Source organism: Pteronotus mesoamericanus, unplaced genomic scaffold (assembly GCF_021234165.1).
Source record: "Pteronotus mesoamericanus isolate MK-2021 breed Mesoamerican mustached bat unplaced genomic scaffold, CSHL_Meso_final contig_22, whole genome shotgun sequence".
Taxonomy (NCBI): Eukaryota; Metazoa; Chordata; class Mammalia; order Chiroptera; family Mormoopidae; genus Pteronotus; species Pteronotus mesoamericanus.
The window spans coordinates 2,572,428-2,680,109 of NW_026555090.1; the positions used below are offsets into that span (position 1 = coordinate 2,572,428).

At 42.4% G+C, this 107,682-nt stretch overlaps 1 protein-coding gene across 4 annotated transcripts; it reads right to left on the minus strand.

The window, feature by feature from the left end:
• Positions 1-9,664: 9,664 nt before the first annotated feature.
• ULK2 (unc-51 like autophagy activating kinase 2) lies at positions 9,665-106,462 on the minus strand. 4 transcript variants are annotated; one of them, XM_054571155.1, is made up of 27 exons: positions 105,848-106,462; positions 104,458-104,550; positions 103,302-103,343; positions 88,287-88,319; positions 87,960-87,996; positions 75,381-75,554; positions 74,459-74,532; positions 71,884-71,985; positions 70,709-70,767; positions 69,241-69,323; positions 65,635-65,682; positions 65,205-65,293; positions 59,571-59,742; positions 49,600-49,660; positions 37,881-38,018; positions 35,422-35,567; positions 31,654-31,734; positions 29,571-29,857; positions 28,563-28,750; positions 28,086-28,189; positions 20,129-20,278; positions 18,551-18,759; positions 16,723-16,901; positions 16,162-16,280; positions 14,256-14,413; positions 11,936-12,071; positions 9,665-11,148 (listed from the first exon to the last, which is right to left on the minus strand). In XM_054571155.1, exons 1-27 carry the CDS (start codon positions 105,935-105,937, stop codon positions 11,090-11,092), a joined length of 3,111 nt encoding a protein of 1,036 aa, XP_054427130.1. In that variant the 5' UTR covers positions 105,938-106,462; the 3' UTR covers positions 9,665-11,089. The 4 variants fall into 4 exon arrangements, with proteins under 4 accessions (XP_054427130.1, XP_054427131.1, XP_054427132.1 ...); XM_054571156.1 differs by lacking the exon at positions 20,129-20,278; XM_054571157.1 differs by lacking the exons at positions 104,458-104,550; positions 105,848-106,462 and adding an exon at positions 79,696-79,799 and having other exon boundaries at positions 103,302-103,320.
• Positions 106,463-107,682: the final 1,220 nt, after the last annotated feature.

Below are 107,682 nucleotides of genomic sequence, written 5' to 3' on the forward strand. Positions count from 1 at the left end.
CTTGGGGTGCCCAGTAGGGGGCGCAGGCTCCCGGCCGCGTCTCTCTTTGGCAAGACTTGCTAATAAGGACACATCCCAGCGGGGCGATGAAATGCCACCCCCTGCGCTCTCAGTGACTCTCTAGGAGCCCCTCAGTTGGGGAACCCATCTGCTGGGGGGCGGTTAGAGGAAGAAGCGGAAGTCTTAGGCTCACAATCCCTTCAGCTCCCAGGCTCTCCGTGTCTAGTTTTCTGTTTAGATGCCACGAGACGGCCGATGGACGGACCGTTGGCTCCTGCGCCTTGGACAGAGGTCTCCGCGGCTCACGGGGCACCGAGCGCAGGGCAGACCCTGGGAGCTGTGTGAGTATGTGTGTGTGTGTGGGGGGGGCGGTGCTGGCGGCGTCCCTCAGGGGACCCCCCACTGAAGGCCATGCCATTTCCACCTGTGTCCAACCCTGGTGACCCTGGACAGGGGCTGGCAGCTGCTCCCGGGACGACTGAGACACCGACAGCGTGCGCGGCCCCATTTTAAACCGTCTGTACGATATCCACACAATGGGAAATTATTCGGTCTTGAAAAGGAAGGAAATTCTGACGCATGTTCCAACGTGGGTGAACCTGAGGACATTCTGCCAAGTGAAGTACCCCAGGCATGAAAGAAGTACTGAATGGCTCCCCTGGGTGGCGGCTGCCAGGGCGGGGAGGGGGCTGGGCAGTTAGTGTGGAACGGGTGCAGACCTTCAGGCTGGGAAGGCAGGCTGACTCGGGATGGATGGAGGCGGCAGTAGCCTAACAGTGCCGACGACGTGCTTCAAGCCACTGAACAGAACACGTTCAAGTAGTTAATCTTTATGTTCTGTGTATTTTACCACGATGCACATTCCCCCCCCCGCCCCCGTAAATCCCATCCACATGGGCCAGTAATGCAGCAAATCTGTCAGTGCCCTTTGCTAAACCCCCCTGGGGGCCAGGGCAGGCCCTGCCCTCCCTATCCTCACCCACAGGAAGGGCAGAGGCTCGGGGAGCTGGACAGAGGAGCAGCTGTGGCAGCCGGGAGGGGCCCCAGGGGCAGAGGAAGCAGCCCCGCCCCCCTCCCCGGGAACACACAGGCAGTGGGGGTCGCAGCAACCGGGCTCCCGCTCTTAGTGGCCCAGCTTGGACTTGCTGAAAGACAAGCAGGTGAGGGACAGAGGGTGCGGGATACACACGGGACACAGGTGACCGTTAAATATTTTTTATACATTTCTACATGTCTGAAACATTTCATTTTTTTAAAATAAAACTATTTTTAGAACACTCAGGCACAGCAAAATTGAAGGGAAGGTCTTAAGCTTTGCTGGGCACCCCCTGGTCCCACACACACAGCCTCCCATTAGCAGCAAGGCACCCAGCGGCGCGGCGCACTGGCTGCAGCCGAGGCATTGACACAGCCTTGCCACCCAGGGCGCGCACGTTCATTAGGGTCCCCTCTGGGTGTTGACTGTGTATCCTGTGGGTTTGGACAAATGCGTACTGGCATGTACCTAATATTAGAATATGGCACAGATTATTTTAACTGTCTTAAAGAAGAGAAATGCAGACTCTGAGGTGTCTGTGGGACATCCAAGTCCAAGCGTCCAGAGGAGGTTGGTCAGCAAATGTTTGCTGGGGCGAAAGGTTGCACGTTCAACCCCCCCAGTTGGGGCAAGAACGGGAGGCAACAGATTGATGTTACTCACATCGATGTTTCTCTTTCTCTCTCTCTCCTCCCCCCTTTCGCTCTCTCTCTCTAAAAAATATATAATAAATCAATAAAAACACATCCTCGGGTAAGAACTTTTTAAAAAGTGCTTGCTGGGCCATTGTCCTAGAATGAGAGTGCAGACACGGCCCACACCGCAGCCCGGGGCTGGGGACCGGCAGCCGGTGAGCCAGAAGGGAGAACAGACGCTGGGAGAGACAGGCAGGTGTCTGCGGCAGAGGTGTCTGCGAAGCGCAGGGCCGGGGAGCCAGGGCCGCGAGGGCAGCAGCCCCCGCGCTGGCGGCGACGGGCTGGCTGAAGAACGCAAGCGTCGGATCTCGAAAACTAACAGTTGTTCAGAAGGTACTGATACCTTAGGAAAGCAGTTTTTAATCACAGCACGTGCTCTTTGATCCCATTTTGCGAAAGACTGAAGCACGTGGGGAGATCCCCTGGGCAAGATGCTACTGCGATCACGGGCGTTGGGAGATTTGTTCTCTTTTTGCTTATTTGTATTTTTAAAAAGGGTTTCTGTGAGGAACATAAAGTACTTGTATATATAAAAGGGGAGGCAGGGGAGGGAGGAAGAGTGGGAGAAGCAGCCCTGGGGGCCCCTCCCAGGTGCCGAGAAGCGAAGAGAGCAAAGCGGGCCGGAGGGAGAGGCGCCCTGCGCGCCCGCATCCAGGCAGGGACTTGGTGCCGAGCCCCGGGGATGGACCCAGGGCCAGTTCCCCCAAATCTCCCCGTGCGGGGCGGGGGTGGGGGCACTGAGCGCCCCGTCTAGCCTCAGGGCCGCTGCGAGGAGCGGCCAGGGGCGGAGCGAGGGGCGCCCACGGAGCTGGGGCTGCAGGAGGGGCCGGTCAGGCAGCAGAGGACTAACGCAGCCCTGCCGGAAGCCAACGAGGCTGGGGGCAGGTGGGGCGGCACGAGGGGCAATGCGGCCATTTCAACGTCAAGGGAAGAAGTAGGGGGCAAGGCGTCCCCTCCCTCCCGTCTGCCCCTCCCCCTTTCCCTCCCTCCGCCGCCGCTCTCAGCCCGTCCGTCCGCCCGCACAGTTGGCTGCACAGTTCCCGCGATCCCCTGAACCACGCCAGCCAGTGCACCCTTGGCGTTGCCCTCCTGCAGCCGCGGCCCAGCTCAGCCACGGCCCTGCGCTCCCGGCCGTTGGCTCAGCCCCGCCCGCCCCTCCCCTGGGCCCTCTGGAAAGCACAGCCCCCCCCCCCCTTTGTCTGAACCAGGAACCCGACTTGTCCCAAAGGACAAGAGATGTGTCCCCTCCAGCCCTGCCAATGGGGGCTTCTCCCACTCCTGTTCCTCGAGTTCAGGAGCCGCTGGGCAGGGCTCCCCCGCCCCTGCTCCCGCTCCCACGCGGGTCCCAGACTTCCTGTCCATGCTTTCCGCCCTCCCAAGTCCCAGCTGCCACACGCCCTCCCCTCCTTCCAGGTGGCCCCCCCGCTGCCCAGGTCCTGGGTCACTGAAGGCCATTGTTCTCACTGCGGGGGTTCGGGCCCAGCCCCTCATCACTGTGGTTGCTCTAACGGGAAGATACTTATTGTCAACTTTAACACCAGTCCACTAGGAATTCCACGTCCAAAAAGGGTGGGTTGTCCCGGGCAGAGGCGGAGCGGGTGTTGTGCAGTGACCGAGGGCGTTAAGAGCCCTGTGTGGACCGGGCATTCTTCCTGCAGGGGGCTCTTGGGATGATCCCAGCCCTTGCCTCTGTCCAAGAGGTCTCCGTTGTAAAAACGGTATCAACAAGAAAGCTCTCCCGCGGCTCCTGCGGGAGAGTGTGAGCGGCCCTCGGCCCTCCCTCCGTGTTGGCCCAGACCCGGGAAAGTTGCCCAGGGACGGAGGCCCCGCGCGTAGACCTCGCCGGGAGTGGGACTCTGGCGCAGCTAGACGGCGAGGGAGGCAGCAGAAGGCATGCAACTGCTGAGCCGGCGACTGCTCCGTCCTGGTTGCTGGCTTCTGTGGGGCCACCGCAGGGCTGGCCTCGTGAAATGCACCCGAACAGAGAGGGTGGCCCCCTGGGGTCAGCGCTGGTCTGCTGCTGGCGTGTTGGGCTTTAGCAGGTCAGCCTGCTGCCCACGGACAGCCTCCAACTGCACCCCACGGCCGGCTTGTGGTGGCTCGGAGCGCCAGCACCAGGGAGGCCGAGGGCAGAGGCTGCTGGACCTCCGCTGGACACGTCGCCCCGTCTACCTGCTTTGCTCAGTGAGCCCTCTGGTAGCCACTGGCATGAAATGCAACACTTTTTGCCCACTTCCTAGGTCTGCGATTTTTTTCAACCTTTTTCATCTTGGGGACACACATAAACTGATTACTAAAATTCTGCGGCACACCAAAAAATACACTATTTTTCTGCCAATCTGACATACATAGGTATAACTTTGATTCATTCACACCAGACGACTATCATTGTGTTGGCTGTTGTCTTTTTTTTTTTTTTTTTTTTGACAATCTAAGGGAAAAGAGGTCCATGCCCTTACAGTGTCAGATATTGCACATTTTAAAAATTCTTGCAGCGCACCGGTTGAAAGTCTCTGCCCTGAGTCATCCACATGCCCCTTCCCCAGACTGCCCAGACTCCAATTTTCTGATCTTGCTTCCTAGGCTGCTGGCCATTCAGCAAGGTTACTCACCACTCTGTGCACGCCTGTGCACACTTACCTACCACCTCTTCTCCCTGTACTCAAAGGACAACCAGGCCTGCTGCTCGAGGCTCGCCCACCTTGTCAGACAGGATCTGCACATGGCCCAGCTCCACCGATCTGGCAGAACCACACTGGATCCTGGAGGAGGTGCCAAGAAGCGGGCACTTTGGGAGTCTTGCCCATGGCTGCAGTGGGGGCTGCCACAAGGTTGGACCCCAGAGCGGCAGTGGGGACAGGTTTTGGTAATCAGGGTGCCCTCCCGAAACCAGGACTGTGGCCTGATTTCTGACTTTGTTCCCAGTTCTCTGGGCCTCCCCCCAATTTCTTTTTGCAAGGAGTCATTTTTGACAAATTCCTTTCTGCTTAAACCAGCTGGAATTGTTTCTACTTGTGGTAGATTGCAAATATGGCCCCAGGAACTCCTCCTTGTCTCTGGGTGCCCATGGCCTTGTCAATGTCATTGCCATACTTCTTCAGGGGTGAAGCTGCTTCTCCACCCCTTGGATCTGGACTTGGCTAAGGAGATACCAGCAACGCTGACTCAGCAGGGGCTGGGTGAGGGCCGGAGCCCCGTCGCCTGCCCTCTCCTGCCAGCACCGAGAAAGCGAGGTAGGGCTAGTCTGAGGGATGATGACAGACAGGTGGCCAAGTCATCCAAGTGCAGTCCTTCTGCTCTATGGACACTGGGCCACTGGGTACCACCGTCTCTGTGGTTACCATGTGAACCTTGCACAGTTCCCTCTCCTGCTTTTAATCTAAAGCCAGCTCCAGTCCATGGCTCACACATTAAAAATGGTTTCCGTTCTTTTTTTTTTTTTAATGGATGGAAAACATTTTAAAAGGCTCTTTCATGACACATGAAAATTATGTGAAATGCAAATTTTAACGTCTGTCAATAGCTCTACTGTAACAGTAACGTTCGCGCGGGCGCAATCTGCTGCCGCTGTTAGAGGCGCAAAGGCGGGGCCAACTGGCTGCAGTGACCATGCTGCCCTCGAGGCCGACGGCACGGCTCGGCCCTGCGTGAGGAAACCTGCAGGCACCGGGGCCCTGGACCGCCAGTCCCGGTTTCCCGTTCCAGAGGCGCGCAGGTGCTTTTATGACTAACCGCGCAACAGGACGCAGTCATCTTCCAGAATAGCTGGTCCTGTACAATCATCAGTGTTCCGCTCCCCAAGCAGCGCCCCCTTTCGCTCCCTCTTCGGCTGACAGGCTTCCATTTGGCGGCCAGTTCCTTCGCGAGGGCACTCATAAATGCTGAGCTGGGCACAAGACCGAGCTGAGAAGTATTATTTGAGCACATTCTCAGTGGAAAAGAGGGTTCACACCTCAGGAACACATATGACAGAGACACAGCGCGTGACTGGCGCAGGGAAGAAATGGAAGGGGTCGGTGGAGGACGCAGGTCCGGCTGGCCCGCAGGCCCCGGCGCCATCGCTCGGGGATCAGTGGGCAGAGCTGTCGCCAGCCCTCTGGAAAAAATCCATGCTCCGAACACCCTGGGTTTCCACTAGGGACCGTGGGTCTGTTTTGCATGCTTACCCCTGCCCCCCAGTGCTACACCCCAGCTCAGCCGCCTGCGCGCTATTCCTCGTGCTGACTCCTCAGCCAACCAGCCAGCCCGTGGTGTCTTTCAGGAGGGGAAAGCCCACTGGCCTGTCCCCTTCACGGAACCCCTCCAGCTGGAGCAGAGCAGCAGCCTCGAGGGGGCCCCACCGGAAGCCCGGTGGCAGGCTTCCTATGGCCGGTCTCTGATGGGCACAGGTGTGTAGGACTAAGTAATTTTATTGCTCAACCACGGAAAGGCCTTCTGGAGTCGTTCCTGTGCAACTTGGCAGCTCCCTGCACAACCTCTCCTTCACTAGGTGGTGCCCAAATACTGATGGCTGACACACCCTGTGGGCATAAGACCCTCACACTAACTAGGCTGGAGGGGAAAGGGCAAGGTAGGCGGGGGAGGAGCAACCGGGTGGGGCCCCGGTGGTTGAGAAAAAGGCTGTGTACACCATCCTCCTCCTGGTGCAGAGAGAGCTGGCACTGAACTCACTGCTGGTCAAGTCCAAGAGGAGGGTGTGAGGCTGCACAGCAGCAGAGGGATCTCTACCTATGGCTTCAGTGAAAGAACTGGGCCCAGGGAGCAGCCAGGGCCTGTGGGAGGCCCCCGGGCAAACCTGGGGTTGAAGCTCCCTCCACCCCAACCACCATGCCCCTCCCGGGACTGTAGAGTCCCCTGCTATTCAGTTTCACCCTGGCAGGTGTCAACAACAAACAAGGAAACTGTAAAGTGGGTCCATCAAAGGTTCATTCATTCACGTCACAGAAGCCCTTTCACAGAGTTTCAAGGGTGGTTTCTGAAACCTACTGTGCTTGGACTGTAGTTCCAAGGGGGCTACACAAAGCTGCTGACTTCACCTGCTTCTCAGAATCGGCTGCCTTCTGCTAGGACAAGACGGCTCCAGCAGGAGACACCTGGATACCAAATGTCACAACGCTGCCTGCGTTCCCTGCTTCCTATAAAGACCCAGGCACGCGCAGGTGCCCCAGGGCCCCGTGCGAGGCGCGAGCTCCATACCAGGTCCCTGCCCTGCAGTCCGGCAAGTCTAGCCCAGTGTTCCCCCACATCGAGGCATGTGGGCTTTCTCTTAGGAAAATTACTCTCCAAGTCAGTGCTTCCCATCTGTAAAATGAGTCACGTTAAGGGCTGGTATGAGAATCAAATAAATGAGATTGATAAACACAGTCTAAAATTGCCAGGTTGACCTAAAAAGATAATTAAAGGGTATCTTGAAAGTGGTGTGCGTGGTGGGTGGGCTGCAGAAGGAGCAGTGTCCATTCAGTTGTCTGGCTAGAGCAAATGTGGTTCCAGTGAGCCCAGAATCTTGCCAACAAAAAACCAAAAACCCACGAAACAAATGCTCTCCACCCCTCCCCAAAACAAAACAGTAAGGAGCTACAGATGGACCACCACTCTTGAAAGCTGATGCTCCTGGGGACTTCATGTGCTCGCTCGGTCTTCAAACTACTTCATGCTTCCTCACTTGCTTCATCCTCACCCTGGCTCTGTGAGCAATGCCCTTCCCCATCCACCAGATACAGAGGTCAGGGCATGTGCCCACGGACACAGCAATGCATGGGAGAACTGAATCGGAGACCAACGGCACTGCTATGCCCAAGGACAGAGAGTAGTTTTCCGTAAACAAGGGCTCTGCTGGCCTTTCCTAGTGATGTGAGCACTCTCCCAGAGCAGGGCAGTCTGCAAGGGGAACGGACTCAGTGGGAGCAGCACTGAGACACTGGCCAGGCCAGGGAGACCGAGGTAGTCCTTCTGCACACACCTCCATATGCCTAGGGACTCGCGCGGAGCAGATTTCAGAAGAGCCTCTGAGCCAGCAGGACAGGAAACCCCAGGGGTGGGGGGTGCGCTTAGTCACCGCCATGCTCCCCCCACCTCGCCTCATCTCAGGTCCTTCCAGGAGGCACTTGGGACCTTCGGCACATTAACAACTGGGCTGAGGGACCACCTCTGAAAAGGGCAAAACCCACAGATTCGTTCCGCCTGCACCAAGTGCAGACATAGCCTCATGCGGGCCCGGGCGTCCTGGTCTCCACACAGTGGGGCTGTACTGTCAGCGGCCTCTCGGCTCCTGTGCCTTTCTCGGGGACGGCAGCCACTGCGTTCACACCAGCCCTTCCCCAGTTTGGCTTTGCCTCTTCCACAGAGGCAGGGCCATCCGGGCTCTCCCAGGCCGGCGCTCCCAGTTCTGGTTCGAACCCCTGCGGCGGCTCACGAGGAAGCACCCTCCTGACACTTCTCCCCAAGCCAGCATTTTCACAGGCCTTTTAACAGCCAAGGAATAGACTTGGGTGGTTCCAGAGCTTCCCTGGCTGGAGGCTCAAGGGTCTGTCACTCAGATGTGAACTGTCTCTGGGCCATGCAGCGATGGGCGCACCTATCAGGGCAGGGATGACTCCGAGTTGTCAGCAGTAGCTGCTCCTGTCAAATCCGTCAGCAGATCTTTGGAAAGCACGCACCACCTTGCTTTATTCCAGGAAGACTTTAAGGCTGCTCACAGAAACTATGAGGAGGAAGCATATGTTAAAAATGGGAAGGCATCCTCCAAGGACTATGTTCAAACCACTTCAGCACTCAAGAATTCTTTAGATACCTGAGTCAGTGGCCTCATGTCCACGACATCCAGCTCAACACCCCTCTGACCACCTGGTGGAGACCAAGGCAACCCACCTCCAACAGTAAGCTCCTCTCCTGGCTCCTGCCCCGCCCTGCAGCGGGGACAGAATCCCTGCTGCTCTGGGTGCTCCTCTTGGGGGGGCAGGGAGCACAGGACTGTGGGAACCACCAAGCCTAGCACTGGGGTAGTTAAAGCCAATCCTTGCAGCAGGAATAGCTGATCAGCAACTTCCTGGTTTACACATGGGTGCTCAGTAACCTTCCAGGTTATGGTTTGGCTACAGGTGTCAACCCATGAATGCATGAACTGGTCCATTTCTACGTGACAAAATAGATGATATGAAATTAAAAAATACTAACAGAAACAAAGCATTTGTTTACTATTGCTATAATCAAGGCAAAATCTCTTCAACAATTAGCCTTGATAATGGAAGCATAACCAGAACCATTATTCATGAAGTTGCAGTTTGAGCTTCTCTGCTGTTAAGACTTGTTTCACAAACACTATCTACCACAAAACCTTTATTATACAAGAGGAAGAAAGGACCTGGAAGTCACAAAGCCTCCCCCAGCTACCAAACTTCAGACCTATCACTTGCTCGCTGTGAACCTGTTTCATTCCATGTTTAGTAAAAGAAAGAAAAAAAATGGAAAAGGGAGGAAGGACCTACCCCCTGGAGGGTGAACCAAAGCAACCTGGGTGGTGAGGGCACACCCAAGTCACAGGAGACACAGGGCTCCCTGCCGGGCCGAGGGGCGGAGTCCCCACTGCACAGGCGCAGCCCCTGCAGCAGCTGCGAGGGCCGCGGGAGCCTGATGGCTGGGGTGGGGGTGGGGGTGCAGGTGCCGGCCCCCAGACACACTGAGGAAGGCCCTGGCTTGAAAAGCCATGTAGTATGGACCCAGCTTTACCCTAGAAACACTTTGTCAGGTTTATTTTACCTTAATTTACATCTGTACAAGCAGTAATAAAAAGGCTATTTACCATACAACAATTCCGTGAATTTTACCTTGTTTCAAGAATAATGCATGCAGTTAAAAAATGAGAGGTAGAAACACTGTATTAAAGACCTAAAAATGCACAAACATCATATAAATAATGCTCAAATTAACTGCTGGAATTTCATACAGATAAATGAAGTAAAATTATATTGCGTCATCAAAGTAAAGGAAAACCATGTTTTTCTTTTTATCAGCACACCTAGATTAATGCCAAAGAACTTCTATGCAATTTGTGAGAATTCAGATTTATTATCTAAAAGGATTAAAATAAAAGGATTAAAACTGAAGAATGGTTTATTCAAGTATTCAAGCAGGTAAATAAAAGAAACAAGTAATGCACAACCTAGGAAACATTCCGGGAGGGGTGCTGTCCGCCCCCATTCTCCACCACCAGCTACTTGGTGAACTGTCGGGATCAACACAAAGAACACACTGTAGGCCGGAGAGAGATGCCCATTTTCCTAAGAGAACACAAATCTCACCTTTCATTAATTTCATGTAGAAACTCCACATCATTAACAAGCCTTTAAATCACCAACTTTGATTTGGCCCTATTACAATTCTTGAGGGTATCCCTTGATTGACATTTTTTCTAATGCTGCCCAAGTAAACCAAACCTAGCCTTTAACAAACCCAGAAGTCACAGGCGTCGATGCACGTTCTGCATGCACGCACGCACACAAATGCAACCAAAAGCAAACAACCAGCAACTCAAAAGGATCACTGAGGAAACCTGTGGGTTCAGATGAATATGTTAAAAAAATGCAAAGATTCACATGAACACAAGTTTTTACCATTGAAAAGCCCACCAGAGATTACATGTGAATTCTGGAAACAGTGTATGTATATAATCAAGTAAAATATTTTTTAAAACAAGTCCATTGTGCCTCAGTTAGTTTTAAATTGCAAAGTCCAATACAGAGTTATTTTAATAAATTAGTGCAATATATGAAAGATTTGGAAGATTAACAAGTGTCCATATTAGGTCAAATGGAACATTTCACAAGTCCTTCTAAGAACCGCCTTTTGTGCCTCCTTAAGCTCCGTCTTCCTGAGCTGTTTAAGGATGTGTGCTCAGATTCAGACAAACTTACCCCAAGTATCAAATTGCCTTGATGAGATGGAATTTTTTTTTTTTTTTTACTTTTACACTTCAGTAAACACATGGAATTTCACACATTGCTCTGGTGAACTGAGTGAAGAGCTACTCACTTGTTTCATTCTTAATTATCCTTAAGAATAAATGTACTGATAATTCTAGTTCTAAGGTACATTTATTTACCAAGTTCAAACTGAGAGCCAAGTGAAATACTCTTGCTTCTGCGTCTATGATGGAAGAGGAAAGGGGGGGCTTCTCCAATAAGGCAGATTTCCTACAAATGTGTAGTTTTTGGATTGTTTTTGTTTTGAGATCACCACTTGTTCTTTGGTCGTCACCAGGTAAGAAACTGCAGTTTCCTGGGGGTGGGGCGCCAGAACCCCAGCCACACCCCTAGCGTGGCCCCCTGCCACACCACGCGCCGCGGGACTGGCCTGCCGCCGCTCACGCTGTCGAGGTGCCACAGCAGAGTGCCGACAGCCTTCTTTCGATGCTGGATTTATCTACAAGTAAAGTAAAATCACAATAAGGATCATCTATATTTTCAAAACCAAGGAAAGATAAAGTAATTAAAAAATCACTAACTCTGTACCTGCATCCTCATCTCTGTTCTATTTTGCCCCCCAAATTAACAGTTCTCAATACTTTTTCTTTTTTCTGCCTGGTAATTGCTGGGATATGACTTGTAGTTTAGTGCTGCACACTGGTAAAATTTAGCTTAGCATGTCAAATAAAGAACGACTGCAAATAATTTTAGACCTGCCAACCTTGTGGCCCTTCAGAACGTGGTGTGACCACATATACTCCAATAGGTCCCCCTTCTCCTCCAAAACTAGTCACTGCGCTCATATCTGACCAGCGATGAGATCGTGCTGGTATCCTATTGCCTCCACTCTGCTGTCTGGGCCACATACGCAGCACACAGGGCCTTCACAGGATTCGTCAGCCGCTAAGCCCACAGGCTGAAGATAACTACATGTATTTTTTAATAATAAAAACAAGGTTCTCTGTAGACACAAAACACACTCACCAACACAGTAGTGCAGTGTAGGAACTTAAAGAGTAAGGACAAAAGCCAGGAGTGTTTTACCAGCATTATCTCTCATCCTTGTAACAGCTCTGCAAGGCAGGCACTGTTCTCTTATCTTTTGGAAGAAGAAACTGAGACCCCAGAAAGGTTAAGTGATTTGCCCAAGATTGGAAAACCAACATTCAAACCCTGGCAGTACGATTCCCAGAGCCAAGCTCTTCCTCCTATACCTGTGGGACACACACTACTAGTCAACTTACACTTGTGTACATTTTCAATATCCGCAGGGTCCTGGAGAATCTTAGCCAGGCCTTCCAAAAGCAGGGCCGCCTTCTGATAGCGGCGAACAATGTCTTCCGTCTGCTGGAACATCTCATCCAGGGCTGCAGACTGAACCTGGAGCCAACAGAAAGGAGAACATGCTCAGCTTTTCCAAGATAACACAAATCCATTTGGGCAAGGTAGTTTTAAGTGGAATCTGTCTAAAATTAACACATTTTGACAAAATGATTACAATCTACCAAACTACATAAAACTTAAAAAGATTCATTGGATGAGCAATATAAAGAAGGAGCTTCCTGACCAAAGAGTTATTCTGCATTTGAACCTGGCCTTCTTGTTCTTAGATGCTCATGACTCACAGAACTTATTCTTCTAAATTGGCTCTTCTATGGCATATTTTAAATGTACACTTTCATACTAGAGTAAGCTGGCATTTCATTTGAGTAGATTTTGTTACAATAAAATAACTCAGTGATGTTAAACATCAGTTCTCAGCTGCTTCTTTGAGTTAAACAATTGCCTGGTATATTCTCTCACTCAGAGATCCTCATCGAGCACCTGTTAAGTGCCAGGCACCAAACACACAAAGAACTCACAGTCTGGGAAATACAGTTCTGCAAAACGTGCCACTCTCATCCCACAGGCTACGTGGTGTGCCAGGAGGAAGCTGCAGGGGGCACAGAGGACATGCCCAGTGCGCCTCACCCGCCCATGGAAGGAGGGGAGGGTTAGGGAAGGCCTTCAGGAAGTGACCTTTGGGCCGGTCATGAGGATGCAGCAGGTGTGAGCTAAGTGATGGAAAGGGTAGGTGGGAGCGTTCTAAAAATAGGGGACAGCAGTATTCTTCACAGGGTTATGAATATTTGAGTTTTCCCAACAGCATCCTGATTTTCTCTTTAATCATTAAAAGCCTGGACTGTAAGTAACCCAGCACTCTAATTTACTTATCAATATGCTCTCCTTCGAAAAATAATTTAGAGCCACTTACAGTAAAATAACATAAACATAGAAAATCAGAGCCAGGAAAAGGAAGAAAAAAAGAACTAACTAGCCCTGGCTGGTGTGGCTCAGTGGATTGAGCACTGGCCTGCAAACCAAAGGGTTACTGGTTTGATTCCTAGTGTAGGGCATATGCCTGGGTTGCAGGCCAGCTCCCCAGCGGAGGGTGCGTGAAATGCAACCACACATTGATGTTTCTCTCCTTCCCCTCTCTAAAAATAAATAAAGAAAATGTTAAATAAAAAAAAACAAAAACTAACTAAACGTAAGTGGTATCTCTAAACTTGCTAAGTTGCCAGCGTAAAAGGAGGGACTTACTGAAGTTACATGGCTCTTTATTATTAGAAAAGAAAGCAGCACCATCATTCCTTTTGAGAGGACATTCTTCCTGGCACAACTTCTATAAAAAGAAAGTATCGCCCTCGCCAGTGTGGTGCAGTTAGTTGGAGCATCATCCCATAAACCGAAAGGTCACGGTTTCAATTCCCAGTCAGGGCACATGTCTAGGTTGCAGGTTTGATCTCCAGTTGGAGTGTGTGCAAGAGGCAACCAATCAATGTTTCTCTCTCACATTGATGTTTCACTCTCTTTCTCCCTTCCTTCTCCCTCTTTAAAATCAATAAGCATGTCCTTGGGTGAGGATTAAAAAAAGTTATCGTATATAAAGTCTTTACTCAGTATAGAGTGATACAATGCCTATTATTTGTGCCAATAGTTTATATTCTAAAATTATTTTCATATGATTTTTATTGTAATGGCTTTCAAAATTAAGTCCAAGGGTATAATATAACAGTACAAAGTAAACGAACTTGGGGGGGAGGGGAAGAAGGGAGATCTATGTTAATGTGATAAAAATAAGACTGGTCAATAATTTTTCTCACTTCCCACTATTCTTTAACAGGCCCGAATTTCATCTACACTTGAGATCAATTTTTTTCCCTATGAGACAGAAAACAAGTTATTTCTAATAGTATAACTATGCAATTGTAAAAATAGATTTTACTTCAGGAATCTGAGCATATTAATTTTTGTGGATTTATGGAACAGTATTTTTTCTAACGTTTATCAAACCACAGTTTCCTATATTGCAGAAAACAAAGAAACAGAGCCAGCCAGGGCTTTCGGACGCAAACTATAAAATGTTAGCAATTTTTAAGAAGTATAATAGAATTTTATGGAATGTGGTAACCAATGTTACTTAATGTGCTACTTCAATGTGAAATCCAAGCTTAGTAAAGGCAGTTACAGTACTTGGGACTTGGGGGGAGGGGGGCACAAACATTCTTTAAAAAGGGTTACCATTTCTACAGCACAATTATAGATGAGTTTCTCTGCAGTCACGCTGTTGATTTCATCAATAAATCTCTGCTTGTCAGAGAAGAAGCGATTCAACTTTTCTGTAAGTTTCTTGCACATGGTGATGCAGAATTTATATCGCTCATTAAGATTTTTGACAACTGAAAAAAGTTGAGAGAATTAATTTTAATTTTCCTCCAGAAATAAAGTCACATTGACATATACCTTTTCTGCTGATTTAAGGAAAGTGACACTAAACAATCACAAAAATAAGCAAGTAGATCAATGGAGCAGAGCAGAGGCCAGAAATAAGCCCGCGCCTTTATGGTAAATTAATATTTGACAAAGGAGGCAACAGCACATGATGGGGTAAAAAGTCTCTTCAATAAATGGTGTTGAGAAAAGTGGACTGGTACATGCCAAAAAATAAAAATACACCACCAACTTACACCATACACAAGAATAAACTCAAAATACATAAAATATGTAAATGTAAGTTGCAAAATCATAAAGATCCTATAAAAAAAAGGCAATAAAATCTCAGACATCTCTTGTAGCAATATTTTTTGTGATATATATCCTAGGGCAAAGGAAACAAAAGAAAAAACAAACAAATAGGACTCCATCGAACTAAAAAGCTTCTGCACAGCAAAAAAACCACTAACAAAATAAAAAGGGAATCCACTGTATGGGAGGATATATTTGCCCAAAGATTACTCTGATAAGGGATTAATTTCCAAAATACATAAAGAACTCATACAACTCAACACTAGGAAGACAAACAACTCAATTAAAAAATGGGCAAAGGACCTGAATAGACACCTCTCCAAAGAAGAGAAACAGATGACCAAGAGACATAAAAAAAATGCTCAACATCACTAATCATCACAGAGATGCAAATTAAACTACAATGAGATATCACTTCACACCTGTCATAACGTCTATCATTAACAAATCAACAAACAAGTGTTGATAAGGATGTGGAGAAAAGGGAACCCTCATGCACTGTTGGTGGGAATGCAGACTGGTGCAGCCACTGAGGAGAGGAGTACAGTCTCCTCAAAAAACTAAAAATGGAACTGCTCTATGACCGAGCAACTCCACTTCTGGGAATATATTCAAAGAGACATGAAACACCAATCAGAAAGAAATATATGCACCCTTATGTTCATTGCAGTATAATTTCCAACAGCCAAGATACAGAAACAGCCCAAGTGCCCATCAGTAGATGAGTGGATAAAAAAAGCTGCAGTACATTTACACAAAGGATACTACGCGGCTGTAAAAAAGATGGAAGTCTTACCCTTTGCGACAGCATGGATGGACCTGGAGAACGTTATGCTAAGTGAAACAAGCCAGTCAGAGAAAGACAAGTACCATATGATCTCACCTATATTTGGAATCTAATGAACAAAATAAACAGACAAATAAAATAAAGCCAGAGGCATGGACATATGGAACAGACTGTCAGATCTCAGAGGGGAGGTGGGTGGGGGAGACCAGAAGAAATTAGCCATAAAACATGCACGTGTATATGCGTAGCCCATGGACACAGACAACAAGGTGATGAAGACAGGGGAGAAGGTGGGGGCTGGGTGGAGGGGGGAAAAAGGTGGGGGCAGGAGGGGATAGTGGTTATCTGTAATAGTGTCGACAATAAAAAACAAAGCAAAAAATAAAAATTTAAAATAACTGAAAATCAGATGCTTTCAAATGCTCTCTTTCTGTTTAGAAGACAGAATAAAGTACTCTGACTGGTCTCTGTACCAATTAAATGGCAAAAACAAAAACAAAAAAAATGGAACACTCAGCATCTTTTCCCATTTAAGAATATTTAATAACAGTGACTCCTCATCAAAAACTTCCTTAGCCTAAGGGGAAAGGGGCAGCACAGGCCTTCTACCCATACCTTCTTTCACCGCCGTGGATGGGCTCAGCTTCCCGGACTTGATCTGGGCTTTCGCGAGATGCAGCGAGGCCGCGAGCAGCTGCGCTGCCTTCATGTGTAGCACGAGCTGCTCCACCCGCCTGTGCCCAGAGAGAGTGAGCAGAGGGTTGGTTACTGGCGGCGGGAGAGCCGCGCCATCTCGGCTCTTCACACAGCACAGCACCGTTAAAGTCGCCTTTCTAAGGGACCATCACTCTCCTGGGTATTTTTAATGCACAAATAACTCCTGAAGGGGTCAGTTTCGGCATGAAAAAAGATGTGTACTTTGAATACAGTGATACACTCAGATAAAAATCAAAACGATCTCTATCCTGAAATCTCTCCAACAGCGCGCCTTACAGGGAAAGGGCAGCACCGGGGCTGCAGAACCGCCAGGCCTCGGCTCACACGGTGAAATCAAGCTGACGGCACACCTTAGGGACTCCCTGGGAGCTTTTAATAAAGAGATGTGATCCTCAGTGGGGACAAGCCCTCCATCTCAGATATGACTTTACAGAAATAAGCGAGAAAAGAGGCGCCTACCCCCAGTCTTTGCTCAGCTGGCTGATCTGGTCCACAACCACGCTCTCCTGAATCTGGTATAAGGAGACAGCGGATGTGCACAGCTCTGGGTCGCCACCCCTCACAGCTGTCAGGTCCAGCACACACTCGGTGAACAGCAGCATCACATTCAGGTGGCGTAAGGCGTCTGTGTGTTCTCGCTGCAGCAAAGCCAACTCATCTTAGAAACTTTTAAGTTAAGAAGAGGGGCATCGCCGTACATAAACATGGCACTGCTAGTATTTTTCTATACTTATATCAGAATGATCAAAGATCGAAATTTTTAAATTGCAGGAAACTAGTGAGAAAATAAATACAAATAAAACCAAACATGGATGTGAGCACTGTCTGTGTGCACATATGAGAGCATTCACAAAATGAGGCTTCAAAGATATGAGATCACTGTGCTTTTTACCAGAAAAAAAATGAAATACTTAACAAATCACTATACATGAGACAAAAACATGGTAACACAGACATGAAGATTGTAAGAATATTCTGTACAGTAAACCATACTTCTTGATATTTTGGTGAAGTCTACTGACTTAATTTCAGAAATGCTTTATTTTAATTTCTGGTGGTTTTTTCAGTTAATACCAACACACTAAATTCCTGTAACTTTTTCAGTTAGGGAAGTACAGACAGACACAACAGCATGCATTAAAAATGGGTATTCTAAAATTAATGTTGTTTTGAGATTTATTTTTAGCTATATTTTGAAATATCAAATAAGACTAAATTTCTCACTCTCCTTTCATGGTTAAAAAAGGATGAGGACCATTTTCTTAGAGAGAGGAGAATAAACCAATCAACTTTCCGAAGTCCCATTGCTCATTGTAGCATATTGGACTGTATGTTCCAATATGTATATCAATGACGTTCCACACATGTTGGAACGTAATTTATGTCAAATCTTAAGGAGATTGAAAAAACTCTGAAGATCGCTTTTCCAGTCTTAGACTGTATCACACATTTTCAAAATTACTACTAACCTTACCACAAAATCACTACTAAAGCTTTGTATGCAGTATGTTATAGCTTTTATGTAAAATATTTAGTTCTTATTCACTCAAAATAGAAGTGTTAGAGGTCCTGCATAGTAGAGGAAATTTATTCTTTAGTTGGTCTAGAGAGCTAATCATTTTAATTTGAAATGCAGACTAAGTTAGCATTGTATTCAGGGGCCAATAGACACAAAGCAAGCCCACAGACTGCCGTCCTAGAATCAAGACTGAGCAATGGAGCTGCCACATCTTTGGAACCACAGAACTTCCTTCTGTGGTTCTGGGTTCGTGCTCAGCGAGCTTCAGATTGTGGCGTGTTGTTCCCTGTAAACCTGGGTCCACGGAGGGAGGGTAACTGGTCTATATATGTGAGTGGGCACCCAGTCTGGCTGACAGGTTTATTTCTCAATGTTAGTGTCTACTGGCATTATGGTGATTTTTTTAAAAAAACATGAATTTAAGTGTATTATTTTTATCTTAAGAGAAACAAGCTTTGAGAATTAAAAAAAACTATGGTTTTAGCAGAAAGATTATGCTTCAAAAGTCCTGTAAGTAGTAAGTGAACTTCAGATTAAAAAATTAAGATCATAAAATCTGTGTGTCACTTCCTATCAACCAGAGTTTGCCAGGGACAAGTGTCATGGCCAACATTGTTTTGAAAATGTATCAGCATTTTTCAAATAGAAAAGGTACACTCAAAGAAGAAAAGGACTTCAGAACTTCTGATAGCATTCTGCTCCTTCATCATCACTAGAACATTCTCCTACAGCATCAAGATTACAATGTCATAACAGTTTCTTCTCTACCTCCATCAGTGTCTCCTCTGGCAGTTCAGGGGCTTCAAAGGTGACAAGCCCCTCTAGGCTGGGGGGTGAAGCACCATAAGGCATGTATCTCAGGCTCGGAGCTGCTTCTGCTCCTGGAGGTGAAGACCCCCAGCACAGCCCCGGCGGGGAGCCCACACACACTCGGCCACTTGCGGAGCACAGGGAGCCTCCTGAGCTGCTGGAGCCGGCTGCAAGGGAACAGGACGGGAAACAGGACGGGTCACACCGGGCCCAGGATGAGGGCCAGGCCAGCGGCTGCCCCGCCCAGTCCTACTATAAAGGGAACAAGGAGGTGTCGAAAGGAAGGCCGCTGATCTCCTGTTTGAACATACGAATAGGTTTTATTTTGCCATGTTCACCTTTATCCTTGTCTGTATGTCTGTTTTATAGACATCATCATAGCCAGTTTTTAAATACTCTGTTTTAAACAAATTCATAGCACAATCATTCCTGTTTCTATACAGTTCTCATAAAAACTCAGTGGATGCAATAGTGATTCACTAAATTTATATAGATAGTGCTTATCTGAAAGGATTTATACTTTGTCTTTTCCATATCATAAAGAACACTACAAAAAGATGCAAAGGCTTTCCCCTTTTTGAATGATTTATTTGTGGTTACTACTCTAAAGCAGTATTATGAACAGGAATGGGATTACCACAGAGCCAATACTATAAGCATTTTTAATAGCTCTCTTTAAGAATTGCCACTGCTTTCTAAAGCATCTGTGAGTAAGCACACAGATCCCACTAAACCTCAATAACATTGGGCATTACATTGCTTTAAATATTGGTTTAGTTAATAGGTATAAAATGTTACTTTCTTAAAATGTATTTTCTTATTATTTAATACTTTTAATATCATAAAAACAAGATTATTAGCTCTATTTCCTCTCTTGTTATCTATTCATATCCTTTGCTTACTAATCTATTAAATCTTGATTAGTAGCTTATTTAGCATAAAAGAAGTTAAAGGACATAGTAACAATATACAAAGTAATGTCAAATAATAACTCATTTCAAGTCCAATCTAAATATTCTCTTGAGTTTTGGTATTCATAACCTATTTACAGAGTATGAATGATAAAAACCAATCTATTAACCTGTCTAAATGTATATATAATTAAGTGCAAATATTGAGACTGAGAGTACAAAAAAGGTAAAACTTAGGTTTTGAAAAAAAACGAAAGACAACCACCACCTAGCAAAAACTTTACTGGATGTATTAAAATAAGCCTTCAATATAAGCTGGCAAGAAGTACTATTATGCATAGCTGCTTCATCATCAAAAAGTCACATTTATATAGTAATGTAATAATATATATTATAAATATATAATATAGTACTTTTACTTCATAAGGTTTTTTCCCCACAAATATTGCCTCATTGACTCCTATATCCCCCTTTAAGGTAAAGAAAATAGTTATTTCCATGTCATTTGGAGAAAGGAAATGAATTCCAGAGAGGTTAAGTGACTTATCTAAGCCACCCCATTAAGCCATTATCAGAACTCTGCGCTCCAAACACTAGCCAAAGACTGCAGCAGACAGCTGCTCACCTGAGGTGGTTCTCGCTCGGAGGACCACGTGGGCGCAGGGCGGGGCGGCGGCGCTGTGCGGGGGAGATCCCACCGTGAACAGGACAGCCCTGGAACTCGGCGCTGTTCCCACGGGGGGCGCCAGGACAACACCACAGGCTCCTGCAGGGGCTGCCGCGTGAAGTTACAGAATGTCACGTTACTTTGACGGTGTTTATATTCAGGGTGGGATTATAGGGAGACCTTTACTTTTATACTAGGTTCCCCCACCCCCGGGGGTGGGGGGGCGCAGGCCAATGCAGTCCCCCACTACCACAAATTACACGGTCGAGTCTCCCACATCTGGGGAAATCGCAGGGGTCTGCACACCTGGGGGTGCTGGGCATGGTGTGCCTGGAACACCGCCTTTGTGGTCATGGCATCTCCCCTGCTCGGGGACTATCCTAGGTTTCTTTTTTCTTTTCTTTTTTTTTTTTTACATCAAGCATTCAATACAGATATCAATAGAGAATATTTTAGAGTAATCTCTTCATGGCTGTGAATCATCACACCAAAGCCTAGTATTCAGTTACTTCTGCATACTTTTAAAATACATAAACTGCAGTCGCTCCTGTTGAGGGTAATTTGGAAAAGTGGAAACCAAGAACACGGAATAAAAATGTGAGGAAGCTGTGCCAGGAGGCTCAGCGGGTTGGAGCGCTGTCCAGTACACCAGAAGGCTGCAGGTTCGATTCCTGCCCGGGAGCATACAGAAGGCAGCCAATCAATGTTTCTCTCTTTCTCCATCTCCCTTCTTCTCTAGTCACAATAAACAGACATGTCCTCAGGTGAGGATTAAAAAATAAAATAAGATGTGAGGTAAAGCTGAAGGGAGATTAGGAATCTCCACAGCAACAGAGCTATTAGAAGGATGTAGAAAATTACATTTTTACTGTCAAAGTACCTGTATGCCTTAGAACTGCCTTAAAACAGTCAGGAAGAAGGGGAGGTGGTACAGGTGTCAAAGGGGCCTGATGGGCTAAATTTGGGCTAAATGAAGAGAAGGTGGAAAAATTTCCCAACCATCAAACTAAGCAGAATCAATATAAGTTGTCCAAAGTGTTTTCGCACTCAAGCATCTGCAGAACATTACGTTTCTGAGACCACAGAACGGAGGCAGGAGCTAACACTATAAATCACACATTTCAAGGAGAGACTCTGACCAGATACAGAAACAACAGACTCTCAGGCCCCTCTTCTCTCAGCCGAGCACAACCACCTCAGCAGCAGGAGAGCCAATGCATGAAGCCTTGCAGGGAGCTAGGGGTTAATCAGTGGAAATTAATTAAATGGCACCTATTGTCATACAAGATGTAAAAAATGACACATAATAATTCTCTTTACCTAATGTACTATCTCTACTATTTTATTTTAGTAGATATGAAAGTATTTAAAGATGGCCATGGGGGTGCATATATGTCTGTGTGTCTGCGTGTGTGTACTGTTTATTGGGTTGGCCAAAAAGTCTGTATGGTTTTCGCTGCAAAATAAAAGACATATTTTTCATTTTCACCAATAACTATTGATTTGGATATTCTGAGTGTGTTGGCTTTCTCCCACATGATATAACGTTGACTGTTCTCAATTAATGTCTTGATTCGATTACTATCAATTTCAACTGGTCTATCCAACTGTGGAGCATCATCCAGCAAGAAATCTCCAGCACAAAACTGTGCAAACCACTTTTGACACATTTGATCAGTCACAGAACCGTCTTCATACATGGCACAAATCTTTGTGTTTTAGTTGCATTTTTACCTTTCTTTAAAAAAAAAAGATTTATTTATTTTTAGAGAGAGGGGGAAAGGAGAGAGAATGAGAGGGACAGAAATGTCAATGTGAGAGAGGAACATTGATTGGTTGCCTCTATGCCCCTAAGCAGGGACCTGGACCACAACCCAGGAATGTGCCCTGACTGGGAATCGAACTGGTGACCTTTTGGTTCACAGAACAGTACTCAATCCACTGAGCCACACCAGCCAGTGCTTTACCTTTCTTGACATAATAAAACATACTATGCCAACAATGTTGTGTATTTTCTTCCATCTTCAATATTAAAATGGCTACACAAAAATTTACCAATTTTGAAAAGGTTTTTTAAATGCATGCTGATATGGCAGCTGTCACAATTTAGTTTAACAAAATGTTTTGAATGAAGTTAAAGACAACTAACTCCATATCCATAAACTTTCCATATCCATAAACTTGGACTTAAATTATATATTCACTTAGAACTTACAAGCTCTATGAATTTGTTTATAAAGGAGAATTAGAAATAGTCATTTGGGCAAGCTGTTTTCAAAAAGTGTCCCAACTTCTCGTGACTTGGGAGAAAAGCAGGTAGAAGGAGAGTGTCTTCTAGGAGAGCCGTGCGTAGTGTGAGGGGCACCACAGGCTTGCTCCCCTGGGAGACAGCCATGCCTGGTGACAACTATTTTTTAAAAAGCAACTATTTCCAGTCTCTGAAAACTGTCCTGAGGGCAGTGTATACAGGAATATCACTATTTCTCAGTAAGAAAGAGCTGTGTTCCTGCACCAGCCCCTTCTCAGGGAGTGGAAGCTCTAACCTGGGCCTGCGATCAAATCCTAGGGCCCTCAGTGCTCTGCCCCGGTTCACCTGCTGCTGAAAGCAGAGATCACACAGCCATGGAGACAAGACAGGAAGGCCAGAGGCTTCTACCTCTACCCAGCACCCAACTCACAAAGCAGGGGGAGCAATCACTCTAAGAGGAAGGGACTGCTGTCCTCATGGCCAGCTCTGGAGTACTGGGCACAGGATTTCCCCAGGGCTTGACGGAGGCAGAGAACAGAGAATTCAGAAACTCTCCCCAAATAGTCAGAAACTGTATTTGAAACAAATCATGGGGGAGAGTTTGCTGTCCAAAACAATGAAACTGTGAAGGCGGGCAAATAAGGGGAGGCTGGTGCCTCCCTGAGAGGAACAAACTAACAAAGAGACCACGTAAGTTTAACAGAGAGAACCAGAGAAAGAGACGCAAAGAAGACCCTCAGGACCAAAATTAAAGAACAGGAGGAATTTCCAGAAAAAGAGCTAAATGAAATGGAGGCAAGCAACCTACTAGATATAGAGTTCAAAGGAATGGTTATAAGGATGCTCAAGGAACTTAGTGAGAACTCTAACAGGATGAGAAAGGACATAGAAACCATGAAAAAGAACCAGTTAGAAATGAAGAATACAATATCTGACATCAAGAATACACTGGAAAGAATAAAAAGTAGGTTGGGTGAAGCAGAGGATTTAATGTGCAATTTGGAAAAAAAAAAAATACACCCAGCCACAGCAGCAAAAATTAAAAAGAATTAAAAAGAATGAGGATAATTTAAGGGAACTTTTGAGACAACATGAAGCGTAACAACATATGCATCATAGGGGTACCTGAAGGGGAAGTGAGAGCAAGGGATTGAGAACCTATTTGAAAACAATGATGACCGAAAACTTCCCAAAACTGGTAAAAGAAAAAGACACACAAATCCTGGAAGCACACAGAATTTCAAACTAGATGAACTTAAAGAGGCCCACACTAAGGCACAGCATAATTAAAATGCCTAAGGTTCGCCCGGGCTGGTGGGGTTCAGTGGATTGAGCGCTGGCCTGCTAACCGAAAGGTTGCAGGTTTGATTCCCGATCAGGGCACATGCCTGGGTTGCAGGCCAGGTCCCCAGTTGGGGGTGTATGAGAGGCAACCGATCTCTGTATCTCTCACACCTTGATGTTTCTTACCCTCTCTTTCTCCCTCTCTTCCACTCTCTCTAAAAATAAATTAAAAAAAATCTTTTTAATAATGCCTAAGGTTAAAGACAAAAAGAAAATCTTAAAAGGAGCAAGGGAAAAGCAGATAATTTCTTACAAAGGAGCTCCTATGAGAGACCATCTCTCAAGAGAAACATTTCAGGACAGAAGAGGTTGTCATGAAATATTCAAAGTGATGAAAAGCAAGGACCTACAGCCAGCACTAATTTACCTAGTAAATCTAACACTTAAAAAAGTGAAGTAAAAAGAAAGAGCTTCCCAGACAAAAAAAAAAAAAAGAAAAAAAGTTTAAGTAGTTTGTTTCCACCAAACTGGCATTACCAAAAATGTTAAAACATTTGTTTTAGGAGGCAGAAAAAGAAAGAGGAAAAACAAACAAACAAAAAAACTAATCTGAAAGACCAAAATGCCAATATATACATATCTAACAATAATCATTTAAAATGTAAATAGCTTCAATGTGCCAAAGACACAGCACAGCTGAATGGATAAGAAATCAAGACCCACAAGGTCTGTCCAGAAGGTATCCAGTCATGTATATGAAAAATAAAGAGATGTTTACTGAAGATACAAGAAACATTGTACATAGGACTATGACACCTCAGTCCCCTTCAAAGTAGGCACCTTGAGACCTCAAACAGTTCTGCTGTCGTATATTCCTGAATCTCACTGATAGTCTGAAATCTCTTCCCTTTCAAAGGTGATTTTAGTTTTGGGAAGAGCCAGAAGTCACAGGGCACCAAACCTGGCCTCTGGGGTGGAGGGTAGAGCCACTGAGGTGATTTGATGATTCGCCAAAAAACCATGCACAAAACGTGATGCGTGAGCAGGGCACTGTCACGAGGAAGCTGCCAATCACCAGCTGCCCACAGCTGCAGCCTTCTGAATCATCCATAGTTTCCATGGAGAACATTCAAGGTTAATGCAAACTTTGATGCAGATTTGTTGCTCTACTCATTCAGTCATTTTGAATGTGACAGCCACACAGTAAAGAAGCTCACTTAATGGTACCTACTGCCCCCACTGCCTAGTATAGTGAAGTCGTCATTGTTCACACATGTATATTCCAGTCCACTCTCCTTGGCTGCCAGGTTACATCGATGTCACACAAACCATTCTGGTTATATTAACAATGGTTGGGTATTTTCTGGATAGACCTTGTATGCTGTCTACAAGAGACCCATCACAGAACCAAAAATGCACACAGGCTAAAAGTAAAGGCATCAAAAAATTATTTCATGCAAGGGGAAATGAAAAAAAAAACAGCGGGGTAACAATATTTATACCTGACAAAATAGACAAAGGACCCTATATAATGACAACAGAAGCAATCCAACAAGAGGATATAACTCTGGACAAATTTATGCACCCAACATAGACACATCTAAATATCTAAAGCAGATTTTGATGGACATAAAGGAGATATCAACAGAAATACAACCATAGTAGGAAATTTTAACACCCCATTGATATTAATGAAGAGATCTTCCAAACAGAAAATCCATAAGAAAACAGTGGCTTTAATTGACACACTACAGCAGATGAATTTAATTGATTATCTTCAGAGCATTTCAACCCAAGGCAGTAAAATATGCCTTTCAAGAACACATGAAACATTGTCTAGGATAGATCATGTGTTAGACACAAAACAATTCCCAATAAATATAATAAGACTGAAATCAGATCTGGCCAAGATGGAGGCATAGATAGATACACTTTGCCTCCTCACACAACCAAAAGAAGGACAACAACAAATCTAAAAACAAAAATAATTAGAACTGCCAGAAAATCGAACTGTATGAAGTCCGACAATCAACGAGTTAAAGAAGAAACATTCATCCAGACCAGGAGGCGAGGTGGAGACAGGCAGCTGGGGCGGAGAGGATGCTTGGCAAGGCGGCAGCTGGAGGACCAGGCGGTCCCACATTTGTGTGCGGAGAAACCGGGAGGAACAGCTGGAGAGTGAGACAAACCACGCACACCAGAGTTCCAGTGAGGTAAAAGAAAGCCTCAAACCCTGTAGCTATAAAAACCTGTGGGGGATGTAGCAGCGGGAGAAACTCCCTGCCTCAGGAGTGTTCGCTGGAGAGACCCACAGGGTCTAGAATGTACACAAACCCAGACACCCAGGAATCAGCACCAGAAGGGCCCAATTTGCTTGTGGGTAGTGGGGGAAGTGACTGAAAGCCCACTGAGAGCCAAGCAAGCAGCACTGTTCCCTCTTGGACCCCTCCCCCACACACAGCATCACAATGCAGCCACCTGGATTGCCCCACCCTGGTGAACACCTAAGTCCCCACCCCTTCCAATGTAACAGGCACGCTGAGATATAGAAATATGGCCCTAATGAAAGAAGAGATCAAAGCTCCAAAAATAGAACTAAGCGATGAACAGATAGCCACCCTATCAGATGCACAGGTCAAAACACTGGTAATCAGACGCTCACAGAAATGGTTGAGTATGGTTGCAAAGTAGAGGAAAAAGTGAAGACTATGCAAAGTGAAATAAAGAAAAATATACAGGGAACGAACAGCGAAGGGAAGGAAACCGGGACTCAAATCAACAATCTGGAGCAGGAAAAAAAAAAAAAAAAAACCAACCAGAATAGAATGAAGAAACAAGAATTCAAAAAAACGAGGAGAGGCTTAGGAACCTCTTAGACAACTTTAAACGTTCCAACATCTGAATCATAGGGGTGCCGGTAGAAGAACAAGAAATTGAAAATTTGAAAAAATAATGACAGAGAACTTCCCTAATCTGGGGAAGAAAATAGATTTCCAGGAGATCCAGGAAGCTCAGAGAGTCTCAAAGAAGTTGGACCCAAGGAAGCACACACCAAGGCACAGCCTAATTACATTCCCCAAGATTAAAGATAAGGAGAGAATCTTAAAAGCAGCAAGAGAAAAGGAGACAGTTACCTACAAAGGACTATCAGCTGATTTCTTAAAAGAAACCTTGCAGGCAGGAAGGGGCTGGAAAGAAGTATTCAAGTCATGAAAGGCAAGGTCCTACATCCAAAATTACACTATCCAGCCAAGCTATCACTTGGAATGGAAGAGCAGATAAAGTGCTTCCCAGATAAGGTCAAGTTAAAGGAGTTCATCACCACCAAGCCCTTATTATATGAAATGTGAAAGGGACTTATCTAAGAAAAAGAAGATCAAACACTATGAACAGTAAAATGAAACAAACTCACAACTATCAACAACTGAACCTAAAAAGAAACAAAAACAAAAACAAACTAAGCAAACAACTAGAACAGGAACAGAGTCACAGAAATGGAGATCAGAGGGGAGAGGGAAGGGGAAGAATGGAGGAAAAGACACAGGGAATAAGCAACATAATTAATAGGTACAAAATAGACAAGGGTAGGTTAAGAATAGTATAGGAAATGGAGAAGCCAAAGAACTTTATGTACGACACATGGACATGAACTAAGGCAGGGGCGGGGAATTCCTATGGGAATGGGAGTAGAGGGTGGAGTGGAATAAAGGGGAGGGAAAAAAATGGGACAACTGTTAATAGCATAACCAATAAAATATATTTTTAAAAAAAGATGAAATGACAGGGTCAGGATGAAGAAATCAGGGTCACTAAGCTCATGCTCAATTGACAGAAGCAGGTAAGTTAAATAATTACCCCCAGCCCCAGCCAAAGATGCTCATGTGCTAATCCCTGGAACCTTAAAAGAGGCAATGTTACATGGCAAAAGAAAATTAAAGTTGCAGACAGAACGAGAATTGCCAATCAACTGACCTGAAGATAAAGAGACAGCCCCGGGTTACCCATGGGCCACTGCAATCACAAGGGCGCTTGAGATGCAGAATAGGAGGCAGGTCAGAGCCTAGCCTGGCCATTGCTGGCTTTCAGGAAGGAAGGGGGTGTGAGCCAAGGAGAGAGGGCAGGCAGTCTGGAAGCTGGGAAAGGCAAGGAAGCCCATTCTCCCCTAGAGTCTCCAGAAGGACCGCAGTCCCGCTGACGCCTTGATTTTAGCCCTGCGAGACCTATTTCAGGCTTCTGACCTCCACAACTGTAAGATAACACATTTATGTTGTTCTAAGCCACCAAGCTTGTGGTAATTTGTTATAGCAGCAATAGGAAATTAATGCATATGCTAACAAACTACCTGCCCCCATTCACTCCAAAAAACAACCAAATTTTTCTTACCTATATCCATCGGCCGTTCTGCGTTTAAACTGTCTGTGCTGCCCTGATGTCCACCTAGAGGTGTCTTTACTTGTTGATCAGATAATTTCCCAGTGCTGACAGATCTAAAAAGAGTCATGTTAATAATACTTTAAAAAAATCCAGACAGTCAAATAATAAGGATTTGAGCAGAGCCATGGAAGGGTAAATGGGAAGTCAGAGAACAAGACGACAAAAAAATAGATACCAAACAAGTCAAGGCAGAGATAAAAAAAAAACTTCATTAACCCAAATAAACAAAAGGCAGAAATAGAATATTCAGGAAATTCAGAGCTCTGTATTTACAGTTACAGGAAGCATCTATGGTTTCCAGAGAGTCTAAATGTACACAGTTCATATCCAGCTACTAAACTAATTTGGTCCGTTGCTTGTATAACAGAAATAAATGTACAATTACAGTTTTCATGTTTAACGCCAGAAGGAAATGGGGTCTTTTACCTGCCAAACACTGTCCTGCTCTGCTGCTCGGCCTTCTGCCTCTCACTTCCTTGTGCTAAGAGACAAGGACAGCATTCTCGTGGGTCATTCCCGTCTTTGGACTGCCCTTCAGGAGGCCCATGGCGAGGAGCCAAGGCTAGCAGGTTGGAAGATGCTTGTGTTTTAGGGATTTTGAAAGGAGCTGTGGTCTAAAGAAACACAGGCAAGCTAGTTATTAGTTATTAACATTCAGTATCGTCAGGCTGCATGGCCCAGCAGTCAGGAGGAGACTCTCGAGTCTGCCAGACCTGGATTCAAATACTGGCTCTTGCCTTCCAGCCTCTGTAACTGTGGACAGTTCAGTGGAATAATGTCTATAAAGCATTCAGCAAGTACAGGACCTGCATGTGCCTGACCCACAGCAAGCGCTCATTAAATTGCCGCTGTTCTCTTCATGAATCCTTTCCATAAAGTACTCTCTATACTTGTTCATCGCCCACTGTAGAGAGTTCAGCTAAGCTACTCCATCGTGTGCACCTCCGCGTCCATTCTGTTTGGCCAAGTGGGCTGCAGGGACCTTAACCTGACCCCAGCCTGCTTGCAAGCCTCGCCCTAGATGGCAGCCCGCAGTGTCGCAAGCAAATTAAAGCAAGCTCCTGAGCTGACCACCCACCTCCCGGGATCTTCCCCGCTGTGCCCTTTAGATAAGACCCTATGGAGCTTACCAGAACCCTGCTCTTCTGGTTTAAAATGACCAATTCAGTCTTAGCTGGGAATCCCAAAACCCTCCACCCATGAAGGCAGGGCCAGGTCCTGTCTCTCCCTTTCTGTACCCCGCCTGGCGTTCCCTGGGCCCCCGCCCCAGGGAGTACAGGGTATTCCTTTCAGGACCTGTGAGGAACAGGCCTCTATTTCAATTTCTCTTATGGTCTGTTGGGGAACCTTGGACTTCCATCCAGGACTCTGCTTCACTTTGCCAATGTTAATTTAACCAAATCATAACCCTTAAGAAGGGTTAAAGAAACACACCTTAGTAGGAGAGCCAATGATTGTTGGCAGAGGGGTTTTAAAGAACCAGTCAGACCCCCGTGGAGAGGACCCTGTGTGTTTGGTGGGAGAAGTTCCGAGGCTGCCAGGCCGGCCGGGCTGGGGCGAGCCGCTGTGTGTGGCCCCTGCATGGGCCGGGCACACAGGGTCCGAGTGCTGCTTCCGCAGCTTCTGCTTGTTCTGGTGGGTGTCAGCGAGGGTGGGGGCGCTCGGCAGCCTGGCCCCCAGTAAGAAGGGCTGTGGTGACTGCGCCTGCGGCCCTGAAGAACCTGGCGAGGACACAGGTGCAGTGTTTACCCAAAGTGAAGTGTGTGGCAAAGACTAAGAATTAACAAGACAATTCTTAAAACAAGAATTTCAATGTACATCTTATTTTCCATGCGATATTCCAGAAGTGTTTACTTGGCAGGAGACTATATTTTGGCATCCTTTACAAAACAGTGACAAGAAAACACTGTTATTGGTATTTTCAGGAGATAGTAGTTGTTTTTACCAGCAGCTAGCAAACAACTCAGACTAATGTCAGGTCTAATTAGAACAAATGAGGACTACAGAGTAAATGATTAAAGCTAACAAAAACAACAAAAATCTACAATGAACAAGATGATTTGTACCGTTTATATAAATACATACTTGGGTATATCAACATATTATTCCCTTTTCTCACATCACAACTAAAATACACTTTTCAAGATAACATGGAAAAACCCCTTATTTAGAAAAATATGTATATACACAAATGTGTGTGTGTGTGTAATGTAAGAAAGAGAATTGAAAAATACACCTTTTCTGGATTTTGTTTAAAAATAACAAGCTTATGGGTAATTTATTTATATTGTCAACTTCATTAATGAAATTCATTCAAGACCATAAAGTATCCCTATTCTCTACAAAGAAAACACTTGTCCACAGATATTCTTGACTCTTAAGGGGATATGACATCAAGAGCCTGGGAGACAGTCTTGTGTGCTGGACACCTGACAACAGTAAGGGAATTGGCCCACACAGACCTGTTGTTCTCAACTGAAGGCCCACAGAGCCTTGAGCTCCAGTCACACTGTCTTTGGCACATCCTGCGAGCCAAACCACCACCATTGGCGTTAAGAACATACAGATTTTCTTAGTGATCTGTAACTACCATCTTTCCAAAAACGAACACCAACAGGAGCTTTTGCTACTGACTGCTCTTGGTTTAATCTCATCGTAAATTTGATATTTAATCTTTCAGAAAAGGGTCCTGCCAAACACACATAAATATACACATATGTATGTATGCATATGTGCATATACATATACACACAAATAAGTAAAATTATTGGCAAAGTGCTATGTCTGAGAAAGCTAAGTTTTATACTTTCCTAAGTAACACAGAATTCCTTTAACCAGCTCCTAAATGCACATACAGTAAGATTTGACTTAAAAAAGCATAATTTACATATAACTTCGGAGACTTATGTTATATAATAAAGTAAACATACGTTTCTTTTTTATTTGATGCTAACTGGTAGCTCTTATTAAGAATAGTATTAATCAGCCCTGGCTGGTATGGCTCAGTTGGAGCATGATCTTGTAAACTGAAAGGTCACAGGTTCGATTCCCAGTCAGGGCATGTGCCTAGGTTTCAGGTTTGGTCACCATTTGGGGTGCTTACAAAAAGGCAACTACTGATGTTTCCCCCTCACGTCAATGTTGCTCTCTCTCTCTGTCTCTCTCACCCTTCTTCTCTCTCTAAAATCAATAAGCATGTCCTCGGGTGAGGATAAAAAAAAAAAGTCAAAGTAAAAAATTTTCATTCCCTAGATTGATTTTCATTATCTGTGTGACAATGACCAAAATCTAGTTAAGGTAACTAATTCCTAAGACTTATTTTCATAACAGAATCATATACCCAACAAGAGATATATTCAACTGCCTGCCTGCTAAGCGTAATGAACAAGATTCTAAGGAATAGGATGGCTGAGGAAATACGTCACACCAATTCTGTTATTTTAATAAGACTAGAAAAACATACCTCAAATCCACTTATGATGATGAAAATTATCATCACACCAAACACACTTCCTACCTGATGAGTTTCGGCTCCTGGCTTCATGGCCCTGAGGATATCCACAGCAGCACTGGCTGAAGTGCTCAGGAATGGCACCAGCTATGAAGAAGGAAGAGGGGAGAGGAAGGAGGAACAATTCAAAACCAGTGAAAAACAGAAAACAGGAAACATACGCACAAACTGTATAACACAGTATAGTTTACAATATTTAATTAGCAAAGATCTAGTTCAGCTAATACTGACTAAGCAACCAGCGTGCTGGGTACTGGGCACACGAAGATCAAAAGTACCTATAATCTGCCTTAAAACAGATCAGTAGGAAACAGAGCCATGTAAATAAACCAAAGCCTAAAACGCACAGAGTTTGTACATAGTGTGTGGGCTTGTGGGGCAGACTGGCCGACCAGCAGACGTCCCTTGGAGCCACTGCACGCCTGCTGCAGCATGCTCCCCAGGGCCGCCCTCAGCCACCGACTGCACGTGGTCAAGGTGTTAATTCAGGTCTAATGCAGCAGGTCAGGAAATCTGGTCAACTTCGTGTTCGGAGCCACTCCTTCGGCCTGGCTCAAATCTTAGAATTCACTCTGCTCAGGGCTCCGCCTTCCTTCCTCTCTCCCTCACAGGGTCACACCTGCATTGCGGACTGAAGGGGTTCCCTGTCAACTCCTGCTTCCTCCCCTTTGTCTATCACTGGTATTTTCCCAATCTCTCTCTCGCACGTCTCTGCATCTCCCTTCTTTGCGTGTACCTCTAAGGACCCAAAACAAGAAAAAGGAGAGTTGGGGAAGACTTCAGGGAGTTTAAGTACACAAGAGACATATGAGGTCTGTCCAGAAAAAGTCCAACTGTTGTTAATATGAGAATGGTTTGTGTGACACTGATGTAACCAGGTTGCCAAGGAGAGTGGACTGGAATGCGCATGTGTGAAACAATGACAACTTCACTGTACTAGTCAGTGGGGGCGGCAGATGTTGAGTGAGCATGTGTCACATTCAAAATGACTGAGCGAGCAGAACAACAAATTTGCACCAAATCTGCATTAGCTTGAATATTCCTCTGCAGAAACTCTTTGGATGATTCAGAAGGCTGCAGCTATCGGCAGCTTCGCCACACCAGCCTGAGAACTGAAAGGTCGCAGGTTCTATTCTCAGTCAGGGCACATGCCTGGGTTGCAGGTTGGGTCCCCAGCTGGGGACATGTGAGAGGCCACCAATAAATGTTTCTCTCACACACTGATGTTTCTCTCCGTTTCTCCCTCCCTTCCCCTCTCTCTAAAAATAAATAAAATCTAAATAAAAAGAACAATTATAGGGAAACAACAGTAGAGTGGATGAAGCCGAGAATCATATCAATGATTTGGAACATAAGGAAGCAAAAAACAACCAATGAGAACAACAAAAAGAAAAGAGAATACAAAAAAAACAAGCGTAGTGTAAGCAGCCTCTGGGACAACTTTGAGTGTTCCAACATTTGCATCACAGGGGTGCCAGAAGGAGAAAAGGCAAGGAATTAGAAATCTGTTAGAAAAAATAATGAAAGAAAACTTCCCTCATTTGATGAAGGAAACAGACATGCAAGTCCAGGAAGCACAGAGAGTTCCAAACAGGATGGATGCAAAGAGGCCCACTCCATGGCACATCATATTTAAAATGTCTAAGATTAGACACAGAGAGAGAATCTTCAAAGCAGCAAGAGAAAAGCAGTTAGTTACTACAGCGGAGTTCCCAAAAGACAGCCAGCTGAGCCCTCATTGGTATGGCTCAGTGGATTGAGCACTGGCCTGCGAACCAAAAGGTCGCCAGTTCGATTCCCAATCAGGGCACATGCCTGGGTTGTGGGCCAGGTCCCCAGTTAGGGGCATAGGAAAAGCAACAAATTGATCTCTCTCTCACACATAATGTTTCTCTCCCTCTTTTTCTCCCTTCCTTCCCCTCTCTATAAAAATATATAAAATTTTTTCTTTAAAAAAAAAAAAAAGACTGTTAGCTGATTTCTCAAAAGAAACTTTGCAGGCTAGAAGGGATCAGCAAGAAATAGGCAAAGTCATGAAAAGCAGGGACCTATAGCTAAAATTGTTCTACCAAGCAAAGCTATCATTTAGAATCAAAAGGCAGAGAGCTTCCCAGATACGAGAAAACTAAGGAATTCATCATCACCAAACCACTATTATATGAAATGTTAAGGGGACCTATTTAAGAAAAAGAAGATCAAAATATGAACAATAAAATGGCAATAAATACATATCTATCAACCTAAAAAACAAACTAAGCAAACAAGAACAGAGGTAAAATCATGGATATTGAAAGCACTTTGATGGCTGCCGGATGGGAGGAGGGTTTGGAGGTCTGAAGAGTTGAGGGAATTAAGAAGTTCAAATAAGTAGTTACAGAACAGCTATGGGTGCGTAAAGTACAGGACAGGAGACGGAATAGCCAAAGGACTTAACACACATGACCAATGCACATGAACAACGGTGTTGGGATGGCCTGAGGGAGTGGGGGGTACAGTGCAGAGAGGCGAGAAGGGGGGAAAAATCAGGACAACTGTAACAGCATAATTAATAAAATATAATTTAAAAAATACCCAAATATGAAATAAAAAATAAAAATAGAAAACCTCAAAACCATTTGCAACAGGTGATGTGCTTACAGTAACTTTTTTTTTTTTTTTTTTTAAAGAACATTATCATTGTGGGGTTTTGTTCATTTTGAAATCGGGGCTTCTGGGCACTACTTCAATCCTTCCTGCTCTGCCTCCTCCCCAGATTTCTTTCCATTGCCCCTCAGCCCTTCTCCAGCAGTTTGGCACATACTTGTATACAGAGTGGTACTTAAGATCTTGTTAATTCGTTCTGGAACTTGTGACAAGTGTGGACACCAACGAGTACCAAAAGCAATGAAGCATTTTCTCTTGTGGAGCAGTGTCGTGACTCTTACAAGTTCTAGCAAGTGCAATGAATCCTGAGCAAGCGCTGCGTGCTAAAACATTTCCTTCTCATCAAAGTGCAACGAGCACAGGGTTTAATGAGTTCTGAAGCCAACGAGCACTGAGATGTGCCTCTGTGTGTGTATATATCTTTTTTTTTTTTTTTTTCAGTTTTGAGATCTGCTAGCACTGGGCCCCTCCTTCTTCCCTTTCCTTCCCCCTCATCGATGCTGTATCTCACAAGTTCTGCTGCCTTGGGTGCTCTGGCCTTTTGTGTGTTTTCTGAAGCTGAAGTATTTTCTCTCTTTAGTTTCACTGTAACTCTGCTTTGAGGTTTGTTTATGTTTGGTTGGGTTTTTGTTGTTGTTGTATTATTGTTTGCTTCTGCTTTGTTTTAGCGTTTTTGTTGTTGCTACGTACGGTTTCCAGGAGAGGTGGGGCTCTGTAGGAAGCTGTTGCCCTATCCCTCCCAGGACTGTCCGATCTCGGATGGATGCAGCACAGTGCTGTTATGTCCACTACTGTCTTTTAAAGCTCATAAATCTAAGTGGTGAGTAGGGTGGGTGTTTTGAGTACTTTAACTTAGGGTTTCTGACTTTGTGTTTAGAGCCCAAGCCCAATGGAGATACTTTAAATCCGTAAGATCCTTTTGTATTATTCTATTTCCAACAGACATCCTAGCAGATATACAGAGATTCTCGAGTGAGTAGGGAGCAGGGTATACTTGGGTTGGGGGGGCGGATATAGTTGCTAATCAGCTGAGACTCTCTGCCATTGTGAGCCCATGTTCCCAAAGAGAGTGTCATGTCAGATCGGTCATAGTGAAAAAGGCTGAAAACAACTGCTTTACACTCTCCTTACCCAAAGGGGAAGGCGAATAAGGCCTGGAAGACCCGGTGGAGAGTCTTCGTCCGACTGTCTGTGCTGTATCTGCAGGCGCTGGGGAGCAGGACCCCACCCGGAGAAAGCCCATGGGGCTGGTGCTGGACCTCCGCACCACTGTGGACCTGAAAAGAAAAATAGGATGACTTCCTCTCTCACAGGTGCCATGGCTCTCTAGTTCTGTATTTTTTTTTTCCTGAAACTTCCTAGCAATATGCCATGTAGGAGATATGAAAAAAAAAAAAACCATGTTAACATGTGGTGATTGTGGGGGCAGGAGGGGGAAGAGGTACAGTAGGTGAAGGTGGAAGAGGGTCCGGGAGGATAAATGGTAATGGAAAAAAATACAATAAAAAACAATGTAAAAAATGTAACAGTCACATGGAACAAACGTAAAATGTGTGAAATTATATAGTGGTCTCCCTCTTATCCTTGCAACCTGTCTGCCTAATTCCCAACACTTCCTCAATCCTGCTCAAAAAGCTACCACTGTTCTTAGTTTCTGACGTCCTGCCAGAGTTCCTTAATTCAAACAAACAAACCAAGACCAGAACATACAGCTGACCCTTGAGCAACACATATTTGAACTGCACAGGTCTACTTACATGCAGATTTTTTTCAATAAATAGTGTAAATGTATTTTCTCAATATTTTCTTCTCTAGCTTACTTTATTGCAAGAATATAGTATATAATACATATAACATACAAACTATGTGCTAATCAACTGTTTATGTTATTAGTAAGGTTTTTCATCAACAGTAGGCTGTTGGTAGCTATGTTTTTGGGAAGCTGAATCTCTGCCTACACAAGGGATCCGGGCCCGTAACCCCTGCGCTCTTCAAAGGTCCGCTGTGTAACCGGACTTTCGTCTTGCTTTAACAAAGGTAATGTTACACAGAACAACCATTTTCAGTTTTGGGAGTCTTAGGTCCCCATAATACTCTTAAAATTGCTGAAGATCCCAGGGAGATTTTGTTCATGCCACTTGTATCTATTGACATTTACTATGCTGTAAGTTAAAACTGAGAAATTTTTATAATTATTAATTCATTAAAAATAAGCTTATTACATGTAACATAATTATGAAAAATAATAATATCTTCCAAAACAAAATATATTAGTGAGAAGCATATTTTACATTTTTACAAATCTCTAATGTCTGGCTGAAGAGGTGACAGATGGAGTCTCATGAGCATTTCTACATTCAATTTATTACACATGAAGTACATGAAGGAAAGGGAATAGTTGGGTAGTCTTTTCAGATACTTTTCTTTGATACTAGATCAAAACTCAGCACGTGGTCATTTCTAAAAGACTAGTCATAGTGTGGAATCTGAAACCATCTCAGTGAATTTATGTACTCTGTTATGTTAAATTTCATTCCTTGGCAAAGTATCTTGTCCTTGGAATATACCTTTCATCTATGCATGATTATTTTTAAGTGTGGTCATCTGGAAAATAGTGCTTGACTGAGTTATGCAGATATTTCAAATGTTGACACATTTTACAGTATCAAAAAGTCATATTCATATCAAAACACTGCCGCCAGTCTCAACAGAAATGGTTGTCTGTCAAGATGTAACAGAAGTTGTGAAGATTACAATGGTGAATGGAAGCTTGCCAACATTCTGATTTTTACTCAAGAGCTCAAATTTTATGTAACTTGTTTTCTTCTTTTTTAAAAAAATATTGTATTTATTTATTTTTAGAGAGAGGGGAAGGAAGGGGAAGGAAGGGAGAGAGAGGGGGGAGAGAAAACACTGATCAACTGCCTTTTGCATGTGCCTTGACCAGGGACTAGCCCACAACCCAGGCACGTGCCTCAACGGGGAGGTGAACCAGAGACCTTTTGGTTTGCAGGACAATGCTCAACCCACTAAGCCACACCAGTCAGGGTTTTCTATGTCACTTGTTTTCTATGAAGTAACAGACTTAGTTCATTTTTTGATAAAATGGCTGCCAACTACCCATATTCATAGTTTTATTCTTTCAAGTAAAAACAGTGTTCCATGAAAAAAGTGACTCTTTCATCTTGCGACTAAAATAATCATACAAGTACTTTTCCTTAAAACAACTACTCTAATGTGCAACAAAAATGATTCATGCCAGCATTTACTCAAGATTTTCAAAGAAAAACAGTCATTTTTATTGCTGCCTTAATTCCTTGGCACTGCAAGTGTGTGATGGTAAAGAACACAGAGACTAACAGCGCAGGTGGGTGCCACTAACTTGATGGATTTTAAGGCACCAGCAGTTCCCATCATCATTGAACTAGATTTTCAGGCTGTTCTGAATGATGGTGGTTCTGTAGTTTAACTGTAATTTTGATGTGGTTGTGGGAGGTTCTGAATACTGTTTACCCACACTGCCATCTTGACCTAAACCCCCAAAATTTTTAACAGAAAAAAAATCAGAAAGGAAAAATATACTAGCTTACCTGGGAGAACCATGGAGATTGGTGCCAGAGCTGGCAGTAGATGTAAGATTCTGCTCTATGCGCTGGTAATTCTTTATCTGAGTAGGAACTGGGATTGGTGCCGCTTCGCTGTGAGGCGACACGGTGGGCTGACATTGCCTGCGACCGTCATTTATTGCAAAAGAAAGAAACCCAAGTAAGACCATTTTTCTTTCATTTGACCCATTGATGGTATTTAGAGAAAATTTTAGAGAACACTAAACAATCACTTCTGTATGTAATTAGAAAATGACCATCTTACAAAAATACATAAAGCAAGAAAACCCCAACAAAACACCAAACCAAAACACCTCATTTTCATTTAAGAACTATCCTGGCATTCATATACATATTGAGGACTAAGAATTATAACAAGAACTGGAAAAACATTCCTCTACAACAAGAAAATTAGGCTGGCAAAACTCAGTTTCATCCGCTCACATTTTATTATTATGAGAGAGAAAAATAGTATTTCTAGGAAAATACGCTGGGTAAATGAACAGGAAGTTCAGGAGCAAAGATAACTGCAATGTTTACAAAAGTTATGAATGCAGCACACATCCTCAAGGGACCCTGACTTCTGAAGACAGAAAGTACCTTGTGCAACTCTCAAAGCACAGAACTGATCTGAGCTCCAAATTTTTAAATGTTATTATTTGATTTCTTAATAGCCTCTTTCCTTGATTTTCATAAATTCAGAACTAGTATGTGCTTAGGTGGCTTTCAGTTCAATTTACAACATACCTTGAAACATCAGGAACAATACAGGGCCTTAACAAAGATGACTTATTTCATTCTTCTGCCCTTTATTATTCTAAAAAAGCCACATGGATCTCCCTCTTTCTCCCAATTACATTACAGATATAAATAGATTATATAGTTATCTAAACAAAACTATGATTATCTATTAATGTCACTTTAGAACTCTTTAAACCATCAGAGTTTTTTATATTTAAATCAAAAGAAAATTTCATCTTTAGCAGAGATGTTAGTTGCTTTCCCAATATCCATTCGTCCATCCTTCCTTCTTACCAGAACTCAAATTTTATGAAAGGCAGTGATTTGCTCAGTTACATTATGACATATCCCAGACTTCCTTGCAGCCTTGAGTAGTCATATGTCTTTCTTGGTCAGTAAGATGTAAGGTAGCTGTGTCCAACTGTTTGGCATCTCTGGGCCACACAAGAAGAGGAGTTGTCTTGGGCCACATGTTAAATACACAAACACTAATGAGCAAAAAAAGGTTTTAAGTAAATTTATGATTTTGTGTTGAGCTGCATTCACAGCCATCCTGGGCCGCACGTGGCCCATCGGCTGCCAGTTGGACACTAAGAAAAGTCTTTTATCAATGCTTCCTCTTACCCGAAATGTGGGCATGCCTGCTGAAGCTTCAGCAGCTGTCTTGGAACAATGAAGAAAAGGCCAAAAGAATTAGAGAAAATTTCCTTGAGCCACAGAAAAGAAGGCAACAACTATTTATCTTGATTTCTCTTCATGTAAGAAAACAAAAGCTTTAGTGTTCAATGACACTGCAGTCAGGACCCCACTGTTTATAGTCAAGTGGAATTCCTGACTGATACACCATTCAAAATGGCTCTCACTATTTTTCACTACCTAATTATATTAAGCATCTTTTAAATATAATGATTTATTTATGTTTTTAATATCTACACATCTGATTGTGAAGTTTATCTATAACCTAAAAGCAAAACAAAACACATCTGCTTCTCAAAACTAAATAGCTTTACAAGACTTTACTAACCGACTCTGGATGGAGCCTGCGCCCCAATGCACACAGGCCGATGGCCCAAGTTGCTCAACAGCAGGGTAACTGACACAGCCATCGAGTAGCAAAACAAAAATGAACAAATGCCATCTTTCCACTGTCTCAGCTTAATAAATACATGAAGGGCTGGTGAGGCAAGTCTGGCAATTTTTTATTTTATTTTTAAATATTTTTATTGAAATTACTGGGGTGACACTGGTTAATGAAATTATATAGGTTTCAAGTGTGCAGTTCTATGATGTGTCATCTGTATGTTGTGTTGTATGTTCATCACCCAAAGTCTCCTTTTGGCACCATTTAGTTCCCCTTTACCCTGTTCTACCTGTCCCCACCCCACAGCCCCTCTGGCAATCACCAGACTGTGATTGTTGTGTGTCTATGAGGGTTTTTGCTGTTGCTGTTGTTTTGTTTAATCCTGTCACCTTTTTTACCCAGACCCCAACCCCCAACCCCACATCCTCTCTGACAGCTGCCAGTCTAGTCTCTGCATCTATTAGCCTGTTTCTATTTTGTTCATTAGATTTCACATACAAGTGAGATCATACAGTATTTGTCTTTCATTGGCTGGCTTATTTCATTTAGCACAATACTCTCCAAGTCCATCCACGCTGCCACAAAAATGTAAGATTTCCTTCTTTTTTCACAGCCATGTAGTAGTCCATTGTGTAAATGTACCACAGCTTCTTTTAGTCACTCATCTACTGATGGGTACTTGGGCTGTTTCTAGATGTTGGCTATTGGAAATAACACTGATACGGACATAGGGCTGCATATATTCATCTGATTTGCGTTTTACGTCTCTTCAGATATATTCCCAGAAGTGGGGCTACTCGCTCATAGAGCAGTTACATTTTTAATTTTTTAAGGAAACTACATACTATTCTCTACAGTGGCTGCACCAGTCTGCATTCCCACCAACAGTGCCTATAGGCTTCCTTTTCTCCACATCCTCACCAACACTTGTTTGTTGATTTACTGATGACAGCCATTCTGGCAGGTGTGAGGTGATATCTCATTGTGGTTTTTACTTGCATCTCTCTGATGATTAGTGATGTTGAGCATCTTCTAATTGTTTTTTTTTTTTAACTTACACATTGTCAGGTTTTAATATCTTCCTGTTAATCACCAAAGGGAAATTAAGAAGCTGGATAAAGATACCGTAAGAAGTAAACTTAGCAACCTCATAATTCAAGGAACCTCTCTCAGGGGAATCCGAAGCAAACAACTGGCTTCTCTAATAACTCTGGTTCCTTCCCTCCCAGCATAGCAGGAGATGAAGAGCCATGGCTGTTCTGTAATGGGGGTTCTGTAATGTTGTCTCAGTTACTCAATAGGACCCTGGAGTAGGCTTGCTCACTCTAAAAAGTCTTCCCTGGACAAATCCCCAGAGTTCTGGCTATCAAAGACCACTGCAGTTGCCTCTCTATCTAGCTTTACAGTAACACCAATATTTAACCACTACCTAACTCCCTAGCCCATGTGAGGAGAGGGAAGGCCCATCTAAGTAAGCTGAGTCTCCAGCTGGTCCTCACTTCCACTAGGCCCTGTAGTTCAAGGATTCTCTATGTGGAAAGTCATCTTTGACCCACATGGAATACCAGGAAAATGAAGCTGTCTGCCTGAACAGTAACATAATCATATGTCATCCTATTTACTCTCACAAATGCTGAGGGAGGAAACAAATGAAAAAGGATAAATAAAAATAGAGGTGATTTCACAACAGCATCTTCCGGTTCACAACCTTTATACCAGCAGATTACCAACTGTCCTTCTCCGTTTTAGGACAACAACATGAAAAAAATCCCAAGGGGTTATGTGATCAGTATGGCAGTAATACAGCTGGAATGTAACATCAACAACAGCGAGAGAGAAGAGGGAAGATCTATACATATGAGAGTTCCCAGGAAGCCCAATCTCTGCAGCCGAATGCCAAGCCATAGCTGTCAGCTCATGCTCCCAGGACTGTGGCTACGTGATTAGGAACAAAAGAGGAGGGACTGTCTAGCTTGGTATACAGGTCCACAGCTTCAGGTGAAAAGCAGGTGACAGATCCAGTATGAAAGGGGCCAGTGTCTGTAGAGAGGCCACAAATATAGGAATCCGCTAAAAATGACTCACTCTAATGTACCCTGTGTTGTGCACACAGTTGGCCTCCATCAAAATTCTAACGTCCTAAAACTAAAAACAAAAAGGTGGGGTGGGAGAACAACAACAAAAAATAAATACATAAAACAAAAAATTGTTTAAAAAAATTTCTGGCCCTGCTTGGTGTGGCTCAGCGGACTGAGCACTGGCCTGTGAACCAAAGGGTCACTGGTTCAATCTCCAGTCAGGGCACATGACTGTGTTGCGGGCCAGGTCCCCAGTGGGGGGCGCTTGAGAGGCAACCACACAATGATGTTTCTCTCCCTTTTTCTCCCTCCATTCCCCCCTGAAAATAACTAAATAAAATCTTTAAAAAAAAAATTCTGGTATCTTAACTCCTATGATTGTGCCTACATTCTTGTCTGGATGCATAAGGAATACGTATCACACTCTCTCCATATACTGAAGGCTGTCAAATTGGTAGTGAAAACACTATTACTGAGAAGTGTTTCTTTACATGAAAATGCATTTATTAGTGAAAAAAAGTTCAAGAATTATACCTTAGGAAGGGAAGCTGAGAAAAGAGGCAAAAGTGACTCAAGGTGACTCAAGAAGAAAAAGTAGCAAGAAATCAAAAGAGGTGAAAACCTGGAAGTACGAGGCCTATCTGGAAAAAGCCCAGCTATTGTTAATATAACAAGAATGGTTTGCACAGCATTGATGTAACCTGGCAGCCAAGGAAGAGTGGACTGGAATGCTCATGTATGAACAATGACAACTTCACTGTAGTAGTCAGAAGGGGCAATAGATGACACTGAATGAGCATATGTACTGTATGACCATCACATTCAAAGTAACTGAGCGAGTACAGCAATGAATCTGTATCAAATATTGTGTTAAGCCTGAATGTACCTCTGTGGAAATTATTCAGATGATTCAGAAGGCCACAGCTTATGGGCACGTGATGTTTGGCAGCTTCACCATGACAATGCACCAGCTCGTGCATCAGGTCTCATGCAGAAGTTTTTGGCAAAATATCGAATAACCGAGGTAACTCAGCCCCATTACAATTCAGATCTGGCGCCCTGTAACTTCTAGTTTTTCCCAAAACTAAAATCACCTTTGAAAGGGAAGAGATTTCAGACCATCGACGACATTCAGGAAAATACGACGGTACAGCTGATGGTGATTAGAACTGTGTGAGGTCCAAAGGTACCTACTTTGAAGGGGACTGAGAAATCATATATAATTCCCATACTTAAAATTCATCCCCAAAGAAAGGCAGAAAACCAGTCTGCACAAAATTTGCTCATTCTCCTGGTTCCAACGCTGCACATCAGGGACTCCAGGGTGCCACTACTACTCCAACGGGTGCCCCAGAACACATTACATTGTTTAAGGAAAGACACAGGCACTTTGAACAAACTACCACCACTACTATAAACTAAAATTACTATTAAGATCTTTGGGCAGAGAACTACATAATGAATGAAAGTGTTAGGTATTTTATTAGCACAGAGGCATCACTAAAAATTACTGAAACACTAGGGAAACTTCTAGCTTTACATATTTTACTGATAAACTACCACATGGTCCAAAATTCCTAATCCAATCTGAAGTTTCTCCTATTGAATTTTATTGTTTTTCCTAGTAAAAAAATTCCTTCAAAGTGCTGAAATATACCAACACTGAAGTAGTTCACTGAGTTTTAAAGAGCATGCGGTAAGCTTTCCTGAGCAACCTGGTAGGCTTATACTACCCAGTTGGCATTCAGTGAGAGAAAGGTCAGCAACCTCGTCAGTAATGTCAAGAAGTACAACTTTATAAACTTTTCTTCATTTCAAAGATGAAATGAAAACCTCAAGGGAGAAGGTACTTTGAAATCAGTATCAACACAGCCAAGATAAGATCCATTCAAGTGTGGCTCACAAGTGTCTTTTACATGACACTGTAAACTTGTCCTGTGCTCCTAGCCTAAACACTGCTTTCCCGAAGCGGCAGACTGAATCTGTGCCCGGTCAGCCAAAGTACCGCGGGCCGAAAACCTCAGATGCCAAGACTTTCAAGGGCTTCAGTTAACGTCAACCAACATGTACACAGATTTCCCTCAATATATGTTCCTCAGTGGGGGCTACCAAGTAAAAGTCTATATCCTGAATTATATTTTCCTGATATATTATTATAAAACTAGAACTAGTTTTTCAAAGTTTTGACCTCTAGGCAAAAATTACTCATTTCAATACAGTAACACATTTCAAAGCACTGCATTTTGCTATGTGTAATGTGCTCCTGTGTTTAATGCGCACCCATGTTTTTGGCCTAAACTTTCAGGAAAAAAATCTTTCGTTTTAATTTTTTAATTCAATTTTTTATTTATATATAAGACCTATTATTGTATTCCAGCATATTATTTTGCATGTGGATATCGTTACTGCTTTCTAGAGAAAGTTACACTTTTAATGCATAAGCATAAATAAAAGAATTAAAAACATTTATATAGATACAGAATTAGTACTACCCAGGTATAATGTGCATCTTTATTTTTCCCTCAAAAATTTTGGCAAAGAAGTGCATATTATACATGGCAACATACAGTAATTTCAATAAAAGTGAGGTTCTAAGGAAAGAATTACATATACGACTACCAAAATTACAAAGACTCTCAAATGAGATGATATCTATTGGGATATGGAGATACAAAACCTTAATGGCTCCATGAAGAATTAGTGTTTCATCTACAGGAAACCATTTTAATTTTTCACACAGCATAATTTTAAATATTATCTTTATGTTTTAAGTTGCACTAGTATCTTGTCGTAGAATATATGATTTTTTCCCCAAAATATTCACTACGTGTCTCTGGACCCATTTCTGCACTCCCTGGTGTACTTCCTGCCACCGCACCTGGGAAGCAGGCTGGAAGCACAGCTCCTATTTGGGACAAAGCAGAGGAAAACAGGCTGGTGACAGACCAGAGCTTTCAGAACCATTAAGTAAGTTCTGCCATCAACTCTTTCCCCTCTTCCTTGAGATCAGCCTGTCTTAAGTTTTCATAGAGAACCTAAGAGACAAAAATACCAACAAAGTCCCACCCTCATAAAAACTATTGTTAATGGACACACGATAGATAAAGATGCAACTTTTGACATGAATAACAACAAAGGGTGGAGTATACTTCTATACTCTCTGTGGACGTAGAGTTTTTGTATGCAATTGAAGTTATCAGTTCAAAATAGATTGTTATAACTTTAAGATATTTTATGTGATCACAATGGTAATAAAGAATATATCCATGAAATATATACACAATAGAAATGAGAAGAGCATCAAAGTATGTCACTACAAAAGAATCAACACAACTTTAAGGTAGTAAGAGTGAAAGGGAGGGACAAAAAAAATCCCATATACAAAGAAAAGTAACAAAAGACAATGATAAATCTTTCCCTATTAGGCTGAAAGAGAAAGGATGGAAAAATGATATTCCATGCAAATCATAACCAAAGAGAACAGGGGTGGCTCTAGTATTGATAAAATTAGGAAAAAATAGACTTTCAGTCAAACACTGTTACAGGAAACAAAAATGACATTATATAATTAAAACATTAATTAATTAGGAAGATACTGTAATTATAAATATTTATGCACCAAACATCAGTGTTTCCAAATATATAAAGCAAATATTGATAGAACTAAAGAAAGAAATAGACAATTCTACAGTAATAATTGGATACTTCAAATACCCTACTTTCCATAATGGTTAAAACATCCAGATGAAACATAAATAAACAGCAGGCTTGAACAACAAAATACACAAGTGGACCTAAGAGACATAGGACACTCCCACCCACAAAATACAATGCATTCTTCTCAAGCGCATGCGAAACATTCTCCAGGACAGATGACGTGTTATGCCACAAAACAAATCCTGACAAATTTTTTAAAATTCAAATAATAAAAAGTATCTTCTACAATTAAAATGAATAGAAACTAGAAATCAACAACAGTAGAAGGAAAACTAGAAAAACCCACAAATACATAGAAATTAAACAGCACACTCTTTAACAACCAATGGGTCAAAGAAGAAATCACAAAAGAAACCCAAAGATATCTTGAGAAAAATGAAAATGAAAACACAACATACCAAACTTATGGGATATAGTGAAAGTAGAACCAAGATAAAAGTTTACAGCTATAAATACCCACATTCAAAAAGAATGTTCTCAAAATAATCCACTTTTACCCCTCAGAGAACTAGAAAAAGAACTCAATCCAAAACTAGCAGAAAGAAGAAATTAATAAAGATTAGAGCAGAGATAAACAAAGTCAAGAAAACAGAAAAACTATAAAAAAATCAAAGAATTTAAAATTTGTTATTTTTAGAAATTCAACCAAATTGACAAACCCTCAGCTAGATTAACTAAGAAAAAAAGAGAAACATTCGAAATCAAAAATCAAAGAAGGTGATAGGGAACTCAAGAGTCAAAGACTTCAGCTATAGTTCATGAGGCTTACGTGACTAATGCATGTGGACATCTATTATTCCAGGAACTGGAATGCATGACTCCAAGAGGCAACAAGCAATTCAAACTTGTACCTCAAGAGTGTGTGCAAGCCATAGAAGTAGTATCTGCACCACCACGTTCCAGGGAGGGAACACCAGAGATGCAGATAAAGAATTGTTGATCAAAAGATAAAGAAGTAAGAGGGAAAATCACTGCCAGACTAACTCTTATCCAATTAACCTTTTCCCCAAACACCTTATCCACCCCTTTCTACCCAATTAATCTTTTCCTAAACCCTTTACCCACCCTTTCTTCTCCTTATAAAAAGGTAAGCTTGAAATGAGAGGGAAGACAGTTTCTGAGGGTACCTAACGAGCTGTCTTCTCAGATGGCTAGCCATATGAATAAATCATCCATAAAGATTCAATCCTTGTCTCTACTTATTGGTTCTGGTAGTGACAGGCAGCAAAACTGTCTTTTCCAGTTTTAAAGAGACATTATAACTAATGCCACAGATGAGAGTAAAAACAATTGCTTACCAACAAACTGGATAACCTAGAAGAAATGGATAAATTCCTACAAACACACAATCTACAAAAACTGTATCATGGTGATTTATACCAAACATTTAAATAATTAACACAAACATTCCTCAAACTCTTCCAAAGAGTTAAAAAGGGAACATTCTTAAGCCCATTTACACTCAAGAGTTCAGCATTACCCAATACCAAAACCAGACATAGACAATACTAGAAAGGAAAACCACAGGAATTTTATGTAAAAATCCTCAAAAAACAAACAAACAAAAAAAAAAAACTAGCAAACCAAATTCAACAGCACATTAAAAGGATCATACACCATAACCAAATGGTACTTAAAACACCACATTAACAAAATGAAGGATAAAAGCCACACAATCACCTCCACTGATTCAGAAAAAGCATCTGACAACATCCAACACCTTTTCATGATAAAAACATCCAACAAGCTAGGAATAGAAGGAAATTACCTTAACATAATAAAAACCATGTATGAAAAGCCCACAGGTAACATTAAACTCAATAGGGAAAACTTGGGAAGTCTTTCCTCTGTCATCTGGAACAAGACAAGAATGCCCATTCTCACCACTTCTATTCAACACAGAATTCCTAGGAAGAGCAATTAGGTAAGAAAAAGAAATAAAAGGCATTCAAATCAAAAGGAAGAAGTAAAATTATCTGTGTCTGCATATAACATGATCTTAAATGTAGAAAACCCTAAAGATTTTTCAAACACAAAAAATACACAATGTATACAAAACCATTTAACAGTTCACAAATTTAGCAAAGTTACAATGCAAAATCAACACACAGAAATCAGCTGTTTCCATACACTAACAATGAATGATACAAAAAGGAAATTAAGAAAACAATCCCATTTACAATAGTATCAAAAAGTACAAAGTATCAAGAAATAAATCTAATCAAGAGAGTGAAAGATTTGTATGTTGGAAACTACAAAACACTGCTGAAAGAAATTACAGACATCCCATATTCATAGACTGAAAGACAATATTGTTAAGATGTCAATACTACCCAAAGTGCAATCTCTATCAAAATCCCCATGGCATTTTTTTAATCTAGAAAAATCTATACTAAAATTCCTGTGAAATCAGGGGGCCTGAATAGTCAAAAACAATCTTGGAAACGAAGAGCAAAATTAAACATCTCACACACACACACACACACCACCCCCCCACTTTCAAAACATATTACTAAGCTACAGTAATCAAAACAGTGTGGTACTGGCATAGACATAAACTTTGAGACCAATAGAATAGACAGCCCAGAAACAAAGCCTTGCATTTTCAACAAGGGTGCCAACTCTACACAATAGAGAAAGAGGAGTTCCACATAGAAGAGTGAAGTTGGAGACTTACCTTACACCATATTAAAAAATCAACTGAAAATGAATTAAAAGTCTAAACGTAAGACTCAAAGGTATTATCTCCTAGAAGAAAACATGGGAGAAAATCTTCATGCCTAGTCACTGAATTAGGTAATGGTTCTTCGATATGGATACCAAAAACACAGGTAACAAAACAAAACAAAACAGACAAATGGGACTACATCAAATTTTAAAACTTCTGTGCTCAAAGGATATATCAACAGAGTGAAAAGACAGTATCAAATGGGAGAAAATATTTGTTAACTGCATACCTGATAAAGGGTTAATATCTAATATATAAAAAAAACTCCTACAACCCAACAACAAAAAAATAACCTGATTAAAAAATGGGCAAAGGACTTGAATATACAATTTCACCCAAAGGTGATATACATATGGCCAACAAGTATATGAAAAGATGCTCAAAACCAATAATAATTAGAGAAATGCAAAGCACAACCACAATGGTATATCACCTCACACACATTAAGATGCTATTAAAAAATGGCTATTACTGCTCTGGCTGGTGTGGCTCACTGGACTGAGCACTGGCCTGTGAATCAAAAGGTCTCCAGTTCAATTCCCAGCCAGGGCATATGCCTGGGTTGTGGGCCAGGTCCCCAGCAAGGGCATGCAAGGGGCAACCGATTGATGAAGTATCTCTTGCACATCAATGTTTCTCTCCCTCTCATTTTCCTTCCCTTCCCTTCTCTCTAAAAATAAATAAATCTTTATAAAAAATGGCTATTATTAAAAAAAAAAGATAACCACCAACCCCACTTTTGAGTATATACCCAAAAGAACGAAAAGCAGGGTCTCAGGTTTTTGCACATTCACGTTCATAGCAGCATTATTCACAACAGCCAAGAGGCAGAAGCACTCTAAGTGTCTACCAACAGACGAACAAACAAAATGTGATATGTCCATACAGTGGAATATCATTTGGCTTTGAAAAGGAAATTCTGAGACATGTTGCAACATGGATGAACCTTGAGGACACTGTGCTGACTGAACTAAGCCAGTCACAAAAAGAGAAATATTGTATGATTCTACTTATATGAGGTTCCATAAAGTAGCCAAACTCATAGAAAGCAGAATGACAGTTACTAGTGCTTGGGGATGGGGAAATGGAGAGTGTTATTTACATAATAAGACTGAGCTTGTTTTGAGGATGAAACAGTTCTGGAGACGTTGCACAGCATTGAATATACTGTACTGAACTATAAACTTAAAAATGGTTAAGATAGCAGATTTTATGTTTTTACCAGAATTAAAATTTTTTAGAAAAATGATCAATTGAGAAACAAATCTCAGAATCAAGAACACACAAAATTCTTTAACTTTACTCACAAAAAAACCCAAAATATAAAAAAATCTTTAAGTTAATTATATATAAACATACCCTCCACACACCAGGAACTCATTTGAAGCTCGTCTGCCAGCAGTTCCTATTGGTATATCATCTAAAGGAGAAAGAGAAAAATACAGTCATTTCAGTTATACCATCTGCTTTAATGTAAATTGTTCTTAAATGATTATTCATGTGGGAAAAAAAAGGGGCCACATACTCAACCTGACCAGGTCAGGGGAGGCTGCGTGGCAGCCGTACAAACTCAGAGACCTAAAGTAACCACACAGGAAGGTCTGAGATTAAAACTTCCCAAGTAGGAGTGTGGCAGGTAGTCTTGTCCTAGGCCAGCATCTTCCCTGACAAAGGTCGGCCTTTACCTTAACTGAGCCTGTCTAGTCTTTTTGCATCTACAGTAACAGAACTTTGTAATGTCAGAGTAATCCCTTTTCCAGACCCCTGAGAGCTCACCCTCCCACCAGAGTAGGAGAACACGAGACCCTCACTGTCATCATGTTCTGCATACCATCCCTGCCGCGCTTTAAAAGCTCATTGTTAACTACCCTACACCTACCTATGTGAAAGAAGTGCGGGTCTATCCATTTTATCTTTATATCCACTCAGCCTCCCTAACCTATCACCAATGAATTTCATGTAACCCCCTTAGGCCTCCTCCTTTGATTGCAATGTATAAAATAAGGAGCAATACTACCATTCTCAACCCACTGAGATCTTGCATCTCAGCAAATGTCATCAGTCTGACTCAAATAAACTCATAAAAATCCTCTACAGGTTTGACTGTCTCTTATGTTGACCTTAGGAAACAATTTGAGCACAACCACATGCTGCCCTGCAATTCTGCCCACAAGGAACAACAGGCGAACACAGAGCACTGCCCTGCTAAGCGCACAGGTGCAGCCCTCCTGACGCCCGCTTCTGTGAGCAAACCTCAGGTCTTTTCAAGGTAAAGTGTTCCAGTCATCTCAGCATTTCTGCATTCTTCACCATTTAACATGTGCAAAAACTGCTACTGCTTCATTGTGTTCCCTTTGATACGTCACTGATAAACGCTTTGAGTGTTGTACCCCCTAACCCCGGTTTGACCATAGACTCCATATTTTCAGTAAACAATTCTGCAGGTTGTGGTGATTTGAGGAACACACGCCACATTCTGGCACAACTGACTGTAAACACTGCAGTTCTCTCTAAGGCCGGAGCACCTCCTCATCCTGCCTAACAGTCCCTTGGATGGATCTTGCACGGGTTGTTGAATAAGACGTCGTGGCGGCTGGGACCTCCAGACACAGCAGCACCTGCCACGGGTCATCTAGTCCTCAGTCGCCCACTTAGGGGAACAGAGCACAGCTCGGAGGGCAGGGGCCCCTCACTCCTTGTCACTGTTATATCCGCGACATCACATTGCCCATGTGATTTTAAATGGCACTACAGGTATAATTAATATGTGCTGAGGTGAAATCAGTGTTGACCAAATAATATAAATTTCAAAAAATAAACTATTCTGCTAACCTATGCTCAAAAATGGAAGAAAGCAATCACAAATACCCCTTTGAGTGGCCCTAAATGGACACTGAGAAATGCACCTACTCTGGCACATCTCCAGTCTGCTTTCCTGAAGCTTAGAGTCTAGCAGTGAAAGAAGGGGACAGTGTCAGGCAGTGGGAGGAGTTAAGGAAAATGAATGAGAACAAGGGGGCGGAAGCAGCTGTTTCACCGACCACGGCAGCCTGCAGTGTCATGGAGGATGGGGGTGTAGGTGGGGCAGGGACAAAAGCTAGATTTCACTAACTGTACTTCATTTGGTAGCTGACTCTGAAACCCTGCATAATCATGAAACAAAATTAAGTTTAAAAAAACAATCCCTGGAAATCAGAAGTAAAACAAAGTAAAGATAGCACAGTCACCAAAGTGAGTTATTTCAAGAGACTTTAAACTCAGTCATATAATAGGGCATTCCTAATGAGATTATCCTAAGGACAAAAAAGACCCACAGAAAGTTTTAAATACTCTTTTAGTAATCATACTGTTATTTTAATATCATATTGTTAATTTGAAACTATTGGGAAAGAGACCAAAGAGCCTAAACTCATGAGGGCAAAAGAACAGGAAAGTCAACAGCCAAAAAACTGTGGAAGCTAAAAGGTTGATGTAAGTGGTATTTTACCTGGTAGACTCAAGAAGATACAATCCTTAGACAGCAGAAGGGAAGTCCAGAAGTACCAACTTACACACAGGAAAAGCCTGGATGTCTTTACTTGGGACATCCCAAGTAAAGCACAAGAGTGAAGCACGGGGTCTCGGGCCTGCACCACAGCGGGCACAGAACAGCAGGACCTCAGGAGAAAAGGCTGAGGAGAAAGGTGGGCGTGAAAACCCACGCCCTAACTACTGAGACCTGCAGCCCTCTTGCCCCATTTGGCTCCCTCAAAAGCTATCAGGTATATACTATTTAGGCAGAAGACTGGCTGAGTCTTCTCTGGGGGAGCTGAGAAGCCCCCACAAAAGGAAGCAGTCCAAGCCAATGACAGGTAAGAACCACTACATACAGAGCCTTCAAACATTCAGTTGTCCGTTCTTGATTATAAGCATACAACAATCACCAAACAACCAAGGGAAGAATTCATATGAAGACCAGACTCCAAAACAAACTAGGGGGAGAAAAAAACTAATATATTTTTTAAGGAAAAGTTAAAAATATATATATATATTTCTCTATATATAGAAATATATTTATATTTATATTTTTAAATATATTTATATTTTATATATATAAATATATGTATTTAATGACCTCAGAGATAAAACAAAATATTGCACCCTGAAGAAAGAACAATACTACTCAGAGGGGCAAAAAGAGCTTTGAATGAAAATTCAAAATATGAGAGCATAAATGAAAAACTCAATAGAACAGTTAGAACATTAAGGAAATTTCCCTAAAAATGCAGAGCAATAAGACAGAAAGAAAATTAGACCAAAAAAAAAGATAAAATCAGAAAAGGATATTCAGATATCTATTACATTATCACTTTTAAATTGTATGGATGTTTTAAATATCTTATATGGGTTCTTCCCATATCTAGTAAGGAGCTTAGAAGTCACCATTCCTTCTGAACACGTAAAAAGCCGAAGAGACTAAAAAATCAGCAGCCCTTCTTGAATCCAAAAGCGAGGGGAGGACACAAGCAAACGGAGCCCTGGCGACTGGAGAGGCAGGTGGGCACACACAGGGAGCTCCGGCTTACCTGAGAAGAGACTCCCAGCAGAAAGCTCCCTGGAAATCAGAGCCTGGACCGAAAAGCCTGGCATTTCAGGATAGAAAACTGACAATTTGCTGGAGGCCCAGTGCAGACAAGTCTAAGAGTTAGGAACTCCAGGAGGACCCAGTCACAGTGGGGCTCACGTATTGTCAGACAGGCCTCCAGGACTCAATCCCATTCCCAGAGCAAATGTTGGAGAAAAATCCCACCTGCTTCCAGCAGGGAGAAGGAAATGGAAACATTTCTAAATCAGAGCATTCTGATCTTAACAGGGCCAAACTATTCATCTGCTCAGGTTAAGCTCAGAGCCTAACTGACCTGGGGGAAAGGAAACACCCAACTCCACCCCCCTAGCCATCCTGCCCCACGTAAGCAAGAGAAACTGTAAAACACTGTGAAGTTTTAAGGCCGGAGGCTCACTCAAAGGCTGAGACCGGCTCAGAGGCCCACAGAATGCTGCCCCCCCCGACCCTCCCCACCACAATTCTAAAGACTTGGTACAGCGTTTATAGGTTATCAAGAAAAAATCACAAGGCATACCAACTTTGACGAAACAGAGACAGCATCAGAACCAGACATGGCAAAGATGTTAAAGGTATCAGACCAGGAATTTAAAACAACCATGATTAACATGCTAAGGGCTTTAATGGGAAAAGTAGACAGCACGCAGGAACAGAAGGGTGATACAAGCAGAGACAGAAACCCTAAGAAAAAATTAAAAAGGCGAGAGATAAAAACAAAACTCTGTAACAGACATGAAGAATGCCTCTGATGAGCTTATTAGGAGACTGGACACAGCTGATGAAAGAATCTCTGAACTAGAGAATATATGAACAGAATCCTCGCAGACCAAAAAACAAAAAGAACAAAGACTTTACAGAAAGAACAGAATATCCAAGGTCTGTGAGACAACTGCAAAAGGCATAACATATGTGTAATGAGATTACCAAAAGGAAGAGAAAGAAAGGTAGGAACAGAAGCAAATATCTGAAACGATAATCAATGTCAGACCCCAAGTCACAGACTCAAAAGCTCACAGAACACCAAGCCAATAAATGCCAAACACAACTACAGTTATGCATCAGTTAACAATTCTGACTACCTTGTTAGGCCATTTCATTACTGTGGGAACATCAGAGTGCACTTATAAAACCTAGATGGAGTAGCCCACTACACACCTAGGTTATATGGTATATATCCTATTGCTCTGTAGAAGATGAAAATAATTTTCCCTCTAGCCCTCTGTGTTCTTGCCTGAGACACCCCTGTAATAAAAGACAGATTAACAGGAGAAAAACAACAGTTTAATAACACATACACCTCCTGTACATATGGGAGAGAACCAGGAAAACCGAGTAAACAAAATGGCTGAAGGCACCACATTAAATACCATCTTCAGCTGAAGACAAAAGAAAATGGTGCGGGTTTTTTTTTGGCGGCAGCGGGGGGGGGGGTTCAGTTCTCAGAGATTATCAGGAAAAAGCAAAGTCAAAAAGAGGAAGGTTTTTGTGCACATGTGAGTCCTTTGCCTTCTGCATCGATAAGTTTCTAGAAATAAGGTCATCCCTCTCTTCCTAACAAACACCCTACAATGGTGCCTCCTTAACAGAGGTAAGAATCTTTTATAAAGGGTCACTTCTACCGGTTTTCAGACCTTTTCCTATGTCTGCTGTTAATTAAAATTAACCAGCCTAAAATAATTCTTATGTCAAAGAGACCTATTTGGGGATGAAAATTCTGTTTCCCTACAGCTCCTAAGTACAAATCAGTTCAACATATTACTGTACTGACTACTGTACCAGGGGCGTCCAACCCACAGCCAGCGGGCCTGTGAATGTGGTCCAACACAAAATCATAAATCTACTTAAAACCTCTTTTTTGCTCATCAGTTTTTGTTACTGTTTGTGTATTTTATGTGTGGTCCAAGACCTTCTTCCAGTGTGGCCCAGAGATGCCAGAATATTGGACACCCCTGCTAGGCAATTGTAACACAATGTTAAGAATTTGTTTAACGTGTTGCTATACGATGCTACAACGCTAAGACCTGGCTAGGCAACAGAAAATTTTCAGGCCCATTATAATCTTATGGGCCCACTTTGTATATGTGGTCTGTCACTGACCTGAAAGCATCACAATGTGGCATATGACTATACCCCCAGGCATAACATGTTGAAATTACAGAAAATCAAAAATGAAAAAATTCTGCAAGATGCCAGTGGAGAAGAACACTATACTTATAAAAGAACAAAGATAAAAATTTCATCTACCTCTCCTCAGTGTGGAGGAAAAGAGGTCACATAGGAAACCTGACCAGCTCAGGGGAGGCTGTGTGGCAGCCTTACAAAATCAGAGACCTAAAGTATCCACATAGGATGGTCTGAAATTAAGACTTACTAACTTTTTAAAAGCAGATCATAGTAGACACTCATTGTCCAAGCCATGGCAAAAGTCAACCTTTCCCTTAACTGAGCTCTACGTCTGTTCACATCTATGACAACAGATCTTTGGAATGCACAACCACCACACCCGAGCAGAGACCACAAATCCCTTCATTTCTGCTGTTATCATGTTAATTGTTGACTGTTAACTAATTAAAGAAGTAGTATCTTTCTGTTTTGTCTTTTCATCCAATGCCAGAGGTTCCCCCCACTTTCCTTCCTCCACCCTCCTAATCTATCACCAGTGGACTGCAGGTAACCCCCCATGCCTCCTCTTTTGATTGTAATGTATAAAATAAGGTGGAAAACTGACATTTTCCAGAGCACTTTCTCAATCCATGGAGGTTTTGCTTCCCTGCAACTGTTGTCAGTTTGTCTCAAATAAACTCACAAAAATTCTCTACAGGTTTGAATGTTCCTTACATTGATTCAAGCAAGGAAAAAGTAGAGTGAAATATTTAAAGGGCTGAGAGAAATAAGTCACCAACTTAAATTCTATACCCTGCAAAGTTATCCTTCAAAAGTGAAGGAAAATAATAAAGACTTTCTCAGACAAATAAAAATTGAGGAAATGATCTGCATTGCAAAAAATGTTAAAAGTTCTTTAGAGACAAGAAAAAGAAGTCAGGAAATTGGATCTACAAAGAGACAAAGAGCACTAAAAAAGGGAATAAGTGAAGGTAAAATAAAAACTTTCATTTTTCTTAATTTTACATAATCCAACAGGAAATAGTTTGCTCAAAATAATAGTAGCAACAATGTAATGTATTCAATTACGTATCTTGTATACATCTTGTGTGTATACATGTACATAGGCTTACGAATGCTTATACAATTGAAATGAATGACCACAATGATACAAGGGTCAGGAGGAAAGAATGAGGATTATTCTGTTATCACAAGGTAAGCTCCCACTACCCATGAAGTGATATAGTGTTATTTGAAAGTGGACTTGAATTATTATTATGTACATTTCAAACTCTAGGGCAACCACTAAAAAATTTTTTTAAAGTATAATGGATGTGCTAAAAACAAAAAGAAAATGAAATCATAATAAACAATTAAAACAACAAAAGACAGAAAGGTAGAAGACAACAATAGAAAGAACAAGGACAACAAACAGAAAAAAGTAACAAATATGGTAGATATTAATCTGACTCTATCAATAATCACTTTTAATACCAATGGTCTAAATGCACCAATTAAGAGAGATTTCAGAGTGTATCAAAACATTAAAAAAACTCACATTAAAATATAAAGACATATAGATTAAAAGTAAATGCATAGAGGCCCTGGCCAGGTGGCTCAAGCTGTCTGTAGCATCATCCCATATACCAGAAGTATCCCCAGGCGGGCACATCCCCAGTCGGGCACACACCTAGGGTGCAGATTCAAGCCCCAGTCAGAGCACAACCAATCAGTGTTTCTCTCCTTCTTCCTCCTCCTCTCTTTCCTTTCCTCTCTCTCTAAAATCAATTGACATATCCTCGGGTAAGGATTAAAAAATAAATAAATAAATAAGTAAAAGTAAATGGATGGAAACAAAGAACCATGTTAACACTAATCAAAAGAAAGAAGTAGTTATATTAATTTCAGACAGAGCCAACTTCAAACTGAGAAAAATTATTGGAGATAAAGAAATGCATTACATAATGATAAAACCGTATTTACAAAAACTTAAATTGTCCAAGGAGACATAACAATTCTTAACAAATATTCTCGTAACAACAGAGTCAAACCATGCAAGGCAAGGGAGATACAAGGAGAATTCAATGAATCCACTATTATAGCTGGAGACTTCCACATTCCTCCCTCGGAAACTGACAGATCCAGTAGACAGAAGATCAGTAAGGACAGAGCTGTACTCTGTAACACCATCAGTCACCTCGACATGACTTACATAGACAGACCACTGCATCCAGCAACAACAGAACACACTTTTTTCTCAAACTCACATGGAACACTGACCAAAATAGACTCTGTAGATTCTATCTGGGCCATAAAACATACCTTAACAATTTTTAAAGATTAAAAATCATGCAATGTCTGCTCTCAGACAACCATGGAATGAAACTAGAAATCAAAAACAGAAAGATAAACTGTTTGGGAAAAATCCCAAAATATGTGGAGATTAAACAACACACTTCTAAATAACTCATGGGTCAAAGAAAAAACTTGAAGAGAAACATAAAAATATTTTTAAGTAAATGAAAATAAAAATACAACTTATCAAAATTTTTGGGAAGTAGTGACAGCAGTGCTTGAAAAGAAATTTATAGCACCTAATGCACATAACATGAAACAAAAAAGATCTAAACTCTATAAACTAAGTTTCCCCCTTAGGAAACTAAAAAAAGAAGAGCAAATTAAATCCAAAGTAAGTGGAATAAAAGAAATAATAGTAATTAGAGCAGGCGTTAATGAAACTGAAAACAGGAAATCAATAAAATCACCAAAAGCAAAAGTTGGTTCTTTGAAAAGATTGAGAAAATCGATAAACTTCTAGTGAAGCTAACTAAGAAAAATCCAGAAAGGACACAAACTGTAGTATCAGTAATCAAGAGGGGACATGGCTACAGATCCCACTGAAATTAAAGACAGATCCTAGGGGGAGGAGGAAAAGAGATAATAAAGAATTATTATGAACAACTCTATGCCCAAAAATTTGATAACCGAGATGAAGTGGACCAACTCTGTGAAATACACAATTGGCCAAAACTCACACATGAAGAAACAGACAATATAAATAGCCATACACTATTTAGTCAATTTGGATTTGTAAAGGGGTGCAGAGCATGAGTCCCCTGAGAATAGGGGAACAACCCCCACAGTCCTGTCCTCAGGCAGGACTGGAGGAAGGGGGCATGGGATGGTACAGTGTTTAAGATACATTGCGTGACAATGGCAAATTAATAGCCCTTGCCTTCCTGAAGCAAAGAGGGTTGCCCCCCAGGGCAAATTGTGTATGTGACTGAGAACATTCAGGGACTTGTGACATGGGAGGGAGGGGCAGATGCCCACCCCAGATGCCCCTGTTACCAGGGACTTTTGTGCTGACTGAAGATGGCAGCCAAGAAAGGGTAAAAGACACTGGGGAACTGGCAAAAATGGCAGATGCTAGCACACCACAGGAAGGGCTGGGTATGAGGTTGTATAGGAAGTTCTGGGCTGAGCATTTAAATTTAGGGGGGGTCAGAGAGAGAGAGAACATGAGCGCCAAGAGGCCTGCTGTGAGAGAGGAGGTCTGCCAGGAGGTCCAGAGCCAGTGAGGCTGCCACAAGGCGGGCCTGGAAGTCTGCCTGGAGAAGACGGCGGCAGAGTAACGGAGCTGCGGGCACTTCCCTAGCCAAACGGACTTGTGAGAGATGCTTGGAGCTGAACTGCAACTGGGAATGCTGAGCTGCAGACTTCCACTTTTCTGAGACAGTAGCTCTGAATGGTGTATTCTGAAACTGGCCTGGTTTGGCAGGGAGCAGGAATTAACAGCAGAAATCTGCCATTGTTCTAAAACCGTATAACCTTTAAATAAACAACCACTTTCCGTTTTTACCAAACTCTTGCACTGGGAGTCACGCTTCTTGGCGGCAAGCAATCGAACCCCACAGCTGTTCCACAACGGCACAGGCAAGGCTCTGAAACAGATTCGTCTCCCTCTACAAAAATTCTTCCTATGTGTTTATGAAATTCATTCCTAAACTTAGGCCATTATTTTCTGAAGGACATCCAGATTGTTTTAAGGTTCCTTTGACTCAGGGTTTTTTCCAAAAGAGGTCCCTTCCTTTATTATTTAAGATTTTATTTATTTATTTTTAGGCAGAGGGGAAGGGAGGAGAAAGAGAGAGAGAGAAAAACATCACTGTGTGGATGCCTCCTTCACACTGCCCACTGGGGACCCAGCCCACAACCCAGGCATGTGCCCTGACTGGGAACCAAACCAGCAACTCCTTGGTTCACAGGCTGGCACTCAATCCACTGAGCTACACCAGCCAGGGCAGGAGGTCTCCTTTAATTTCTTTCCTTAAACTTAATTTCTCTTATTCTGCTGGCTTCTCTATTTCTTTAGATACACACAGAGTTTGAGATCATTTCCTATAAAGTTTTCATCTACCTTCAAAATCCAAAGTTATTGTTTTATGGAAGATGATGGAGCAGATTTCTGAAAGGTAGGTACATATTATTGGGAATTCAAACAACTAAATAAAATGCCCATTTGAAAATGCCCTATACGAGAGAGTGTGACATAAACGTTAAAAAAAGTTGCTAGTCTAGTAAATTAAGAAACAGAATGTGTACAAGCAGAAAAGATTCTCACATGAGTGGTCTGACGAGATGTTGTGTGGAACCAAAACAAAGTCATCCGTGTCGCAAGAGGAGTTCTTGCTACTAGTACTGGCAGAGTCTTTGGACACTTGTAGGTAGTTGGGAGGACCCAATGGTGGGGAGGATAAGTTTTCTTCCTGAATATGCTGCATATCTGCAAGGGACTAAAATTAACAACATAAAATTAAAACTGGCCTAAGAAGAAAGTACAAGTCAGAATAGCCATTAGACTAAAGAATTTTTTTTTTATAAAAGTGGGCGTAAAGATCAATTCCATCTAAAATTTCAAAAAATCCCTTTGGAAATCTTTCCCTTAGAAAAGCAGTTTTAAATCTCTTTGCATAAAGACTTCTTAAATGTTTTCCAAAAGTGATACTTAAAAATATATCATGCCCCTTATCACGTGTACAGTACCTGTAGGCCTCTCCTAAAATTTTTGAGATGAGTTTGTACCATCCCCACGTCCCCAGTTTTAGCTCATGACCTAGCAAAAGCAGATACTCAAGAACCGTTCCCTTAGTGACTAAAACCCAATGTCCAGGGACTTGAATGACATCTTGCAAGCACACGAAGTTTTAAACCTCCAATGAAGAAAACATTATAAATGGGAAAGCAAGAGACTGTATTACATAAAAAAGTAAATAAACCAATAAGGATAACTACATTTAAGCCTAGAGATTTATTTACACTTGCAAAAGAAAGATGTGGAAAACCTTACTGGTTTGGATGTATTTCTTTTGTTTTTCTTTTGTTAGGGGGAGGAGGAAGTCTGTGGGAGATAGGACAGAAAGGGAAGAAAAACGTACAAATATATTTAAAATACGTAGGCATAAGTAGCTATCTTTTGGAACTTGCCTAGTTCAAGGGCTCTAGTGACAACTCTAATTGAACATGTTGATTTGATCATACAATGGTTTCCTAAACCAATGAACTTCATAACTTACTATGTATTGTGTTAAATCCCCATTAAGTTTAACCTTTGTTTCTCTTTAATAAAAAATACTACATAATGCTCTTCAAACCCGAATCTTAAACACCCGACCCATTGTTGCTGCATGTTACTGCGCAATTAAATAGGTCTCCAATCTCCCTATCACTGTGTGTGTGTGTGTGTGTGTGTGTGTGTGTAATATATACACAAGACATAAAACTTCCTTATTACCTTTAAAGGGAACTCATGCTTCAGGGAAGGGAAAGTGGAAGGACGGACTTTACTGAACATCAGTCATGGGCTGGGCACTGCTGAGAGCTCTCCATGGGTCACCTAACTTTGGTGCCATTACGAAATCCATTTCACTTTTAAATAAACAAAATTCGGAAGATCAGGATTTGCTCAAGATCACACAACTGAAAAGCAGTCGAGTTGAGACGTGAGTCCAAGTATGTCCACAACTTCTTTGCAGCAGGTTAGGCAGCAACTCTCTGAATTTCTTCCTCTTCTACTCACAAAATCCTGCGTGTCCACAGCGATCCTGATGAAAGAGCGGCTTTTCCTGCCCCCAAAGCTAGTCTCCACCTGTGTTCTAACTCCTTTCTCGCCGCCTCCTCAAGGACCGAGATCAACTTCCCTTCGCTCCTGACAACCTCGCCCTCTCCCCGTTTTCCGACTTTTCCTCTTTGTACCCAAACATGTTCATTTTCTCACATTTCGAACCCCTGCAGTCCTCCGAATTACCACCTTCTCTTAACATTTCATGAAGTTGTCTTCACTGACTCAACTTCCTCACTTCCCATGTCTCCCTTCACCAACCACAATCCACTTTCTACCTTCAACACTCCAGTAAAATCGCCTTCAGTAAGACGACCAGTACCTCCCACTGCCAAGTCCTGCGGATGCTGCCCCCTCGCGCAGCGTCCCTGCAACTCCGCCGCGGCGCCGCGCCGCTCCGCCCCTTCCTTCGGGGCGCTCGCTTGCTCCTCCTTCTCCTGCCTGTCTTTTGCGGGTGCCTGCTCCTCACCTGCCCCTGAAAGGAGAGGACGGACGCCAAGAACCCGCCATGTCCTCTCCTCCTCACCCCAGAGGCCACGCTCACCCTCCCAGCAACTCCCGCTTCCTGACGCCGCCTCGGCCGCCCAGGCCCCCGAGGAGCCCTGGCGCCGGCGCCTGGCCTGCACGTGCCGGCCCACGCCTTCCTGCCGCAAGGCCCCGCCCCCACGCCCCTCGCCCGCGCCCTCACCGTCCCTCCGCCCGCTGCCTGTAAGCTCTCCCCTCCTGACGTCCCAAGTTCAGCCAGTCTCCAAGCTCTGCACAGTCTTTTATCTTTTTCTCACCTGCTTCCCACCCCCTTCTCCTCTTCCTACCGCTGCTTCAGGTCAGGTCTCCATTCTTAGAACACACACAGCCGCCACCATCGTGGGTTGTTCTCGTTCCCCGAGAAGGACCGCTCCGCGGGTCTGCGGCCTAGTTCTCGCCCCGCTTTCAAACACAGCGTGGATCCTACCACGCCTCCGCCTAAAATCACTCAAATAACTCGACCCGGCTTTTAGGATACAATCTGAACTCCTTCGCTCAGCACCCACATCCTTTAAGGATTCAGCTTCTCCCTCCCTTTGTACCTTTATTTTTTGAAACGATTTTATTTATTTATTGTTAGAGAAAGGGGAAGGGAGGGAGGAGGAGAGGGAGAGACACACCGACGGCTGAGAGGAACATCGGTCTGTTGCCTCTCGCGCGCCTCCGCCCGGGCCTGTGCGCGGCGCTCGGTCCACAGGGCCACCGCCAGGGCCGCAGCCTTTCCCGTCACCGCGCGCCTTCGTCCCCAAGGCCGCCCGCGAGGATGGAGGAACCCGTGTCTACGCCGTCCAGCGCGGCAGCCGGAGCTCAAGATGACTGCTGAGTGCTGAAACGGGGCAGGTGTGACTGAGAAACTGGATTTTAAATTCGCCTAATTCTAACAAACTTCAATTTCAGCGGCACAGAGGGCGGCCTCCGTCGGCGGGTCGCGCTGCCAGGGCCGCGAGCGGAGGCCCGCCCGCCCGCAGGGCGGCTCTCGGCGGCGGCACCAGCCCGTCCCCGCCAGCCCGGCCGCCCCTCCCCCGCAGCCCGGCCGCCCCTCCGCCGCCGGGTCTGACTCCCCGCCCCTCACCACACGCCCGCACCCAGGCAAGGCGCGCAGGCGGGCTCCTCAGAGCCGCCGCTTCGCGGCCTCTCCTCCACGCGGTCCCATAGGGACTCCCGCCTAGGGGGACCTGGTGTACCCCTCATTAGCATCAACCAGGACCTCACACAAAGCGGGCATTTAATAACCGACATGAAACCAATACATAGGTATTGAGGAGATATTATCTAAATACTGTTTAACTGAGAGACAGTAGCATAACTAAAAGTGATTTGGATCTATGGTGTTTTTTTTTTTTTAAGGCGGTGGGTTTGTCTTTTGGGGTTTTGTTGCCTTTCAAAGATTCATCTGCAAAAAGCAGCAGCTGGATATTTGTGTGAAGAGTATTAAGAAAGAAATAATGTCTTATGTGCACACCTGTGCGTATCAACTCTTAGAGAGCCTCCTCCAGCCCTAGGAAGGAGACGCAGGTATGAGATCATCTCACTTCTGGCAGATTATATTAAAAGTCTACCAAACTCCCATTTTCTAATCTCACTAACTGGAAATTGTACAGAAACGTTCTTCCTTCCCTTTTATTCTCCAGATTTCCTTTTTATTTTCACTTTAAACATGAGTTTTTAATAAAAGCCTTCTAAAAATGGTTCCCCACGAACATTTTTAGCACCCAAATCCACCTCCTCGCCCCAGCGGTCAGCACCGCCTGCTCCCCGCCCCGCCCCCTTCCAGCCCGGCCGCCCCGCCCCGCCCCGCCCCGCCCCGCCCCGCCCCTCCGCGCAGGCAGCCCCGGGCCTCGCGCAGACTCTGGCCCCCCACTGCCCCCAGGGCGGCCTAGCCGGCAAAGAGTGCGGACAGCTCTCCGAGTCAGAGCGATTTCGAAGTCGGTGGCGCCCCGCTCCCGCCCCCCCACCCCCGCCCTCCCTTTCTCACCCCTTGGTTTTCAACCGCCCTGCGTCCTGTGGCTCCTGTATTCCTGCTCTCCCACACAGGCGTTCGGTCCTTCCTTTTTCTAGCATAAGCTTTGCTTTCCATATTACGTATCACATTGTATCAAATATACAAGATACTTGCTAACAGATACAGTTAATCAAGTACTCACTGTGGCTAGGCCCTAGCACATATGACCACATACTGCCCTTCAAGCGAAGGTTGTGCGTATGGGGAAGCCATGGCTCAGAGCTGGACCCGCCTGGCCCGAAGTCACCGAGTGAGCAGGCATGGCAGCCAGCTGTGCCTGCTGTGCCGGCTCCAAATCCAGTCCAGAGTCTCTCCATGTCAATATCCTTCCTCTACCAGTACCCAAATCACGCCAAATCCAGTGTTTTCAATTCTTCAAACTCATGGAACTATAATGTAAGTCTTATTAGCCCATCCGTTTTGTTTTGTTTTTTTTTTTCTATTTGGTTTGAGTCTGCAGGTTGTGCAAAAAGCTGGGTTTTTTTTTTTCTTTTTTGGTGCCAGTTTTAAGACTTTTCTGCTTGTAACAGGCTGATTGCCATGTGCATTAGCTGAAGGCTGTCGGGCTTCCCTGGAAAATAGTAACAGCAGTTGCCACTTCCTAAGTATTTACTGTGCGTCAAGCACTGTAATAAGGGCTTTTTGCTCATTTATCCTTTTAAAACCCCCTGGAGTGGTAAATTATACTCACTTTACATACAAGAAACAGGTTCAGAGGCTAAATTGCTTGTCCTGGTTAATGTGGCCCGGGCTGCGGAGACTCCCACGCTTTGAAACCTCGGTGCAGCCTTGGCCAGCAAATCACACAGCCCCTCCTCCTGCGGCTCCCCCACCCTTCTGCCCCCAGGTGAGGAAAGCCCTGTTGCCAGACTAATCTGAGAAATACAGGAGCTGATACAAGAGTCCTTGGACCGTCAGCCTGTAGGACAGTCTCAAGGTCACAATGCTCCCAAACTGCAACAGAGATTGGAGGGAGGAGGGCCAATCTAGAAAAATACAGAAGTGGGTAAAGTAAGGCCCTGGGGCAGAGAGGAAGAAGAAGTAGTGACCAGAAGTGACCAGAAGTTCTCAGGATCAGAAAGAAGCACTTGGACTGGAAGGAAGACGGCCATGGAGGAAGTGGCTTGGGGACCGCAGCAGGAGACAGGCTAAAGTGGAACAAACTTTCAGCGCCCATGATCACAACTGAGGGAATTGAAGTCAGTGAAATCTGACTCAAAGTTCATGCCTCCACCATTGTAAATTCTATGCATAATAAATATCCAAACTGTTTATGACATTCAGATAAAATAAATATGCATTAATTACCTATCCACATTTGTTTAAAAAAGAGCTACTCTTTGTTTGCGAGGATCATTCAGGGCATGCAAAGGTGACAGCAGTGTATTCACTGTTCAGAGGAAAACAGCCCTAAAGGGTAAAATTTCTTGCTGAGGCTTACACAGCTAAATAAGTGCAGAGGTGAAAATCCAGGTCCATTTGACCTGAGCTTCAGCTGCACTAGTAAACGCTACATGTAAAAAGAATACCTGCAATGCATTTACAGGCTCCATTTATGAAGAGGCAACAGCATAAACTCTCAGATCACTCTTAATAAAACCAGAACTTACTGGTGGAGAGGCAAAACGACAGGAGGGAGAGCTGCCACAGGCGCTTCCAGAGACAAAGCCGGTGTACGTGGGCACCGGCACAGGGCAGGCTGCGAGAAGCACAAGCGAAGAAAAACGCCACTTAGTAGTTCAAGTGCATGGCTTATCTAACAGAAAAAGCTGTCAAGACTACTGCATTTTTGCGCTGACCAAAAGTTCACATTCACCTACTTATCAAATGCAGCAATTACTAAAAACTACTTCAACTTGGATTTGGAAGGAAAAACAGAAACGTAATTAAATAAACAACTAACTACAGGTGGTGGTTGTTTTTTAAGGTCAATAAAATCTTGAGAAGCACGATAAAAAATTAATTTTATAATACAAAATATCAATTTTTCCTTAAGTTTGCATTCACTCTTTAGTAAAAATACAAAAAGTGGGTACTCACATTTTTTTACTGGAATTTGCTCAAGAAAAGGATGGCTAAAAAATGTTTCTGTAATGAAAAATGAGAATGTAACCTTTATACTGATGTCGACTAGCAAATAGATCATAAGCAATTATTAACTTATTTATGTTGCCTCCATTTCCTTTAAATATAAAAGCATATTATTTTTATAAATCAAAACAATTCAAATTTTAAGGAATTCCTAATCCATGAAAAATTTTAAATAATTGTGAATTTTCAAGACATCACCACCAGCAGGACAGCCTGCAGCCCCTCGGGCAGCCGCCGGGGGGCTGCCCTGTGGCCAGGCACCTCCTCCATGTGTTTCTGAGCTACGGCTCTTTGCTGTCCAAGAAGAAATCTGGTGGCTGATTTTTACAATAAATTCTAGGCTTCTACCCCAGGACAAATATTCCTGCAGCTGGTTTCAAAAAGCCATTTGAAAGAAAAAAACTATTTTAGCACTGGCTGGGTAGCTCAGTTGGTTGGAAGCATCATCCTGATACTCCAAGGTTACAGGTTTGATCCCCAGTCAGGACACATACAAGAATCAACGAACAAATGCATAAATGAGTGAAACAACCAATCAATGTTTCTCTCTCTCTCCCCCTTCTCTCTAAGTCAATCAATATAAAATAAAATATTAAAAAAACTATTAATGTTAAATGTTAAAAACTATTTACCATCCACCAAGAATAAAAGCTACACAATAAGCCTGATAATTAGATGAAGAAAAATACTGATTAAGTAGATGAGTAATACATGATAATTCATTGTTTTACTCTCTTTATTTTCCTGTATGTGTAAATTACTTCATTATTTCTTTGAACACCCACACATATAACCTCATTTATCATTAAGTCTCTGACTTGTACAAGATCACATATCACAGAATAGGCAAGGAGAACTGCATGAAACCACCCCTGAGGTTTATTAGGTAATACATGTACAAAACCAGAAATAAGCTTAACTTAGGTTTAGACTAAATCATTTTCCACTCTGAAGGATCCCATGAGTTTCACTGAAATACCCAAAGCTCCTCAAAGTATATATCAAGCACAACACTAGCTAAGGAATGGAAATGTGGAGAATTTTGAAGAAAAACATGAGTTTTCTACTTAGGTCTTTTTAGAACAAAAATTAATATACATAATATAAATTCTAGCTTGATATGTTAAGATTTTTTATACTGATCTTTACAAAGGACATAATAGGGATGAAAAAGATAAATGAAGAAACTAGATAGATTGAATGCAAAGACTCTAAAACCATCTTCCAAATGAACAGCTATGGCATAAAAAATATATGTCTAATTTTAAAACTACTATCACAAATATGTTGTTTCATTTATGATCCCTATTTCTCATGGTTATAGAGCAACTCTCAATTTCTCCTTCTGAAAGATAAAACTATTTACCAACTACATGAACTAACATTTAATTCCAATTTTGCAAAACTTTAAGAAAGTATATATTCCCTTGAACAGAGACTATCAGGGCTGTCGTCTGCTGAGAACACCAGCTGGGACAGCGAGCTGAGCGTTCTGCATGCGCATGCCTGCTGCCCTGTAATTCTTGCCAACCTTCTGCAAGGAGTCTCTTCCTTCCACAGGGAGGGGCTAGAGCACACATGGCCACGGCTCCTTCCCAGCGTCAAAGTGCTGGCAAGTCGGGGGACTAGAACTCAAACCCCAGTCTGTCTTATCCGCAAGCTTGTGTGGATTCCCATAATACCCGTTAACAGGCCAAAATTATGGAATAAACTTTTGGAAATTTCTACCATTACTACACTTACGACTACAGAGAAAAAAATCAAATTTTTCTAAAAATTTGAAGATCAGAGTTAATTTGATAAGCATTTCCATTAAACATGTTCTGTGGTTTTTCTGGTCTGTCATTCTGAAGTCCTTCTATTTTTATATAAGATAAGAACAAGTTAAAAAACTGTGCCCTGTCCCCAAAGAGGCGCCGAGACCCAAATAGTTTCAAGGATGAATGTTCTTTCAAAACCTTCAAATACTGGATAATCCCTACAATATTAAGCATTCTAAGCTCTTTGATTATACAAGAAGTGGTGAAATAGTATTTGAAAATAGACTGTGATAAATTACTTAGAGGGAAATTTTTAGCTTTAATGTTTACATTATAAGAGAAGGTTCATAACCAATGATATGAACTTCCACCTTAAGGATCTGAAATTTAGCCTCGGGGGGGTGGCTCAGTTGGTTGGAGTGCCGTCTTGTACACCAAAAGGTTGTGCAGGTTTGATCCCCAGTTGGGGCACATACTGGAGGCAACCGATCTCTCTCTCCTCCTCCCACACCCTCTCTCCCTAAAAATCAATATATATATCTTCGGGTGAGGATTAAAAATAAAAAATAGGTTTGAAAAAAGGAATCCAAAATTCTTAGGCATAGACACATGATCACAAAGGTCACCATATAAGAAGGTGCCCCTTACTGGCTCCCAAAACCCGCTTCTTTGAGGTTAGAGACTTTTCTACCAGGATTCTGAGGTGCCTTTCCTCCATTCCTTCTTCACAGATCTTTTCTCAAGTGTTTCTCCAGCCTCAACCTCTCCTCTCATATCCAGATGGCTTTTGACCTCATACTTAGATGTCAAACTGCCATCTGAAACTCAATGTGTCCGACCCAAACTCCTCATCTAGCCCAGACAGCCCGCTCTGTCCACCCGGGTAAATGGCAACTCCACCCTTTCAGTTGCTCAGGCCAAAAACCCTGGGAGTCATCTCTGAGTCTTCTCCTTCTCTCACACTCCACATCTAATTCATCTAGAAATGCTGTGGCCTCTGCCTCCAAAAAGATCCAGAATTTAACAATTTCTTACCACCTCCACTGCTGTTACCCTAGTCCAAGCTATATCACCTCTCACACGGTGGCTGCGAGTAGCTATGCCGGTCTCCTGATTAGTCTCCCAGGTTCCTCCCCAGCCTCCTGCCCCTCATCTCGATCTGTTCTCACCAAGCAACCAGACAGATCCGTTCCAAGACATCGGTCAGCCTACCTTAGTCCTCTGCTCAAAATCCTTCAATGGCTCCCCGCCACACTTTAAGTAAAAGCCCAAGTCTAACTGCTTACATGACAACATGTCCCCAGCTCAGGGCACCTGTACTGGCTATTCGCCTTCCTGAGGAGCTCTGCCCAGGGACACCCACGGGCTCCCATGGGTCAACCCGCCTTGGTGCAAACATCACTTTCTCAGAAAGGTCTTCCCTGGCTACTTCATTTAACATTTTATTCTCCCCACACTCATTTCTCTTCCTTCTTTTTTTTTTTTTTCACAGCACTTATCACTTTCTAGGAGAGCTGGTAATTAGAGCTTGTCATCTGTTTGTCTCTCCTCCCTGGAATTTATGTATCACAGGACAGGGATTTTGTTTATTACTCTATCTCCTATACCTAGGCATCAGGCGCAAGTATTTACAAAGTAACTGAAGGAAAAAAGGCAGAGATATCTATCTCTGAAAGAAAAGGGAAACTGACTTTAATTTTCTTCTGAAACCTCAACAGTATCTTTTTTAAAAAATCTTTTCAGGCTACAAAAAAATAAAATTAGAAAGCATGTGAAATTTGAAAATATTACTTACCAAAGTCCATTCTATCTTTTTGGTTTCTCTGAAGCAAACCCAAAAGGAGATTAGCCAGGTAAGGCGATGTTTCTCTGGGGATGCTGAGGGCAAGGGGAGAGCAACGCAAGCGTGAGTTTCTATGAGCCATATGACTGTCAGCTTACACAGCATAAACAGAATGGGTGTGCAGTTTCACAAAAACTACATTTGATACCAGGAGGACCAGAGTAAAGCCTTATTCCTTAAGGGAAAAAAAAATACACGAAGCAATTGCCTGTGAGAGCTAGCAGCAGTGTGGGAAGCTTCCTGTGCTGTGCTCGCTGCTGTGGCCCGCCGGGCGTCCTCACACAGAAAGCACTTCCCAAGCTCAGCCAGTCTTGACTCTAACACTACTTCAGCCTGGCACTAAGAGTTGCTACAGAGTTCTCTATTTGAAAAAAGGCCACCTCCAACTCTTTCTGGGAAAGGGCAGAGCTCAAATAAATACAAGTGAGAAATAATACAGATTCCTGAAATCCAGTGAGCAAAAGACAAACAAGGCAACAGAAAAATGAGTAACTAATAGGAATTACAATTCACAGAATAAAAACTACAAAAAGGACATCAAACAAATAAAAAAGAGCCAGCCTTGCTAGTAAAGAGAATAATGCAAATTAAATTAATAGCTAATTTGTCCTCCCCCATTTGTGAGGCATCAAGTCTGATTAACACCCCACCCTGTTAAAAATGGGAGGGGAGCCTCGCTGCTGTGCAAACAGGAACAGCCGCTTGGGAGGGCTCACCTCCAGTCCAACAAATCCCTTTCTAAGAGTCCATCCTAAAGCAACGCACAAATGTGTGTACATACACTCCCTCTCTGACCCCCACTAAAGCCTGTTTGTAGTTAATCAGAAAGTGAGAACACACATCTGGCTAAACAAAATATGATACATCTACCTATGAGACTCTACATAGCCATTCAACAAAAGAATGCAGTAGTTGCTGAACAACGTCTGTGCTATATTATGGCAGAGTAGAAAAAGTTGCAGAACAATTTGCAAGTATGACGTAATTTGTATCAAACTATATGTGTGCGTGTAAATATATATATATAACTAAGCATTCAAATGTTTAAAAAGGAACTTGCAGAAGAAAAATTTCAAAAGCTACACAGCAAACTCTCATTATCCCTAGACAGGAGGGCAAGACCTAGCGGGAAGTGACTTTCTACTGTATATGCATCTATGCTGTTTGCCTCTGCTTCCCCTCACAGAACACATGTAACTTCCACTATTTTTCCCTTAAATATAAAAAAGAAAGACAAACGATACAGCACTACACAGGCACCTGTGATACACTAGTAATTTTCCATTTTCCTGTTATAACAAATGCTCTCATTACTGTCATTGAAAAAAAGTTCAATAATGGAAATACTTAAAACACAGAGTTCAAATAAAAAACACTGTATTTACAAATAGTAAAAGCTCAATGTAATCAAAACACATACCTAGGCATTAAGCTTCTGTTTTTTTCATAAAACATCCTTAAGTCTTGAGGACTACTGGCCTGTTTAAAAGAAAAAAAGGTTTAATTTACTACATAACAGGAGCAAAAATTCCAAATCACGTGATTGATGCTTATATTCTTGCTATAGAACATAGATTCTGAACTTGAAGGCCATGGAGTGCTGAAATACATAGATGGCCCCCAGGAACTTAGTAAACCCTCTGAAATTACATGCAAAGTCTGCATATATTGGCACTGAGGTCAGACTCTCAGGGAGGCCTGAAACTTAGAAAAGGAACTTAGAAAAAGACCCTCTTATTCTGGATATTAAGAACCAATACTCATGGCCTATCCAACAGGTACATGATTATTGTGTAAAATCAGATGTACGAGTATTTTACCTCAGGACCTCAGGGTTCAAGGATGACAAGTGGGTACGCTGCCACTTTTCCGTGTCCACAGGAGCAAGCAGCACCTTCATCCTACAAGCTGCTGAACTAACGAAGCTGCCGCCACACACAAAGCAGATCTGAAAATTAACTGCTCTGCCTGGCCATGTCACTGATTGTTCAAGTACCACCTCGGGCAAATAATTTCTCTTTGATCCAGTGTTCAGATTCAAAGGACCTCTATGTAATTATGCAACATGCATTCAAGAGGAATCAATCACGATTATATTCTAGAGGGCCCCTTTCTGACAAGATGTTAGGGAAAGGAGGAAAGGGGACAGATCCAAAACAATTTCCGTAGAGCCCACACAACTAGCTCTCTCACCCAGCAGTGACAGGGAAAGGCATCTGGAGGGACAGCTTCCAGTACTATTCCCAGGCTACCGCCGGCCCTCCCTGGATTCCAGGACCCCGCGCCAGGCTGGGCAGGAAGCACAGACATCATAATTCACACCCATTCCCCACCAGGTGGTTAGCCCTGGCCCTCAATAGCTTTCACTACCCTGGAAAACATGTAACAGGCTTCATGCTCAGCCCAACTACAAAGGGAAGGCAAAAGGAAAAACAAAAAAATGTTGTGGCTCACTACAGCAACTTTTGCCTGTAACAAAATGAAAGTCACAAAGGAACCAAAAACACTGCTTTCAAAGTAATCTCCATTTCATAAAGGCAACTGCAAAATGAGAAGATCCCAAAACTGAGCACATACAAAAAAAAGTCAGGATACCTGAAAAGGTGGTTTTCCAACTAGGCACTGATATATTACTGTTCCTATGCTCCATAAGTCTGCCTTAGCATCATAATGTTGAGACATGATAACCTCAGGAGCCTGGGGGTGAGAACATTCAAGAGACATCATTAGATTATTAAACAATTAATACGTACATGTTAATGAACATGTCACACTGCTAACAAAACTACTAAAATAAAAACAACACATTGTGCCCTGGCTGGTGTGGCTCAGTGGACTGAGTGCCAGCCTGCAAGCCAAAAGACTGCCGGTTGGATTCCCAGCCAAGGCACATGCCTGCGTTGCGGGCCAGGTCCCCATCTGGGGCCTGCCAGAGGCGACCGACAGATGTCTCTCTTGCACATCAATGTTTGTCTCCCTCTTTCTCCTTCCCTTCCCCACTCTCTAAAAATAAAAAAAAAATTTAAAAATCTTAAAAAAAAAAAAACCACTCTGTGTTATTTCCCTAATCAAAATGATACTATAATAAATACATTGACATTTACTGGTAAATCTTGAACATTACATGAAAAGAAGTTGTAGAAACAGGCATTTCTTGTATTATTATGTACACATAAAATACAGTAAAAGTATTAAAATAATAATAAAGAAATATACACACTAGTTACAAGACAGATTACTTCTAGGTTGTAAGAGTAGAAGAGTGGGAAATGGAAAAAGGGAGAGGTACAATAAGAACTTGTACTGTTTCTGAAATACTTTATTTTTTTCTAAAACAAAGATCATGGCCAGCACTCAATCCACTGAGCCACACCAGCCAGGGTGAAAAGCTTTTAAAATAATAGAACTGTACCACAAAACACAGTAACAAAAATCTTGCCCTGGTTGAGTGGCTCAGTTGATTGAAGCATTGTCTCATACACCAAAAAAGGCTGTAGGTTCGATCCTGGATCAGGGCACCATACCTAGGTTGTGGGTTCGATTCCCAGTTGGGCTGTGCATAGGAGGCAACCGATCAATGTTTCTCTCACATGGATGTTTTTCTTTCTCGCCTTATCTCTCCCCTTCTCTTCCTCATTTCCTCTCTCCCTACCCCCTTCCTCTCTCTAAAATCAAAAAACATATCCTGAGGAGAAGATTTTTAAACAATTGTTTTAAAAGCAAAGACATTTCCATGCTGCTTTGTTATAACTATTTTCCCATCTCTCACATTAGGTGTTGCTTTTTACAAATACAATCATTCAGGACAAACGTTAAATAGAAATGTAAATATATTAAAAGCAGTGAAATTTTATTTTCCAGGCATAACATCTTTTATTGTTTCTTATTGGGCCAATTTCCTTTAAAAAACAGCCCAAGCACTCTCTCTATCTTTAAAGCTATTAGTCCAAGGCTGGACTAATTTCGTACTTAAAAAGTACAAAATAATTTTTAAATTATATTAAATTTAAAATTTTATATATAAACAGTAAAATGATCAAGAAAATAAATCTAATGAAAATATTTTTGAACTTTGATTACTACTAGTTCCCACGATTTCAAAGCTGATTTTCAACTAGATGAAATTCTAACTGAAGCCTGAGCCAGGCAGCCCAGTTGGTTAGCGTGTCCTCCCTTATGCCAGGGTTGCGGGTTCAATCCCCCTATCAGGACACACAGAAAAATCAACCAATGAATGTATAAATGAGTGGAATAGCAAATCAATGTTTCTCTGTCTGTCTGTCTCAAAAAGAAAAAAAAAAATCTTAATTGAAAATAAACCCATTTTAAACTTAGAATTGAAACAGGTATTTATTTACTTCTCAGGATTCAGAAGTTGCAGAACTAAGGTGCTTCTAAGTGTGCTACTTCCCATCAGTCCAGAAGCTTCACAGTCTTGCCCTGTCAGACCTGATGCCATGCATGTGAAAGGAGAAAGGAAAAGCTAACTAAGCTTTTTCAGCTTTAAGTGTGACACTGATGAAAAAACTTCTACATATAGGGATCCTGTCAAGAGAGGCAACATGCAAAAGATTAGCATATCCTATGCTGAAGAGGTGTCCCCAAAATCTTTTTTTGAGTATTCCTAATATTACACATCAAGTATAGCATGAACATACTTCATCAATTTTTATTTTCAATTTAATTTAATAGGAAATTTCTACCACAATAACAAATTTTTTAAAAAGATTTTATTTACTTATTTTTAGAGAGAGAAGGGAGAGAGAAAGAGAGGGAGAGAAACCTCAGTATGTTGCCTCTCATGCGCCCCCCACTGGGGACCTGGCCTGCAACCCAGGCCTGTGTCCTGAGTGGGAATCTCACTGCTGACCCTTTGGTGTGCAGCTGGCACTCAATCCACTGAGCCACACCAGCCAGGGCCACAATAACTCATTTAAAAAAAAAAACAAAAAACAAAAAACCAATGGGCAGGGATGACTAACTTTTACAGTCCACTATGTCAAAGCAAAAATGTCTGTATTATAGCGTTACCAGTAACATAATTAACGTCAGTAATATAAATAACAATTTGGACTCAATATAAACTCCCATCCTGTGTAGCAACGAGCATTATGCATCCACCGCAATGCCTATGGCTCTGTAAACACCCGACGACGAGGCTCTCACTCACCATGTACATTGGGGACCCACACAGTGTCGCAGCCATCATGTTACTGTGTAGATAACGAGCAAAACCAAAATCCGCTATTCCACAAAATAAAAAAGAGAAAAACAAATGATATCTTTACTCACACTTAACAGAGATCATGGTTCTTCAAGATACAAGAGGGCACAAAAGAATTGTGAGAAATTAACAGCCATTGAATAAAACTGTTTACCAAAGAAAAAAGTAGCTACCTCAATTTTAACAAGCTAAGGGACAGTAGAAATCACCAATTATACAAGTCACTGCTCCGCCAGTTTTGTAACAAAGGGACAGCACCAAGCTTTGCTTGAGAAAAATGCTAATTATAATAAATAATTCATTAATACAGCTCTCATTAAAACTGAACTGTCTTTGTCCTCCAGATATCAGATGTAACCTATATAAATCAAATTTCTTCAAATGTTGCTAAGAAAGTATTTTTCTAACAACTAAGAATAAAGCTGTTTTTTAAAAAAATATAGAATTACAAACTGCTTCAAGTAATTATGATATAAGAGAGCTAAAAACACTGCCAAAGAAAAAGGCTGAGCTAAAGGGTCTTTTAAGGTTTCTTATGTGAAAACCCCATGAGTTGTAAAAAATCTGGGTTACTAATTTGCTGCCAACAACTGCAGTACTTCAGCTTCCCTCTGATGAGGAGAGGCAGGATTCCCTCCTGGGATTCATATTCAGAGTTCCTAAAATGAACCCTTGGGGCCCTCTCTGCAATTTACCATACGCTGCCAATGATGTAAAGGGTTCACAGCTCGCATCCCTCACTGAACACAATAAAAATTTCCAAAGTGCATCAACAAAACCATTCATTCTAACAAAGCTGAACTCAAACCATCTAAAAATACTGAGTCTCAAAGATGTTCTTTGCAGGAAACAATGCGCGGCTACTGACCTATTTTGATGCGAATACCACTGACACTGGACTTTCTGCGACTGGCATAGGACAGCAAGATGTTCTGTGGTTTGAGGTCCCTGTGGATTATTCCCTTGCTGTGCAGGATTCTCATGGCAGCTGCTATCTGATGAAGAAACACTCTAATGGTATCTTCGCTGAGAGTTCCTTTAGCTGGGAGAAAAGAATTTGCATAAATATTTAAGCACACAAAAATCAAACGCCATCTGCACATGCCATCAATAGAATCAAGTTGCTAAGCAGACCATGGAGGAAACTGGATTCACATTTTCTTCCTTTTCCTACTTTGATAATTTAAGTCTATGATAGCAGATATCTCAAAAGTTTTAATTAATCTGTTGTAAAGAGAAACTGATTTAGAATTGCATCTTTTGTTTTCACTGATGTTCACTTTTGTTCTTCCTTTCCCATTCCATTTTTTTAATCTTGATTGTATTTTTTCCCATTACCATTTAGTCTCTTTATACCCTCCTCCCCACAGCAAACACCACATTGTTGACCATTACTCTTAACACAGCAGGTGCTCAACAAATGTGAGTCCCCTCTGCAAACACAAAAATAAGTTCCCCTTCATATTAGTCAAATATCTGGGATAAATGTCCATATGCAATTCCAACCATTATATGAGCACAAATCAGAAACAGGCGAAGTCCTTGGGTGGAGACACTTGGTCATTACTGCCACTTAGACCTGCCAGGACTTCCGTCCCCACATCCTCCTCCTGTAACCTCCCTTCCCCCTCACTCTCCTGCCCCATCACAGCATCCTTCATAACTGAAGACGCCTTGAGGAAGGAATGTTTGGACCTGTCTTCACTACGATAAAGAGGTAGTAGGAACATTATTTTTAAGGAGAGTCGTTATTCATACAGTGTTTCTTTCTACGTGTATGCTGGATGGTGTAACGCTTAACAGTTTGGTCTGGAGTCAGGTGCCTCTGTTCAAATCCCAGTTCCTCCACTCCCTTACTGTGTCCCTCTGTGCCCGCTCCTCTTCATAGAAAGCTGAAACTAGGCTGACACACTGGATCGCTGGGACAACCAAGACAGCACATTCAACCATGAAGACTTTAGATAAGGGCCTAGCACATAAATACTCAAGTATAGTCAGTACGCAAATATAAACTTATTGCAGTGAATGTAAAAGTCTCAAGTATAATTCCATGAAACTCTGTTCAGAATTTAATATCCATGACCCTATCTAAGTCATCCATACATACTCTAGAATATTCTATATTACCTTTCTATATGCAATTAAGATATGAAAATTAACACTTGAAACAAGTAAAATATGGTTTTAAAATCATCTTAATGACATGTTAAGCGACACTTTATGTCTTTAACATCTTCTAGTAAAATAAATCCTTTTGGTTTAAAAATGATCAAATATATTTTTTCTGTGAGGACTGTTTTTAACCTATCCCCATTTTTTAATTCTTTGAAGTTCTGTTCCTGATGCTCACTGTAAAAAAATAAAAAAATAAAAAAAAATAAAATAAAATAAGAAAATTCTAATACACTAACACATACAAAAAATAAAATCTTCCACAATCCCATGCCCTGGAGATGGGTACTGTTTAAATTTGTTGTATATGATTCCAGAACTACTTTCTTGCTAAAGGCAACACATAAATTATTACATATTAATGAATGGGTCAAAGCAACACTGGAGCTTTATTTTTGTAATGTTTTACTTAAATTACATTGCAACAATCAAAACAGATAGTATGTTTTGTTCCATTTCATTTGTTTACATTATCATTCTATGGCTTAGAAAAATTTTTGCTACTTTAAATGACTGTAGCTACTTAGAACTTATATCTCTGCCCCATGACACAAAATTGAATATACTTAAAGTTTACTTAATTCAGAATCCAAATTCTAACACTGTTCCCCTAGGGGAAATTGATGACCTAACTTAGTATGGGCTGTTTCTGGGTACAAGTTGTAGTAAAAACTCACATATTTTTATAAACATGAGATGCATTTCTCAACACAATCGGATAAACTCAAGTTCCCACATTAAAAACTTAACAGTTTCTCAGTATCACTGGGGGACATGATTCCAGGACCCCCAATCAATAGTAAAAACCACAGATGCTCTCAGGTTCCTCATCTACAGCAGTGTACAATGATGTACACCATCAGCCTCCTGCATCTGTGGATCCCCAACCTCAGAGCCAAACTACTGTTCGGGATCCGACCAAGATAGTGAAGTAGGTACATAGAGTGCCCACTTCCTCCCACAACCACATCAAAATTACACTTAAATTATGGAACAATCAACCTGGAGAACCACCTGCAGACAAGCTAAACAGAAGCCCTATAACTAAGGATATCAAGAGGAAGCCACGCTGAGACCGGTAAGAAGGGTGGAGATGCAAACGGGGCTGGCCCCACGCGCACGAGTGGCAAGTGAGGATCGGGAAGAATATCTCTGCTACAGAGGGGGTCCCAGACCCACCCCGGGCTCCCCAGCCTGAAGCACCCCTGCCAGGAAGAAGAGGCACCGCGGGACCTGGCTGTGAGAACTGGCAGGGGTGCCATCAGTCCAGGGGAGCCGGAGGGCAGCTGGACGCCCAGGTGTCTTTTTCAGGGCCCCTGCACAGACTCACCCGCTTGCAGGCACTCACTCTGGGCCCTGCCAGAGGGACAACAGTTCAGGAGGCACCAGAGACATGGGAGAGTTGTGTGGCTTCAGCTAGGGTTGAAGGGACAGCCACCATTGCCTCCATGTTGAACCTTCCTCCCACACACTGGCAAGCAGCACCGTATCTCCCGTGTTGGCTCCCCCCGCCCCCCCGCACACGGCCAACTCTAAATCTGCATTAGCCTGGTGAACACCACGAGCTCCACCCTGATGACTTCTGAGACTCCATCTCCCAAAAATACCATCGCTGGAGGCTCTTTTGGCACCATGCAGCCAGACTCAGCCTATGCCACAGATTTTTTTTACAAACACTCTCCAAGGTCTGCAGGCCCTAGGCAGGCAGCAGCAGCCTTGGTACACCCTGTGCCTTTTGCTGAGTGGCCACTAACACAGCACTGTTGTCAAATCTAAATCTGCATTAACCTGGCAAACACCACTCACCCCACCTTGGTGACTCCAAGACCCACCTCACACAACTCAGGTACCTGCAGAGGCTCTTTCAGTGCCTGTGCCTCACGGGCAGCCAGCAGGTGGCAGCAGGCCTCTGGGAGCCTGTGTCTTCCGCTAAGCAGCCAGGCCTGGTACTGGGGGCAGCCAGCCTTGGTTCATAGCTGGCCTCTCCCACACACCTCCACAGCAGCACACCCTAGCAGTGGTCTTGGCACACACCAGTGCCAGCAGAGGCACGTCCCAGTGTAGGAGCACAGCAGCTGTGCGCTGTGGTCACAGCCAGTCCTCACAGCCAGTCAGCCTGAGGGTCAGTCCCGCCCACTGTGATGCCAACAGCAGTCCAGGCTCAGCTACAAAAGGAGGACACTCACAACCCACAAGGGACACCCCTGGAGTACCCGGCTCAGGTGAGCAGGGAGACTGTGTCCCTGAGCCCCCAGAACACCCACTACACAAGCCCTCTCTACCGAGATGGGGAGAGGCAGCTGCTCTACTTAATCCCTAGAAACAAATACAGGGAGGCAACCAAAGTGAGGAGACAAAGAAACATGGCCCCAGTGAAATAACAGGAGAAATCAGGAAAAATAAACTGAATTGAATGAAATAGAGACAAGCAACCTACCAAAAATAGAGTTCAAAAGACTGGAACTTAGTAAGAACTTCAACAAGTGATAGTAAATATAACAAAGAACACAGAAACCATAAAAAAGAACCAGTCAGAAATGAAGACTATAACTGAAATAAAGAATACTCTAGAAGGGATCAACAACAGATCAGATGAAGCCGAGGACTGAATAAGCCTTTTGGAAAATAAGGTAGCAGGAAACAACCAATCAGAATAGCAAAGAGAAAAAAATAATTTTAAAAAATGAGGCTACATTAAGGGACCTTTAGGGCGACATCCAGCCACAGCCACAGCCACCGCCACCGCACGACAGGGGACCAGAGGGGTGGAGAGTGAGCGACAGAGAATGCATCTGAGGAAATAATGCCTGGCAACTCCCCTAACCTGCGGGGGAGGGGGGGGGAAGGACGTACAAATCCTGAGATGCACGGAGTCCCAAGCAGGATGGACCCAAAGAAGCCCACACCAAAGCACATCATAATTAGAATGGCATGCAGGGGTGTCCAACCATGGCCCACAGGCCGCATGTAGCCCTGGAGGGCTGAATCACAAAATCATAAATTTACTTAACCTTTTTCTGCTCATCAGTTTTCATTAGTGTTTGTGTATTTAATGTGTAGCCCAAGACAACTCTTCTTCCAGTGTGGCCCAGAGTCGCCAAAAGGTTGGACACCCCTGGTGAGTAAAGAAAGAGAATCTAAAAAGCAGGAAGAGAAAGGCAGTTAGTTACCTACAAGGGAGCTCCCTTAAAATAATAAAGCCAGACCACCCTGTTTATACCATATATAAGAATAAATTCAAAATGGATCGAAGACCTAAATACACCACCCAAAACCGTAAAACTCCTAGAAGAAAACATATGCAGTAAAACCCCTGACATTGCTCTTAGTAACATTTTTTTCTGATATATCTTCTCCAGCAAGAGAAACAAAAGAAGGAAGAAACAAATGGGACTATATCAAACTATAGAGTGTTTTCACAGCAAAAGAAACTATCAACAAAACAAAAAGATAGGCTACCAACTGAGAGAAGATATTTACCAATGAGACATCTAATAAGGGGTTTAATATTCCAAGTGTACAAGGAACAACTTAACACCAAAAACAAAAAAACCCTAAATAGACATATGACAAGATGGCCAACAGACTATGAAAAGATGCTCAATGTCACTAATTATCAGAGAAACGCAAAATAAAACCACAATGAGTTATTTTCTCACACCTGTCAGAATGGATACCATCAATAAATCAACAAACAACAAGTGCTGGTGAGGATGTGGAGAAAAGGGAACCCTCATGCACCGTTGGCGGGACTGTAAATTGGTGCAGCCACTGTGGAAAACAATGTGAAAGGTTTCTCAAAAAATTAAAAATAGAACTACCTTTTGACCTAGCGATTCTACTTCTGGGTATTTATTCACAGAAATACAAAACACTAATTTGAAAAGATAATATGCACCCCTATGTCCATTGTAGCATTATTTATAATAGCCAATATATGAAAGCAACCTAGTGGTCATCAATAGATAATTGGATAAAAAGTTGTGGTGCTTATGTACAATGGAATATCACTCAGCCATAAAAAAGGACAAAATCTTAATCATTTGCAACAACATGGATGGACCTAGAGGGTATTATGCTAAATGAAAAAAGTCAAACAGAAAGACAAAATACCATATGATTTCACTTACATGCAGAATCTAAAGAACAGAATAACAAAAGCAGAAGTAGACTCATAGATAGAGAACAGACTGATGGTTGCCAGATAGGAGAGGGTTACAGGGATTAAGTACAAATTGGTAGTTACAATAGTCATGGGAAAAAAGGGTAAGGGATTAAGTACAAATTGATAGTTACAATAGTCATGGGGATGTAAAGTGCAGCATAGGGAATATAGTCAATAATATAATAACTATGTACAGTGCCAGGTGGGTACTAGACTTATCAGGCGGATCACTTCATGAAATATATATTGTCTAACCACTATGCTGTACACCTGAAACTAATAGAATATTGAATATCAACTGTAATTTTAAAAAGATTTTTAAATGTTTTTCATTTAAAACAAAGAAAATATTCTTTCGATTCAGTTGTTTGAATTGGTATATGCAAACCCCAGGGATAAGAAGAGCAAACTATATGTTTTTAAAAATCCACTCATAGCCCTGGCTGATGTGACTCGGTGGACTGAGCACCAGCCTGAGGACCAAATGGTCACTGGTTCAATTCCCAGTCAGGGCACATGCCTGGGTTGCAGGCCAGGTCCTCAGTCGGGGGCGTGCGAGAGGCAACCACGCATTGATGTTTCTCTCCCTCTCTTTCTCCCTCCCTTCCCCTCTATCTAAAAATAACTAAAATCTTTAAAAATAACATAAAATAAAAAATAAAAATCCATGTATAAGAGGACCTGTGCGACTCAAACCCACATTGTTCAAGAGTCAACTGTATTTTAAAGTCATTCCCAATATCAAAACTCTTTGGGATGAATGATTTCTTGAGCAAGTTAGCCCTCAGGGAGTAGGCTCAGCTGTAACTGCCAAACTGGATGTATTCTGCTAGAATTAGTGTTAAAGTACAACTTACTAATTAATTTAGAATGTTTTATTTTAAATTTGCAATTTTTCTATCTTTCAAAAATGTGAAAGGTACTTTTTTACTAAAACAAGTAAAAGGCCTAAAGAATCATGTTGTGATACAATGGCATTAGGCCCTCCAAACTTTTTTGGACATTCCAGATCTGCTAGACCAGTGCTATCAACAGAAATGTAATGTGAGCTGCATATGCAACTAAATTACCTAGTAGCCGCATTTTAAAAAATTGAAAAGAAAAAGGTGATATTAATAGTATATATTTAACCTATCAAAATATTATAATATACCTATTATCATTCAAATTTGTAATCAATATAAAAAACTTAACCCTGACCAGGTATCTCAGTTGGTTAGAGCATCGTCCTAATATACCAAGTTTGCAGGTGTGATCCCTGCCTGGCCAGGGCACATCTGAGAATCAACCAATGAGTGCATAAATGAGTGGAACGACAAATTGATGTCTCTCTCAAAAAAAAAAATGAATAAAAATTTTAAAAACATATAAAAATCAATAAAATATAATCATTTTCTTCCTATTAAGTGTTCAAAATCCAATGTGTATTTTCTGTAACAGCACAGCTCAATTCAAGCTAGCCCATGTGAGTGGCTACCATGTTAGACAGTATAGCTCTAAGCAATTTTCTGAGAATAAAATTTATTTTGTATGTCTTTTCAAGCATTTTGAAACTACAAGGACTTGGCAGACTGTGTCAGGTATTTTTGCCACAGCATCTTTGCCATATATATTTGTCATAAACATTTTTTTGCAATAAAACTAATTGGCTATATGGCAATTTTGCTGCAAAAAAAGATAAAATAACTGGTTGACAGCTTGGGTTTTTCTGATGTTATTGTTTGATTTCATTACTCCACTGACGAAGTTCATGCTGTTACTCCCATTTTTATACTCTATATACATCTTAGTAAGCCCTTGTAATATCTGCACAACGACAGTAAATGCGGTGGGGTCTAAACAGCATTTCTTTCAAGGGATGATGATGATGGCCCACGCTGATTTCTTTCTTTGGGGGCATCCAGTTGCGCCGACATTTCCCACAGAATGAAGACAAGTGCTTGGTTACAATCCACAAAATAAAACCAGTTATTGGCCCAATACTGCCATGAATCTAAACACATTTTAAATGTGCACACATATTTCATATTTCACAAGTGTTTTTCATCTTGTTATTCATTTTTCATGTTTCATTATATTCTTTTTAAGGTCTCTTTTGTTGTGATGTTATTTTTTTCATGGCAATTTGGTGAAAACGTTTGTGGCACCAACGCTTGCAGCGAAGCTGCCTATGGCAGAGGCGATGACAGTGGAAGTGCCTCAAACCAGGGCGGACCGGCGCCAGGGCCAGGTTAAATGACTTGATCAAAATCACACAGCAATTAAGTAAACAGTGGAACAGCTGCAGACCAGCTGGCCTGTCTGACTCCAGCGTTCAAGTGAGCTCTTCACTCTTCAGTCTCCCATTCTAACACCACTGCTCTGGATTATCAAATACAGAGTTCAGCATCATGGACACGACTGCAGTCAAAGCCAGCTTACACCTGCCACATCGCTACTAGCACCTATGTGTATGAATAAAAATGCTGTTAATGCAGGAAACTGATATTATAATGAGGGCTCTGAACTGATGAAGTGCCCCTCTATTCCACCCCCAGCAGGAAATGCTTTGACCTAATCATTAAGACTATCTACGACTCAAGATTGAGCCTGAGGAGAAGGGGAAGGAAGGAGTCCTCCAGCCTTAACTCCTTTCCATCAGTAGTGAATAGATGTTCCTGTCTCACTGCTTTCTACTAGTAAATGAAGTTTTGAAAAAAAAAGTTTTTACCAAATTGACTTATTTATTAAAAAAAGACTCTGCACTGGGAAAAATACAGAAACACATGTGTAATAAGTTACCAAATTCAGGGTAACATATTAAAGGGAATGGGTCCACAGAAGGACTTACAGAGAGTTTCAACTGTATTTACAATTTCTTTTCTTTAATGGGGGGGGGGGTAGTGGGTAATATCAGTGTTCTTTATATTATTTTCTACACAGCTTTTGAATTCATCACTATTTTATATTTTAAAGATTTTTTAAAAACTCAAGTTTTTAAAAATCCCCATCCGAGGGTATGTTTATTGATTTTAGAGAAAGAGGAAGAGAGGCAGATACATCAATTGGTTGCCTCCCATACATGTCCCAACAGGGTATTGAACCCACAACCTAGGTTTGTGCCCTGACCCAGAATCAAATGTGCAAACTTCTGGTGTACAGGAGGATGCTCAACCAACTGAGCCACATGGCCACGGCTAGATCTCACTTTTAATTGCACTCCCTGACTACTAGGTGAAATTGAATTTTTTCCTTTTTTAAAAATTTTTAAATCATGTTTATTCTATTACAGTTGTCTCAATTTTTCCCCCTTTACCCCCCTGCACCCATCCTACACCCACCCCCTGCTCCCACAGTCACTATCCCCTCTGTTGTCCATGTCCATGGGTCATTCATACATGTTCTTTGTCTAGTCCCTTCCTCTTCTTTTTACCACTGTCCTCTTTCCCCATCCCCTCTGGTCACTTTCAGGCTGCTCCATGTTTCCATGCCTGTGGTTTATTGTGTTTGTTAGTTTATTTTGTTGAATAGATTCCACTTATAGGTGAGATCTTATGGTATTTGTCTTTCACCAACTGGCTTATTTCACTTAGCGTAATATTCTTCAGTTCCATCCATGTTGTCGCAAAACGTAGGATTTAGTTCGTTCTTTCTTTCTTTCTTTCTTTCTTTCTTTCTTTCTTTCTTTCTTTCTTTCTTTCTTTCCTTCTTCCTTTTCTTTTGTTTTCTTTCCTTTTCTTTCTTTTTTAAATGCAAACTGATTTTATTTTTTTAAATGTCAATTATAAAATATTAAAAAATTTAAAACCATTATAAAGTCTCAGCATTTAAAACAACATGACACCAGCACGGAAACAATCAAGGAGATCAATGAAATAAAATGAGTATTCTAGAAACAAATGTGTATATCTATCTAACAATGTAATATATGGTTAAACTGATATTTCAAATCAATGAGGAAAACAAAGCTTATTCAACAAATAAGGTGAATGGACCACTATTACTTGAAATAAAACAAATACAGAGCCCTATTTCATATATTATACAAGAAATATTCAGGTGAGTTAAAAATCAGTATGTAGAATCTAAGGAGTTTTAGGAGAAAATACAAACTAATATTTTTCGTACCCTGAAGTAACACATTCAAACCCAGAAGCTATAAAGTAAAATACTGACAATGTGACAATATTAAACATTTAAGACTATATAGAAATATACATATAAAAAAAGTTAAAGGACAAGTAATAGAATGGGAAAGTAATTGCCACACATCTAAAAAAGGGTTAATAGTTGTTTTTTCTTTGGTTTTCTTTTTTTAGGAAAAAAAATTTTACAAACCTTTAATCAATAAATGGATTAAAAAAATCCAAAAGTCATTTAAAGCTTTTTAAAAATAATAGAAATAGGCAAGAAATATACAAAAACAGGTTGAGTTTTAACAAATAATAAAGAAACAATTAAAATAACACATCATTGTCACAATCAGATTAATACATATTAAAAATATTGGTATCAAGTATTGGCAATTGTGAAAGGAACTGATATTCACAGACTCTTTTTCTCCATCTTAAAGCAGTCTCTTTAGCATATTCTGCAACTCCTTATTTCACCTTCCATTTTAATGGAGAGCCTTGCTGGGTAGAGCAGTCTTGGTTGCAGGCCTTTGCTCTTCATTCCTTGGAATATTTCTTGCCACTCCCTTCTGACTTGCAGTGTTTCTGTTGAGAAGTCAGCTGCTAGCCATATCGGGGCTCCCTTCTATGTTACTACCTCTTTCTCCCTTGCTGCCTTTAGGATTCTCTGTTTGTCTTTGATATTTGCCATTTTAATGATGATGTGTCTTGGAGTGAGCCTCACTGCGTTCCTCTTGAATGGGACGCTCTGTGCTTCCTGGACTTGTGTGATTTTTTTCTCTCCTCCAATTATGGAACTTTCCCATCATTACTTTTTCAAACAGGTTCTCTAGCCCTTCCCTTCCACTGCTCCTTCTGGTATCCCTATTATATGGATAATATTATGTTTCAGGTTGTCCTGCATTTCCCTCAGTGCCTCTTCATTCTTTTTGAGCCTTTTTTCATTTTCTTGCTCTTTCTGGGAGCTTTTTTTCTACCTTACCCTCCAGCTCACTGATTCGATCCTTGGCTTCATCTAGCCTGCTTTGGATTCCTTTGACTATGTTCTTCAATTCAGAAATTGTATTCTTCATTTCCTCTTGTCTCTTACTGATAGTTTCTATGTCCTTTTTCATGCTGAGATAGTCTGCAGTAAGTTCCTCGTAGTTTCCTTGCAGATTTTTGAAGTTCTCGCTGAGCTCACTGAGCTCATTGAGATTGTTTGGAACTCAGCATCTGATAGTTTACTTGCCTCTATTTCATTTAGTTCTCTTTGTGGAGATTCCTCCTTTCCCTTCGAGTGAGGGGTATTTCTTTGTCTTCCCATTATTTGTGAGACCCTTCTTTTTTGCTTCTGCTTCTTAAATTGATCTGTCTTGATTTCCTGACTTTGTGGTGTGAACTTCCATGGTAGGAGATGCTGTTTTTACTTTCTGGATCTGGCTCTGATGATGTCGAATGTTGTCCCTGTCTGACCTTAGGCAGTCTGTTCAAGATTTCCAGTGATCTACTGTTTGTTGCTGTCTTCTTCAGCTGTTAATGTCATCACTCTGCACTCAGCAGGCCAGCTTAGATAGCTCAGGGCGGGGCAGAGTCCCTCCTGGGGGGTGGGCTTATTGGGTCCTCTCACGCTACTGCTGCTCAGGGGAGTGGTCTCTGCCTGAGCAAGATGGCTGCCACCCGCACCAGGGATGAGTCAGCACCGAGATCCTGCTGGCTACTCTCTCAGTTCCCCCCTCAAAGCCTCCTTCCCCAGTCTCTCCTCAGGCGTCTCTAGCCCTCTCTGCCCCCGCCTTTGCTGGAGACCAGGGTAAGTGGCTGCAAATAAAATTATGTGTTGGCCCTTTAAACAGCTCTTTTGAGTCTCCAGTCACCTGTCTCCGGCAGACAGCAACCCTGCCACTTTTCGCAGCTGGCTGTTTTCTGTGTACTTTTTGGGCTCTGGTGTGTAGGCTAGAGAATCCTCCTTTTGGTTTAGACCCTCCTCTTCTCAGGGGGGTCCAACGGGCCCTTTCAATATCCTTCTGGTGCTGCCGCCTGTGGGCACCCTGCCTTGCCTTCTTGAATCTCTACCACATTCCTTACCAGTTAGATTGTGCTAAAGCTGATTCTTCTGTCTCTGAGGTTATAAGGCTCTTCTCTCGCTATTGTTCAGTTGTTTGTTGCAGGTGATTTCTCCACAATTTAGTTGTAATTCCAGATTGGTCCTGGGAGGAGGTCAGTGTGACTTCCACTCACTCCTCTGCCATCTTGATTCCCAAAACTGAATATTTTTACTATGTTGTTTCTCTTTTGAAAACTGTCCATACTTTTTTGTGGCTGTTAACTGTTGATGTCTCAGTGTTTCTATCATCAATTACCATGATCTGTTTTATAGGTTGAGTTATGAACCTTCTACTATATTTTTGCATATTTCCCTTGCATCTTTAAGGGGTAAAAGTAGATGCTTATTTCACTTAACATCATTAAAAAATACTTATAAAAGACACAATTTGACCTGAATGCTTATTATCCTATGTGTACATATTTTGGATACAGGATTTCAAGAAGTATCTACTACTAAAATCTTATCTCTGTGCCAGGAAATAATTTCAATGTTATCTTTAATCCCTTATAACATTTTTTAATTTACATAAAACATTCACATTAATCAACACGTTCTTGGACACATTCTTCCATTACAACTTTCCTTTTATTTTGAAAGGAATGAGAGGGACTAAAGGTTCACTGATAGCAATGCAATAGTCATTTGAAGAAGAGAAATCTATTTGATTTTTTTCTCTCTTGGGAATAAGACCCATCTCTCAAACACTGTCAAAGAGAGGCATTCATGAAAGACTTATATAGTATAGTTTGAGAACAAAACCACAACAAACTATAATTGGTCAGCAAAGTGAACACAAATATTTACTGAATGTTTCTATATATGTATTAAGTGCAGAAAGCAGAGACTGTGTATATCAGAATTAAACAGATTACAGTACTATCTTTATCAAACGCTAAAGCACAAAAATATTACCTTGCAAATAATCTGCCAGGTCTCCACCATTGCAATACTAATATATAAAAAAAAGTAATTAAAATAAGGACATTAGTTTAAGATTAATCCAATCCATTATCAGTTAATTTTAATTACAAATTCATTTCTATGTAATGTAAATCTAATCTGAAAAACATAATTATAGAATCAAAAATTTTAATACCATTTTCCTTATTAAATAGAATCTTAATCACTGAATCAATTTATTAATTCAAAATTTCAAATAATTATCTACTCTTAATTTTAAAGTGTATATTAATCAAAAGGAATTTGAAATAATTAAACAGAAGCTTGTATACCACCTACCTCCATCACCAGGAAGACAGAGTTGGGTAATTCCTAAAAAGTAAACAATATTAAACATCATTTAGATTATACAAAAAAAAATGAAGCACAAATTTAAAAAACAAAAATCCTATTCTTGCTCATTATTAAGTAAGTAAAAAGAAATCACAAAATCCATTAAAGCAAGAGAATTTTAAATCCCCTACACAATGATTTAAGCATCTCAGCTTCCAAGCCAAACCAGGTCTGATGACACCGAGGTAGTCATCAAGGCCTGCTCTGCTCATGGAAGAACTCCAGGCAGGCTCATCTCCTGGTTATGGTTGTGGTCAGCCTGTCACGGCTGAAAACAGAGAGGGCCCTCTTGTCCCCAGGGGAGCACCGCTGCTTCCGAAATTCATGAGAGCGGGCAACAGCCTGATGCCCTCCCCAGCCATGCAACAGGCACAGTCTGGTTTCTGGAATACGTGATGCAGGACCCTTAATTTGTACTTCTCTAGTTTTTATGTTTATTTGGAGGCAATCACATTATTTGAGAATTTTTGGCAGCTTCCTTGAAAATATTTCATCACATCTTGGTAACAGACCCATTTTAAGGAACTGATTAGATAATTTTACCCAGCCTCTCAAACTCATATAACTCTAGCTCTGCTGCCTGGCCAGGCAACTCAACAGCAGATTAGCTGATTCTTCAATAACAATTTCTATAATGTTAATTAAATTTTAAATTGAGCTTCCCTATAGCTCAACTTCAGCCACTGTTCAAATGTGATTCAAGAGATAGCCCTTTCAAGTAGTACCTGCCTTCATCAAGACCCTAAATTCCAGAAGAAGGCGATCGTTCCAGGGAAACCAAAAGAGGAACAAGGCAGAGGGCATATCAGGGCAGTGCTCCTTGGAGGGAGGCTTGGCCAGCGCCCGTCAGCGAATTATCTGGTACTGGCTCACAATGAAACTACAGAAACTAGGAGTGAGAATTTTTAAAGGTTTAAAGTAAATTAAACATATTAATTTTATGCCTGCTGAACCTAATAATAAAAATTAAACATGTCTGTAAAACTTCTATTTCACTTTCATAATAATTCATTTTTATTGGATTTTATACAAGTATCAGTTCACACAGATTAAAAATAAAAGCAGGTGTCTCACAGCAGTTGGGTTAGAGCCCTTCTGAGCCAGAAGGAGCAAACAAGGGCTGCCACTGAGCAGTCGCTCATGCCCGCCACGGGATGGGCCCGAGTCAGGACCTGGGTTAATTCATATCCTGCAAGAGACTGGGTGACGTAAGATGGCTTATTTCACTCATTTCTCCAGAGGACTAGGTAAAAAATCGAAATGTATCATGCCCGGTTCTTTGACCTCCGCCCTGCAACGGCATATGCAGGTTCAGAAGAACGGCAAGGCCTCCGGCTCCGCTCTGGGGACAGGGAGCCAGGCTGCAAGCCTTACACAGGCCTGGCCTCTGAGCAGCAGCCCCTCCAACAGCGGCCCCCCAACCCTGCAGCAAGTCAGAAAGGAGGAAGAGAACAGTCCAAGCTCAGCAGGCTAGGAGAATAAGTCTGTGAGAAATAAATCCTTATTTCCTTTTCTCATAAATAAAAACAAAAATACGTTTTTGTTTTTGTTAAGTCATCTCCATTCTGAAGCAGTCTTAATCACAAAACCTGATCAAATCCAGACCAAACTGTCCTATCATCCCTAAAAATACCCAGAAATCATTAAATATAACTTACAACAAAATTTTCATCTTCTCAAATATCAAGTACAAAACATTATCTCAAATCAGTATTATTTAATCAGATAACAACACCTTATCCTAACTACTGAAGAGGAGAGCTAGGAATTCCTATGGGGAGGCTGAAGAGCCAAAAAGAATGTCTGTTCATGCAACATGAAGACATCAAATTTCTATTTTAGTATGCACAATTCGGGGGTTATATATAACCACTTAGTTTTCCCCCGCTCACTTAATAAATAAGATGGAAAAAAGTATTCATTTTTCAATGAAACCAACCAAGTTATCTATAAACACACTAAAGCTCAAATGGTACCGGAGCACCAGAGAAGAATCTGAACAGATGCTTGTCAGACCAGACAAGCCGAGAAGCGAAGCCGGGATGACTGGCGAGCCAGGCCATCGAGAGTCGCCCGAAGCTGAGCACCCATGCACCCTCCTTTCCTAACAGCAAGAAAACCTCATCCTTGACTGCTCTCCAGCACTTCCATCAGCAAAGTGAAACGTAGTGAATTTCATCTTATCATTTTCCTACTCAAACTCTTTAATGACTAAGTTAAAAACCAAATTTCCAGAAGAAAAAAAGATAGTATTATGAACAACTTTATGCCAATATCCCAAAAGGCAGATGAAATAAATTGAAAACCAATTTAAGGAAAAACACAACTTAATAAAATTGACAAGAATAGAAAATTTGAAAAGGCCCATATCCAAGCCCTGGCCAGTGCAGCTCCGTTGGTTGAGCACCACCCCACAAAAGCATAAGGTCACCAGTTTGACTCCCTGGGCTGCCTGGGCTGCCTGGGCTGCAGGCCTTGTCCCTGGCTGGGGGTGTGTGCGAGGCAACTGACCAAGTCTCTCTCACATCGATGTTTCTCTCCCTTTCTTTCTCCCTCCCTTCCCCTCTCTCTAAATAAATAAAATCTTAAAAAAGAAAAGGCTCATATTCATTAAAAAAATTGAATTATAATGTACAATCTTTCCACAAAGAAATTCCCCTTATGTTTCAGTGTAATCCCAGTTAAAATCCAAGGTTTTCTTCATGTGTGGAAATTAACAGGCTAATTCTAAAATGTATGTGGACATGCAAAAGGGCAAGCCTTGCCAGTGTGGCTCAGTTGGCTGAAGCACCATCCCATAGCCGAAAGGCTGCAGGTTTAATTCCTGGTCAGAGTGTGGGCCTAGGTTGCGGCTCTGATTCCCAGTCCAGGCGCTGAAGATCCCTGGACCAGACACTGCGATTCCTGGTTCTGGCACGTGTGAGAGGCAACAAGTCGGTGCTTCCCTCTCTCCTTCTCTTTCTAAAAGCAATGAAAACATGTCCTCAGGTGCGGATTAAAAAGAAAAAAGGAAAAAAAAAGAGAAAGGTCTAGAATAACAACATAAACTAGAAAAAGAAAAATAAAACGTGTAGGATTTCTACTACTAAATCGCAAGACTTACTATAAAACTACAGTAAGGAAAACAGTAAGGTAAAGGCTGAGGGGACAGAAAAGAGAGTCTAGAAATAGACTCACACATATGTGGTTACTAATTTGTGATGAACAGACACTATAGTACAAAAGAAAAAGAAATTTGTTTAGTAAATGGTTCAACTGGCTACCCATCTGTAAAAGTAAATGAATCTTGACCCCTTCACTTCATGCCACATGTTAAATCATATCCAGGTAGCTTAGAGAGCTAAATGTGAAAAATAATAAAGACTCTGGGGAAAAAAAACATAGGAGAGTATCTTCATGACCCTGGCACCGGCAAAGTTTCCTTAATTATGACACACAGTCACTCAACATAAAAGAAAGAAGCAATAAACTGGACTACATTAAGACTTTCTGTTCATCAAAATAAACCATTAAGCTAGTAAAAGGCAAGTCACACTGTGGGTAAGTCATTTACAACACATATATCTGGCAAAGGATTCATATCCACAATACATAAACAACTCCAACAAATTAGTAACAAAAAGACAACCCAACAGAAAGAGACTTACGTAGGAACATCAAATAGAAGATTATTTAAATGACCCATAAACTTACAAAAGGTCTTCAAATCAGTAGTCATCAGGAAAACCCTAATCAAAATCTTAAAAAGACACCTCATCAGAATGGTTAGAACTGTCAAGGACAGGCAGCAAATAGAGCTGTCGAGCACCTGGGGGGAGTGGAGTGGAGCCCCTGATGCTGGGTCTGTGCACAGCCTGCCACCCACAAGTTCCCCTCCTAGTGACTGAGACCCCCTTCATCAGGGAGAAGTGATGTGCGGGGGGACCAAGGAGAAACCATAGCAACAAGCCATTTTTATTGCTTCTATCTTTTAGCCTCTTAACTCAAGGAGGCCCTGGGGTGGGAAGAAGTCTCCTGAAAAAAGGAAAAAGAGCTATCAGAAGAGGTACATTATATACTGCTAAACAACCTTAATTGTTTTCCCAGCAAGGGCCTATCCATTTTGTAATTTAAAAAAAATAATAAAGATAGGGAAGTTTTCTGTCATTATTTTTTCAAATAGCTTTTCAGTATCCTGCTCTCTCGCTTCTCCTTCTGGCATCCCTATGATGCAAATGTTGGAACATCTGAAGTTCTCCCAGAGACTCCTTACACTGCCCTCTTTTTCTTTTCTTTCTTTTTTTTTGCAGGAGCGGGGGGGGGGGGGGGGATTATTATTTCTTTTTGCTGTTCTGTTTAGGGTTTTTAAATTTTTATTTTAATTTTTTCATTATATTCCAAATCACTGATTTGCTTCTGGCTTCATCTACTCTACTGTTGATTCCTTGTAAATTATTCTTCATTTCTGACAGGTCCTTTTTTTATGCTGTTCATGTTCTCACTAAGTTCTTCCGGATAACCAGTGTTTTGAACTCTGCATCTAGTAGATTGGTTGTCTCCATTTTGTTTATTTCTTTTTCTGGAGTTTTATTCTGTTCTTTCATTTGGATCATGTTTCTTTATTTCCTCAATGTTGGCTGCCTCCCTGTGTTTGCTTCTATGTAGGTAGAAATAGACATATAGGTCCAGGAGGCACAGAGAATCCCAAAAAAGATGGACCCAAAGAAGCCCCCACCAGGAACATTGTAATTAAAATGCAAAACATTAAAGACAAAGAGAATCTTAAAAGCAGCAAGAAAATAGCAGTTTGTTACCCACAAGGGAGCTCCCATAAGACTGCTGACTGATTTCTCAACAGAAGCTTTGCAGGCCAGAAGGAATTGGCAAGAAATATTTAAAGTGATGAAAAGTATGGACCTACAGCCAAGATCACTCTATCCAGCAAAGCTACCATTTAGAATGGAAGAGCAGATAAAGAGCTTTCCAGACAAGAAGTTTATCACCACCAAACCAATATTATATAAAATGTTAAAGTGTCTTCTTTAAAAAGAAGAAAAAAGATCAAAAATATGAACAATAGAATGGCAATAAATACATTTCTATCAACAATTGAATCTAAAAAACAAACAAACAAGCAAAACAGAAAAAGGCTCACACAAACAGAGAACATATTGACGGTTGCCAAATGAGAGGGACATTTAGGGGCTGGGTGAAAAAAGTGAAAGAATTAAGAAGTACAAATTAGTAGCTACACAATAGTCATGGGGATGCAAAGTACAACAGAGGGCACACAGTCAATAATATTCTAATAACTGTATTAGGTCAGATGGGTACTAGATTTATCAGGGTGATCACTTAGTAAGTTACATAACATCTAATCACTGGGGTGAATACCTGACACTAGTATAATAATGTATGTCAACTGTAACGTAAAAATGATTTAAAAATAAACAAAAATAATAAAGATAAAGTGAATTATAAAAGTCAGGTAATGAGTATGTCAACTACAATTGAAAAACAAAAATGTTTTTAAAAAATAAATAAAAATAATACAGTGAATTTCAGAAGTCAGGTAACTTGAGTCATGGTTCTCTCCAGCAGAATTCAAACATGTGGAGGTGGAGAACTACAAAGTAACAAAAGAAGTAAATAGCAAGAGACAGATTCAAAAAAAATTCTGGCTCTGAGGATCCATCCGCACATTTATGTGCCACATTTCTCTGCCACTTTTTCTAGTTCGTTCTCTGACCCTCAGGCCGCTGCGGTGAGGTCACCTCACAGGAAAAGAGGAATGCAACGCCATGACAGCGGCCCTCAAACGGACCCCCTTGGGCTTACCTCGCATTAGAGAGCCTCGAAGCATCCTATGAGTAAACAGGATTGGATTATCTTCCCCAATTAGGGGATGATGTTAAAAAAAAGAAAAGTGTTTTGCTTAAAAGCCTAAATTGAGTTTGATATAAAAGCAGTTTACACATAGGTTTCCTTATTTCCATCCAGGACTCGTCTCAGATTACGTTTCTAAAACTCAGAGACACACAATACAACAGTGAAAGACAGTTCTAGCTCACCTGACCTGACACAAACCAACACAGGTTTGCAGAAAAACCTTTCCCTTAATCTGTATCTCAATAATACTAATTACAAGAATACTCAAAATACGTATGTGATGTTATGATTTATAAGAGATACATATTTTGTCTACGTTCCTGATCCTGGCACAGAGCTCCTAAAAGCTTTAGAATTTCCAAAGCAATGAGAATCATGTCCTTTACTATGTTAATGAGGGGATTTTTGGAAAGCTGGACCAATCACGTGATCAGTCCCACTCCCTGACCTCCCAAGAACAGGAGGGCTGGAGAGTGAGTCCTATCACCAATGGCCTGTGAATTAATCACTTGTGCCTGTAAGATAAAGCCTCCATAATTACCCTGAAGGACAGGCTTCCGAGAGCTTCCAGGTTAGTGAGCACAAGGAGGTTTGATGGGAATCCCACACCCAGAAAGCAGACTTAGAAGTGTGAGTTATATCCGGTCTGTGATAAACGGATAATCCGGTAAATGACATGCTTCTTTGAGTTCTGTAAGCGGCTCTACCAAGCACTGAACCCAAGCAGAGGCTGGTCAGAAGTGCGGCAGACAGAGCTGAGCAGAGCAGGGCGATGGGCCAGGTACAGAGGGTCCCCAGCATGGAAAGCCCTCCAGTCCCCAGCAATGGGCAACACTGGGAGAACAAGGACCTCGCCCCAGGCTGACCTTTCCTCCCCCCGCGTCGCTGGTCATGTGGTTCAGACCCTAAGTTTTCGTATCGCTGGGTATGCAGTCCAAACCCTCCACTGGCCTCTCCTCGCCTGGCATGTTGCTAGTCACAAGGGTTAGAGCCCCTTAGAGCTGGAACAAACAAGGGGGCGAAGGACAGTCCTTAAGCGTTAAGCCCCCAGGACAGGGAGGCCCTGACCTGCATCAAATACACCTAGACCTCAGTTGTGTTTCAGCTCCAGGCCCAGAAGAGCAGCAAAACCAGACAAGTGACTCCGCAGCAGACCTCAGGACCAGCTGCACCCGCTAATGACGCCCCACTCTGGCGCAGATCAGTCTGTGGAGACCATGAGCCAGAAAAGACTCACCTGAAAAGCTGATGAATATTCATTCTACTAGATTCTCCCCTGGGCCCACCCCTAAAACCCCTGCCCTTAAAGCCCTCTGGACAGAGGACCTAGGATTTGCTCCCTCCTGGGAGCACTACCTGGCCCTTCCCAACCCCCTTCATCCCTCCCCTCCTCCTGCCCCAGCCTGTTACCCCTACCTTCCTCTCCTGAGCTCCGTGGGCCCTTCTATTGCCTCTATAACTTGTTTCCTGAGCCCATTTCTTCTACTGCTTCCTTTTACCTGTGACTTTCTAAATAAACGTTTGCTTACGCAGGGTCCGGCACAAATAACACCCCCTTTTTATTACAAAATCATAAGCATGTACTTCTGAAACATAACAATATCACACTCAAGCACACCATATGGTATCTTAGGTGAAATGTTCAAATTAAAACTATAAATTACCACACCCGTATTATTACCCTCCCAACCAGGGTCAAGCAGGCCTTCCTTCCGCCAGACCCTGCAGTTTGAGACTTGGCTCTGACTTCTTTCCTAGCCAGAACTCACCTACCCAGTTGCTGAACCAGGGTCCAGTCTGACCCCACTGGCCTAACGCCTGGAGCTGACCTCGCTGCCAACGGAAGCACTGGCAACGACCTAATCTTGGAGATTAGTGTCCAAAGCGGGTGTGGAGAGCTGGTCTTGTGGTACTGAGCCCTTAACGTGTGTGATCTGATGCTATCTCCATGTGATAGTGTCAGAATTAGGTTAATGGCTTGGTGGTGTTGGAAAAAACACCCTTTCAGCCATAACACTGACCGCAAATGAATTTGCAAGTTTATAACAAAGCAGCCACCTAATCTGACCCAGATTTGCCCATAATTCTTCAAATTGCTTAAGTCCTACCTCTTTGTAACAGTAATGCAGAAGATATCATCCTCCTCTAGTTACAGTCAAAAACAGGTAAAAGTGTGGGATAACTTCCTGAAAAATAAGTGAATCACCCTATCACTGTTTTACATACATATAAATAAATTCCAGGGATCAAAGATGCAAATGTGGGTGGAAAAAAAGAAACCATAGTCCTAAAGGAAAACATGGAGGATCATTTTTATAGTCGCAAGGTGGAGAAATGCTTAACATGATATAAAACCTGGAGGTCATTAAAGAACAGATAAATTAACTATGTAAGAATGTCCATATATCAAAAGAGACCAAAATAAGACCAAAAAGAGAGAGAAAACATTTTAGTACATACAACAAAGCGCTACCAGCTCTGATTCCCTCTTCCTAACCTCCCACAGCGCAAGTGACCAAGTCCCCAAATCCCCGAGTCCCGTCTTCTAAACATCTTGCCAGTCTCTCCTGGCCTCTCCATTTCCACTGGGGCCATCGGCACCCCAAAGCCTCCTACAAGGTGGCCCCGAGTCCACTCTTGCCTCTCCTCCAGGCGCAGCCAGCAGTTAACACACTTTAATAAACACCTACGCCAGTTAATTTATAATAAGAGAATACTCCTTACTCCACAACGGTTAAGTCTAATACTCAGGTATACACTCATATATACTCCGTTACTGACGTAAAAGTATCTGGAATACTAATTCATAATCACAAATTACCCAATGATTACAGAAACAAAGCAAGCGAACTGGATACTCCCCATCCCCCAAAAAAGAAAAAGAAAATTGATTTTTTCTTGATTATGAAAAAAATTTATTAAAAGTTTATTGCAAAAACTTAGGATACATAAACTTTGAAGGAAGAAAGTTTTAAAAATCACCTTTATTTCACCATCTGAAAGAGGCCCCATGAACATGTTAGTGGACATGCTTTTATACACACACCACCCCAGGAAGCACGTGCTGTTGGGCGGTTTTATTTTAATATAATCCATTTTCACTGGTTTATCTTCACCTCTCTAAGTAGCCCATTTACATCTGGCATGCATCCTTCCATACTTTTTTTCTGCTCATACAATTATAAGTTAAACATACACACACACGTGCGCATGCTTTATTCTGAAACAATGAGCTATCATAAATGTCTGAATCTTGCTTTCCTCAATAATACATCACAGAAATCCCTCCAAGTCAACTATAAATACACAACCTTTTTAGTAACTGCATAATATTTCATAGTGTGACTATTTCACTGTTTACTGAGCCATTATAAGCAATGCTACATTGACTCCTGGGCATATATCCTAATTCTCATGCTCGTATGGCTATGAGAGAGATGCCGGGAATCTAGGTTGCTTCGTAAAAGGGTCTTTCTAATGGTAACAGGTATGTCTTCATCCAAATATTTTTTAACTATCTACTATGCGGAAGACACTACCCTAGGCACTGAGGACAGAGCAACAAGCCAACAGGGTTAAATGCCGTCTTCTCTTTAAGCTTTCCTTCTAAGAGGGAAGGTTTAGAAGACAGACAACAATCAGAACAAATGAGTACACAGAGTATGTTAGAGGGTGGTAAGATGTTTCCAGGGAAAAAGCATAGAAGGAGGAGAAATGGTGTGGGCAAGGGGGCTGCAAATGTACTTAGCAGCTAAAGAAAGCTTCACTGAAAACAGTGTTTGAGTAAAAACCTAAGAAAGGTTGGGAATACAGCTGCGTAGGCTCCTGAGATTGAAACATACCTGCATACAGAGTCTGTCTGGAAGAGGAAGATTCTAGGCAAAAGAAAGAGGAGCAAGAGACCAGAGCGTCGAGCGCTTCAGGAGCGACTGAGGCCGAGTGCTGGGCGGCAGCCAGGCGCAGGGCAGCGGTGGAGCTGGCGAGAACAGGGTCCGGCTCCGCTCCGTCGGAACGGGCGTCACGGGGGAGGTCTGGGCAGAGAGAGGAGTGACACACCCTGACCTGCGCTCCAGGGACACCTGACTCACCATGTGGAGGAATATTCTTCAGGGTATGGAAATGAAACATCACCAAACGGCACTCCAAAAATTTTCTAAGTTTTCATTTCGGCAGGTGATACCTGAGAATATTTTACACCTCCTCACCAATTCCACTGCGAGGAAGGGCTGCACTTTTTAATTTTGCAAGCTGGATGGTAAGATGCAGCATCTCACTGTTACTTTAACTGACCCTTCCCTGACTACTTGTTCATGAAAAGTGTCTCATTTTAGCCATTTGTATGCCTACCATAACGAACAATTGATATCCTTTGCTTACTTTCTCATTGGGTTACCTTTTCCTTATCAACTTGTGAGAGGATTTATGTGTTTTTAGATATTAGCCTGTTGTGTTTGCAACATACAATATTTTTTCTCTATTATTTGTCAGCTGATTTTTATTACGGTATAATAAGGTATAATACACTAAAGCAGATTTAAGTGTACGGGTTGTAACAGATATATACAATCATGTAACTACGCTTTCAATCAAAATATATAACATTTCCATCACCCAAGAAAGCTCCCCCCGACGCCTCTGCCCTTCGTCTCAGCTACCAAGAGGCGGCCTGTCTTCTGCGCAGGCTCCTGTCACCCTGGCTGAGCTGTCTCTTCCTGAAACTCACAAAAATAGAATCAAAGAGTGGCGTATGCAGCTGACTTCTTTTTTCCAGCATAATGTTTGGGATTCCTATGTTATGACATGTATCAAGTCTGTTTTTGTGTGTTTTTTTTTTATGACTATCAATTTGTTCCTGGCGTTATTTGCCATAAAATGTTTTTAAAATTGTTACATGTCCCTACCTTCAGAGCTTCTGAATTTATCTTGATTTAAAATATCTTTCTATCTCTTGGACTATATATAGTCATTTAAATATTATTCTAAAATTGTTTTTATATACTTTATATATTTAAGCCTTTAAGTCATTTGGAAATTATTTTATAAAACAATGAGAATGGGGATCCAACTTTATGTCTTCTCAGATGTCTCAGTTTTGCCAGCACCTTCTAGTATATGAAATCATCTTTTTCTCACTATGGTTAAAAATTACCAAGACATGGATATTTATCCAGATCATTGACAGTCATGTAGGTAAGTAGTCCTAACAGTACTTAGCTCACGCCCCAACTTCTCAGAGACATGTAGGAGAGATGAAATTCCTCTTCTGTTTTTAAAACTCGCCCACGGCCTCGACTAACGTTCACGCGTGGCCCCTGTGGGCCCTTCCGGCGCCACGGCCACTCTCCCCCGCACTCCTGCACGCCAATCTCATGGGCCTTTTCCCAGTTACTCAATCTTTCCTGTTTGCGTTTTCGGGAGGCTTCGTCTACTTGGGAAGCTCAGCCTCCTGGCTCTTCTTTGCCCACCTACCCGGCCGGCCCGTTTGCGTTTTCGGGAGGCTTCGTCTACTTGGGAAGCTCAGCCTCCTGGCTCTTCTTTGCCCACCTACCCGGCCGGCCCGCTCCCGCTCTTCCCCCAAATCCACCTAAACGCCCTGCCTGCGGGCAGGCTCCCCGGCCACACAGGGCGCGGGCGGCCGCCCCACGCGGGAGCCCGTGCGCTCCCGCGGGGCTCCCTCGCAGCGGCGTGGCGCACACTCAGGAGGAGCAACTCCCTGCTTCCTGTCGCCTCCCCCAATCTACGACTGAAAGCCCCGCGAGGGCAAGGGCCAGGGCCAGGGCCAGGGCCAGGGCCAGGGCCACGCTCCTGTGTCCACCGCGGGACTCCCCCTCACCTCGCTAATGGACCCAAGGAATAGGAACCGCGAAGAAAGCAGGAAGGAAAATGAGCACTGCAGGAGCGTCTCAGAACAGCAACAGGAAAGTAACAGAAGAAACAGGAAAAGTCAACATAAAACATAAAGGTGGTCGATGCACTATTGAGTTACAAAATAAAAATTAAAACCTAAGGCATTTTTCTCCTAAGAGATTGTCAAAAAAAGAAAAAAAGACGGGTGATTATTGGTCAAAATAAATTGGTACAACCTTTTCAAAGGTAACATGGTAATATCTTTGACTAAGTAATCCCATACCCAGGGATTTTTTCTATGGGAACACTCAGATAAATAAGCAAACATGTATGTGCACTGCAGCACTGTTTCTAATAGGAAAAAAAAGAGGCAATGCAAATAGCCACAATCTGGTTTAAAGTAAATAAATTATCATTTAGCCCCACAGTATTATATTGATATAAGATATCCTTTAAGAAAATAATCCAAGATACATTAAGTTTAATAAAACAAGTTGCCTTTCTGACAAAATACTATTACTAATTTTCTAACAAGGAAAAGCTTAAAACCTAAATTACTATAGATTTATATATGTACTTAGCAAACTCTAAAAGAAATATAACCAACAGTAGTTATCTCTGGGAATTGCCATTTCTAATTTACTCATTTTGACAATATTTAATTAACTATGGCAACAGATTACTTTTGTAATTAGGGAAAATGTGTTTCTTTTCAAGTGTCATCCAAACTGAAACCTAATTTTTATAAAGAATGTCAAAAGTTCTCAATTTTTAAAAGTATGTACATAAACTTCAAAAGGATCTTCAAAACTGATGGCCAGTAAAAATGATGTTCAACTTGATAAAATTACTGTACTAATCTCTACAAACATACTGTATCCCTTCATAAATAAAATCAAGGAAGCCCATCTGAAATACATCAAGGCCGTTTACTCCACAGCCAAATGCTTAAGACTGCATTATCTTGACTGATATTTCTTAAGTCTATTTTTATAAGTTACAATAATTCCCATACTATATAATGTACAAAATAATAAACATTTTAATGCCGTCACCCTGAAATTCCTGACTGCACGGTAATTCAGGTTTTTGAGTACATATTCTCCCTGATGAAATGATACCTCATTCTACAGCCAAGAAGGATAACACCTAAAAATACTTTTCCTTCTGATAGACAAAATCCAAGTACCCAGAAAGCAAAACGTACTCTGCAAGTAAATTTTCTGTGTATCTCAAAAGATGGGAAATTACGTTATTATTTACCAATGTTTGTCCTAGGCACTGACTTCTATCACGTGGTGCCCTCTCACAACAGAAACTAAGACGAGCCACACAAAGGGCTCTAAGGAGCATTGGCATTTCAGCTATGGATCGTGAGATCCATTTAGTTTTGACTTTAAACTTTTTCCCACTTTGTTCCCATGCTGCTTTGAATTTCTGAAAGGAAGGAAAGAGTTACACCAATTTAAACAGGCAATAAAATATACCCCACAGCACTCACCTAGTCTGTGCACAGAGTTTAAATTGCAATTTTGGGGGGAGAACAATCACATTCTACAATCAAAGAACTTTAAAACTGTGCATGCTATTTGCCCTGGTAATTCCAGGCCTAGAAACTGAAATTCAAAGAAAAAATCAGCTATGTTCAGAAGGTATACCCAGTGTGGGGCTGAAGTAGGTTCCCAGTTGAATTTATTCCTGCATTACTATTTATTAATCACTGTATTCCTGTCCAAACAAACAACTGTATGCCTACTTTTGCCCCACCCTGTGTTATCCTCATTGCCCTTTTCTGCACCGGGAAAAACCTAAACTTCTTACAGTATGGGTTTAGTTAAATACTTTGTGAAGTGTAGGACTACACGAACAATAACTATCTAAAGAAAAAAGAACATCAGAACAGTCCATTTGTTCCCTACCCCACTAAAAGCAAGCACACAGACAGCAGGGATTGTGTTTTACTCACTGCTTTATTCCTGTCAGTTCAGAACAATGCCTGGCACACAGTGGCTACTCAAAACCTTACAAAGTGAATCAATTTGAGTAATCAAAGCATATACAGAAAAGATTTTAGCTAGAAATATAGTATAATAGCAGAATCACATAACACATCCATTTATTTTACTGGAATTCAACTGTCCAGACTAAGCAAACAAAAGAATGAAATACTGTTAATCATGCAGCTTGGCCCGCTTTGCAGTAAGAGGGAAGGGACAAGCTTTACCTGCTGTCCCCGCAGGTCTCAGATCCCTGTGGCTCTCGCAGGGCAAACACCACACGAAGCCAAGTGTGATTCTATATTTGAAGGAGGATTTTTAAGACACAACATGCCCCCTAACTATAAGCCAACTACTTGCTCTGGTGCTGCATCTCAGAAATAGTAAGTCGCTCCAAAGGTAGGCTTTAAAAAGGATTTCCAAGGGTAACTCTGACAATACAGAAATGTTGCCTTAAAAGGTACCTTCAGAAACCAGCTTTTCCACCTCCAAATTAAATGCAAATCTACATTATGCCATAGGGATAGTCACAGATACATCTGGGATATAAACGTGCAGCTTCCTTTCTTTTTTTTATCCTCACCCTCAAGATATGTTTTTTATTCATTTTAGAGAGGGCACAGGGAGAAAGGGGGGGGAAGAAGGAGGGAGGGGGAGAGAGAGAGAGAGAGAGAGAGAGAGGGAGAGACAACGATAGGTTGCCTCCTGTACTCACCCTGACCAGGAATCAAACCTGCACCCTACCTATGCGCCCTGACTGGGGATCGAACTCGCAATCTTCTGGTGTACGGGACAATGCTCCCACTAACTGAGCCACCCAGCCAGGGCCAGTTACTTTTATATTTAGTTTATTTGCTAATATCTCTACAATTAGCAAATGCTTTTGCAACAGGGAAACAGCTCTAATTTTTTATTAGTCCACACTAGTCTTTTTACATCTATCACAGAAATGCCAGCTCTGGCATCAGTATTCCCCTACTTGACCTTTGAAACAGCACTACCCCTGCAGTATATTACCCCTCGTCAAAAAGTTTACTCATGCAGTCCAGTGTTTCTTTTATCCTATTGTCCTATTTATGCTTTTTTAAACAATTTGTTAATTAACAAACATATAACTGAAGCTATATGTATTTTCAACAATAATTTTCTATTTCTATTAAGTCACTTAAATTTATACGAAATAGAAAAAAAATGTAAGTTCCTTATTAACAGACATGAAAGTATTTTTAAAAAATCCAAAATAAGGTACCTGAACATCATAGAGTGCTACAATATTTTCATGTTGAAGTTCCTGTTAAGAAAATTAAGAATTCAAAATATTTGTATTTATTCTAATGTGAATCTATTTCAATATGCAAATAAAAATTAATTTAAGTATACACACACATATACTACTTCTAGTATACTACAGTTCTGTTACTAGATTAGAAAATTCAATATGCTAAAGAATAAGAAATGTGCATGATCAAAATTTACTTGGGACTTAAATATTTTTTCACCGCTATCACTTTTTAGACTCTAAACAAGGTACTTAACCAAAATACTCTCATTTATAAAATAAATGTTATAGTAAGTGTGACTACAGACTTTCTGCTAGTCTTTTAAATTTAATATACAATTTCAAACAGCAACAGAGTCATAAAATTCCAAAGTGCTTCTTAAAAACACAATATGCCTGAAAGAAAATGAAGTATAATTCTTTGCTCAAAGTGCCATCCAGAAAACAGCAGTGTTGATGAAAACTGGTGTTACATGAGGGTTCCATGTTCATCTTAGCTTGGAAAACGCTGGGTTAAATACACCTAAAGTGGTTTCTTCAGTGCACAATCTTCAGACTTTCTTTAATGAGCCAAGTGCTTTGAGACTCTCCAGGAAGTATTTAGTAAACAAAATTTATTTGACCATAGGTCTCTTTTTTTTCCTCAAATCATCTTACTTGGATAACACTGCTTGTGAGTAATCTAAAAAGACCACTTCCAAGGAAAATAACTTTCTTCAATTTACAAGGAAAATGAGATCACAAGTGCACCCAGTTCTCCATAAACTTAACTGTACCATGAAAGGGATCAACAGCAGAGGTAAATAATGTATAAGAGGGGCCTGCCTCTTCCCAAACAATGACACAGGAAGTAGGGGAAAGATGAAAATTATGAGAAACTGAAATGAGTTTTCACAGACTCCCTCTTAAGCATTTGACCAGAGCCACAAATACCTATTTTTTAAAAACAGCTTCCCAGGGTTTTAAAAAAACTGAGCATGCAAAAAATAAGAGCAACAGGAAAAAATAATAAGAGCAACAGGTAAAAATTCTCAAACTCAGTTCCAACTACCAAAATTACAAAGTACATCACCACATATTCATTTAATTTAAAGTAAGTTTTAACCCAGTATGAAATACCACGTACCTTTAAGATTTTAATTTCTTTCCCAAGCAGTATTTGTGATTTTGACAAGTTCTTTTTATTAATACTTTTAATAGCTACCTCCCAATCAGTTTTCTGAAAAGGAAAAATAATGTTACTCCGGGAAATAATTCAAGAGGAAAAAATCTATAAGCTTAAAGATGTTTTTGGCAAATTCATGTACAGCACTTGGGGGCTGGGGCGGGGCGAGGCAGCCCGCGGGGATGAAAAGAACCTGAATCTCCAGCCACTAGAAAAGTATTTCATTAATTACAGTGTAACAGCTAATGTCCTACAAGACAGTCATTAAAAAATAATATGAAGACCACATCGTAACTAGCATTAAATGAACAGTTTACAACTACTAAAGTTATGGAAAAATGTGGGTAACAAACTGGAAGGTAGTATGGTTAACTGAAAACAGTATTTGACAGCCTGGCAGGATTAAGCTGCGTTTTAACTATCTTTTCTCGACTTTTAAGTTATTTTCACAACAAATGAAAAGCAGTATTTATTACTTTATAAAATAAGCAACAAAGCCAGTCCCTTGGCAACAATCAGAATTGCCCAGCCCTGTATGAGTATGTTCACTCCTGACGTGACTTCCCAAATTCTTTAGATTCTAAAACCTCGAATGGCCCTACTGTCGAAACAGCAAAAACTTTAAAAAAAAAAAAAAAAAAAAAAAAAAAGTTGAACCTGCTTTCACGTTGATTTGAGTTGGAAAATGGAGCGTCCAACCATCTTTTCCACTCGGAACCCGCCTATGTAACCCCAGGAAGCGAAGATAGGACGGAGTGCTCGGGCAACCAATGCTGGGAAATGGGATCCCCCCAAGTTTGAGAAAGCCTCGGGTTAATGGAAAAGCAGTCCTTTTCCCGCTGGGTCTGCAATCATCGACCTCAAAGATGCCGGCCGAGTCCTGGCCGCCCAGGGAGAGGGGATTCAAATCCAAGGTCCGCCGACCCCGGAGCCCCGAGCTAGGCGGGGAACCCCGCAGTCCTCTAGGATTCGGATAAGTTTAGGTGAAAGCTTCCCCTGGCCGCCGAAGGGGTGCGTCCCTCCGAGCGCTCGTTACCAGGCGCTCGGACAGGGAATGGAAATCAGAGCCCCGGCAGCCCGTCGGTAGGTGGAGCGCTGCCTAGCGGCTCCGGCCCCAAAACAACCTCGCCCGACCAAAACAAACCACACGGCACTGACAGCACGCACAATGGCAGCACTGTCACTGGCAGGCCTCGGGCGGCGAGCCAAGGCAGGGGCCTCGACGCCCGTGGCTTCGCCAAGTTTCGGGACCACCCAAGTCCAGCTGCGGCCGCGCGGGCGGGAGGAAGGACCGGCCGCTGAGGCCCGCGCGGCCGCAAACCCTGGCCGCGCCCTGGCCCGTGGGGCTCACCTGGCGGTGCCGCCCCCGGAAGACCACGGCGAAAGCCCCGTGTCCCACGAGGTCCCTCTTGCTGTACTCGAAGTCGCCCACTACCTCCATGGCCGCACCCCCTGGGCACACAGCGGGGCAAGCGGGCAGTGCAGCGTGGTGGCCGGGATTAGCACTCCGGGCCCGCCGGCCGGGAGCGCGCCCGCGGGCGGCCGGACTGGGGCAGCCGCGGCCCCAGGCACTGGCGGACGCTCATGCCGAGGGGCCGGGGCGAAAACCGGGAGAGGCCGCCACGCGGGGTCGGAGTGAACAAGGCCTGGCCCGGCCCCGGCCGCTCCTCATGGCCCGGCCCGCCGCGGGCCGCTGGCTCCCTGGCGAACGGCCTCGGCGCAACTCGGCCAGGGGCGCTGCCGCCGTCACTGTGCGCCCCCGGAGCCACACGCGCGCCCGGAAGAGGTACGGGATCCGGTCCTCCCCATCCCCAGCTCGCGGCCGCTTCGACCCTCTCGGCCCAGGGCGCTGTTCCGTCAGAGGCCGCCGCCCTAGGACCAACACAGCCGCGCTCCCCTCTCGCTTCCCGGCCTCACGGCGGCGCCCAACGCACGCGCGCGCCGGTCGCTCCCGCACCGACTGCCGGCCCTCCGCGACGTCAGCAAGGCTTGTAGGACAGCGCACGCGGTGATGCACGCTCCCTCCGCCAAGAAAAGAAGTGCGCGTAACCCTTCGGGCGCGGCGCTGGTCGCCCCGGTGGTCCCCAAACAATCGCTGAGTCAGATAATGGGGGTACTTGACGTTGTGGCCACTCTGTTTACCCGCTGCAGCCTCCGCGAGGGCGTGGGAAGAGATTCAAGCCTGCCAGGCCTGGGCTGGACCAGCTGGGAGGCAGGTTGTAGAAGCGAGTCTTTTGACTCCGGCTGTCAGAGGGACCAGAGAAGATCTTGTGCAATGTAGAGCCCAGAGATCCGGTGAGGGCAAAGGAGCATCTCCTAGAGCCGAGCCGTTGGCTACTCTGCCCTCCAAAACTGTTAAGGCAGGAGTCTCAAGGTCTGGGTCATTGTTAATAAATGCTTTTTAAAAAAATTTTTTTATTTATTTTTAGAGAAACGGGAAAGGAAGGAAAAATAAAGGGAGAGAAACATCAGTCGTTTGCCTCTCGCACGCCCCAACTGGGGATCTGGCCCACAACCCAGGCATGTGCCCTCTGACCAGGAATCGAACCCTCAACCTTTTGGTTTGTCGGCCAGTACACAATCCACTGAGCCACACCATCCACGGCTAAATGCTATTCTTGCCAAATGTAAAATGTAAAATGTGGCATAGTTTGCAGAGGTGCTCAAAATAGGATTGCTAGGAGCCCAACCTGGTAAGTGTAGCCAACTGCAAAGAAGAAATAAACATGTAATTGACCAAACAGTGTTTATAAGCAATGGGCTCAGTTTCCCTTCCCGCAGGCAGAAGTTTGGAGCTGAATCCTTCCTCCTTTACATGATGCAAGTCAGTAAAACTACCTTGCTACAATCACATTTCATATTTTAATAGAGCACCACAAGTGGGGGACCCCTTGAGTTTAGTAACAAAACCAGAGGTCATGCTGCCAAACTGCAGCATGACCCCACCCATCTGTCTGTAGTGCTCAGGGTCCTTGAAGAGATGGTGTAGAGCGGGAGTCATGAACGTTTTTGGGAGCTTTGGCTTCTGTGAGAAATTGATGACAACTCAGAAATCTCTTCCCAGGAGAACACTTATGCAGGCAGACTCAGTATTGTATATGTTTTCAAGGGCTCTAATGAGAACCCCAGCTTCCCAGCCTTCCTGGTGTTCTTCCCGTATGGCCTCTGACCAGGAATTGAACTCAT

Coding starts and splice junctions, on each gene's coding strand:
- ULK2 (XM_054571155.1), bottom strand. CDS start 105,937: ATGGAGGTAGTGGGCGACTTCGAGTACAGCAAGAGGGACCTCGTGGGA. Junction 20,279..28,085: donor AGAACGGCCGATGGATATAG/GTAAGAAAAATT, acceptor TTCACGCGGCAG/CCCCTGCAGGAGCCTGTGGT. Junction 16,902..18,550: donor CAGAGGAGACACTGATGGAG/GTAGAGAAGAAA, acceptor GCTTTGCTGCAG/CGAGAACACACAGACGCCTT.